We start from the raw sequence: 106052 nt of genomic DNA, 5'->3' as shown, positions 1-106052 counted from the left end.
CCTTAATGTGCGTGGTGAGAGCAGCAAAGATTTAAAGCCCAGAGTGTCACTGACCACTGTTTTTCTCTTGCTCCTCGGATAGATTGACATGTTTTTCCTCTGTATATTGAAATCCTCAGCTCTGGCCAAAAACATAGCGACCAGAATGTGTGGTGTTTATGAGACTGAAGCTGGGTAATCCTCAAACTGCTTCTAAGACCAGTCCTCAAGTCTACCAGCCTACCAGAGTCGGATGAGAGCGTGCTAACAGGATTGCCTTGGAAACATAATATTAATTTCAGTTCTCAAAAACAGGACAGGTACACTTCATGTAATGCTGCTTCAGGGTGATGTGCTGCAGATGTCGAGTCGACTTTCCCCTCTCTAAAGTGTCGGCCAAATAGAGTTCTTCTCAGAAGGAGGATAACTCAATAAAATCAGAGAGACTCTCCTTGAGCATTAGTTCCAGATGTTTGGCCTCAGACGTTTGGATTCACTGTGACAGTTGGGGTGTGTGTGTTTGTGTGTGTGTGTGCATTGGTGTGCCAATCCGTGAGATTTATCTGCCGGTGCAGTTGAGTGAAAGCAAGCAGCAGGTGTGAGATTATGATTCGTTCTTATTTTGAGGTGAGCAGATGTGGCGCTATTAAAGCCTCACCAGATACACAAGCTGCTCCTTTGTATCATTCTTATCATTCATCTAATCATGTATAGGACTCCAGCATGAAACCAGGCAGCTGGGATGACGGCTTTGTTGAGACGTATCTTAAAATGTTACTGCTCATGTGTAAGGTGGAGAGGGAGGGCTTTATTAAAGAGAAACAACATTATCTCTAGTTTGACTAGCAATCTATCAGCGGGTTTTACACTTTACAATCGTCTGTATTGTATTGTATAGAAGCTACAAAGTGCAGGCAGGTTTAGTAATTGGTGGTTGAATGTGGAATACTACAGACCATGCAGCCTTTCATCTTGTTTTTTATTAGCTGATACAGGTTGACTTTTCTGCATTTACAGACATCATATGTTTCAAAAAGATCTAGAAGAAAATTCTGTCCAACCAAATTTACTGTAGATTTCTATGGGGAAGCACTATTGTTTAACGGGTAATGCTAGACAAATATGTGAGGGCATTGGACACATAAGTTGTGTTATGAATTCCCTAACTACCCTTTTTCCATGGGGCATGTGCACAAACTAACAAGCCTGGATTCAAATAAAAAATTTGAAGCCTGAAAATGAATATATACTGAAGTTGATGTGGTGAACATGTTAGCCAACAGCATCCAGCAGACAGGAAGCAATATTAGCATTCATTTGGTTGCACGTTAAATGTTGCATGGTGAATTTTAGTTCACTAAATGTTCACTTTGCACAAACTGTTGAGGGAATTCTTTGGCTAAAATGCTACGCTATGCTTACAAGATGCAAACATTGTGTCATCTGGTGCAGGGCAGGTAGTGTACATTTAGTGGTTAGTGTAAGATGGTGGCGTTTGTGTGTCGGATATTTCTGGTTTCATTCCTGGACAGTGGGAGGAAACAGTGACACATCATTCATCTTTTTATACAGTCTATGGATTCATCATTAAAGGTAACCTATTTCACACAGTCACTGCATTGTTAATATAAAAATATTGATTAGAGCAACCAAACATTTTGGTCCTATGAAACATGAAATTACAATGAGGACTGTTGGAGATTCTCCAATCAAACAATACAAAGTGGAGCTGTGAATCATTCTTCTGACTGGGGACTGAATCTTCACTCTCTGCTGTCCTAAGTGCCATTAATTTGTTCTCGAGTTTTCACCAGAAGCTGTAGAAAAGGCTGATTGGCGCCTCCGCAACTCAGGCACTGAGCAGCTCGCAGAGGTCTGGGCTCAATGTTCTGGTCATTAGTTCAAGACCATTGACTTGATAATCTCACCTGGGAAGGACAGGTAATGGTTCCTATCGGCGCAATTATGGCTACTCACACAAACAGCTATTCGTACTTGTCAAGCACAGACCCGCTCAATTTCTCTGACCTGTGGAGCAAAGTGGTGGTGCTTGACATCTTGCACAGACCTGGGGTCAGGTCTCAAAATACTGTCAGAGATCTTCCTGTATTTTATAAAGTTTAAGAAAACCTTCCACACATCTTTAATCATTCCACAGGAAGTCAATAATTTAACTCACATATAAACACATTCACACATTCACATTTCTCCCCCTGCAACAATTGATCTCTGGTGAGCTATTTACATGACTATGTCTATTCACTGCACTTAATTTGGCTGCTTTATTTTTATACTTCCACACTATAAAGCAGATACTAGTTTATTTAATTCTTGTCCTTCTTGAGTATGTTTATGCTGCACTTTCAAATTTTAAAGGTAAAATGATTTGGAATTAGACATGGTCATGTTTTAAAATGTGTCATAATCTTTTGTAAAGGACATCGTATGATTAATCATAAACAATCACAGTGTATTCTCTCATTTAACTAAACTGTTTTGTCAAAACCCAACCGAGGACAGACGGTATTTTGTTGCTGATGTTTATAGATTTATAGTGTCCTGTAAAACAAAGACAAGTGCAGTCAGATTATGTGGTAACCTTTGTGAAATATAAAGAGTTCTAATTAGAATCCAACTTTAGGGCCATTTATTAACACAATCATGTATCTCAGGTATACACAAAAAATGATTTCTTGTCATCACCCCTGCAAGACACGTCCTCTGGTGTCACCACACTCCCCCCTCCAATACACAACTAGAAAGACATCAGGATGGTTTTGTGACATTTCCAAGGTAAGTGTTGGTCTTTTTTTTCTCCAGTGATAAAGGAAATAAGCACAGTGTAAGGCATTACTCTTGCCTGAACACCATCAAAACAAAGGGGAAGGAAACAGGAGAGGAAATCTGTCTTGTCACTCGAGGCAGAAAAATAAAAAACCTGAAACCCTTGAATCTATTCCCACTCGAGACAGTTCAAGTGCTGGGTATGAACAGACTCTTGAGGCAGTGTAATACCCACCCCACCTGTTAAGTAGATTAACATGGATTAAATGTATAATTATATTAAAATGCTGTGATTTCACATTTTCTGCCGGCAAGTAATCCAAAGATTAGAAACATTTTCGCTGCCTTAACTGTGTAAAATGGCTGATTACCATTTAAACTATCATTTCACCTGCAATGTTTTTAAACTAACGTCCCTATCCTCCCAGACAAGGTGGCGTTTGCTTCTCCGGCACGACAGAACCTCTGGAGCTCTGAAATTGACTCCTGCTCACTTCAGTGCCCTACATTTCTCGCCTTTCAAATGGAATGTTTCGGATTTGATTGATTTCCAACTTGATCTATCTTTGCACCTGTACTCAACCACCTCCATCAACTTGGCAGAAATGCAACTAGAGAGCTATTGATTTTTGTACCCCCTGAAATCACTTAGAAGAGGATATACACTTTGCTCCCACTGTACCAAAAATAATTTTATCTCTCCAAAATGGTTTCCTATATTCTCAATTCCACAAACCCATTTAATTCAGGGGGAACATTACTGTGGGAGGAAATTGAACATGGACTGGTTGCGCCCAGGTCAATGACAGCCTAAGATATAGAGCCAACATTTGCAGTGTATGGAGCCACTGTGCAACCCACTGTGATCAGAGACACTTTAAATATATATCTGGTGTTATAGGTTTTTATAAAAGAACCAAAAATGAAGGATGACTGGTTCAGACAGTAAGAACATTGCTTTAATAAATACTCTTGTGTGGACACTCAGGTAGTGTTGAGGACCTTAAAAGAACAATGTAATGTGCTTGAACCATTATCTATCTACCTACTAATTCCTTAAATAAATCTTCCTGTTTGTATTTGGAACACATCTTGAGAACCATTCACCTTATCTGGCATGTGTAAGGGCCCAGGTGAGTGCCGTGTTGAATTTGGTGCGAGTTGGACACGCAATATGTTCAATATCAATAAAATAAGAATAAACAGACGATCAGTGCCTTGTAGTCTGTGGTCTGAGTTAAACACGTCCTCGGAAACTTTACAGCACTGGTCAGCAATGGGCAGCCTGTGGGCCAAACAACAGCCAACAATATCTGTCCCACCAGATCACTTTGATAATTTGATTATTTTTATTTCACCATGTTGGACTGAAACTGCAAAGTATAAGTACGACATTTATGCTGTTGCTGCAATGCTTTATGTTGAGCTTAGTCACTGAACTTTTATTTTAGAAAAGTTGTGAACTTGAGTCTGACAGTTGTGTTGCTTGTTTAGCAGATCTCTGAAATAGCGTTCATGCAATGTATACAAAAATAACACCAGTTAAGTAAATCATTCAGATGTATATAAAAGCCACACACGTGAACAGTAATAAAGCAAATTAGTTTCATTTTGTGAAAAACATTGACTATAAAATCTTCATTGCAGATAAACCAGGTAGGACGAACCCAAATTTCACTCTGCTCTAGACTGTACATAACAATCTCTGCACACAAACAATACAAAGTGATAGTATCTTTTGTTTGAGTAGGACTCACTAATGTCAAGAAATTATTCTGAAGAAGCTCCGGAGCATCAACACAGGACAAGAGAACAGTCCATTCAAAACAGGCAGGTTTAGAACGGGCACGGCACTAGACCTTTAAAATCTGAAATCACAGATTGTGTACGCAGTTTGTTTTTCTCAAACCAAACAATATATGAAAATGATTTAGGAGGAGGCTACAAAAGGAGCCCACTGGCCACAGCTTTTGTAGTTTATTAGATGTTGTTGCTCTATAATTGAAAAAAAGCTGGGCTCCATGACAGTGTTATCCACAGTTCCACTCTTTGTGTCAAAGTCACCTTTCGTGTCACTGCTTCATGGAAAGCTGCCCCAGTGATGAGCTGCCAGGTATTAAGCATTTTTAATCTCACTTAATCTCCCCCGAGTTTCATCCAACCTTCCATTTTCAAGGAGTTAAAACTTTATGATTTGTGATTCGCGTTTACGATTCTCATCTTTCCTCTCGTCCCGTCTTCCTTCCCTGTCCCTACGGCGATATCAAGTGAGCATTTTCTTTTTATTATGTATGGACTTACTGCAACAGAAGCAGATGACCTGGCCTAAAACGAAATGTATATTCTTCATTATTGAATTTTGCATGTCATGCAACATTTGGTGTCTCCCGGAAAGGAATATCAAAATGGATTAGCTGTAAAGTAGATTGAGAATAATCCAATCTTCAAGAAAAAGAAAATCTCATATTTTTTCATCACTGGGTGTCTTGTGTGATGCCCCATGACTGAATATTTCACTCTCAGACTTGCAGACAGAATTGCAGTCGTCGCGGCCAAACTCCACACGTAAACCCCACAATTCAAGCTGATTCAATTTCACAGAGCTGCATTTAGTCTACACTACGCTGATCCTGTTATCCTCTGGACTAAACAGTGCTGTTCAAGGCCACGTGCAACACACATTAAAGAACACAGACACACACAGACACACACACCCTCAAACAGCTGGTGGTCTGTGAAGTCTGTAAATAAAATCATTTGTTAAATTTTCATCCCCAATGATATTACTTCAAGGGTACGTAATTAAGTAAATGGATTCTAAAAGAAATGAAATTGTTCCAAAAAAACATAGTTGCTGGCTTCAGCACAGAGGTTTTTCTGCAGAGTAATGCTGATCCACCATTTCTTCCTTTAGTTTCCTTCTCTTTTATTCTTCATCTGTCTCTTCTTTATCTTTAACTTTTACCACAGAGAGCCACACGGGCCTGCGTGGCACTGCTGGAGAACGCCGTCCGTCAAGTCAGTCTCAGGTGCAATTGGAAAAAGTGGACATGACACCGGCAGGGATGCACAGCTTGAAGTTGTCCTTCAGATGGGTGAAAGATCTCATAGAAGAGGTGACATATATCCCACACAGGTTCTGATAGAAGCATCATGGAGAGGGGTTTGCATCGTAACTCAATACAGCCTCCAGGTATTTCAAATTTTCTGTGCAGCAACTTTTTCATGAGATGCAGTGAAGCAGATAAAAGAACAACAGAAAGCACAAAAATACTTTTAAAATATTTTTTTTGACGAAGCAAGCGAACCATTTCCAATGTCATTTAGTCGGCAAACGGAAATAGCCTTAATAGATTTTCATGGTGCTCGTTTTGTTTGTGCTATATAATGTGGAGGGAAACTGGTGCAATGTTGTTCTGCTCTGAAGTACCAAGAGCTATTTGAATTCCTGCTGTGCATAATTATGATGGATGTGCATAGGTCTGGGTGGCAGTGGAGGCGTTGAATCTGTGCATGCTTGTGTGTGTGTGTGTGTGTGTGTGTGTGTGTGTGTGTGGGTGAGTGAGCTGTTGTCGTTGTCCACAGAGTCTGGTAGCTGATGAGCTGTTACTCAGGGCAGACAGACAAATGCAGAGATTGTGTGGGTGATCTATGGAGCTGACAGGTATGAGAGGTTTTTGTGCGGCTTGTTGTAGGAACATTTTGAACAGATAATATAAAGCAGCAGCACTCAAAAAAGGCCAACAATTTAGATTTTCTTCTCCCCGACAGAGAAGAATCCATTTTTCTTCATTCATACCTCTTAGCAGTGTAGACATGTACTTAACAGTTGTGAGTTTTCATGTACTTTTTTTGTGCAAGGTCTTTTAAGGGGACTTCTGTGCATTTTTTGAGTGAACATCTTGTATGACAAAAATTTGTTCAGCAAAACATCCCGTCACTTATTATCCTCATGCATAAAGCACAAAACTTACCCAATTTCCTCTTCTTATTTTTGATAGTTTCTCAAATTTAGTTAAACTTCACTGGCAGAGAAAATCCGCCAGCAGGAGAGGAATGCATTGTTTTAACAGCCACCTGAGCAAACATCCAAACATTTCACAGTTACTGACTTTGGTTTGGACACACAGTGGTAATCCTCGAGATTTAGTGATATCCTTGGTGCTGATTTCTGGAGTGTTTATGTAATATATATAAATATAAATATATAAAGTCGACTACTATTTAGTCAAAGCAGGCGTGGCAATACAATAAAAATACAAGTAAAAGGTTTTTATTAAAAATCCTACAGGTATATTATCATTATTATTATTATTATTATTATTATTGATGCATTAACATGTAAGAGGAATAGTAGTTGAGTATTGGAACATGTGTAATCTTAGCTAATACTGCTGGTCAGATGTGTTGTATGTAATTCTCCAACTAGTACATGTAAAAGGCTGTAACTGTAAAAGCAATTAATTGTCAGTGAAATGAAGATACTCAAGTGCCTCATTGTGTAAATGTGTTTTGTAACTTTTCACAACTGATGACATACACCCAACTAATTATTGTATTATTGAAAAGAAAATTAATTCTAATTCTTCACTCCAAAAATATCTTAAAAAACAAACTATTAAATCCTCAAAAAACATTAAAATTTCAATGATTTATCTTTACACTAACTACTGAAACAAATCACTTAACAATAAACATTTATTGTATACTATATTAACATTGAAATGTTACACAATGACAGTATCTATACTGTCCATACTGTCTATATTTTACATACAACAGCACAGAAACCTGTGAAAGAAGGATTTATTATTTATCTTGCTATTTGTATATTGTTGTCATATCGTTCCTTTTGTGTATTTTAGAGCTGTTGCTCTCGCTTTTATGTAAGGCAGGTCTTATTTGTGTCTCTTTAGTTTTCACTGCTTTTGTATTTGCCTCTGTGACTAACTCTGGCATATTTTAAGAAACATTATTAATTTGCACTGTCCCTGTCAAATAAAGGAATAAAGTAAAGTAAAGTAACAGAACATTGTTCACAATAGAACACCAACATACAGCTGCACCATAATTTCTCTCCACATTTACATTCAGTTCCTATTGGTTTTTCATTCATCTTTTTAACATCTATTCATACTGGTACTTTGTTGAAGAGCAGGGATGAATTACGCCGTCTATTGTTAATTTAATCAATACTTCACAATTGAATAGAGCTTTTTCCCCCCCTCCATTTCACACTATATCACAGTAGGGGAGAAAGTATTGACATCAACATTTAACATTGACAGTTGCAATACAGTATTGAACAATATTGAAGTAGAAATTGATAACTTATGAGCCTAATGTTAGAAAATCTATCTAGTCATATTTTTTCTTTTAAAAAGGCCTCATAATGTCAATTTGACATTAAAATATAATTATTATTATTAACTGAAGTTGTAAAATAAATAAATATGGAATGCAAAGTGTAATGGATCCCTCTGAATTTTAGAGAAGTAGAAGTATAATTAGATGCGAGGCCATCATTAAACAGAAACATTGAGGATTTACAGCAGCATACTGTTTTCCGCAGTAGTAAAAATACTGTCACTCATCATCACTAATGATGCCAACGTGGGCAAATGAAGTGATGTCAGTTTCTGCAGACATCAGGTGGATATCACTTTACATCCTGAGAGAGAACACACAAATCACAAGGTGCAATAACTACATCTGACAGCAAAGATGTTGAATGTGAAGAATTAAGAGTCACCATTCACTTTCTACTTACGTGTCCTTTCAACACTCATTTGTCTTTCACACAAAGTGACAGGAAACTCTTCCAGTGTTGTACGTCAGTGTGTGTGTGGGTTCCCATGTCAGACGGTGTGTATGTGGGAGGAATCTTACCCGTCTGCTCTTGATGTAATTTATCAATTTTGTGGTACGGATGCACCAGTCAACAGTCTTCAGCTCCCCTGTAATATGGGGGATATTTGTGGCTGCTGTGAGGCCAACACTTTAATAAATCAGTTCATTGCGGTGCTCACGATGCCCATGGGCTTTACACAGAACCAACATGCTTCAGCAGCTAAAGTCTCCAAAAGACAGATGAGAAAACAACTATTAAACAGTTTAAGGAAGGCTAAACGTTCCACTCCACATCGCAGCATTTGTATTCCTGAGGAAATATGAACAAATGGCTGTAATGGTGAGACTTGAACAATCATTTCCAGCCACATGTGTGTCGGTTTACGATTCTATTTTCTCTTTTTAAATGATTTTAAATTAATTGTGTTACTCTTGTCAACATAATTGCGAAACAGGACATTAGCTGTAGATTCATTTAGTCAGTAGATGCAAAAAGAACAGGAGAATGACAAACAATAAAACAGCTTCATACCCCGAAAGGAACAAATGATTTGTATTTGTATTCTGGCTTCACACATACAGTTTTCATTGTAGGCTAATGACACATTCAAGAACAACAATTGTTGCGCACAAACAGCTTCATTAAACAATTGTAGTACAAGAGTAGCAATGCAACTACAATACATTTCAGGGGCTGAATACATTTGTAATTGCTTTATTTCCAAATGCTTTTATTCTGTACGTTTATCTGCAGCCTGGGTGATGTTAACACGTGACATTGAAGTGATATCGCAACAAAAGCAACATCCAATAGTTGTAAAATCCATGATTCATCTCTGAATGAGTGTGTTATGAATTGTGCCACACAAAGAACTTAAAAATGGATCTGCTTTCAGAGGGGACAGGAGCGTCACACACACCAGCTTAATGTGATACTGATCTCAGGGACATGAGTGTTGTGCACCGCTCAGCTCCGATCCCTCTAATGAGTTTCCCTCCTGCCAGGTGTTTGTGTGTAACCTAAACAGATAACTCACGGGTGAAACCCTGCCAGTTACAAAGAGGCTTTCCATGCTTAAAGTGCTCTGATCCTCATTCATCATTACAAACTCTAATAGCAACAGATCTGCCTGTTACTTTACACCAGGTTTCTTATTTTCACTCATTTCTGGTCACGATAGCAAATTAAATGTGATCAGGAGTGATCCCTCCACAGCCTCCCTTGAAGTTTTTGATTACATCTTCCATGACAGATTCCCAGTCATGTGGAAAAATAGAGGAGGAAACGCCGGATTTCCGCAAGCCATGAACTGCCTTCTGCCAGGGAGATGTAAATCAGTGTAGCAAGCGAAAATTGATGGAGCATCCTCTGGTTTTATTCTTGGCGCTGGAGATCACCCCAAATGCCCCATCCAGTGCATACAGTCAGTAAAAGATGGATTACAGGCAAAAATGAGAGATGCGTAACAAAGAAATTCAGCATAACAGCTATCAATCTCATTGATCTGATACTGACTTTTTTTTTTTTCATGTTGCTCTTGGTTTGTTGCATAAACTGTAATTATGGACACAGCTGAATAGGAGGACCTGTATCTGTTTTGATCCCCATTGACAGTGCTTATGTTGAGTTAATTGAGCTCATATCCCAGGATACATGATGAGAGGCTGTAACATTAGCCGCTTCCTGCATGCAGCTCATTGGGATGCAAGGGCAGTGCTGGCAGAGTAAACTGCGCCTTGGCAGAGATGCTGAGCAGTGGTGGTGCTGCTGCTGCAGGGACATGACAGCTACAGTCTTCCCAGCCATAAATCCCCCCACACTCTGCAGGGCACACAGCCACACCTGTGTATTAAACTGAAAGACGGCTAAATTCGGCCTGCCCCGGCGTGCCATGTCAGTGGGTGAACTTGGTCGGGTGTCAGACATTTGTGCCGTTTCATCAGAAGCCCATTATTTATTCTTGGTGAGGTTTTTTTCAGATGCTTGAGAGAGAGGGGGGTGCTGGGAGTCACTCAGTCTCCATAGAGTGTGAAACCAATTATGCCATCTCCTTCACTTGTCCCAGTGAAAATCAAAGCAGTTTGCTCAGAGACACATCCTAAGCTTTTCTAACTGAGTCAGTTATGGATAACGGATAAGCATGTAATATCCTGAATAAGGTGTCATGTATGCTGAGCTTTTCTCTCTCTCTTCCTCTCTTTCAAAACAACATAATCAATCACTGACTAATTTATGTAGTGTACTTAATTGTTCATGTCGCCTGTTGATATCCAGCACTTGCTGCAATGTGTGGGGACAGGAGGTAAACAGCTTTGTTCAGCAGCCTGCTCCTCTCATTCTACTCCCCAGCTCAGTGTGATATGACTTTGATTGTCTACTTGCAATTTACCCAGCAACTGCCAGCTCTCTGTCTTTGCCACATCTCATACAGACCTTTTCTTAGAACGCATTGGATTGCCTAGCAACCTTTTTCCTCTGTACAAATGCCAATCTGTGCACCGAGCAGTGCATGGGGACCAGCATAATTATTATGCAAGGAGGATTCACACCTTAAGAAACAGCAGAGTTATAGAAATACCTAAATACACCGACAGCACTCATTAAAACTATTAGCAGAAACAACAAGGGTTGCTACAATTTCATATTTCCACTTCAGGCAGTTGAATGTCTCATCTCATTATTCCTAACCACCATCTTGTGGGAATCTCCTGAATGTCATAAGTCTACCTTTGTCAACTCAGAGACAACCTGGAGAAGTAGCTTCAGAAATCAGGGTTAAGATCCACATTACGCTGGAGTGTTGGGGCTATGTTGAAGAAAACTCCAGAGATTTTCTAAATAATGTTGTTGTATTACAAGAAAGAACTTGTAATATTAGTGTCATCATTGAATAATGTCAAAATATTACTGGAATAAGGTCGTGATATCATGAGAATAAGTTGTTACTTAATAAGAAAAAGTCATAATATTATAAGTAATAACAAAAAAACATTTTCTTGGAATAAGCCACAAGTAGAACCAAGAGTTCCACTCCTTCTCGGTCCAAAATCTTTAACTAATCTCATTGTTTCTTGAGAAACTCGCAATCCTCTTGAATATCACGCAGATACAACCAACAATAGACTATATACTACTAGAATATATATATATATATATACCCAGTACCAAACATTTTCTCCTCCACAAAAGATGTAACTTCCTCAAGGTCCCTGTGGCACTTTCTTCAGAATAGACTCAGTTTCTTATACAATCTTTTCAAAGTTCCTATACTTTAGTGGTGCTGATAAATATGCAAAATATTAAGGCTACATTCATACTATTACATTTGAAAACTCATAAACTCTGCAATGGATATGCCCACACAACTGCAGAGATTTAGAGGCGCTAAAACAGAGAAGTTTGGAAACACAGTTTGAAAACACACAGCGTTTTAGTTGGGACGGGCAGAAACCCCAAAACATTCCTTTTATTTAAAAAAAAAGAAAGGGAACTGCACCAGTATTTTGTTATCGGTAAAAAAATGTCATTAAGAAGATAATCTGTTTTCCTCATTTTAACACAGGTGATAGGCTGATCAACAGTTAACAACTTTTTTATAGAAATATTACGACTTCATTCTGGATATCTCAGACTGCTTCCTCCTTTAAGTGGCCTAGATTGTTGTGCTGTCCATGGCTGCACTAACAAGCTGAACTCTTCCTTGGCTCCGTGTCTGCTTTGACATAGACAAGGCTGTCTTCTAAATCCTTTACCAAAACAGGTCCAGTCTTATCACAATGGAAGGAGGATACATGGGCTACATGGACAAGCTTATAATTGTTTTTAATAAGAAGTTCCATTAGAGTGATATCAGAGAGAGAGAGGACAATGGTGTTCTATGTAAGTGCAACAGCTTAAAGCAGACTCGCCTCCTCATGTTTGTTGAGATGCTGCACAGTACTCTATAAGTACTCTATAAACCTTACAGCCTCTCAGAGTGTTAATCGTTTCCCTGTCTGTCGCTACAGAATCAATAAATAGCTAAATATAACACTGTACATTATCCCTCCTCTTCAGGTCGGAACCTTGGCTGCAAAGTAGAAGGCTGAAAAATAATCACATCATCCTGTTTCAGATGTAAAACTTTGTCTCTCTCTTTCTTACTCACTCTCACACACACACACACACTCACACACACACACTCACACACTCACACACTGACAAACAGACACGCACACAAACACACACACACACACTCTTACTCTTGTAGAACCTCCGCTCCACCCAGCCTAATTCTCTGCTTAAGTGCTGGAGGAATCAATGAGTCCAAAAATGATGAAATACTTCTTAGTGTTATGACTTTATTTTCTGAGAAAACTCAGAGAATAAATGAAAAACTCTGCATAGCAGAGTGTGGAGATGTCTTTTATCATTTTAGACCTTGGTTCAGTGAAAGAAATAACTCTTAACCCTCTTGTTGTTCCTGGGTCGGATTGACCCAGAGTGTGTGTGTGTCTGTGTGTGCGTGCGTGCGTGCGTGCGTGAGTGTGTGCGTGTGATCATACGCAAGCCCTGGCCGGTCAGGGTTAGGGTTAGGGTGACCCAAGGATTGTCATTATCCAATTCTCCTGGGGTAATTGAGACCAATGGATTGTCATTCTCGATTGTCATGGGGGGGGTCATTTAGACCCCCAGAGAGGGCGCTGTGGTGCTCTGTGGGGTCATTTAGACCCACACCTGGTTCCAATTGAAATCAAGGGGGGTACATTAGACCCACATATAAGTCTCAGTGTGCCACTCTCTCACGGACCATGGCACGATGTCGCGTCAGGAGAACAGGTTCTCCAACAGCTATTCTCCCAGCAACCATCCTCTGAACCCGAAGAGGACGCGAAAGAGCCAGACCGAGATGCGGACGGACAAGGAGATGGAGAAGCAGACCGAGAAGCAGACAGAAAAGCAGACCGAGAAGAAGACAGAAAAGCAGACCGAGAAGAAGACAGAGAGGACGGAGACGACGGCGACGACGACGGCGGCGAAGACGACGACGGTGACTACGAAGACGATGACAGTGACGAAGACTACGACCCAGTGGGTGATACTTCTGCAGATTCTTCATCCTTGGAAGAAGAAGAAGAAGAAGGACAAGACCAAGGCGACACCACCACCACCACCACCACCGGACTCGTGGAAAGAGAGACCTTCCCGTCAAGAAACGGGGAAATAACATGGTCCTCGAGGGCGTACGGCCGAGAGGAGGGCCACTGCTCCTCCTCCTCCTCCTCCTCTGCTGCGGCTCAAAGCGGGGTCCCCCCGGGGCCCCACGATCCACGCGACATCCCACACCGGTGACCTAGCCTCGGCGTTCCGCCTGTTCATCACGCCGACGGTAGAGAACATCATCCTGGAGATGACGAATCTGGAGGGTCGTCGAAAATACGGCGACGAATGGAAAGGGATGGACGAGACCGACCTGCGCGCCTACGTAGGGCTGCTGATCTTAGCGGGCGTGTACAGGTCCCGGGGCGAGGCCGCCGCCAGCCTGTGGGACGCCGAGAGCGGCCGGGCGATATTTCGTGCCACGATGCCCCTAAAACTCTTCCACACGTACTCCAGATTGCTGCGCTTCGACGAGCGCGAGATGAGACGCACGAGACGAGCCACGGACAAATTGGCGGCCGTGCGAGAGGTCTGGGACGCGTGGGTGTTGCGGCTACCGCACCTCTACAACCCGGGGCCTGAAGTGACCGTGGACGAGCAACTGGTTCCGTTCAGAGGTTAGTCTTTTTTTTAAAAATATTATTATTATGTTATGTTATGTTATGTTATGTTATGTAGATAGCGGCTGCTAGTCCTCGTCCTCATCTCATCTCCTCTCATCTCTTCTCCTCCTGTTTTTCTCCCTAGGCCGGTGTCCGTTCCGTCAGTAAATGCCCAGCAAGCCGTTGAAATACGGGATCAAGTCGTGGGTGGCCTGCGATGCGAAATCAAGCTACGCTTTGAAGATGCAAGTGTACACCGGAAAGCCGAGCGGCGGACGCCCAGAATGGAACCAGGGGTTGCGGGTAGTGCTCGATGTAACGGAGGGACTGCACGGTCGTAACGTCACGTGCGACAATTACTTCACCTCCTACGAACTCGCGCGGCAGCTCCTGGAGAGGAAGCTCACCGTGGTCGGCACGGTTCGGAAGAACAAGCCCGAGCTCCCGACCGGGCTGCTCGCGGTCAAGGGAAGGGAAGGGAAGAGAGGTGTTCTCATCCAAGTTCGCATTCACGCCCACCGCCACTCTGGTGTCCTACATCCCAAAGAAAAACAGGAATGTGGTGCTCCTGAGCACACGGAACCCCAAGGCCGACGTCAGCAACCGCGAGGACGGGAAACCGGTCATCGTCCTGGACTACAACCGCAAGGTGATCGGAACGTACAGCTGCAGGAGGATGGCCGCGCGCTGGCCCCTGGTCGTCTTTCACAACATTCTCGACGTCTCTTCCTACAACGCCTTCGTGATATGGAGAGAGATCAACCCAGACTGGATGCCGGGCAAGCGGAACAAGCGGAGGGTGTTCCTAGAGCAGCTGGGAAAGGCTCTCGTGACTCCGTTCATTGCACGAAGGGAGTGCATCCCCCGCATGGACGCGTCCGCCGCGGTTGTGAAGGCTATAAAAGCCGCCGCCGCACAGAAAGCTCTTGACTACGATGCTCGACCAGAGCGTCCGGCCTCCTCCATAGCCCTAGCAGCAGCCCCGCTCGGGGCGAGTAAGAGGAAGAGGTGTCAGATATGCCCCAGGAAAAAGGACTGTAAAACTCACACCGTGTGCCGCGGGTGTAACAAATACATCTGCAAGGGCTGCTCACTTGTCTATTGCCCTACGTGTGCGTCCTAATATGGACGCACACGTAGGGCAATATATGGGCTATGTGAGGGGGCCAACAGCCGGGGGAAGCAGGGACAACAAAAGGGTTAAGTATTCAGTCTTAAGTATAACACAGGTAAATTGCCTTGTTATTCCTATTTCTTAATTCTTAACTTACTTAAATTCCGTTAAACCGGTAGGTCACTCAATGCTTGTTACCTTGGGTTCTTGTTTTTTCCATTTTCACAGATTTCCCAGGAAATAATGAATGGATCTTGATGAAAACAACCAGACATAATTAGGGAACCGATTTCTATCTGTGCAGCTTGATTGAATTAATGGAGACGGTTTGGCCTTGGTGGACATGAACGCTCTACTGATTGCCACACAAACTTGTATCCATGAGTTGGTGTGAGGCTGGAGCTAGTTTCTTGTAGGAAAAATCCCTGAAACAAGCTGACCTAAATCTAAACCGCAGCTAATTGTGAAACTAGGTTTACTGGATTTATGGGGGGTGGATTGATGGGGAATTTTCACATTACATAGCACAAAGTGTAACTATAATCCTGAAGTGAGCGTGTGTCTGGTAAAGTGAGTGGCAGTCAGCCCTTTAATACAAAGCACACAGACACAATACCGGCTTAACTACGCCTCTGCTCAGCATAATTGATTTGTATTTTCAACACTGAGTGTGGCATTGATGGAGATGGATTCTGCAACTATTTAAATAGCAGCAATTGACAATGCGTTATCCGGCCTTTCAGGTCTCAGCATCGAGAGCAGAGACAGTGACTGAAACAGCTGAAAGCCACAATACATTCAACTGAATTTAATTGTTTACTGTCTTTTCTTTCAGGCTATCTCTTTCCCCTCTCGTACCAACACGCTCCAACTCAAGCATCATCCAGCATTTCAAACCTGATTCTTGTGCGTGTGTGTGTGTTCTGCTCTGCTCTGGACATCTGTGGAATCAATTCCATGTTGCGAACTAGATTAAGGTAGTAATCTTCACAGAGTAAAGCTGACATCCTTGTTCCGGATGTATTTGTTAGTAGGATTTGTGTATGATTAACCAGATGACAACGTGTAAGGGACTCTACAAAAATAATCAGGGGGCAAAGGGAGGGCAGACAAGGGAGAGGGTATTGTCATCTTTTTTTCTTTCTAACCCGAACCCTTCAAAGAGCAGTGGAGGGTCCATTATATTTTTCTGGTGCTTATATTTTGTTCCAACCTTGCTTAGTAATTTAGTTAAAAGCTACATAAATAGTTACAAAAGCAGAAAGACAGCCTCCACTTGTGCCCTGGTTGATAAAGGAGCTCTTTGCCACCATATATTATATATAATATAGAGAAAAAGGTTCAAAGAAAACCTTCACAATGGGGAAAGCCTTACTTTTTAGTGAAAAATAAGTTTTAGCCCCACTCTCACCACACTGATAATTTTTTCACAGTCCCTAAATGACACTACAGAGAATTGAAAACTAATATCCAACTGTTAGATAAATTTAATTTGTGAAATAGCAGCTGCTCTAGCTTAATATTCATGTTTTTACTTCAAAAGGCTCAATAATGAAAGTAGCTTGAAATGAGACAAACACAGCTATGAGTCACTGGGACATTTCAAAAGTGGCTGCACCTTTGACCCTGAAAAGTATCAGGAAAGTAGTCGATTGCCTCGTGATTTCAGGGACAGTTTAAAAATATACTAGTTGCACCAGTGTCATAGTGGGCCTGTGAGATGGGAAAGGTAATCTTAAAGTGTGGACATAGCAGTAGTGTAACTCCCCGGGGAAATCAAAAGCGTTCACAGCTGCCCTTCCCGCCAGCAGTTGCAACACAACTCTAAAATGACAGGGCAACGTGCATGCGGACGTAGACACACAGCAACTTGCGCTTGACCTTAAAATCAAAATACTTCAAACACACCATAAACTCCAGGGTGAAGCGGAGCCAGAGACAAAGATGAATACACTGCTGCTGGAGGTGCAGCCGAACATGAAGGCACCTTTTTCCTCTGCGAGTTTGACATGAAGCAAACAGCTGTTACTCTTTTAAAAGGTAAATAATCCCATTCATTTCGTGACCCACTCTGAGGTGACGAGCAGACTACACAATGAGCAAAAACATCTAGTGTTACTAGATTTTTCATTCGAATACACAGGTGCAAAGAGTTATTTGAACCACGAAAGAGTTTGCAAAGAAGTGCAAAAAGTAACCCTGAAAGAAGTGAACCCTTTGAAATCATCTAGTTTTCTTAATGTTTTGTGAAATGTGATCCGATCATCTAAATCGCAAGTTTACAAAAACACATCATGCTGAAGTTAAGACAAACAATTATAATCTAAATGTTTATAATAAACAAGAAACATTTCTTTAATAGTTGAATTTAATAAATGGTTGAACCTCCTTTGGCAGCAACACTTTTAAACCAGAGATGATGCTCAAACAAATCACTTCACCTGTGGGATTATGTTTTCATGTTTCCATATAGTTCCCCCTTTATGTCACGCATAGTGCTGCATGCACCCTAAAGCTGTTTTCAGTCATGAATTGCCTTCACATATGAGCAACGCAGCTGGAGATTGTCCGGGTCAGATGCGTGACAATTATCAGGAAAAACTGACTTGGAAATCTGTGTCCTCTTACACAGCTCCTCCAGACAATTTCAGGAAAATGTCCAGAATTCAGAGCATTTCTAGAAGCAACTTCAGTTTCATCAGCCCACAAAATATTCTCTCAGTACCATTGTAGAAATACTTCAGTCACACTGCGATGGTTTTCTTCAGAGAGCGGTGGTGGTCTCTGTGTGCCGTCCTGCCGTGGACACTGTGCTCCATCCAACCATGATTTGTCTATGTGACTTTTTTGTGTGTATGATTCATGAACAGTGACGTTATCCAGCTCCAATTTAAGCTTTTTACTGCTTTACTCTTTTCTACATCATTCTGCTGTGTGCCTTTGGAATCATCTTAGCTGGGCACCTACAGAGTTAGTTAAAACTGAACTAAATCATGTTGTAAAGAGTTTTTTAAACTGTGGATTCATTCATATTTTAACTCTTTGGAATCACTTTGTAAGCCTCTGCAGTTTTATGCCAATTAAGTGCAGCTCTCGCCTGTAAATCTGATATCTCTCTCCTCTCATGATAAGTGAGTTATTATTATTTGTCAAAATCTGTTTCCAATGAAGCCGGTTAACTCTTAAATACAATTAGCTTTTGTTGAAGTCCTCAGCTGAGGGATTCTTTCCAAAGTCCTCTGAGAATGTCTGAATAATTTATTAACATCCTACACAAGAACAATTACTCTTAATAGTTAAAGTCGATTGTATATTTCATGATTTTAAATCTGATAAAGATTTGAAATAGTTTGCAGACATTTATACTTAAATGTATGTAAGGGTGTAAAGGTTCTTTTTCTTGCCTCTGTAAAATGAAAAAGCGAACCCCCTCGCCCCCCGGCGTTTCCTTCATAGGGCTTTTATGAGTTTTGTAAATGTGGAGAGCTCTCTGGATGAATCCCACAGACAGAAGATCACTGGATGAAATCAATGGAACAGAATGAGGGATGACAGGATTTTAAGCCCACATAATATAACGTGTTACATTGTCTGGCTTACTTTGACAGCTCCAAGGAGCGAGAAAATAGCTTGTATCTGCTTTCCAAGAAAGTGCCAACAGATTGTCAGAGGGACCACTATGTTGTCCAAATAGATAAAATGTCAAGTGAATAACAAACCAAAAAACATCTCTTGCCATTACCGTGACACTTTTCAATTTTCAAAATTAAGCTTGTTATGGGATATAATGTCAGTCATCCTTTGTCTGGCGCTTTTTGTTCCTGCACCGTGCAGGCTCAGACACAGTTCTTTACAAAAGGATTTTCCAGAGTGACCTCTGACATAAATGTGAATACTCAAAATTGTTGCAGGCTTGTGTTTTTCCAGGCTATTTCATTTCATACTGTATTAGAGGCTTTTGTAATCACAAGGTTTCAGATGACGGCATTTGCTGATTTGAAAAGTTTCTCCCCATCCCAAAATAATTTGGTGACGTATAAAAACGTCAAACAGCAGTGCCTTGGTTCAGGCAATCTCCAGAATGACAATATTTTGTACTTCTCTTGTGTTTCTATGACTCACACAGTTGATTTAGGATGTGCTGCGGGTGATAATTACTTTCCTAGTTTGTGAGTAAATTTGTTCAGACAGAACTGCTTCAGAAGTGGTTATTGATTCCAGTCATCGGCCTGCTGGTGTAAATGCCTGTGAACCCATACGTCTATTCTGTTGCATCTCCTGCTCGTCCCTGTCCCGATTCTCTCACCCTTCTGAACACGTGAGGAGAGTGCCATGCATGCATTCTATCAGTGTCGTTAGACTGATTCCTATGTGCAGTTAATCCTCCAGCAGCATGAATCTGTCATGTGTCAGAACGTGCAGGTGTCATAAGCTGATATATATTCAGCACTTCCTTTTTTTTTTTACCTTTTACAGAGCAACACCAGGCGGAGCATTTACAAAATGTCTGTTGTTGAAGATTCATTGAAAATCTGACATACAATTATGCACACAGTCAAAGCTTCATTCATTTGTAATTATGATGTCGGACACAATCAGCTTCAAAATATTCAGATTACACTTTATGCATGATTGACAGAGCTTTGACAATGACCTCAAAATGTAGCAGAATATTGTACATCCCTCAACATGTTATGTCCCCCTAAGGAAATACAAGGAAATTAATTCTCTATAAAATTAAAAAAAGCAAATATGTAATAAATATATCAAGTTTCAAGATATTGAATCTGTTATGTCACATGTTCATAAGCATTTTGTTTGATGACCAAAGAAACATTGTAAAAAGACATTTAGCACCATGTAATTGACCGCTTGCTAAACTTTACAGTGATAATGGGGCAGATTTAATTGCCAAAATTCTTAGTAATGTTTAAACAGTAGAACACAAAATAAGCCTCTCATGTCGTTACGGTGATTATTGATTTTTTCCCTGTTGAAATTATGTTGTTAGCATCATTTAAATGTTATTGCAAATTTGATTGTATACATATCCCAAAAATAATATAATAATAATAATATCCAGCAAATAATCGATGCAAATGTAGAAATCAAAAAATGTTGTAGATCTCATAGTTTATCAAGTTAGCCCTTGTCTTGGGTATATTAGGTATTTTTATAAGAAATCTAACATAACAGTGTTGGCTATGCAAAGCAAGACATAAGTTTGATTTTACGCTTTATTGATTGTATTTTTGAATTTGTGTGAAGTAAAGTATGTGTCACTTTTAACCTTAAAAGTGTTTTCAGAAGAGGACGGTGCTGAAAATGATGATCTCTCTGGTAAAGGATTTGGTAGATGTAGCTGTATGATGTCCCCAAATCCAACAGCACAACAGCTGTTGAAAAATACCGGGAGGACAGAGCTACTAACGTTACCCCACTGTGTCAGCATCCAAGACTGGCTTCCATGCAGAGGGTAAATACCCTACACTGTAAAGAAAAGATGGACGACATGACAGCTTACAAAAGTGAAGCCAAAATACAACTGCAGTATAGGCCCTAAACCTTGTCTCCTCCATATTAGTGGCTGGGACATGGATCAAACTAAAAAGTCATACATTTTTCTCAAAGATGGTTTTGGTCATTTTAGGTAGCTCTTATAACACTGATGCTTTTTCAAATGCTCATATTTCTGGCATATGGTTGTATTTTGTTATTTGATGCTATTGGGGTGAAACATCATGACTGACAGATAAGACTGACTCTTGATTCGTCAAGCGAGTGTATCAACGTGAACGCGTAGACTCTGGCTACAAATGATGTCCTTGGTACAAGATGGCAGCGTTCATATCTGGGATATTTCTGGCCTGTTTTCTGAATAGTGGGAGGAAGTAGACTCCATCTTAGTTAACTAATAAAAAGCTCCTTGGCCTTTGAAGTATGATCGGTACCTGTCTAGCTAATAAGCTTTTTAGCCAGGCATGCTAACATTTGCATTTTTGCTTAAAATATAGCAGATAAAAACACAGTTGAAGATTTTTTGGGGACATTTTTGCCCTTGTGTTTCAGGGTTTTTTAAAACTGAATTGAACTTTCTAACTTTTCTAACTCTAATATGGTGCATTACAGCTCCAGGCACAATGTTTCAACATGTGCGGACATTTAAACCTTGAAAGATCCGCTATGACTGGACTACTGGAGGAGAATGGTTTAGCTAGCGGTCAATTCCCTGCTGACAAATGTTCCAATTTTATCTTTTAACTTTTAATGGCACACTGTATTGTGCATGTGTGAAGAACATGGAGTCGCTGTCTATTAATATCCAAAACCTTAATTGGGTACCGTGTTGTACACAGGCTGCTTCCCTGGTATAAAAGCCCATGAGTTGAATACACTGTTTTACATCAGATAACAGTCACAGACAGTCACAGGAGGAGGAAAAAAGCATGTGAAAGTTACCATCAGAGTCTTGATCACTCAGGCATCATTATTATACAGTCTTGCCTTCAGTGCTGTGCTCTTCAGTCGCTCCAGCCACCTACGCACTGTCTAAATACAGCAGACAGTTGTTTGGGCTGATACCACTGATCGTGATGAAAGATACTGTTACTGGTCACTTAACACAGTTTATTTACCAAATATTATCATATAACATCTCGTAAAAAGCACACATGTGGGTATATGAGTGCACAATCAGATAATTGGTTGAATATCACATTTTCAAGAACAAAAACCATTAACTACAAGTGATTAAAATGGTTGATGAAAGTAAATATCTGCACGGCCCAGCGCAGCAAGATCTGTTCTCTGTGTTTATTTTTCGTTTGTTCGTCTCTCAGCTTGATTAAATGAATCATAATGTGATCCACATCACAAATCATTAAAGAAATCAAAAGTCACCATGTAATTTATACTTACTGCCAGCAAGATGTATAGGCTGTACATTGTATTTGACAATTAGTGTCCACTTTTTTCTGACTCGTTTCTCTCGTCTCGGGTAATTTCATTTGAGTGGCTCATTTCTCAAGTTGAAAAACGCTACAGGGACTTGAGTCAGGGAGGGACCTCTTACTGACAGCGTGATTAGAAAAAGCAGCAGAAAACGTCTTAGCTTGGCTGATCTTTCATTTGTTCTGCTACTTATTTGCTTATCGTGCTGTTTCCCTGCTCTGTTTATAGCATTTTGCATTTGATTACTTTACCTGACGTAGCCAAGAGGTGCCCAGATTAGGAGAGGTTGAGGAAATATGTTTAATGAGATTAAAGAATCATTCAATTATTATCCTTAATACTCCTCAAGAGGCAGAGCAGAACGTGGAAAGTCATGCTGCTGTTCAGCCTCCTTACTAATTGAGGACATTGCGGGTCAAGCAGGTCATATGCTCACTAATCAATACCGCTCTACCCCGTTATTTCCACTGAGAATAATTTCTATTTTCATTACCCTAGTTCCAGGATGCTCTGGATTGCATGAATTGTCTCTTTTGCTTCTGTACCAGTCCCAGTTCCCTCCAACGCAGCCTGGTGTCTCATTTTGGGTGGTCCACTGGTTGTGTGCAGCACACGTACAGTATTTTGGACACAGTGAATCACAGTGTGCACAGCTCACTGGTGGAGGGAGTGGGTCTGGGGGCAAGGCAGCGCAGGCTTGGAGGGGATTAGGCCCGGGTGGTACCCGGCTGGCCCCGGACCTCCAGGCGCCTGAGTTGGGGGCTCCATGCCCACGTTGAGCTGCAGCGACAGGTGGGCATGGCAGTAATCCAGAAGCGACTGCTCACACCTGTACAACGTCAGAGCACTCAGCTGCCGTGGTATCTAGACAGAGACAGGAAGCAGAAACGGGAAGAAGAGAGAAAAACAACAGAAGCACACGTAAGCCTTCTGAATCTGCCAAAAAAGCCTCAGTTTCAACATTTTATCTGCGCTCCCGATTATTTGGAATTGGCTTAATTTACTTCATGCAGCCCTGGCACCGCTCTGTCATTAATGCAGCCTTGGCCAGTGATACAGTGCACGCCCTAAGACCTGAAATCTGTGGTGCTTTAACACCCACTTTCAGATGGAGTAATTTATATGCAAGATGAAAGCCTAAAGCAAGAGTGCACACATATTTTCTGCCCTCTTTTAAATGGAGTCAAGGCTCCATTTAGAAGAGAGTGCTTATTACATTACAAGCACTTTGCTGATTCAAAGACCCCTCTTAGTTTTACGTGCTACTGTGGTCTGAATTATGTCAATTAAATGGCATAAAGCTGCATCACAGCCTGTGTGATATAGATATTAATATCCTGATGTCTATTAATGCTCTCACACGATGCACTCATGCAGCTTGAAATGCAGGACGTGACACAATACAGTGTATGGGAACATTCATATACATATGATCAGAACACGGGACACGTGAAGCCCTTGAGACAATGAAAGTCAACTTCTCTCGGCTGTGATACTCACCTTTCTGCTTCTGTAATAAGAGTTAGGAGCAGAACATCTATTGTTAAATAGGTTGTCTTGTATTATTTCTATTTGCTTAAAGCTGATAGAGTCAGAAATGGCTTTTCGATTGTTTTTTCTCTCTATCTGTTAATGTCCAGTTTCACAGAACTGTCACGGCTGAGGAACAGCTTTTTAAAGGCTGTATTTTCTTTTTTCCTGTTACTATCAGGGTCTATTTGTTCTCCACTTTAATAGGAAGATTAGTTGAAAACACTCTATTGTCTAATTAAACAGATGAACTTTGCACAGTACTTCAGCGGACTTAATAATGAATTCATGAGCAACAATGCTCTGAATGCGAAATGAGATAAGTGTGTGTGGGATCTGGGAGTTCTCTTTACAAAGTATCAAGGGGAGAGGCTACATCGAGGACTTGTTTTGTCCAATTATCGCAATAGAAACAAACATGTAAGTGGTAAAGTCAATATAAATTTGGTTGGTCGGCTGGTTGAGACAATAGCCCTCGGTCTCCATCTCTCCTGTGTGCACTCACAACCTTTGTCTAAACTGCAAGTTTATTCCGCTCGAAATACGAAGGTGCCACAAAATAAACTGAACCGCAGTTACTGAGATATAAAATTATTTCTTTCTTTTGCCCATTGCTGCGAAGCTCTGGGGACAGATCTGTAAATAGATAAATAAATACATATTTAGAAAAGGTATAGTGCTATTATTATATATAGGTCTTCTCACTTTAAAGAGTATGAATAGTCCAGAAGGCATAAAAAGACTTCTCATGACCTCTTACACACGTACAAGTCTTTCTTTGGTACTAAAAATAGCATTTTGTGATTATTGAAGGGTTGTTTTTCAAAATCGTCAAAAGCAAATACGTTTACACCTGCAACGCAAAGTTTGAGAGAGACTGTTTTGTTTGTTGTGTCAGGTTGAATCTGTTGTGCGTCAAACATGAAAAGTAGCTCCTCGTTTTCTGTCGTAATGTGCATTCTGCGTCAAGTAATGTCAAGGCTTGTCTCGGTTTGAAACTGCTCCTTTCAATAAGCAAATACACTTGATGTATGTGATTAAGCATAACATCCAGGTCCAAGTCACTTGTGTAGGAGGTCCAGTTTGATGCAACGTGTGCGGTATTGCCACAGCTTGACCTGAGTGATATTGCGACATTTCCATCCAATAAGTGGATACTTGGAAATCTCATTTTCAAAATAGCATGCATGCAAATCTTTTGGTTCATTTGATATAGATTTGTATGCTTGCATCATAAAAAGCACATATAAAGATACACACAAATATATGCTCGTATTACTTGCCTGCAGCAAATTAAGTGTTGAACTTGATTGAAAAAATAAAACACAGTACATCACGGCCTTTTTTTTTTTTATTGCCTCCTCCTCAAACACTTTATTCAGTTGAAGCCTTTTCCTGCGTTTTGCTTGAACTATCACCTACTGTAGCTTACATAAAATGCACTCTCAGCCCGCAGTTCACTAAGTTACACTCACATTTCCTCCACATGGAGCCTCTCACCATGAATTAAACTATCATTTCTATTTCATGGGCTATTTTTTTTACTTACAGGGGACAGGGTGTTATATCTGCAACTGTTAAATGTTGTGCAGTAGAATTGAAACAGATGATTCGCTCCAGATCGGCCCTCTGAAGTCACACACCACAAATACTGTACTGTTAATTATATGAATTCATTGGGTGTGAGGTGTTCTACAGAGTTGTTCGATTCAGCACTTGTGAATGAGAGTGGTATTCAGTGAAACAGCAGCTGCTGGAAGCTGGGGCTCCACACATCACAGTATGAATTGGCCTATCGACCTTTCCCGACCGCCCTCTGCTCTGCTGTATATCTTGGCACGCTCTCATATACAAATATTCTGTTGTACTCTGAGACAACAATATCTGGAAAGTTATCATGGTGGCAATTATTTTATCTTTGTTCTGATGGTCATGAGGTGAACAGTAGAGCATTTATGTTACATAACGATGGAACCTTTGCATTTCATTGATCACAGCAGCCAGTCTTGATGCAATACAACAAAAACTGAGCTGTGTTTTTCCACACAACCCTGTGTTTTGTTGTTGTGCTGGACCCCTTTGCATTGCTCTGTATTGCCAAACTCACAGAATTTTAAGGATTTTCACTCTGTCCTTAAAGTCTGTGAGGCTGTTCACTGCGGAGGACTACAAGTGTAATGGAAATATGAATTAATGAATAAACAAATAAAAGTCATTGTTTCCCCTATAGGATTTTATGTAGCAGCCGGGGCTGTGCGGCCAGCACAGTCAACAAGAGACTCTGCTCCTCTGCTGTTTTCTAATCACTCACACTTGATCTTTATAAAAACCTGTTGAATTCATATTCATGTTCATGGATAAAAGGGGCGTCGCTTCTTCTGCAACATGAGGTTAAAACACTGTTTTGCGTCATAATCTGCGGGAAGAACTTCTCTCCTGTCTGCAGGTGTGTGTTTGTCCGTCTCAGTCGCTCGAACAAAAAATGATCACATTTATTCAATAATTATGTCGGATCATGAATCCGGATCGTTCTGGTCACTTTAACCCTGATGTCCTGGCTGTGTGGTTCACGTCTCATCTCGTGTTGTATGTAGCAGGTGAACTGCGCACAAAATGTTGGACTTTTTTCCAATGTGTTTAAATACCTGTCTCATAAACTTTCGAGCGAATCAAACAAACACAAAGTAAAGTTCAAGTACTTGTACGTGTCCTAATAACATCTGATTAGTGTTGGTGTTTATTGTTAACGTGTAAAGTGAGCACAGGTCAGCAGGAGACTGAGGAGGGAGAACATGTGTCAGGGTAATACAGCACAGTACAAGGATACTGGGTCTATAATGTGCATCTGCCGTGACCCTGAAGCAGCAGCGGCAATCATTTTGCAGCGGTGAGATGAACGTTGCGGAAACACTTTATATATAATTCCTGTTTTTACTGACCATTTAAGCTAGGGTTGGAAAACCTGGACAAGTTAGCAAGAGCAGGCTACACTTTAAAAAACTGACCGAATAAGCCGTGACTCGCTCGTTAACCTCTAGCTGTCGTCTGTGCTTCAGCGGTTTATGTCTCTACAGCTGAAAACTCTGGAAATGTGCAGTAAGAGCACGGCAGGGTGGACGCCGGCAGGCAGGACAGTTAGTGACAGACAGGTTCACCAGCCAATCATTTCATTTGAGGATCGGCCGTGCTTATTACAGTCCTGCGAGGGCCACAGACACCAGCTTTTTTCAGACAACTCTATTTATTGATCAGGACGTGAAGAGGATTTCAACAGATGAGATAAAAAAAAATTTTCAGAAACAAATTATCAATCCAACCTTTAAACTATGATACGATGGCACTCTGTATGTATTTATGAATAAATACATTTCAATGAAAACAAAATTGTGAATGCATGTTTAAATTATCGAATTAGTTATGAATTAATGAATTGCTTTAATACTTTTCGTGACTCGTGGTCCTCCATTGACCAACATGACCACTGCTGGAGCCACAGATAGTATGGATGAACAGTGTAGATGCCTGAAGCAGCCCTGGTACGGCTGAATATTATCAATGAATGTGTCAGCTTTAAGACTTTATAATTACAGATGAGTCTGGTGTAGTGATTATAAAAACACTCTAACAAAGTGTTGCTTTTTTTAATTCCAACAACGTCTTAATATCTTTAAGTCAGACAACCGATTATTAAACGTCTCCTCCTCCAGTGTTTTTGTACCAGATATTAAACAGCTTTTCTCACTCATTGTCAGTCACTGCAGATAAAAACACCCACTAATGATTAAGATGAGTAAAAGCATGTCTCTTAATAAGTGTGATGAAGTCTCCAGTTGAGAGTAATTATATTCAGATAAATACATTTTTTTTGGATAGTGTTAATCACAAATCAACATTCAAGTCAAACAAATTCAGTCTATTTCCTGTTTCTGATGAGCAAGATAAAACATTTAAAAATCTGCATTTCTAAAGCAGTTAACTTAAACAGAATCCGTTACGTGCCTTGGCATAGATTAAAAGAAAAGAATAAAAGCATTTTTGGCCAACCCGAGCAGAGTGAGCATTCAGGTTTAATCAGGAATATTGAGGAGATGCTGGCTGTTGTGGTTGGAGCTCTTAGAGAGGTGAGTCATTGGCTAGCGTAGCTTGGACGGCCGCCAACAGAGCTGCTTAGGGCTGAACGCCGCATTCAGTCGGATTTCGCCTGAGGCACGATCACCATCTTTCCTCAACTTTGATGGCTCAGGAAGTCCTTTCCAATCGAGTTGTGCACCACCCAACCGGATGAATGTGAGATGAATTCAAATCTCTTGATTACAATGGCTATCTGAGAATAGCCTTGTTTCCTCTTGACAAGTGTAAGTCATTATTCAGTGAGTCACTGGCCACTGGCCAAAGTAATAAAGCGAGCATCTGGCATCGGCCCGATCTTGTCCTCACTTTATATTAACTGTTTAAACTATAGCTCAACCTATTTACCCTGAGGTAGAGAGAAGAACAAAACTGGGGGACACTAAACCACTCCTCCTCCACCTTATTTTAAATTTACATTGTGGAAAGCATTTACACCTGAGGTGAGATCCCATTTCAATTTGATCACATGCTTCCCTTGTTGTTGCATCTCCCTCTGAGCTAAAGTCTCCCATCACGGAAAATCTGTTGAGTTTAAAATGATAAGAAATGATCTCAGTTGGTCTGCAGTTTGTCACCTGTTATTTTATCTCATATCAGTTTTGATCTTTATAGGCTGCTAATACAAAAAAATGAAGTGGCTAAAATTGTGATAAAGAACAGTATAAATTACAAAAACATAAAACGCAGGGGGAAATAACAAAAGATACAATTTGGAGAAAATGAATTGCAGCTGGATGTAGAGACAGAAATTGGTCTGTAGTGATTGTGTGGGCGTCATACACTTCTAGTCTGCCCTCAGCAAAACATAAGCACTGAAATCCCCACCTCAGGCTATATCACAAATTATGCCCGACCACTTCTAGTGAGCAATTCTGCTCAACACGGTTTAGCACACAGCTAGTCATTTTGTGATGTTACCATTTCACAGAATTTCTGAGACCTAGTTATTCACCACCAATGTGTAAAAACAGGAGACATTTTGGGAATACATTTCTCTGTTTCCACAAAAGAAAATTAATACTACTTTTGTGTCCCTTTGGTAAATATGCCCTTAAACATAAAAAATATATACAATAATTATCCATGTTGTGCTGAAAGGTAAGCTCCACATTTTTCAGACTAGAGACTAGGGGAAATGAACAACTCGGAAAAGTCTGGAAACATTTTGGTACACAAGTTGCTGTGCTGCTTATGTCATCGCTTTTAAACAATTAACATAATTGTACAATCAGCTCTAAATAGTAGCTTTTGGTGTGAACTTATCAAATGTTACACTTTTGACACTTGCAAACTGCATGCCCATCTCTCACTAGCACCTAACATCACTTTTTAGCTTATACAGACGTTTTTATGATAGACAGGCATACATTTTGAATTATTCATATGCCTGATATATGCCTCTTTGTTATAGTGCAAATGGATGGAGGTGTCAATGTGTTGTTGAAACACATAAATACAACATGAGCACATGAGAACATGAGACGTCAGAACAACGACATAGAACCTTAAGCATGTGAACACACATTTAGAGTATAGATAAGACCATTAAATAGATTTATTGCTTCATGTGCCAATAATAGAAACCTTCAATGTTACATAAAAAAAATCTCTATCACAAATTTTATAACAAAAGGCCCAGTTCTTCAACAAAGCACTCAACTGGCCCACTCTAATGCACTTTGCTGCAGATGTAGAGGAGGACAATAATAGAAACTCATGTGACACAGCACACAGCAATTAATGCTAATTTGCTAATTCCTGAGCTATTAGCTTTGGATTGCCAATAAAAACATTTGCATATGTGCCCCCCCCCCCCCCTTTTTGCACTGCTCTGAATGTAGGTCAAGCTGCAGCTAAATGATTCCAAATTAGGTGATAGGCAGCTGCACCATGCCAGCATGCCTGAGACTGGCACGGGAGGACCGAGCTCTCATTGGCATATTAACAACATCCTCGGCCTGAGCTGTGCTGCTGCTCCCTGTCAGCAGGATAATTCACTCAGTGGTCAACGCTGCGGCGGGGGAGCGCAGACAAGCCTCTATTATCATCACTGTCTATTAGGCTACACACACACCATGGATGCTGAATGGCAACGGCCACACATAAGACCCCCTTCCCTGGTAGTTGCTTAGCATGAAAAAACTAGCATGGATTAACTAAATTATGTAGCACATACTGTGGCTACAACACACATTAAGATTTGAGTATTGTACATATTCATTAATACTAATGCTTTGAATGTGCGTGAAAACCTAGGAAGGATTTTTGCACAATAAAAGATAATAATTAATAAACCATACAACAAATATTACAGAGAGCAGACCATTAGTCCCCTCACAGTGAGGTTTAAGAAGTAATCAGCCGAGAAAAAAGGTCGGCAAAAAAAATAAATCTGAAAGGCAACTTAAAGTCTGTCATTGTAATATGGTCTATGCTGGAATTCCAGAAAGATCATCTTTCGCTGACTTTAATATTCACCATGTAATTACATTTCTATTTGAAAAGCATTTTGCATTTGTCAAAATAACCATAATCCTTCAGATGTGAGGATTTATCGTCTCCTAATGCCGCTCATCCCATTTTCTGCTCATCAATGTTGGCAACGCATACTTAGATTTACAGTTATTTACTGGATGGACAATTTACTACAGAGCCTCTCCTGATATATGTTGATTTAAGTAACCTGAATATAGAAGCCAAGTAATACAGATGCATTGATTAATCCTTATATACCGAACAGGAGGCATACGGTGAGAAGATGTGTTTGTGCTGCAGTGTTTGGTTCATTATCGCCCCACACAGTCCTGAGTGCACCCACACACCCACAGACACACACTAACACACTCACACAGTATTTGCTGATGCTGCTTGTCAAAACAACCATTAAATGGCTCATTCCTGAAAAAATTAAAATATGTCGCTTCTGAGGTCACAGTTGTTTACTTGGGAGGGTGATGGTATCACAGAGTGGTGTAATGCTCTTTCATTTTTATTCATGGCTTCATAGGTGATTTACGTAACAAGCATTGCACTTCTTTTACTCTGTGACTTGCATCGCAGTAGGACTAAATATAGCTGTCCTTGATGCAATCCCACTAATCTTTTTAACAAGAAAAATAAATCTACAGTATAGGCTTTTTTTCCATTCAGACAAGGAACAAAAGTAATCCAATTTGACAGTAGGACAGATGTTGTACTAACATGCCCACAGTGTACAACATGCAACATGGAGTATAAACTGTGAGGGATTTTTGTTCGTATAGTACGACTGCTAGAAGCTTATGTTGGTATTATTTTTTTTTAAATATAGTTTCATGAACAGACGAAATCTGATTTACAGACGAAAATGGAATAATTTTTTACTATGGCCTTGGACTGTCCAAGAAATCACTTTTGATCAGTTCTTCTCTTCTAAAGCAAGAATCCAAAGTAACCAAGACTCAGCTGTGAATATTAGAATAATATTCTAGTGATGTCCACTGTCAACGCTCAGTAAACTTCACAGACAGCAATGAGCTACCTCTGGGCAGTTTAATATAAATCTGCTAATACATATTCTTACATTAACAGTGGGTCACATATGTGAAAGGGGTCAGTCACTCACTTGATATAGCAAGTAAGCCATAACACATGTTGTGTTCCGACTCATACATTTATACACCCAAGTGCAGGTATGATATAAATACTCAAAAAGATAAAAAGGTTGACGTTTGAATGACAAATGAAATGATCTCTTAATTTGCAGTGAAATGAAGCATGTGACAATCCACCTTTGTCGGTGGTTGGTAAAAAAAAACAAACTTGTTTTTCCTGCATTATCCTAAAGTTTAAGTCCATTTAGTCTGACCCAAAGTCTGACCCAAAGATTTGGTATGCTCCCTCAGACACAGTGTGAACCTAGCAACAAGGATCTGAAAGAATAGCCTCTGCTGGTTTCTTGTTGAATAGGACTCTGCTAAAGTCTCTTTCCCCAACTAGACCAGTTGAATAGTCTTCAAAGTAATTTTGATGGTGGGAAAACAAAACTTCTAAAATACCATCTAACAGAAGCTTCCTGGAGTATTTAAATATAACAAATAAGGTACATTTAGTTTGGTATTGAACTACAAACTGTGACTTGTTTCAGCTAAAGATCCTAATACGCGCCTATAAGCAACTAGACTGGTAAACTGGTATTTGGTTCATATTTCTACATTTTTTTTTTTCAGGTTCATATGGTCTGTGTGACCTTTGACTTCTTAAATGTAATCACTTTAACTTTGAGTCCAAGTGACAACTGATCAAAAGTTGAAGAAATTCCCTGAAGCAGTCCTGAGATATCACATTCAAGAGGCCAAAACCAGGCCCCCCGTGACTGTGACCTTTGACAACCAAAATCGAATCTGTGATCAGTGAGTCCAAAGGAATATTCGTATTTGATACGAATATTCATATCAAATTTGAAGACAATCCCTCAAGGCTTTCTTGAGATAGGATGTTCACGAAAATGGGAAAAACAACCTGAAAACATAACGCCCACTGACTGTTGCAGGCGCAGAGGCATAAAATTAAGATCTGAAAAGAGACTTGGTGAACAGCTGGAAAATCCTAAAAGGCAAACAGAGCCAAACCTGCTTTATAAGGGTGAACCAACCAACCAACCAACCTACCTACCTACCTACCTACCTACCTACCTACCTACCTACCTACCTACCTACCTACCTACCTACCTACCTACCTACCTAAAAGATCAGTCTTCTGTTTCTTCTGTTTCAAAATTCTACCAAAGGCATCCATGTATATTTGTCATTGATTTCTGATGAGACAAAATCACCACATTCCTTTCTGGTGTTAATAGTGGGAGGTCTGTACTAGTGACAATGTGGGGAAGAAACTTAGGACACACCAGTTACCAGGGCTGTTACTATTGTGATTAATGCAACACAGGGAAACCTTCCTTGTGTTTACACTCAGTGGACAGATCTGTTCTATTTGGACATTTCTTGACCATCATTGGTTTTGAAGCAAGAATTTGTTCTGACACAGTGGCAGCAGGAACAGGCAGAGGGCAAATCCCTGACAGTGCCATTTGAGAAATGGAAAAACAGATTTTCCAAGAGGAAAGACAACCATTTCCAGTCCTGTATCCATCTAGCAATACACTCGATGGGTGCAGGACTGGTCATGACCGTCATTGGTTCTACGTTCTTCTTGGAAATCCTGTTTTCCATTTCTCAAATGGCCCTGTCAAGGATGTTGAGCAGCGATTGTTTCAAAGACTGACAGGGCGTGATGGTGGGATCATCTGTATGACCCAGAGCTGAGAGCACAACAATGTATTTTAGATGTCATAAAATGAATTGTGGATATCCATAATGAGGTTTTTTGTTCTGCTCACAACGTATAATTGATATTCAAAATCACATCGTGGATATCTGGGATGGTTTTTCATGATGGATATCTGACATAAAAATTATGACAAGTAACCATGGGATTGTAGATATTTGAAATGGGAGTTTTTTTCTAAGAAGTATTGTATGTGTATTGTGGATGAATGAATTAAAAACCCAATAGACATGAATTCAATAAAAAGTGATGTCATTTGTCCTGGGAAGAATGGCATTATGGAAATCTCAAATGTTCCTTTTGTCAAGGCAGAAGTGAATTACAGATATCGTATTATTAAATGTAGAGACAGTGTCTCATTCTTTTTAAGCATTTTTGCATGAAAATTTAATTTAATCTTTAATTACTATTCTGACTCCTGGATATCTAAATTATAATAACAGATAGAGTGTGGTTTGATTAAATGTTAAGCCAACTGAACTAACGTGTGTAACAAGAGATTAGGCACATCAGTGATCAAACCAAACAGCTAATCAAAGGTCAGCACGAGGACTGATTGATAAGTTGGTAGTCTGAAGTCGAAGGAGATGAGTTATAGATCTCTGGTTACATGCTGCATGTGCACTTCAACTCTTTGAGTGCTTCTGCAGAAAGTTTAAAGTTAATAACTTTTGTGGTATTTCTATTTTTTCAGGTAATTGAAAATTTCAAGTCAGCGATGTCTGAGAAAATGTTCATCGGCCTTCGTGCAGTCATGCGCTACTTTGCTCTCAAGGGCTTGTCACTTGAGGAGGTCCATGAGGACATGGCAACGCTAGAGGAGGGTGCACCTTCGGCAGAGAGAGCCTGGAAGAGACCTCCATCGTACAAGTTCAGTCATTTTCTGGAGGTCAAAGACGCTGACTCATACAAAGAAGGGATTCATAAGTCCCACAGCTAAATAAATAATGATTAAAAAATGTGCTAGGTCTTCTATAATGGAATCTTTATATCTCAGGTCATGAACTTATCAATCACCCCTACTATTCCAAGTGACCAGTGGAAATGTCAGTTTCCACTAGCCAACTTGTCAAGTGAGTGTTCAGCAGTTGTTAGCATGTAGGGACGGTCGAGTTTGCACTCATCACGGCCATTTGTTCGCAGGACTGCTGTTTTGCACACTGTGCAGAAATGCTTCCTTGTGATTTCACTTTTACGCTTAGCATCCTTTGTGCTCGTATCATGTGCATATGCCTGTTTTTTATGCGTGGGGGTTTGGAGACTAATTAAACGCTGTAAACACAGTGCAGAGGATGATTTGCTTCAGAGCTCTGTGTTTGAGAAGAGGGGGCGACTTCGGCGGCTGCGGGCTGACCACCCGTTAGAAGTCAGAATTGTAAGGAGGGGCAGTAATGCTATATCTGTCCTATTTTTTCACTAAATGAGCAACTTGTTCAACAGAATTACATATTTTGAAACTCAAATGCAGGAGCAATATTTTTCACATTGGAAGTAGTACAGAAATAGTGCCAAGATAAAGTAGCTCTTAAATGTGAAGTTTGGCCCACACAGTCAGGAAGGTAGCACCAAATAGGAAAGTGCCATGACTACAGTAGATTTTTGTCCGATTTTGGTTACTTCAGCAGGAGCCAAGAAAAAGTGTTACCAGCCAGGATACACTGGATGTACTGAAAAAGCGGATTCCTTGAAGCATTAAAGAACTCAGGTAATACCTTTAATCCTGCCATGCAACCATCTGAGAGCTCGGGACGGATGCAACGCAAGAACCAGTTTGGCTACTGATGTATAACTGAAAAGTGCAGCTGAGGAATTTCCATTACTGTTGTCACTGTCACATTTCTTTTGATGGCATGACCTCTTCTAACAACTCAGGCTTAACTGCATTAACTCAGTAGAGAGAGAATCTACACGTTTTGTATTTCAGAGGAGTTGAGAGGTAGTTTATAAGCCGTGGTAAACCATCTCATATAAATTTCATAGAGTAGGACCCAGGATGTTGTCGTGCCATTGCTCCATCCACCACAGAACAGGCTTTTCACTCCTGTCCAGTTTCCATGGTGATAACTCTAAAGAATGGGCTGTATGTCTAACTCTTGACACTGTGGAAGATTGCATGTGTGTTTGTGTCTATATGTGTGTCTGTGTGCTCACACGCATCTGTGCATGCCACATGACATTTTACATGCTCTGTCATTATGTGAATATCTCCTTTAGTTTATACTCAGATATTAAAACTTGAAGAACACACACACACACACACACACACAATTTTCCTGCTTTAGATTGTATCTCTCTCCTGATGATTGGTTTAAGAACCAACGCATCTAAGAGGAAACAACTGTACGATCTATCAGACTTTGTTAATCCCTGTTCGGTTTCCTTCAGAAGGGGCCTCGAGGACGGCCATCTGTTTAAGTGCTAGAGTCTGAAACAGCCTCTGAACTTGAACAGACTTGTCCAATATTGATGTTGCTGAATATGTGAGGCGACAAGAGATGAACTGCAGCCAGCTGTTGGCCTCCCGTGATATTTCCACAGAAGAGCGATGTGCACCAGGAGGGCCGGCTAGATATTAAAGAAGGCCAAGGCCCGAGCAAAGCTTCATTTGCGGTGATGAGATGTGAATATTGCAGAAGGCTAATAAACGACTCGCCAGGCCAACGCTGTGATACAATGGATGCTGGGTGGAACCATACGTTAGCTTGTCATTCTTCTCCCTGTCAAACAAAAGGGGCTGATGTTGATGACAGCGCGTTGCCCCACTTTTAGTAGTTTCAAACTGTCATCTCCACAGAACTGATCTGCAAGATTAATATTTAGTCGATGTCACTGGTTCTTGTGCTTCCCTGGAAGCCTGGGACATAGAAGGACATGTTGGGCGTGTGGTTACTGCTATTGCATCCCTTTGGCGGCGAATAACTGTTTTACCATTATACTGTGAATGGCACTATCACATCATGTACACTCTAAATAACCTGTCTCCCTCTGCTCAACATGTGAGGTCATGCAATGAGCTAGACACACACACACACTGTAGTACAGACATCTTGGATTTTAGAGGTCAGCCTGTTTAAATATTATTTGTTATGCAAAAGGACATAGGAACCACAATTACACTGTAAATAAGGCTGTTTGGTTTTGTATAGTCAGGGCAGGCCAGAGTTTAATGTGGAGTTTTAATGTAGTAAATTAAATTATAAAGACGGTTGTTAACAGAAATTACTCTGATTGTTAATTGGTTGAGAAAAACTGTGAGGCACACACAACAAGATTATTATAATAATATTCTATCGTTCTAATTGACCGCAGGGCTCGAGGAGCAAATTACTGACAAAACACAAACAGCACTATTAGAGAAGGTTTGATATTATTTATCTTGCTGTATAAAGGGGTTGTGCTGCAAAACATGGCAATATAGTGTTCAATCTGAAGATACCCCTTCCCCCTCAACTACAGCATGACCCAACACACAGATTGGAAATCTGTAGTACCAGTTATAAGTGAGTTTGTTGAGCGTATACAGTGTAAGTTATTCTGGACTAGATTTAGAGCCGCAGATTCCCTTAACCAACAGTTTTAGGCTCCGTCAGAGCCCTCGTGCACTACTTCTATCTCTACCACTGCACACTACAGTTACCTGAACCCTTTGTGCTGCTGCTCTCTCTGTGCCAAAAGCTTTTCACTTTCCACTCATGGCGAACCCCTGAAAAGGCTTTCACTGTGAAGTAGCTTTGGTCACCATGGATAGCCTCAAACTGCTTTACTACTAGTTCCACACATATCAGTCAGCACCAAGATGGAGACATCCATGTGTGAGGTGCTTTCTTTCAGGTCATCAGATCAGTCTTAAAAAGGATAGAGGTGGAAGCAGCTGGTTGAGCCTTTATCTCATGCATCAGTGTTTTAAGAAGAAACTACAGTGGCTCCTGAGGACAAAGCACAAGAATGTAAGAATGAACAGAAGTGATGAACAGCTTTAGGGTTTTTTTTACGTACTGAGACCTTTTACAGTTTCAGAAATAAATCTGCAACCATCATCACCACGGGGCCAAGCAAACAGTCCATTCCAAACAGCCATGTTTAGAACGGCTACTGCACTAGTGCAACAAATACCAAAACACATACAAATAATGTCGGCTTGGAAAATTGCTCTGATGTCTTCAGATATGTCAGGGCGGGGGTCATCTCAGCTGATCACAGTTCAGCTCCTGAGATGACTGGCCTTGCACAGTGTGGTGCCGTCACCAGGGAGAAGAGTCTTATCTCCAGCAAGCCCCATGGTAATTATAGCATTTCTAAATATATATCATTTTGTCTGAAGGTGAAGCTGAGTGATCATAAATACAGTACTTTGTTGATTGAGAGATTCTTCTTATGTGTGCAGATATATTACCACATTTAAGTCCTGGAGTATTGCCGCTGTAGCAAACTCTTGTCCAGTGTGTTTTCCCTTTTGTGTTTTGGTATTTGTTGCATGTTCTGAATTTTGAATCTTTTTCCCTCAAAGTTTTTGTTTCTGCTCTCATATGTGCTTTGTTCTTAGGGGCCAGAAAAACACCCACTTGCACAGGTGTTTCTCCTTATTAGCATTCAGGTGATTATTTCTCTATCCAACCTCAACATCTTATTCCTGTTTTTCCTGTTTTCTGTTAAAGTTGGTGAATTTCTGGCTTCTGTCTGAGGTGCTATTCTCCTTTTTTGTTCACTGCTTGTGCTAACTGCCGAGTATTTATTACCAACAAACTGCTGGCAACATAAAATGCATCGTTCCCTGTATGCCAGAAGATGTCTTATGGGAAAGACCTCACAGACAGTGGGTGTTTAAAAGAGGAACATAACTGTCTTCCTGCAGTGACAACACTTTGAATCACTGCTGTGCTACAATATGTCAGCCAATAATGTGCACTATAGCACAACACGTTTTTGCTTTTTTTAAATGAAAGTGTGACAGATTTTTGCTTAAAAGAATAATTGTGCAGCCAAGCATTTGGGAGTTACATTAATATGTGCAGTTTGACAAATTGAGCTTTTCTGCTAGGATGTTACCAACAGGTAAAACCGGTTTTGCTGAAGCTGGGAGTAACTACGCTTTGTTAAAGCCTTCCCCGTCACCCCGTCTGCTTCACTCCCCTCCTCTCTCTGCCTCCCTGCATTTCTTCCTTCCTCTGTCTAACCAGCACCTCTGCAGCCACATCAGTTTGATGGTCCACTTTATTAAGATGAATGAATCTCATCCGTGTGCCGCCTTCCCTCATTTTGCTGCGGAACATTCCCCGTGTGTTGTGTGGATATTAGATGCTCAGCTGTCACCTTGGGTAGCCTGACAGCGTCTCCCTGGAGGTCACCTTGGGGGATGGAAGTTCACAGTCCCAGTGCAAACGTTCTGTTTCCCCGACAAAACTGCTGCAGCATGACTCAGTTACACCGTCTGTCTGCTGAACATGGTGCAATGTACCCGGCACAATGTATCAGTAATAAATCACGTAAAGAACGAGCGGAGAATGAAGGGAACAGGGGAGTGGAGGTCAGCAACCTCAATGTTTTCTGAACAACATATATTTAAATTCATTGATATGGTGACGTATACTGAGGCATAACTGATGTCAGTGGGGTCTGTCTGTATCCTGCAGTGTTATATGAGATGAGTCTGGGTTTTCTGGGCGAAAGCACAAACCCTGCATTTGTGCTTTAATCCTCGCCGGATTGGAGACAGTAAATGTGACTGAACACAAGATCTAATGGTTCAGTTTGATTTCAGTTTGATTATTTGGTGGTGCTCACAATGGGGAATAAACAACAAGCAGATTAAGGGTTGACTATGTACTTTGCTCAGCAATCACATTAATTGAGAATCTTCCGCCACTGCTGTGGTTTGAAATGCTTATTTTTAGTCATGCTGCTGGCGTCACAGGGGGGGGCGGCAGAATAGGTCGTCTGATTTGTCAGTACAACCTTAAGCCTGGAGCTGAGTTAAAGCTGCTTTGATCCAGATTTTTGTATTAAAAGTGGATCAAATGAGGATGTCCAAGTAATGAGGACTACCTCGTAGTGATGACTCCACAGAGAGACGGCGTCCAATATTACACTTCACCCCAGCTCTGCAGCTCATTGTAGTGCAAACCTAAGCTGTTTTCAGACATGACCTCCGGAGGAACTCTGTAGAATTGGTTCCCGACTTTCTCCAGAGTTTGCCTTTTACACATGAACAACGTGGCGGGAGATTCTCTGCTCAGACGCTTTCACAGCAACACAGAAATCTCTGGAGCGTTCTCGCGAGGGGTGGTGCAGCGGACAGAAGCACGACTTATCATATTAATTTTGCTGCGGAGATCACTTGATTCCCCCCCCCAACCCCCTAACTCGGACATTTGTTTAGTGATCAGAACCACAACTCCAAATGAATGTTACTTAATTCCTGTTTGGTGTGTACCATGTTATAGCTAATGGCAACAACTTTATGATGTAATAATATGTCATCAGTGTGTTTGCAGCTTGTTTTGCTGCCCCCAAGTAGCTTTAAAGAAAAATATGAAATTAAATATACATGTTCCAAGCTCTTATCACTTGTCCTTTTGTTTATTGCATAAGCAAGGGAGTGATAGTTTCATCTGCGTTTGTTTTGTTGTTGTTTTTTTTGTCTGTCAGTTTGCAGCATTGCACAAAAACTACTGGTATGGATTCTGATCAGGAGAAGGATCCAGGAATTTATTTTCACATTCCTTTCCATTGCAAGATTTGGATGTTTTTAACACTTTCCCAGATATTATTTTATGAATCTAAATGAAATGAAAATTTGGGAACTGATACCTATGAGTGTCTTCAGCTTGAGTGAGTTGGGCCTTGGCGGAGGTATGTGCTCCTCTGAGTGCCTTTATACTTTATTAATCTCATTTATCATCCATCTCTTTTTGCTAAAAACAGAATAGTGTTTCTCCTTTCTCTTCCTGTAAAATCTTACAAACTTTTTAAAGACTTAATATATTGAACTTGCAGGTGTATTCACACATTTGTTTAATCAGTTCATACCTGCATACAAGATGCATGTTCAGGTCAATGTAGTCCAAAACATATACACTTATATTTATACCTGTAGTTTATATTTCTTAGGACTGTGGTTGAGTCAGGATTAGTTTATTTCTCCTTTATCTAAGGATGATCTAAAGAGGCGGTTTACGGAGGTGTAGGTGACGACCTCTCTAGTCCTCTACATTTGCTCTGTTTCACTCAGTAATACGTTACCTTTGAAAAGATAAAGATGTTCAAACTTCTTTAAGTTCTTTAAGACTTTAAGTCTGACATTGTGAACTTTCCACGCTGCGTCTCGTCCCTGTTGTGCGAGGATCTGAGAGCAGGGAAATGTTTCCATTTTTCATCCCCGGATTTTCTTTCCTGGTGTGTAATGAGCATTAAAGTCTCACATGGGCCTCTAGTGTGGCTATCGACTTCAAGCTTTTTAATGTGATGAAAACTGGCACAACAGAGCACTTTCATTAGCCAGTGTCTAAATTCTGTGTGCATAGTCTATTAATTACAGGATTACAATGCTTGTTCCAGTCTGTTGTAGCAAAGATCATGGAGTGCTGAAAAGAATAGAACAGGAGAGGGGCTTCATCTAAATAAATACATGTGAAGAATACAAGCAGCTGTTTGTATTGCACCAATAAATAACAATAAGATGTTCTTTTAAAAAGCAATTAAATCTATCTGCACTATCCTCCTAACAGCGAAGGCCAACACGCCTAATAGTTATAAATGATAGAGATCAAGAAGGGGAGAATATATCCTGCTTAGAAATAAGTTGTCTGTTTTTCCTTTGCCAAACTTGGGGCTTCCTTCCTCTCTTTCTTTCTCTCTTTAGCTGCTGTCACACACAGCTGACATTAGTATTCCGATAAAGCCTCCTTCAAGCAGTGTTCGGTGCCAGTCACTTAATTTGTCATTTATTGCTCCATGACAACTGAAGTAATTGAACCTCTTGCCCATGGATGAGATCAGCCAGCCTCGTGGCCATTTTCTCTCATTCTGGGAGAGATGGATCTATAGGACCTTGGTACAAATAAGGGCACAGATCTCATTTTATGGGGCATTGAGATGGTTAGTATGTAGCCAGGCCATGAAGGCCTTTGAGATGTTTATTACATGCCTCAGAACCCCAGCAAAGGCTAACTGGGCTTCAGATAAAAGGAGGAAATTGGAGAGTATAAGCAGGTATGAAAATAAAGGCGCAATAATACAAGAGATAAAAAAGGACCTTGTGGTTCTTTTCAACGAAACATTTTGTCCAAATAAATCATTTTGTAACAGACAATTAGGACGCAGACTAATTATTTAGCTACAGACTGGTTTGATTTAAATGATTATCTCAACATTATCCACCAGGAAATGAAAGTGATTGTGCATCAGATTAAGATACAAAGAATTAAAGATGAATCCCTCATCTGTCGATTAGAATTTTTGTACTGCAAAGAGGCGATCACTGTTTGTTTCTTACCCACACATTGATCTCAGCTAGTGAAGAATATTCACACAACAAAAATAAAAGAGCCTATTGATTTTGATGACCTCCGACCTTTGTTGTAGAGCTAACACAGAGGCAAACTGTGATACTTTAATTATTCTGCCTGACTGTCTGCGAAGGTAATAACTATACTTTGTACACGTGTTTATCCATCTACGCAGCTCACTGTTGACTAAATTCGTGTTGTCATGCACCTTGAGCAATCAAATTATTTCTGGATAGAGATTAATGCTGAATAAACCAGGCAGAGAAACACTCAAGTTGCATTAGGAATGGATTGAAATCTAAATCAATAAATTCCTGGAGGTGGTTTGAGACACATTCAAGTTCATGTCTTAAAGCAACACAATGCAACTTTTCTTTTTCTTTTTTTTGTACCTAAGCTAAATAGCAGCTTCAAAATAAGTTTGATGCTTCACTGGCTTGGAATAGAGAGAATGGTGCCACTTTCAATCCCACTCTTCACTCAACACCCGTTCTTGCTCTACGTTACTTTGGTGAGCAGTTACAATTTCCTGTGCAAAGTGTGTAACTGACTCATAGTCGCAGCTTAAGCTGCCAGTATCATGCCCAGCAAGTTCAAAAGTAATGCCAAACTGTAGATTGGTCAAAAAGTCTTAAAAGTCTATAAAAAACACAGATGATCTCCAATATTGAGCAAGGTCACTTTTAAAATATGAAGAATTCTGAGTTTGATATCATTGTTTCGGCAGCAGATCTCCTGTTTCAGGAAGCCATCAGGGGTAATAACCAGGATTCAGTTGTGTTTCAGTTCATTGAGTGGGACCACGCAGTCAGAGCTCCACTCAACAGATTTATGGTCTTCGCTTATTCTCTACATAAAAAACAATGAATCACTTGAACTCGGAGAGGCTGCAGAGAGCCCTGTTGCTTAGTAAAAGTTAAAAACTGCTGCTTTAAAGACACACATGATAATCCTCCTCCAAGACATGAAGCAAATACTGTCTATATAAGAGGTGTTATTTGACTGCTGTATGCTGCTGAATACATAGTTTACACAATGAAAAAAAAGAAAGTGTCAAGAAATTGTTGGACCAACTTAAAGGTTCAGTGTGTAGAATTCAGTGACACCTAGTGGTGAAGTTGCATGCTGCAGCTGAACACCCCCACCTCACCCTCCCCTTCCCAACATTAAAGAGAAACCTGTGGTGGCCTTAAGTTGTCATAAAAACTCAAAAGGTGTTTAATTTGTCCAGTTTGGCCTACTATAAAAAAAAAAACATGGTGGCCTCTTTAGATCCCTTTCACCTAAATCTTACACACTGGACCTCTATTGCTCCAACTTCAATTGGTAAGACAAAAGTTTGTTCAACTTAAGGTTAACAAGTAAAATTAACATAATAGCTAACTTTAATTTGAAAGGCTTAATTTATTTGTTTGTTACCAATTGAAGTATTAAGTTAGTAAACTATTTTCCTGTTTTTCTTTGTGTGCAGTGAGTTTACCAGAGCTGTTTCATTGAAAACAGCTATCTGTGAATGGGACCGTGATTGAATGGGACAGTTTAACTGATTGAAGATCAGTTAAACTGAACCCAAGTATTTAAGTCGCTGCCCGTAAAACCTCATTAATGAGCTGAAAGTTATAGAGCTAAAAACTGTGGGATTTATTGTGTTGATTAGTCAGCACAAGTGACACATTCTATATCTCACGTAGTCTCCTGGTCCAGTGTTAATGTAAAATCATTAAGCAGTGCAGTTTTATAAGGTTTATTAAAGGTTATCGCTTGAAGAACACGGACAATAATTGAAGTATGAATGTGGGGCCACATGTTGTGTTAAATTAATGAAACTATTTACACAGTGGTGGGAAAATGATGTAACCCTGTGATGGGCTCCATTCAGAGCCAGTGTAACTAAATATAACCATGAAACAATGACAAGCTTCCAGGGAAAACTCATCACGATAACAACACATCCTGTAAAACATACTAAGCTTTTTCTCACATTTAGATCGCTACATTTTAGATGAGAGGGTCTCATCTCAGAGAAATATATCAAACTAGGCCTTTGAATTTCTTTCTGCAAAGCGATGTTACATTTTCTTGTTTTAGGTTGTAATTTGCTCCCCCCTCGGGCCAGTCAGCCATACTTGAAATGCTGAAATGCAATGGTGAGGAGAATAATTTCCCCAAGGTTTGGATCAGTGGAGCTATTAGCACATATATGAGGGAACAAATCATGTACATCGCTTCAGGATGCATCATCAGCGATGAGATGCATTCTCCCTTTAAGCTAACGAGTAATCAGGTATCCATCAAGTGCTCAGAGAGCAGATCCCGGCAAGGTCCAATAATTTCCCCAGTTAGCCATTACCTTCACAGTCCATGTGTGAAAACTTAGCCTTGAGTTTTGACTTTTTCTTTTTCGGACCAAAGGTTGATTGTGGCGCGAAGGGAAAGGTCGCAGGGTCACCAAAACCAATTGTTATCCTCCTTTTGGGAGTATGTGTGCAGCTGTGAATAAGAAGTGTTGTTTGTTTATCTGAGCTTTTGGAGGCGACATTGAAAAAGAACTGAAGTCAGAATAATTTGTAATATATCAGTCACAAACCTGTGAGGCTGAAAGTAACAGCAACAAATAGGTTTTGCTCTCTAATATAACCTGCTTATGCTTAGATTTGCTCTGCATGTACTCAAACTGTACGCTTGCACTCAGAAATCTTTTGTTGCTTGGACAGATTTCCTGTGCTCCAATTTCAGTTCTTTCTCCCTAAACTCACACCTTTGCTCTTGGATGTCTCCTCTGCTGATTTTTCAGTTAGCTTTAGTTCTTTAAGAGTCCCATATGTGCGGTTACTTTAACCGGTTACACTCTCGCCCTCCACGGCTTACATCTATTTCCAGTCAGATTGCTCGAAGAAAGAAACGTAAACGCGTTCGTGGAGCAGGAGTCCAGCAGATCCCTGGTCAAGGAGCGGCAAATGAAGGACCTTGAGTTATTTACCTAATGGAAACACTGTTGCTAGTAACTATAAAGTCAAGATGAACGCCACTCATTTCCCCCTGTATTTTACGGGAACAGAACCAACAGCAAAAGTAACCAAAATCATGGTGGAACAATTTCATTCGTCATCGCTACACCTGGCTTTCTATTGGTTGGTGAATTTTGACGGACATGGTGAGCAAAAAAATCAAAGCGTAGAGGAAGAAAATCTGAGAGCAGCGGAGAAATCCAATAACAGACGTTTCATGCAGAGTACGAGGAGAAGAGCTGTGGCTGAAGTGCAGGAAATCTAAGCACAAGCAGGATATATTTGAGTGTGAGCGCAGGGTTTTGAGTGAGAGCATTACAAATTCTGAACATGAACTCAACAAGACCTGCTCTCCAACTGAAAGACCACGCTCTTGAATAAAGATAGAAAACAAAAAAAACATAGAAACACTGCAGTTTTTCAATTCGCCAAAATCTAATTCTGAACAATTTTCTGTAAGTAAACTAACAAATAACAGAAATGACTGGGTTATACATAACATGCACTGACAAGATAAATGGTGATAAATGTGATACAAATTTTTGAAAATACTTAATAAACCTGAGACACCTCCAGGTCTCCATTCATCAATGACTGTGTAGCTGACACTACTTTCAACAAGTTATTATTCTCACCATGTGCCATCAGGATGAAGTATTAGCCCTGTCTTTCATCAAGGACTCGAAGAAATCAAACACTCTGACATCTTTGTAGTCCAACAACAATCCTAAAAACTTCAAGGCTCGATCCCGGCACAGGCGTGAGTCATCACAGACTTTATTCATTTGGCAAAGTCTCTACACCCTTGATATCAATCACTTCAGAAAGACTAATTAGCCCTGTGTTCTTGGCTCTAACCGAGCTAATCAGCGATGGGGAAAAGTTCGACAGAGGTGAACTGACTCATGCTTTTCCCAAGTCACAAAATCCAAGTCGAAGACCAAGGGCCTGTCCCAATTCACCTCTAAGCCCTATCACTTGGCCCTATACTCATTTTTTTTGCACGTAGCCGTGAAGGGGTAGTGTTGTTCCATTTCTCTATGTGATGGGTAGTGGCCCTCTAGCCCTTCAAACACCCCTTCAGTTGTAGTGTATCCAGGAGCCCATTTTTTAGGGGTAGACAAAAATTTCAGAATGCTTTATGAACTGATGAAACAAATCAACATGGCGACTGGTGCGGGTAAAATGCTCTTAATGTATATAATGTTGCAAAATAATCATGAATTTTTTTAAAGATCCACTGGTCCATTTTAATCGTTATTCACGTCGTCAAACAAGATGTAAACAGTCTGAGTGAGAGTAATGAGTAACGCTGACTGTGTATTGATCAATAGATCAATCGGTCCCATCTGTCCTGCAGATGTCAGATGTGTCACTATTTTAATGTTGGTTAATTAACGTTGGTTGATATTGTCACTGGGATAACGTTGGTTAGCTGCTGATGACATAGCAAGTGGTATCCCAATTCATGGGGAAGATGTTCTTGCCCTCTCCCTGTTGTTCCTCTTGGAGGGCGACACTCCCCAGCAATATCTAGGGGAAGGGCTAAGGGAGAGGTTAAGTTCAGGCCCCAAGTCCCATGTCCACGTAAAAATCACTCGTTTAGTCAAGTCAAGCCATAATAAGATAAAGTAATGGAGCTCTGCAGAGATGCAGCTAATACTATTTGTTGCTGCATTTGTCAAACCAGGCTGATTATCTGTGTTTGGGTCGATGATGAAACATTTTGGTGTCAGCAGTATATTTTCAGACAGCAGTGCAGACACTAGGACACGAGGTGAGGCTTGTTATCTTAGGAACATAAAAGTGTGTCGATAATTATTTGATATTTCCATGTCTTGCTGCCGGTGTGGCTCCAGACCCCTAACTCTATTTCGATTAAGACATAATTCTATTCCAGCTAGCCTTTATCATGTGAAAGATGAGTTTGGTCTGGGTAAGGTGCATATAGCTGATGATTTGTCCCTGAGAGGAGATAAGTGTGGACAGCCATTTGTCTCTTTCAATCCACTCCAAGTCGTTGCATCTTTTTTGCTGTAATTTCTTTGCTCCCTGTTAGCAGGAAGATAGAAACGTGGGGGTTTGTGCTGTATCCTCACATCCCCTGTTCTGTACAGACCGACCAGGACATGAACTCTCACTAATACCAGCTGTGCTGGATGAGAACAACAGACTCAGTTTTTTTCCACATTTTTTATCTGATTCTATTTTTTCAAAGATCACTGGCCCCAAATGGGTGTTACTTCACTTTCATGAGTGAACTGTGTGGGAGATGGACACAATTTGTCCACCACTGCTTTTATCTGAGCCTTGTTAGACAGACCAGACATTTGGCTTCATTTCTGTCTCAATTTATCTTCAAAACTATCAGCACAAACCAGATTATAACACTATCACAAGGGCTGCAAAAACATACAGGCTTGCACAATATTTATCTGCACGTTTTATATGTTGTTACTTGGTGTTTTCTGTCTCCCAAAGCCATAGCTTTTCTAATAGTTGTCTTCCTGTTAAACTGAGTTTTTCTCTCTCCACAGTGCAGCCAAGTGTTTGCTCGTTGTGGGAACTGTTGGGTTTCTCTATAATTTTAAGATCTCGACCTTACTATGGTTTGTGCCATATGATAATGCATGTTGTATTTGGTGCTACACAAATAAAACTGAATTGAATTGCATTCATATTTGTTGTCAAAAATACATTTCCAGCATGAGAGCATTATCTGCTCTCACCTTCCCGCGTTTTCTTCCCAAGATGCAAATGTGTTCGACTTGGACAGTTCAACCTTTCCACAATGACAGTAAACATCTGTTTTCATTGTACTGCATTGTAAGTCCTATCCATGTCCAATGGCTGGAGCCAGTCCCAGTGTGCACTGAGTAGAAAGGAGGAAAACACTGTGGACAGACCTCTTGTCCATTGTACACACACACACACACACACACACACACACACACACACACACACACACACACACACACACACACACACACACACACACACACACACACACACACACACACACACACACACACACACACACACACACACACACACACACACACACACACACACACACACACACTTGGCTCAGTGTCAGTGTTTGTGCGGGTGTTTTGTGAATCCATGATGAGATTCATGTCCACTGTGTGCAGAGCAGGTATAGTGTGTGACATCAGCTCGACATTTACATGTGTGTTCTGACATGTTCATCAGTGACAACAAGGAGCGCTGTCTGTTAATATTCATCGTGACAACCATTTACATGATGAGAAAAATCCCTTGTAGTGTGCTGCTATTAAACAGCTGCATGTCAGAGGTTATAGATGGAGGAGAAAACAAAGAGGCAGCGATGTGGACGTAGCTCCACTGTTTGTTCTGCTGCTGTGTTACTATCAGGAGAATTCACATGCTGAGTCAAACACCGGTGCAGACGCAGAAACGCCTACAAACATAAACCCTTTTAACACCTACGCTGATGAGTATAGCACAACACAGGAGAGGAGTTACTTCTTAAACAATATCACATTATAACAATCAAATGTGAATACTGATTGTATTCAGTACTGAAAATGACTATGTCAGTGACGACGCACAAAGAAGAAAAATCATATAAATGTTTGAAATCTGCTAGAGTGTCTATGCAAAATTGGAATTATTAAACACAAATAAATGTTTAAAACCTTATTGGAAGGGGATTTTAAGGGTTCTGGCAATTCACAACTGTACTGGAGCTCTGGCTGCACTGATTATAATCTTACCGGCACTTTCACAAGTGAATGGAAAAAAGCGTTTCGGCAAGTGTAACCGTTGGTAATAGAATTAAGAGAGAGAGGAGGAGGAAAGAGAGAAATTCATGAGACTGAAAATTCTCTCCATTCAGCATCTTTCAAGTACATTAACAGGAACATGATGAGGTGTCAGCTGGCCCTTTTGCCAACACTGTCCAGGGTTCCCAGTATCTGTTGCCGTAATTGTCACTGGTAGTGGAAAAGCAGCAGGCACCAAACAGGACACTATGAAGGGTTTATTCATAATTTTCATAATAAAAGAAAAAAAGCGATTTTCTCACATTGCTATGATACGTAACGGCCGCCCGGCCCGCTTCACGCTACTCTTTAGTGATGAATGTTACTGTGATGTGTGTGTGGGTGTGTGTGTGTGACTGAGCCAGTCAAATCCTTCATGAATCTCTGTGACTTGTGGTTTGACGTGAAGCAGATTTAAATTGAAATTCCGCTGCTCCTAACAAGTCACATCAGCAGCCATGTTTTCTGCTCACTGGAGACATCTAAATGCATGAAACCCCTTTATCGTCGGCTTGAAGTGTGTTGTAAAACCCAAATGTCAAGTTGGAGCAACAGGAGATATTTTACAAAGAGCTGTAACAGACCAAATGTGGCTGGAAAAACATTATGATTAAAAGAAGTGTGTGCACCGTAAAGTTCTGCAGGGACAATAGCTTCTACGATTGATCCAGTAACATATTTAACAAGACATGAGAGCGTGAATTCAATATTTGTCTGATGAACTTTGACAGTCGATCGGAAAAAACGGGTTTAGGTCAAAGGAAGAGCAGAAAACCCAGAACAAAAGGGCTTGGAAGTCATTGCATTTGAGGACAGTGTCTGTCTAATACAGCTGGTCTATTACAAAAAAAAGGGCCTGAAACAGCTTGACAGGTGGATAGAAAAAAAGGAGAATAAACTACCTCTGGAGCAAGATAAGCACATGACCTCGCCGTTCTGCCACTGCGGCGAGTTCACACCTCTGTGCTCTGTAGAAATGGGGATTGACTGAGATCCAAGAGCCACCAAAAACAGGGAGGTTTCAGTAATGTCAAACATGCATAGGCCGAAAGATCAATAAAAAGTCCTGATCCCCAATTGATGAAATGCCTCTCCCCCTGGCTCCAGGGATAATCTCAGCCACTGATTTATCTGTGGTAGGAATGCTCTGCAGAACATGCACTATCCCTGCACTTTGTTCTCCTGTGTTTAGATGTGTGTGACACATCCCAATGAGATCAAATTTAACACAAAAATCACACACAATGCATGTTGAACCAATCGTTATTTAAAATTATGTTTGAAACTTTAATCTGACCTGTCAAGTCAACAACTACTTATTATTTTAAACAGAACAATGAATGCTGCCAAATCTTTTAAAACATTAAAAGGACATTACTGTGTAACAGTTAGTGATTTGTGATGGTTTGAGGGCGCCTTGACAACTGAAACACAATATTACGCATACTGGGGGCGTCAGATCAGGAAATACTTATATGGGTCATTTGGAAGATAGTGACAATTAATATATTTTGTTATTCAGTTTTGGAAAATTGTCATTTTGTGGCCTGTCTGGCATTTGTGTTATAAAGAAGACAATCCAACATGTGCAGTACTGCGGCACACAAGCACATGAAGGAAAGAAATATATTGATGCAATTTATTACTGGCACAGTTAATGTTCACACTGGCTATTTACAAACAAACATCTTTACAGATGAACTTTCACAGACTGACAAGCAACATAGAGGACAGTTTTGCTGACTGTCATCCTGCATCATCAGCGGTGCATGGATCCAAGTGGGGAAATCAAAATAGTGACTGGCAGCTACTTTCATGTTTTCTATTTACATTCTCGCTGGTGTAACGCAGAGTTCACAAAGAAATTAGACTGCAAATAAACCCACGTTAAGAACAGGCAGAAAAGGGACGAGGTGTCATGTACAGCAACATCACATGAGAGTTACTGTTGAATAGATGTACCACAGACTTTTAATATACTTGATGAATCAGAAGGATAAATGTTCAACGTAGAAGTTTAGTCTTGTTTGACTGTCATCTGTAGTTCAGCTCTGACATGAGTTTAGTTAGTGGCAATTTACAGACTGAACTATCTGTGGCACAGGGTTTTCTATTTTAAATGTATTCCTGAAGTCGACTCCATGTAAAATGAATCTTATGAGCCTTAAATCATATTCGGATTCTATTGCCCACGGTGAAGTTGTAAAGTAAAGCATGGCATCAATTCTCTAGGTTCACTTTAGGAAATGTGACACTTTCAAAATCTATGTAAAGCGATTACATCTTTCAGCATCAGTGTTTGAAGAGTGGCTCAGAAAAACTGATATCCATTGCATCATTTTGATGGGAAAAATGCAATGTGGCTGACTTCTCCTTAGAACCAAGCTCCTTCTCTACTGGCTCTCAATGTTTGGAATATAATCTGAACCATTCAGCAGAATTAAAACCAAATGGAATTTTTATCTAAATTTTTCACTTTCAAGTTAATCTGATTGTCATGTCTTTTTTCAAGTGGACCGCAGTTATTAAAGCTTTTTAACAAAGCCTCAGTAATAAATAACTATAGGTCCATATACACCTATGTTTGCTTTTTTAAGATAATTGAAAAGGCTGTTCTTCAGGAACTGAACAGATTCTTGGCACAATTAATTTCTCTGCTTTATAGTCGGAAATTTCAATCACACCATTCCCCTGAGACGACACTAAAAGTTTAAATTGTCTTCTAAATAAAATATTTGGGGTTTTGGTATGACTGGATCTCAGTTCTGCATTTACCATGGTTGGCTGTAAAATACTGCTTGTCGGAGTGCAGAGTGGGTGGGACTTTCTGACACTATTGCTTAATTTGTTTAAATGTTATTTCACAGAAGGGACTTCTCTCTGCATGTCAAATACAAATCTGACGGAACACGTATGGAGTGCCTCAAGGGTTAACTCTCGGACCTCTTCTATTCAACATCCACATGCTCCCCCTTCTTTAGACTATAGAATGTTACAACACAACATATGCAGATGACATACAACTCTACATAACAGTAACACTCGGTGATTACAAACCTATTCGCCAAAGTGATGCATTGAACAAATCATTTACTTGAATCTTTTGCAAATGGTCACAGATGAACTGCTTGACCGAAATATTTTTTTTCTTCATAAAGAAAAGAAAATGAAAATCACTTTGAATCCATCACACTAAAATCTACAAATGAAGCCAAAATATTTGTGAGGTTAAGGGCCTAAATTTCAATCAATAAAGCCAACCTACCACTACCTTAAGTACAGTGGCATGAATTAAAGGGTTTCTGTGTAAACATGTTTTCATGTACTTATTTTCAGTGGGCTAAACTACTGGTGTATTTAGAGCTGCAGCTCACACAGAAAGAAGAGCACATCACTTGTCCCTAAATCACTGGCTCCCTGTGAAATCAGACTGACTGTTAAATCCGGTTGCTAGTCTATAAGGGACAAAATGGTCTCAGGCCAAAATACATCCCTGAGGCCTCAGGTCGACTGGCACAGGTTTACTCAGTGTTCTCCGGATCAGACCAAGCAAGGTGAAGCAGCTATTGGTTTATGTGCTCCCCACCTGTGGAAGAAGCTTGCTGAATACCTGAGGTCTGCTAAAACTCAGCTCATTTAAATAAGAGCTTAATTTTCTTGTACTGACGCTCTCCAATATATTAGATGCATAATTAATAACTACTTATTTGCTTCAGTTTAAATTAATTCAAATGTTATTTATATGTGTTCTTAATGTTTTATTACCTCCGCCATGATATAGTGCGTTTTCGCCCCTGTTTGTTTGTCTGATTGTCAGAAGGATAAAGCAAAAACTACTGAACAGATAGAGTTCCATGACATTTGGTGAAAGGATTGGACATGGGCCAAGGAAGCATCCAATTTTGGCGTGACATTTTCCCAGGAGGGATGTAGCCTAATAATTGCCATTGTAGATTTTAATGATTTAGTTTCAATCGTCTTTTTAGATGCTATTTTAATGTCATCTTAATGTCTTGTTTTTTAATGTTTTTCTATTCCTCTGAAAAGCCTTTTGAATTGCCTCGTTTCTAAATGTTGCTGTTACATGTTATAAATACACTTGCCTTGCCTTGATTTCAGAGTATAATGGCAAAAAATGTGCTTGTCTGCAAGATAATTGTCTGCTCTCCTGTGTGTTAATTAAATGAGTCCCTTTTGCAAACTTTCCTCATCCCCTTAGATCTTTGCTTTCTGACTAAAGCACTATACTATACACTGTATATATCCATGAAAGTACTGTGGAGAGGAGCATACAAATTAGAAATTCTGCCGGTAGTCATAGCTTTCTGTCTTTTCTCTCAGTCTGTCTACATAGGGCAGTTTACCGGGTTTGATGCCCTGTTTTTTTTCACTGACTGAGGACTGGTTGGAAGAGGACGCTGCTGAACAAAACACAGCAGTAAAGCATGGGTTAGGGTACCTGGGGAATGGTGAATTGAGGAGAAAGAAAGCCTAAGAGTCTGAACTCAGCTGAGGTCTGTTTAAATTCTGCTCAGTTTAAAGTCTTCTTCTGCACCGTGTTGATAGTGCTGCTTTTCTTTTCTGTGGAAGACCAAATTAAGCATCATTGACCCAGGATGGAGATAAACATGAGTTTAATATTTGCCAAATGCTTTTATCCTGCTATCTGAAATCCAAACAACGTTTTAAATTTGGAGCACTGAAAACCCCGGCTGATCAGAGTGTATTACATGCCTTTTAGATAGGGCAAGTAAAAATATTCCGCTGGAACAAAGGGCTGACCCATTTGTTTGATTTGAAAAGGATGCATTGGCACACAGAGTGAAAACGGAGAGATGAATCCCTCCTCTCCCTCCACCTGTGCACAATACGTGTCACAACAAATTATACGGCAGCAAATATTCAAACATCTCTACAGCACTGTCATTTTCACACAGAAATAATATGTGACACTGGCAGCATCTCTCTGCTTGAGGCAACACACTCAGATTGCTGCGAAGGCTTTGGAATGTCTTTACATTTTAAAAACAAGACTGAGATTAAAGGTTTGATAAATTTGGGGAATGAGGCTGGTTCTTGCCACCTTGTTTTATAGCCACACTAAACCCACACCAGCAGCACTGGATCTCTCAACAACTATAAGACGGATGATCATGACATTTTGTACAAATATTAAAAGATAACCAAAGGATGAATCCTAATGGCTTTTCCTCTAGCATTCCAAGACTGACATGTCGTTTTTTTTTGTGTGAAATGTCTCCACTTTTATGACTTTAGAATGGATTACACTGGTGCAGCATGAATTATAGTAACTGCTACCTGCTAAATTTTTAATACATCACCGGGCATCATCAGGTCAGCTGGTCAAATTGTCCAATTATTAAAATTATTATTACTACTACAATTGGTTAATTTAATTATTAGCGTGCACATGCGCTATAAGATGGGGAGCAGCTGAGCATGTTGTGGTGCTGACAGTTAGCTCAGTTGGGACTTTCTCTGGACTCTGCCTTTCACATCTGAACAACGCAGCAGGAGAGTGCCCCGGTCAGACGTGTTCTTAACCACAGGAAAATGTCTGGAATATAAAGCACGGTGTCTTCGTAGAACATGCAGGAGGGAGGACATGACGTATTGTGACATGGAAATCGTGTGTTTTTGATTCAGCACATCAGGTCTTGTCATCAAAAGCTTTCGAACATCATTGTCTCTCCAAGTTGTCATATTCATCTGTGTCTTCTATGTGTATATGGCTTCCTGAGATATTGTATTCTTTTTAGGTTTTGGGTTAGTTAGTTTAGATTTGCGTCGGTCGCATGTTACAAATGTCATCAACATGCCGACTTGCTTGCTGTGAATTCTCCAGACATTCACCTTCGGTATTCTCACATGGGCTTTCTTGGACATGGGAGAATGTCCAGAGCAATTGACTCAGACATTTGGGTTCTCACATACAGCCCCTCTGGATAATTTCAGGAGAATGGCCACAGTTCAGTTCATGTATGAAAGCAGTATTTGTCTTATTTAAGTGTTTCTTAATAATTGTTTTAATTTTCGATGTACCTATACTGCGAAGAACGCTGTCACTAGTCAGTAGCAGAAAAGTCTCAGCTTATTGTGGGGAAATCTCTCCTCACACATCCAGCTGCCTGACAATCATTCACAGGAACTCAAGGGCAAGTTGGCCAAGATGCTACATCATTTTCAGACTCACCATTTTGTCCCATTTGACAGGCTGTGTTGTTGTAGCAACACGACAAAGCTTTTAGTTTCAGGGGAAATCACAATAATAATCTTGTGGACTCAATATTACATCAAAATCCTTCCCAGTGGAAAATATAAAAGAAACTGTAGTGTCTCTCTACTGAGGGTGGAGTTACAAATTACAGTCTACTAACTTAGTAGGACAAAATATGCCAAGTCAACGCTTCATTCTCCTATAAGTGTCACTTTCAAGTTCTTTTGTAGAGAAAGGAAGCGACACAGTAGGCAGAACTACCGCTTCTCAGTCAAATTAACTTAATTACCCTTGTTAAATGATTTATAATAAAATGAGGAGCTAAAAAGGCAGTAACTGCTTCAAGGCGACTTGAAAAATGTACATGGCCGCTGTGACCATAAAACAGCATAAAATGTTATGTTTAATATTTTCATGTTATATTATTCATTCTGTCTGCAGTGCCTGACTTTTCATAAAGTGCTAGATAAGCTGTCAAATCCCATTACAGCAAAAATGCAACTGATTGAGTGAACAGAAGCTTATTTCTGAGGGAATCCAGGGCATGTGATTACTGATTGATAGATCCGCTGTCATAATGGGACACTCGATGTGGGATTCAGATTTCTGAGGATTTATTAGAAATGTACACATTTTTGCAAATACTTTTTCAAAGGAAAACAAGGTCCGGACGACCCAAGAGTTAAGATAGTTCTTTTGTCCCTCAGATCTAATTCAGACTGAAGACTTAATAGAAAAATCCTCCCTTGGATACACTTATACTGCTATCTACCGATGCCCAGTGCATGCCAGGAGTAATTTAGCAATAAGGTGATGTAAATTATTTTCCACGTACCCAACTTCCCTCAACCCCCCGCATCTGCTTCACCTTCAGTTAGTGACTTCCTGCACTTCCTAAATGCCTTTCGACAACCACCAGAGAGTGAGCGTGAGCTTGTTGTATTGCGCTGTTTGTTTTGGACAGAGATTATAGCAGCAGTGATAGCATATAGCGAGAGGAGCAGAGTCACACCCCTCACTCACACCACAGCATACGATGATGCTACATTACATTGTGGTCTATTGAGGCAGCCGTCAGAGGAGAAATTGGTTTCTGGGCCTCTTCTATAATGCATTTCACTTTTATGATGGATTGTTGAGTGCCCGTGTAAAATTGTGAGCCAATCTTTCAGTGTCTGACACGAAAAACTAGATGTTCACCTCTGAAGTTATAGCCAACAGGAAATTTTGCAGTAGATGAGACATTACGTTTTCAAACAGGAAGATCTGAACATTGTATATTCTTTAGCAGCAGAACATTAAAAGTGCTTGATGAGATGGTTCCTGTGAGGGCAGGTATACACTGCAGTGTTAGGCTGTCCCAGATGAAAGATGACCAATGTCAAATAAATGTGGCAGTATCCATCGTTATGGAGCCACACACGTTTACAGATTGGCCTTACAAGTTTTTACAGATGGCCATTGTCACGGTCTTGCAACCACAGATAGCCTGAGACAAAATTATGGTAGTGTCAGAAATTTAGTGTGACCAACTCACAATGTGCTGCTATGACCTACGTCGATTAATCAACCAATGGGAATGCAGCATGAAATGACAAACTGAATGATGAAAGCCCTTTTCCCTATAACCATATGAGGGCCATGACCTGGTCCACATTATCATCCTCCTCCTCCTTATTCCTCAGGGAGGAGTTGGAAAAATGTAGTTTGACTCTGCATGCTAATCTGCACAAGCCACCAAACTGTAACTATACCTCTGACAATCAGTCTCATTTCAGCCATGCTAGGGACGTGTAATAATGGATGGCATTGTTGATCAGCTGGACAGTCGAGCACTTCATATGCACTCATCTATCCCTGGATGGGTTTCCAGCACAGACATTCATGGAGTCAAGTGGATGAATCCTAATGACACACGGATTCCTTGACTTTTCATCTATTGCCACCAATTCAAAGTTTTCATTTATCCAGTGACAGAGCTCAATGTGGATAAATCCTAATGTCGCAGTGTAACCACATTGTTTTATCTCTAGTACCAACATGAGGTTGATATTTGAGGTGCCATTAGATTGAAAACAGCTATAATAAGGTGTTCTGATCACTCTGGTGATCCCCTTGGATTGACGCTTTTATCACCACTTTTACTTACACTACACAAATTCAGTTTGTCTAGTTTTTTAGTTTATGATGAAATAATTGTAAAACTAATGACGTTCCCATGAGAATAAACTATACCTGTGTTGAATGCTAAATGTTAGCATTCAAACATTAGATGGTGAACATGATTGATACCTTCCCCATGTTAGCTTTTTCATTGACAGCACACCAGCATTTAGTCAGAGCATGGCTGTAGACTTTCCTGCTCATCACTTGTTTTCAGTGACGCAGCCACATGATGATGTGCATCATCTGTTCTCACCATCAGAATGTGAGATTTTCCCTTTCAGAAAGGATTTCCAACAAAAAAATTCCTGCAATTAACGCAAAATTGTTTTTTGCTGGATTCTTTATTTCCTGAACAAAATGGCCTTGAACACAATAGAGCGGGACGTTTATTATCACATTAAATATTCATCAGGGTTTGTGTGTGGCTGCAGGAGGGGATGGCCACTGGAGATTGTGTGATGGCAAAGGATGAATTAGTTTGATTTATCTCATGCTCATATTCATTTATACCGAAATTAGTTAGGGTAAAAATAGGATGGATAAATTTCATTTCATAATCTCATATGTTTTTTGTTTGTACATTAAATTATACAGTGTAATCCTAAAATGTACTGACTCTCCTGCTTGGCTGACAGAGAAGTTAATTTCATCTGGGCTTAAGGTGATTGTTTGATATCAAATGCATATCAGAGTTAATGATGTTGTCAATCAATGCTGACCTCAATTTAAAACGGGGGTTTGGAGGTCGACAAAGCCATGACTTTCATTTCTTTTTCCTCTCAGCAGCCGAATGTTTTGTGATCTACCTTCAATCATCGCTCGTCTGGCTTTAGGCTCCTGCAAGACTCTATAATGATCAGTCAGAGACACAACAAACAAACAGCAGTTCATCGTATATGTTCTGTAAATAAGTACATCTAACCCAGAGTGAAATTCAATAGTGTGTGTGTCGAAGCGTGGAGGAAGAACATCATATTTTCTGCCTGTGCCAGAATAAGCTATTAGTAGGCCAAGACATGTGCTACGAGTACATTTTAATATGAACAATAAAATTTGAAAACATCAATTGGATGAAAGAGGAGCTGCTTTGATTCATTATTATGAAACAACAGAATTGTCATATTCATTTTAACAAGCCGTTTTAGATTACAGAGTATTATTTCACAGATCTTGTGTTGCCTCTTCTCGCTGCTGAGTTCGTTATATTTATTCCACCTCCTCACCAGAGCAGACATCACACCTCCAAAAGGAACATCTGTCAAAAGTCTGAATCATACATATTGTAGAGTATGTTTATCTGGCGGAGATTTGGCCCCACGCACACAACAGCCTGAGAGGTGCTTAACACCAAAGGTAGGTCTGAGGTCTTATTATAAACATTTGTGCTAATGAATCCCACTGCCACGTTTTAACACAGCATGAAAACACAGCCTGAAGGGGGGTTTATTCTGTATAAATTCAGCTGTATGAAAAGGTCTGGGCACCTCCACATTTTGTTGATTTCCGAAGTGGAGTAAATACAACATCTGCGGCATTAAAACATTAAAAATTAGCTTTTTTGGAAGAGACTCCTCATGCTGTGAACAGCATCGCCCGTCTGATTGTTAAGCATTCAGGACACAGTCAAAATTATGCATGCCTGCTTTTTGTTGATTCTAGTTTAGCTCTGAACATCCTTCAGCCTTATCTACTGATTCGGAAAATGAAAGGGATGACAGATTATTTCAACCCATTTATCTTTAAATGGTTTCTGACAGATCCTATCCCACATGTTAAGGTGTTATGTAAGGTTAAATCAATCAGAACAGGTGCCCTCAGTTGTAAACAGATGATTGTTAAGCATGTACACCCCACTTCATATTTTATACATTAGTGTGATGCTATAACCACCTTATTTTGGATGTGAAAAAAGCTTAAGAGATGGTGTTTGACCCTCGGGAAGTATGTGACCATAACCTGGTGATTATCCACAACACTTCCATTAATCAGGTATTTTTCCAGTAAGTGTCTTGGTCTCTTTATTCATAACTTAATTACCTGACAAGCCCGGGTTGACAGCCTATGCACCAGGCTACAGCACAGGTTGCAAAATTTAAGAATACTCTGACTTTGTGGGATTGACCAGAAAAAGGTATCTGTCCATCAGGCAGTCTTGGAAAGCCTAATCAGGTATGGGATACAGGTATGGCATGGTAACCTCTCAGCAAAGTTAGCATCCATGCTTGTCTTGTTCAGACCCCATGAAGAACACCAGCCCCTTCAATCTGTGTGCAAGCACTGAAAGGTGCACAGAGAATACTGGAATATCCATTCTATGTCCTTCACTCTGAGTACGAGCTTTTGCACTCTGGGGAAACCCAAGTGGAGACTCAATCATTTTAAAGTCATTTGTACCTTCTTCTATTAACGTCTTAAATAGCAATGTCATAGTTTGAACCGTAGAGGCAATATTGTCCCCAAAGACATGGTGTTAGAATGGAGAGGTTCTGCAATATCTTGTCTTAACGTTTTGCAATATTGTTTTCACTGATGGCACTTAAATGTAGATGCATATGGAATGTGGCTGACTGGTCACAGTTGTTGCATAGAACTACAGAAGACCATCCAGAATCGTATTATTTCTTATCCCATTGCATTGCTTATCGTATCGTCTTGTACATATCGCACTGTAGCGATTTTTATCATATTGTATTGAACATATTGAATTGTACCAATTTGTATTGCATCTTATTGCATAAGACCGTATCACATTGTAATGTATCACATTGTATCGTATCCTAACCCTATGACGTGTCACTTTTGTATTGATTGAAATAAGAGAAAACTGCTTTAAAGTGCCCACTAGGCTGTTATTATTACTGTTGGACAGAGCCATTCTACCTGTTTCCCCATGTTTCCAGTCTTTGCTCTAAGGTTCAGTAACTGGCTGCTCGATGTAGCAACACATCTACCAGACACATGAAAGAAATATCACAGGAAAGAAACTGAATAAATGTATTTCCCCAAGTGTCTAACTGTTCCTTTAAACGTTAAAATATGAACTATAACACTGAGCCTGTTGCTGTCAAGAGCAATTTATTTGACTTGTCTGCCATATAAATATAGATATAAATATATATTAAACAAAACAGGAAAAAAATCCATAATTATATGCATATCCCCAGTGCAACAAAGCACCTCTAATCAGTCTGATGTGCTTGATCATACACAGGAATCTGTTACAGGGATTAAGTATGTAAGTGTAATCACTTAAAAAATGGAAAGGGATACAGGACAAAAAAAAATGATGTTGTGTAACAGCCATTTCAGCCTCTTAAAGTGGGTTTCTCCCTGCATTTATGTTGCAGTAGAGTTTGAATCAAGTTGACCAAAGCCCATTTTTCACAAAATCATCAGGCATGATAAAAGCTAAGTAGACTACTTCTCTGGGCCCATGGATCATTGCCATCCAGTCTTGCAGTTACAGTAATTTTCAATTCCACCAAAGAAGAGGACAGCCAAGAAAAATTTGAATTAATGGCAAAAGATATAGCTTTTCCACAGAATAACTAAAAACAAAGATGATGAGTCGTTTTTCATGTAGTGTGTGTGTTAGCTTTCGTTACAGCAGGATGTTTTGCAGCGCTGTCATTACAGTTGTGTTGAAGCTACACCAGTGTGTCCCTCAGCTCATGGTGTGTTGAAAAAGGACACACCCTTCTCAGACACTCTCAGACACTCATGTGGTTACCCTTTACTTGGCAAGTGAATGACAAACACTGAAAGCTGTCAAACTCACGTCAAATGATGGAAGCCTGCCTTCTGTGCATTTACGCCCGATGAAGTGCAAGCTGCCATCTTGGCAAGTCGAGGCAGCGTATTTTGATCACTCATCGCTCTCATTCCTGACATTATGAAGACAGCCTTCATTTTCTAGCACCTAAAAAATTAAAACAAATGTTTGTTGAATAAAATGTACCCACAGCTGCAGGAGTTGTCCGGGCAAACATTCCCATATGTTTTTAGAGGCCATTAGTTTTTAATATAAACAGGAAGGGGACACTGGGTGTAAATCAGGAAAATGAAAACTAATGAATGCATGATTAAGGCTGCTGTTGGCCTAAATTATTTTAAAAACTGCTCGTCAGTGTTGACATTAGTGCACTTAAAAACTGGCATTATTAGTGGAGTCTCTCCGTCTTCTCTGTCAGTTGCTTAGATGCACCAGCAGTGGCCAAACTTCCTTTCTCCTCACTTCATCAGCGCTCTCACAGACCACTTTAATTATCTGTGAGCGGATCTCCACACCTTGTTAATACTTGAATATTCTGCCCGACCACTTGAAATGTCTTTGGCTAAGATCGTTGGGATTTTCACCTTAATATTTTCTGAACTAATTTCGCAGGGGATGATCTGTGGGTGGATGACAACTGCCGCAGCTGCTCTGTGAGCACAGGAGTGGATGGCATACAAGGCAGAAATGGGGCTCTTTTTAAAATAATGTGCCACAGGAAGACAGTGGAAACCACACAGTTCAAAGTGTTCATCAAAATTTCACACTCGGCGAGCTCAGTTTGCAGCATCCAAGTCAACCTGCTGAGCGGTGCTGGGGGGAAATCTATAGAAACAAATTAACTCCAAGTCTGTAGGTCTGGGCATGTGCAGATGATAACGGGCTTAAATTACAAAGCTCTTTCTCCTAATTGAAAATGCAGCTAATAGCATAAGTGCTGCTATCTGGGATAGCAAAAATAATGTGCAGGGGGCTCGCCGAGTTTAGGAATTCACAAAATGCCTCTGACTGTGGGGTTTGAACTACGGAGCTGCTTTTTTCATACACTCCATCTCTTTCACTTTCATCTTTCTCGACTCTCTCTCCTGCGTGCCATTCAATAAAACCTAAAACTCCTCTCGTATATCAGAAGAGATTGTGCTGCACTGTCCTTTATCGTGATGCAAATAACCCTCGACACTATCACTGCACATCACGGAGTTCTCCTCTCCTGCAACCTCTGCTGAATTCTGGTGCAAGTCGCACGACTTACACACACGACACTGTATCGGAACAAATAATGTCAAACCCTAACAGTTTGAAAGTATAAATGCATCACTCTAAACCTAAACATGCATAAAAACCTGATAGTGGTTTTACTGTGTATTTGTACTTTGCATTGCGGTGTTTGGCACAAAATGTAACACACACTGAAATAAAAAAAAAATCCCATTACATTTTTAACAACTCAGGCGGCTCCCTTGAGCTGTAGAGGGCAAGGAATAACAAAGCAGAGGAAGTCTCGGCTCCTTACCTCTGATGGGCTATTAGTTATTCTAGCTAGTGGAAGCCCCATTAGGTCTGCCATTTAATGCTCCCACGCCACATTCTCTCATGAAAGTTACAAGATTGATAAGCTGGCCATCTCACCTCAAGCTTGTTTGAGAAACGCCCTGCCACAGATAATCTGACAAAGAGCTGATTTAGCTACCTGTGTAGCTCGCGGTATGTGACATTACTGAAAACAATGGGACATATTTGTGCAAGACTCTCCAGTGACTTCAGGGGGAAGGACACAACAAGAATGTAAGTGGTGCTTCAGCTCGGCCCCCTGACGTAGAACATATTCTAAAATGATTTATAGGGTCCACGTGGAATATAGGAAATGAGCTGTATGGCAGTGCGAGATAAAACTTTGTCTCTGAGCTGCGCTGACAGATACAATGGAGGAGAAAGATGTCTCCCGCACTCCACAGCGTGTCTGGTTAGCCTGACAAAAGGTGCAGCTACGATTCCAGTGACACTACATCTTTCCCAATGCAACGTGTCCTGTTAATCACACTTAACCATACTGCCAAATGGAAAAAAAAGCAGCCGGACAATGGAAGACAGATGCATGGAATTAGATTTTTTTTTAAAGGAAAGAGTACACAGGCAATAAAAAAAAAGCCTAATTAAGCATGAGCAAATTGATTAGTCTTTCTGTCAAGGCTTTGTGTCTCAATCCCTCCTGACGTACAGTGGCTCAGAGTCACTCATGTGGAGTCTGGTGTTAGAGTGAGAATTTCAATTTAAAGTTTCACTTGTGTAACTGAATAGTTTCTTTCTCTTATACTTTCCAAACAAAAGTTGTTTGTAGCTGCAGTAGCACAGAAAATCCAGACGGAAATCGAGCCCAAATGCATAATTTATCTTGTATTTGGCTTCAGGCCTTCAGAGCGTTCTCAAGCCTGCGGTGACTGTTTGAACTTTGTAAATGAAAATAATCACTAAAAGCTTAAGTATATGATTGCTGGAGGCAGAAAAAGCAGAATGTGGTATACGATCGACTGGTGCAATTGTAAATATTCATATATTTAACACAATACAAAACAAATATCAAAACTCACATGACTTGTGCGTTTGCGCTTACAGCTGCTGTAGCAAACACACAGGATAGGAGAGGACCACCTGCACGGTGACTTGATCCAATACATTTTGATCATTCTGTTCAGGACAGCAAGCCATTTGTGAATAAATATCAGGCTGGCCGATAATACATAGATTCATCAATGAGCTCTTTTCGTGTCAGGAATGAAAAATGAACCTACTTTGTGTATAATGCATCTTACTGTATGTAAGTTATGCAGGGAGAGGAGCTGCCACTGCAGTTTCGGCTAATGGGATTCATATTTTAGCAATAAAACTGCATGATTCAGAACAACAGCTGGGTAATCACATGGAACTGAACAAACCCAGCATATTGCGAAGCAAGTCACCATGCACTGACCTTTACCTCCTAATCCCAAAAAACAGACAAGTGCAGAGGAGGAAAAGTGAAAAAAGTACTTTTCTCCACAGATCGTTGGGAAATTTACCTCTCATGCCTCGCAGTGGAAATGGATTTTTGGAGGGCAACGGTCATACCTCGCATTCCCTGGAGCCTGAGATGGTGTATGTGTAAGGTCCTGTCCCATTAACCAGCACATCCATAGTCTCTGAGTGTGAAGGTTTGTAGTCCACATAGTACTCTTGCAGGGGGGAATTAAGGGAGCGCTCAGTCTCCCGAGCCTTTTTCTGGCGCTTTTTAACAGTTGAGCGCTGCTGAAGCTGCTTGATACTGCTGGGATAGCGCTTCCATGAGACATAGATCACCAGCAGAATAATAGCCACGGATAAGAGGAGAGCCACGCTACCAGCTATGATCTTGTGGAAGGACACGTACTCAGTGTCTGGCAGGGGGATAGTGGGGGAGACCTCGGACGGAGCTGGGGAGTCTGTCCTGTTCCAGGTCAGCTTCTTGTCCACCACAGACAGCGTAGAAAGAGGCAGCAACTCGGCTGGAAACGCAGAAGTGAGGGGCGATGTTGTCGAGGGGATGGGACTCGGTGTCGCTGTACAGATTTTATAGGTGTCCACCACATCAGTCACTTTCTCCCCTTGTGCCTCCTTAGGGTCGGCACAAATCAGAGTGGTCTCCTTGTTACCCTTAAAGGCCTTGAGCCAGGCCACCAGGGGACATATGTTAGGGTTACAGTACCACAAATTACCAGCCAGACTGATGGTAGTGAGGGAGATCCAAGTCTCCGCCGTCTGCTGAGACACATTGGTGAGTTTGTTGGAGTCCAGATTAAGTGTCTGAAGATTAGGGAGGCATTGAAATGTACTTGGCTCCAGCATTTGGAGTTCATTTCCCGAAAGATCCAGCTTTTGCAAGGAAGTCCACATCCACGGCAGGCCCTGGGTTAGCAGCTTGATACGGTTCCATTGTAAATAGAGCGCCCTCAGGTTAGTCAGGCGAGGGAAATGAGCAAAGTTTATCTTTGAGAACTGGTTGTGCTCCAAATGAAGCTCGATGAGTTTAAGGAGCCCTGCAAAGGCATTACGTGTGAGGCTCCGTAGCCTGTTGTAGCCGATATCAAGAAACTCCAGGTTGCGACAGTCAAGGAAAACTCGCATTGGGACAGTTTTTAAGGAATTTGACCTCAAATGTAAACTCTGCAGCTTCCGTAGACCCACGAACTGCTTGGGTTGGAGAACCTGCAGTTTATTGTAGGAAAGGTCAAGATTGCGTAAATTGGGAACGTCATGGAAAGTATTGTTTTCTAGCTGTGTGATCTTATTCGAGCTCAGAATCAGTTCTTTGAGCCTGCGTATCCCGTGGAAAGCCTGGCCGTCCACAGCATTGATGTAGTTATGGTCAAGGTAGAGCCAAACCAGTTGACTCAGCCCTGCAAACTGGTGAGCTCTGAGGTCCATGAGGCTGTTGTAGCGCAGGGACAGACCCTGTGTGCCTACAGACACATTGCTTGGCACGTCACGGAAGGCATTGGATTCGCAGTATATTATTTTCCCATCACATCTACAGCTCTGGGGGCAGGGACGCTCACGGATGGCGCTTGGAGCAGCGAGCAGCCAGGTGGGCACCACTACTGTGAATACAAGCCATCTGTAAAGCATGGGAAGTCCTGCAGACACAGAAAAGTGGCACATTTGAGAGCATAAACGTGGAGCACAGACTAGAATAAGGGAGAAATGGATGAGATCAAATTGAATTAAGGAACCAAATATTATCACTGTGATCTGAAGCACTTGATAACAGAGGGGGGGGGGTGTTTGCAGCCTGTGTTCATGGCAAACCTACACACACACACACACACACACACACACACACACACACACACACACACACACACACACACATTTACATCCATTATCACAGTCAAAGTCATGTTCCTGGGAGACAGGGAAAAGGTGATTGATAACCTCATGCATCAGGAATAATCAGTCAAACAGTTACTGAGCAGGAAGCCTCCTCCGGATCCCACAGCCTGCAGTCATCATTCACAAACCGCAGGAGAGCAAAGAAATTAGCTTTAAGTGAATAATAACTGGCAAACGACTGAGGACTTTGCGCAGAAACGAAGGGGAACTGTCCACATACCCATATTTGCGCGGTGTCGGCTCCTCCTCATGCTCAGGGCTCTCTGTTGCATGCGTTCCGCGTCCACATGTTAGACGCACCCGGCGTGTGTTGGTCCGGATGGGTCCGGACACGCACCCTGGACGCCCGTGTGAGCCGTGGAGAGCGTGTACGCACTTTGCGCCGCAGCCAGGTCCGCTTTGCGCACAGCCGCACACCTGTCGGATGAGACGAGAGCGGCTCCAGAAGGTGAGCATCAACCTCAGCCTGTAGTTTCCCACGTTACCGCACAACAGCCCGAGCTTCAGGCATATCTGTGACAGCCACATGAACAAAAAGCCCTTGGACGGATGCGCTCAAGCTTTGTATCCTCCTGAGAATGACATTGTTCAGCGCGTGTTTTTGGAAGGCGGAGGGAAGAAAAGAGCCCATTTTAAACACCCGTGTCGCCAATTGTTGAATCTAGGTTTAGTGGCAGCGGAAAAAAAAAGAGGCTGGAAACCGACCAAGTGAAGAATTTTGAAAGGGATTAAACTGTGGTCCAAAGCCGACAAGTTGGATGTATCCCAAATTCAGATGTGGATAGTGGGAGGAGAAGGCGCAGTCTGCTGTGGATTAGACCCGTTGACCGTGGCATCAAGAATAAATCAGTTGTATAGCAACAGGAATGATGTCGGTGGAGGATCCGACTGAGCTCGCTGGTGCTCGTTTCAGGACTTGAGATGCCCTCTCCTGGTCAACCAGTGACTCTCCGCAGCCCACACTAAAGTAGACTTCATTGTCCCCAGGTACAGAGCCTGCATATCAATTCAGGCACAGGGATGGGAAGTGGGTTTGCTCTGCATTTACATATGTGTGAAGATACACTGCCAGCCATAGGCTCTCATTTAGCCTGTGTTCACATTCATGTCCAGCTCACTGCAGGATTAAAATCCTCTAAATAATTTTTTTACAGTGAGCTGAGAAATGTTAGTGACTTCTATTAACTCATTTTTATCACAGGCAGGCATGACTGTGTCAAAAATAAAAAAATGTTTTAATAGTGAATGGTCTATAGATTTAATACAGTATTGGAATATTCAGAGTTGTCACTATTTACCTGCAGATGAATATATAAGACTGCAGAATGCATCCATATTGAATGGAAACACCTTGGTACCAACAAATTTACTTAAATATATCACTGAAGTAAATACACTTAATAATAATTATTATAATAATAATAATAATAATAGCTTGAATTTATATAGCACCTTTAAAGAGACCCATAATTTCCTCCCTTGACCATCATATATTGTATTATTATATTTTGGAGTTGCATCTGTCCATATAGTTAAATGTCTTAGTGGCTATATTATAACATTGCATGTGTATGTCACTGTATCAGCATTATAACCAATTGTCATCTCCTGTCTGCTAATGATTTTTCCCCCCCACTAAATCCAGAATATCCTCGGGGGTCTTACTCTGGATCTGGAGGCGGGCCTGAAAAGGTCAGCGTAGTTTGTGTTACCAAAAGCACAGCGATAAGCAAGAAAAACAACTTACCTTGTCTTCTACAGCTGTTTATAGGATCCAGTTGTTTGCCTTTTCCAATAAAACTATTATTTCACCATCTAATTATTGCTTTTTTTCTGCTTTATGTGGTATCAACAACTAGCACACAGTTTGAAAATGAACCAGAAACAGTAGAAATAGATTTCGGGTACTTTTCACATGCAGTTATTGCATCCCTTTTATATTTTAATTCATGCAGAAAAAGTTAAGACAGGTTTTTCTTCTCTACTCATTGTTGCATGTTGACACTGATATGCACCGTGTGTAAACAAAGGGTGCACTCAAGGCCTCATAATGGGACTTTGAGTCAGGGTCAAAATCATCACTTCTAATGGGTCCCTCTGCTTCTGTACTTAATGAGTAGAGTAATTACCGGTAATGGATGTTAATGAACATTTGAGCCCAAATTGCAGATAGTTTGTGACAAAGAAATCGGTGGAAACAAAAATAAAACTGATGCATTCAGCACATTAATGCCAGGCACTGATTTAATTTTCATTGTTAGATCAATCAGCTAACGGGAGTTGAAGGACAGGGCAGGGACCTGGTCTCCCTATCTCTCTCTCACACACACACAAACACACACACCAAGGTGACTGGAAGAGTGACAAATGCTATTACCAAGTACACTGTATGCAGCTTTGAATGTAGCATATCCTTCAGTGTGCATCATATATTCTATCAAACGGTCTGAAGATATTACCAAACCAATCGTGGCGAAAAAGAACTAAGATTGATTCTTTCACCAATGCAACAGAGCCTTTGCATTCCAATCTCGAAGGTTTTAGATATACAGTAAGTACCCATACATATATATTATAAAAAATTTGACTTGTGTCATACTCAAAAAGTGTATTATTTTGTCAGAAGCTTTTGAGGGTAAGTTAGAATGACCAGTTGCCTCAGAAAGGAGCCTTGAGGTGTGAATGAATTGGATCTTTGTCAGTTTGAATGGTACCATATACAATGTGTAGTCATGTACAATGCAGATACTACCTCTAAACCTTCCATACATATCAGGCCATTCAAATCGTTCGAGAGAACACGGATGCTATGTTTTTCATTAAGCATGTGAATCACTTCAGGCTGTTCTTGGAAATCAATTCAACTCAAACAAGAGTAGCTGCATTTATTGAGTATATTGTTATTGAACTGTATATTATCATCATCCATTAAGCCCCCACATTATACATTACATGTTAAAATCATCATCACACATCTGCATAAAGGAATAGTGAAAACATGGACAGTTTTCATCAAAATAATTGGATTACTGTAAATCGTACGCATACAAGAAATGGCAAATGATAATATTGCAGACCCAGCTCTCTTTTTTAAGTTGAATTTTTAGAATATATGTATTGAAAAAGTCATTTACATACAGATTAACCACGACTCACAAAGTCTCAGTCTATTATTGCTGGCACTAAACTAAGTAAGATACATTTTGCCATTTCACTGTTTGGACTTTTGCATTAATCATTTATTACATTTTAATAAAAATGCACATATCTATTGAACATTTATGGTTGCAAACTAATTATAATTTGTAAGAGCAAGAGAACTCTCATGAGTTGGATCCCCTTGGTCTCTTTTCTAATCATCCACTCCCCAAACATGTCATTTTAATTAGCATATTGTTAAATCTTTATATAGAACTGAATAGCCACAGATTCATATGGGGGGATGGGAACTTCTTTTATCCTGTTGTAATACAATGTTAAAAATCCCTGCACATTGCTGTTGTGCTCCCCTCCCATGCTGAGTTCCTGTAAATTCCCCGTGGTCTGCGCATCACTTCTTATTTATGTTGTCGAACAAGACCAACTTTCACATTTCATTCAGCTTCTGGGGTGTTTGCTGTAGAGACTTGTGCCAGCAATGCAGAGCTGCAATGGATCAATAATTGAGTTCCACAGCATATGTATAGTCATCGCTCTGCAATGGAAAGAATGCCAATTTATTTTAACTCCACCAACTTGAATATTTCTTTTCTTACAGCTATAATTTGACTGCTTGTTAAAACCTTCTTCAAATAGAGAAATGACCTATGTTTTAGATTTCGTGACGTGCTGACTCATTAGATGATCGCCCAGGGTCGTCACACTCGTGTCATGAAAAGCAGAGAGAGACAGACCATAAACAACAGAGGTATAGTACCTCTATGAGCACTCACCACACTTTGCAAATAAGTCACTCACTAAATTGCTTCCTATGAAACTTTAATGACTGTCTGTGACTGACTGAGTCCTGAATAATAGAGCAAGGGAAGGACCTGCTTTTTGGCAGTATAATGAATCCCACTGAAACAGGGAGCAGGGACGTTTAACTACAAAAACAATTAGGACAAAGGGAGACTTTAAACAGTGCTGAAGCAGTGTGTATTTACTCTGACCCTGACTTTTAAACTTTAATTACCCTGCAAATTACACACACATAACAACCCAGCAGCAGGTAGATATTTCTGAGACAGAGGACTGGTCCCAGAACATCTGGTTTTTTATCCCCTATTGCTATGACTTTAAGGAGAAAAGAAAATGCTACATATACTTTTATTTGTCTTTTGAGGTACAACGGGCTGTATATAGGTTTAGCTTTGATTACATTATCTGAAATCTGCGTCTCTGCTCAGAAAGCTGAACTGAAGTCAAAGCACTGAAGAGACTCTTGAAATCTTGATGATTCATATTCTGTTTTATTCTGGGAACCTTTTTTCCTAGGATGTATTAAATGCATCTTTTCTCTTTAGACCTATTCATATCCTGACACACAGAGGTGATAGAACACACAGGGCATTAATGATAGATAGCTGAATGAACAAACCATTAAAACACTTAGGTTTCAGAGGTTAAACCAGAACTCTTCAGTCTTTTCTGCAGGAAGATTTTACAGAATTTTCAAGACACGCAGTCTTCACATGTCAGTCTACCTTTTCAGATATTGTCTCATGCATAAAAAATAAACACTTCTGCAGGGAATTCTATGAGGATCAGTCGGTAATGCATTATAGAAATGATGGTAATGGGTTTCTACACTTAAACCAGAGTCAAACAACCAGACAATAATTGATGGCTTCCTGCTAAATCAGCAGGCCCATGCACCAAAGATTTAAACGTTCATTTGTGTATTTCCTCAAGTGTCGCGATAGGAGGATAGTCCACTGCAAAATGGTTTCTGAATCTTTCAACAGGGAGAAACTAAAGACAAGGTACAACCACGTACCTTTGCTATTTGTACTTAAATGAAAAATGGGCAAATTCAGCCACTGAGATGTGATTCTGTCCTGTCAGTCATATCTTTGGTGCAACCTTTGTCGTTAAGTGCATTTTCATGTACTGCACCAAGGGCATATATTTACTGTCTGTGCACATCCAAAAAAAAACACACTGTACAGTAAAACCCAATTCGGTGCAACTTTATACTAAAACAGCTTGAGAAAATCAGTTTTGCAAGATTATTCGAAAATGTTGGTAGTTTTTGTTCCTGGATAAAAACTTTTTAGTTTACATATTAACTTTTTAGTTTGCATATTAGCTTGATATTAAGTAGATGTAGAATAAAAAGGTTTTATATGGGAGGGAAGTCTAAGTTTTTTTTTTATTTGTGATAAGGAATCACAATATGTTCTTGTTATAATTTTCAGTACAGTAACACATGCAACTACAAAATAAAAAGTCTATGTTTCAATCCTTTTCTTTTGTTGTCTTTTTGGTGAGCAAAAGATTACGCAAAAATTACTGAATTACAGATTTCCACCTTACTTGCTGCAAGGATGGGACATTGGCCAAGAAAGAACCCACACTACTGGAGTGGACTCGGACGAAGGTGCAGATCAAGGATTATTTTTTTTTCACTTTCTTTAACATTCACCAATTTCCCACTGAATAATTGATGGAGGTCCAGGATAAAAATCGGCCTTGGTGGAGGTATGCACTCTACTGAGTGCCATTCGAGTTTGTTTTGTGTTTACTTTCTGTGACACTCTAGCTTTTTATTGGTGACTGTATTCAGAAAGCTGGCTGGCTGCTCCTATGCTGTTTGCTCTTTATGTGAAAATTAAAAATGTAATTAAACCCCCGAGATTGAGCGAATGAGAGACATGTATTTGCATGAGTGACACACATACACCCACCACACACACACTGGCAGTCTGACAGTGGGTACTATGGGTACTCGGGCCAAATCAATGTACCTTGTCTTATAGAAGCACAATACAAAAAATCCAAAGGTTAAAGTCCTTACATAAAATACACATAAGATGGAAAAGTTTTTTGTGGATTACTGTAATGTCATCCACCCCATCTCAAGACAAAGGCCACTGACTTTTATTGAGCAATAAACTTCCAGAGAAGATATTTCAAATATATATGTAAAGGTTGTCTTGAAATTATGGGGATTGATTAAAATCAAAAGTACTTTTGATGTTTTATTACAACAGTGGTTCTGAGACGCCTGCACTTCTTGGATTAGCAGACATGGATGATAAAGGGTCAAAGGTCAGTCAAAGATGGCTGAGTGGAGGAATCAATCCAATTGTCCCTCTCTCCACCAATCTGTGTGTATATTACATTTACAGTATTGACAAGTACTGCAGATACAGCACAGTGTGGTGCACAACTAACTAACTAACCAGTTATACATATGGATTCAGAACGCAACCCTTAGAATCTCCTTCAGTACTGTCATCTAGATTAACATATTGTAGTAAAGGTGGACTCACATTGATCTCTCTTTATGGGATGTGATATTTCATTGGCAGTTAGAAGACTGTGGCTGTCACCTATCTGAGGTTGATTACATTGTCATTGCTAATTGTCACTTTCAAGATGAGGCTGGTGCACACACACACACACAGTCCCTATGCAGGATCCAGCTGATGAAATGATTGTGATCATTGTCAGTGCAGCACATCCCCCTCCACAGAGTGCAGGTTTCATTTTCTGCTGCTCTGCCTAAATGTTGTGAAGCAGCCTCCCCTGATGGCGTGATTGTTGAGCAGCACGTTTCGCCCACACTTCAGGTGCACATTTCTCCAATATGAGATCCCTCCCAAGACACATGTGAGACGGCGCAGTCTTTGAAGAGCAGAGTTTGTTTGACATTCAATGACACAAATGTGCTACTATATATAAGTCTGAGCGGTATTATCCTAACAGAACGGCTCATTTTCACAGCTATCGCATGAACCCCTGCTGTGGTGCTCATGGAGTGGATTTCATAAGTACATGTAATCTTAGAGCTATCCACAGGCATCAGAGGAATCATGTTTGATTCGACATTATTACATTTTGATATGACTTCATCAGTGACCTGGATGCTGATTTCTGTCTTATCTTTGCTGGAGTCATGATCAGTGTCAGCAGCTCTCAGAGCAGGTCATTCCTCTGTGCGTGCACAAGGGGTTGCTGTTACCACACAGTACAACTCAGTCTCGCCAGTGCATCGCTGTCAAGTGTGCTGTTTTTCACACATTGTGTTCCCAAAGTGAATTAAAGGTTTTACCTTCTTCTCCTGCTTCAAACATGCTCCCTCCATCCTCCTTCTGTCCACTGCCCACTTCACAGGGGCCATTCATTTGAATACCAGTAATCCTTCTGTCGTCACCTCTTCAGCAGCATCTCCAGATACAGAGGTGTTAACGGTTTATCTGCATAAACATCCAATCCATTGCTTGCCCCAGAGCGTGTAGATGGATGCCTCGCAGCCTCGCACTTAAGCTGTTGCCATAATTATCATTTAAAGAAGCTGCCGAGGCAGGGAGCAAAAGTCCTGATTACCCAGCTTCCTGCTGGTTTTTGAATGAATGATTGAAAGTATTAACGAATAAATGGTGGATTTGGATAATGTCACCTCCTTATCCCGTTTAAGGAAATATCCATCATAAGTAGACTGTGTGTTATTCCATTAGGTTCAATACCATCTTTATACTGTGCCACCACCGGTCAGCCCTCATGTCAGCAAGCTTGGATTATACACAGATAAACTGAAATATGAAAAACCTAATTGAATTTTACGAACTGCACATCACACATAAGATTTTATACCAACTTTGAACAATTTAAAAATTCGTAAAGCTCCATACTGAGCCGGGTAAATATAACAATTTATATTACTCAATTTTCCATGCATGTCATATATAGATGTGATGCACATATAACACGGCATCAAACATATGCAATTAAATAAAACTGATGATACATCGAATTAATAAATGAAGCAATAGCTGCATTTACATGGTTGGTATATGGCATCTTTATAATATTATATTTGTTATATTTGTGTGTGTGTGTGTGTGTGTGTGTGTGTGTGTGTGTGTGTGTGTGTGTGTGTGTGTGTGTGTGTGTGTGTTTGTGAGTGTGTCAGAGAGAGAGAGTTTTGGATGCCTCAAGAAAGGAGTATGAGGCAGAGAGATGAGGGGGGTGGGAGATACATAGAGGAAGAGAGGGAGAGAGGGAGAGAGAGAGAGAGAGAGAGAGAGAGGGATACAGACTGTGTGGACTGGAGGATTGTGCATCAGTGTGTTGGCGCTCAGACGGTTATTGCGCACACAGCAGGCTCAACTATAGCGGCGACTCCAAAGTGTGAACGCGTCCTATTTCTGAGCGTCACAGAGAGAGAGAGAGAGAGAGAGAGAGAGAGAGAGAGAGAGAGAGAGAGAGAGAGAGAAATAGAGAGAGAAAGCAGGGTGCTTTGGACCGCTGCGGTGAAAAACTTGCCTTTTTTCTTGTTTTCTCTTCTAAGTGATGCTCAGGATGCGGATTGGCTCCGAGGCTGCGTGAACTGCGAGCAGTTTAATGTGCTCTTTATCCATCTCTTGCAGAGGATTACTCCTTCCCCCAGCAGCGATGGGTAAGTCATTATGGTCTTTCCAATTTAGAGACAGTTTCTGCCTCTTGAGGCTTCAGCTACAGTCAGATTCTCACTGGCAGATTTCTTAGTTCTTCAACTTAACGTCTAACATCTGAACAATAAGATGATCTGCTGATCTTTTTCATTTAAGCACCACTTTGCATTGCTCTATTCCCTCCACATGTGTCTCTGCGCCTGGCACCATACCATAAAAGTAGCAAACGCCAGACTCTGCCATCAATTCTTCATGAAGCAGATCTGGTGTCTCAGACGTCAGCCCCCGAGGTGCTCCTCACTACATTGTCTCCTGTTTGAAGAATGAATTTCTCACCTTTACTTATTTAAACGTCTCTGAGCACACATTTTCTAAAGCCGTGTCATCCCTTTGATTGCCTGTGCCCTGATTTATACCCCCAACAGGTTCGGTGATGTTGGACTGGAGGTTATCATGTCTTCTTCTGCAGGCAGCTGTGCTGCTGTTGCTCAGCAAGGGGGAGAGGATGTGCCCCTCGAGTTGTCGCTGTGAAGGAAAGATTGTTTATTGCGAGTCTGGCATCTTCCAAGACATCCCAGAAAACATCACCATGGGCTGCCAAGGTCTTTCTCTGCGTTACAACAATCTGCTGGTCCTGTTGCCGTACCAATTCGCCCACCTCAACCAGCTCATTTGGCTTTATTTGGACCACAACTCCATCAATGCAATAGACGCGTTAGCCTTTCATGGTGTGCGCAGGCTCAAGGAGCTGATCCTCAGCTCCAACAAAATAAGCCACCTGCACAATAAAACGTTCAGCGCCATACCAAACCTGCGAAATCTGGACTTATCCTACAATCAACTGCAGTTACTGCAACCAGGGCATTTTTATGGTCTGCGTAAGCTACAGAATCTTCACCTTCGATCCAATGGACTGAAACAGATCCTCATTCGATCATTTCTGGAATGTCGCAGTCTGGAGTTTCTAGACTTGGGTTATAATCGTTTGCGAAGCCTCACCCGTACAACGTTCTTAGGTCTGTTCAAGTTAAAAGAGCTTCATTTGGAGCACAACCAATTTTCCAGGATGAATGTCTTTATTTTCCCGCGCCTTACCAACCTCCAAGTTCTTTATTTGCAATGGAACCGTATACGATCCATCAATCAAGGCGTCCCCTGGACCTGGCATAAATTGCATAAATTGGACCTGTCAGGAAATGAAATCCAAATCTTGGATCCAGCAGTTTTCCGGTGTATGCCAAACTTACAAATACTCAATCTGGAATCAAACAAGCTGAGTAGTGTGCCCGAGGAAGCTGTGGCAGCGTGGACCTCCCTGACCACCATCAGCCTGGCTGGTAACTCCTGGGACTGCAGCCCCGGCATCTGCCCTCTCATGGCATGGCTCAAAACCTTCAGAGACTCAAAAGATATCAGCATGATATGCAGCGGTCCCAAGTCTGTGCAGGGAGAAAGAGTCGTGGATGCACTGAGAAACCTCTCGACATGTGTGGACGTTTCAGGTGTGTTTACAACCACAGCTCTCATCATCCTGACTTCTGCCCAGGTTGTGAACGCCACAACTCACCCCTCTCCCTCTGGTGTTACAGATCTGACTCGTACTGAGTCACCGGCACAGAGATTAACTCCTTCACCTGTCCCTCATAGCTGGACGGCCAGAAAGACAACAGAGTCCACGACCACGAGGTCTACATCAAACATCCCCCCTGAGCCCCCAACATCATTTATCCCAGAGCTACAGTTTGAACATATGGCTTTCCACAAAATCATTGCAGGCAGCGTAGCCCTGTTCCTGTCAGTGTCATTGATCCTTCTGGTTATTTATGTCTCATGGAGGCGCTACCCCAACACCATGAGGCAGCTGCAGCAGCACTCAGTCAACCATAAGCGCAGGAAAAAGGCCCGAAAGCAGGAGCAGGATCTTAACTCTCAGTTGCAAGAGTACTACCTGAGCTACCATTCAAACTCAGAGACTATGGACTCCTTGGTGAACGAGACAAGGCCTTGCACATGCACCATATCAGGATCCATAGAATGTGAGGTCTGAGCTCCCGGCTCCATTTTAGGAGACTAGAAGAGCAATTGCAAAGCAGAGGTTAATGTTTTTTTCCCACTGGATTAAGTGGTTTTATCTCTAATGTGAGATGATAGATTCTGCCGCGCTGAAGGAAATACATCGTACAACGTAATTATGTTCACAGAGAAGAAGACTGGAACGGAGAGATATAAAGTATTCGGAGAGAGCTAATTATCACCCTGACTGACACAGGAACAGTGGCGGGGTGAGCCAGGTTAGCTCTGTGCAATTTCATGTAGCAACTGGACCTCGGCTACAGTAGGAGTCAGCTCTGTAGAGAGAATGACCATATTCTTAGTCAACCTGTATTGCCATGAAAAAACAAAGCCACTTTTACTTGCTCGTTTTTCTTTCTTTCTTTTTTTTTTAGTATGTAGCTTGTGAAGCATTTAGGACTTATGTGTGCATCTTTGAGTGTATGTGTGTGTTATGGGGATCATCTGATGATCTCCTGGTTTACTGACTTCTGGTTAGATGAGTTACGGAGTTGCAGATACTGTTTGTTTGTTAAACCACTGTAGTGCAGCAATTAGAAGAAGCACTACCACAAAACACGAGGGAACCATCACAGAGAGGGGATCTTGTCCTGAGATCGTTTGCATGAATTCATTCTCCTTCCTCTCTTCCCTATAAAATGATCATTTGTTATTGACAGAGAAACAGGCGTTTTGATTCAGTGTGGTCTCACACGCCACACAAACCTATTATATTTAAAACTCATGAGTCTGATCTCAGGACTGATATTTGCCAAGCTGTAAAAATCTGTCAGGTCCAGCAAAGGCCTTGATGTGTGAAAAGCGATGCTCTTGATTTTTCATAAAATAACTTTTGTATTAATTATTTATTTCGTTATGATTATGCATTCTTTGTGTAAAGACATATTATGGATACTAGGCATTCTATGTGATGATGATTGTATAATTAAAGGAATCACTGACAATTGATGCCAAATTGTGTGTGTGATGAGGTGCATCACGTGTAGAAGAAGAAATCACTCCATATCCATGCATTGTTCCCCCTGATATTACACACTTCATTGGATTTGCTGCCGCATCTGAGGGAAGCTGACACATTTTCCATTATGTGTCTTGTTTTCTGGCTCCCTTCACTTCTGTCGTCTCCTGGCACTCCAGCTTCAACAGCGCTATCGATTGTATCTGTGTTACGCACCTCAAACTCAGGATAGGGGGAGGGCTCTATGTCAGTCCCAGAGACATAAGGTGTAGAAATTAGCTTTTTTTTTCTTTCAGTCCGCTTTTTGTCAGGGGCAGGTCCAGGGGTGGGTCCAGGGGGCTCTGGCCCCAGCTGAAATATGAAAACTGCACCTGTCCTGTGAGTATAATTTTTGGAAATAAACGAGTCACTTACCACCAATACTAACAATAAATATGACAATGTAAAGAATTTCAATTTTCTAAGCTTTTTACCCTAATAATGAAGGGCCCGGTCACACATATGAGAATGCTAAGAGAATATTACGGTTCTAAGGTCACCAAAGTTGAACTCCATGTGAAGCCATGCTGCACTTTGCCTCGCCACAGGAAGCAAATGTATTAGTCTCCCCCTCGCCCTCACAGATAGGAAGTGAACAGAGGGGGAAGGTTCGCCAAGCTGAAAGATTGGCGTATGTGTGACCAGGCCGCAAGTAAATAGATAATGTGCTTGAACAAGGAACAGTTTTCAAATGTATTCAATGATGTGTGGATTTGCTCTAAGCTATAGAGCTAACAGTAAACAGGGAATGACTTAAATGTGCACCTAACTGGATCAGGAACCTTACATATAATTGGCCCCTCTGTGTAAATCTTGGCCCATTTATAGCAACTGATATAGAAAAATCCTAGACCCACCGCTGCTTTTAGTGCAAAGTAGACGATGCCTGTCTTCGCTTGTCAACGAGACAAAAAGAGTTTCCACTTCCTGAAACCAAAAACAGATTAGTAATCTGCTTTTATCTCGCCATGTAGTCTGTGTCAGTTTTGAAATATTGCTCTTGTGCAGTGAAAGTGAAGAAAGAATCGAGATAGGTTATTGAGGGACAGTTGGTTTTATGGGTCAAGGCAGATATGTTATTAAGAAGATATCCCCCACCTTGGTGCGTCTCCCCCTGCTCCTTCCTTCCTCTTTCTGCCTCCTTTCTTTTTAGTCTACTCACTGTGAGGAGAGAAATTGCGCCAGGGGATACAATGTATTAAACCAGGTAGGTTTAGGCAGCGCCGGTGCTACCACGTAACAGCTGTCGTAACAGCGTGATTTTCCCTGTGTGAGTCCTGTTGAAAGCAATAATCCACCGATTAGTACAGTCTTTCATATACAGTAAACCACAGCTGTTTGCTGTTTGCTTCCGCTTGTTGTGAAGTAAACTGACACGTCTCATTATCACCCATTAACATGTTCACACATCTCCCGTGTAGTATAAAGTTTGTGACTAGTCAAAGGTTGTTCAGATACGGATTTATGATCTCCCACAACTCCTTTTCTGAACATGACTCAGGCGTTCTGTATCCTCCAGGCAGGCACAGAGGCACGCTGCCAACAGAATTTATATCCATATATTTAGTTTCCAGGACTAGCATACATGATGAATTTGTTTTCCAGGCCGACGGGAAAATCTGCGAGGCCCCGTATACGAAAACAGTAATACCAACACGACAAATGATTTGTTGATCTAATTTTGTCAGATATTGTAATTAGTGTTTGATTTGTCATATTGTGACTGATGAAAAGCAATTTGCCATGTTTTGAAATCTGTTGGTGTTGTGTAGCTAAGATGGAAAAAGAACTGCTGTGGTCGGCATCTTGCAGATCATTATTGAGGGTATTTGTTTGGATGAAAAATTGTGGGAGTGCACAATATTGACTGAGAACAACAATGCACAAATAGAATCAAACTCCACCAGTAAAATCAAGATAAAAAGAGAAAATCCCCAAAACGCAGTTTATCTGCTCAAGGAGGTGAAAAAGGGTTTTTTCATCTAATCAAGGCAGCTTACATAGGATACCACAGGGCACTCTGCAGATGAAAAACACAGAATCAGTGAAATCAAACCTGGAAACACCTCCTGTCAACACTCTCTGTGTGGGGTTACATGCTCAGCCCTCACTCGCAGGCACAACATTTGGGATTTACATTTCAAACTGTGGATCTTTTGTAAAGTCACATGTGAAACATTCTGTTGATCTTTTCCAAAGGTTACGCTAGAGATTTAAAAGGTAGATAACGGTTTGCAGCTTAGAGTTTTAATATCAATACTTCCAAAACATATTTTCTAATTATCTGCTGGCTTTATTTCCATTTAATGTTTGATTTGAAGCAATAACTTAACATCTGCTTTCTAGCTGAGAGGTAGATAAGAAAATTGGTACCATTCTAGTTGTTATTAAGCTGGAAACAGCAAACGTTTCCTCAGACAGAGCTGAGGAACCAAATCAGTGCAGCTGTACAACGAAATAATATTTGACCCCTTTAAAATACAAAAAAGGAGAAAATCCTTTATTGTATTTCAGATGGCACATCCCCCAGGACATTCAAAAACCTACTCAGAACTCATCTTATTATAAATGGCTATGACCAGATCTGATACAATCTTTCCTTGTCTTTGTCTCTGTCACTTTAATTATGTCCTTCTTCCTCAAATATGCAAAATCGTCCTTGGGTCCCTTGAAAAGAGCTATACAAATTTAAGTTATTTTTTTATTATCAAAATCAATATGTGGCGGTCATTGTTGATATGATAGTGCATGACCACAAATAAATCAATGCATGGGAAACACAGAGAAGTGTAAAAAATACTTTGGGTTCATTGTAAAACTGCAGCGGGTCAGAGGATATCAGCTGAGTAGGTAGTCATGCATTTGCGTTCACACAACTAAAACAATGTGACCAAGAGTGTCCAATACAGCTTCTGCAGTCTGAGTGATTAAATCTAAAAAATATCCTCGGTGCATCTTGGTCGCGTTCACATACTTAGATCTGTCTATTTGTAGTTGGATCGTCAGACAGGGGACTTTTCTACAGGTGGATTTGTCACCTTTGTACAGAGCAGGGGCAGCTTTTCTCCTTGTTTCCTGTCTTTGTGCTAAGCTAAGGCTCGGTTTTCTTTTTAAATAAATGTCTTCCAAAATGATCTCTGCCCACACAGGCATCTTAGCTCCATACCTGTAGTAATCCCCATCCATACTATCACATATGAAAACACTTATGACCTAGTTAATACTACAAATGAGGAAGAGCAATGGTGAAAAGCAATCTGCGCTTGGTCCAACGACAAGGTTACTGACAGTAATTTACAGCTGGTGGTCGAGTTGTGAGCGATAAGACATAATAAGGAAGCGAATGTGGATGCGAGCAGCTTCTCTGGAGAACTCTGGAGTAGTTCATAAGACGTTTTCAGACATGAACTGGAGAAAATGTCCAGAAAATTGGGTTGTGGACAAATAATGACAATAAAGAATGCAGCAGGAAATTGTCCGCCTAGACACCTTTATAACAACAGGAAAATGTCTGGAGCATTCAGGCGAAGGGTGGCAGGGTGGATCCCTGAAAACTTTGCTGCAGACAATCACGTTTTTGTTTACAGCACCAGTGCCTGGCCTTGTTGTCAAAATCTCATGAATCTTGTTGTCTCTCCAAGTTCATATCTTCATCTGCATCTTCTATGTGTACGACCTCTTTCATCTTGAGATATTTGTTTTAATATTGGGTCGCGTGTTCGATTTCCGAGGGAAGTGTATGTCTGAAAACAGCTATTTAGCAGATATGAGTGGTATTGAGCTTTTCATCCAATCTCAGCAAGGAAGCGACTTTTCCAAAATGTTGAACAATTACCTTGAGCAAAGATTTATTTTGAAATAACTACAAGCAAATCTGTTGTGCTCATGTTTGGTGAAGTTGTGTAAATGCTTTCAGCTCCTTTCCTCGAGCATATTTCATTACTGCGCTGCTTATTGCTTTTGTACTTACCAGTTTACCATTCACTGGAAGGGATTTCTTCAAGGATGATCGAGCCAGAGAGGTCTTAAATTGGACAAAATGAGCTCACCACACAGAAGACTGTCTTTCTTTCTATTCTCCTTCTTTCTTTCTTTCTTTCAACACCTAATGGCATCTACATCTACTCTCATACGCATTTAAGGATCCTACAGTAGCTTTAAGCTGGCTAGTCAAAATAATGAGTTCCAGGCTGTTAAATTCAAATGATTAACGTCAGCTCAAAATAGAGTCAGTGAAGTATGAAGGCATTCAAAGACGCTTGTCACAGTTTGGGGGGTAAAGAAAAGTAGTCTCCTGTCTCCTGGGCTCCAAAAACAGTATTTCTTTGTTTCTCCACCTTTTGTGCGCTGCATGTCACCTGTAAAACTCATCTGAATACTGATGTTGTACTAATACTCTCAGAGGAGAAAGAACTGAGCTTTTTTCTTCATGCCGTGGAGGTGGTGGCCTGAGAGACTCTTGTATGCTGCAGCAGTTTTCTGGGTAACATTGTTGTTCCTGTGCGATGACAGCAGAAGTTTTGGAGAGAATTTTGAAATAATTTCCATGAAAATGATTTTGTTCCATAATAGGTTCTGTCCCTTTTATCTTTCCAATTCATTACTCACTTGAAACTTGAACATTTACAGGGTGCTTAATGAGGAAGAAAGAATTTAGATTGATCCACATTTCGTCTTAAAGCAGAAGGAGGTGGAAACTCACATTCGTCAACAAATACATGCATTTTGTGATCTTGTATGGTCAGCGTCTGTATTCGTGATTGCATTATTAACAAGGTTTTTCACAATAAAATACCTTTCCAATACAGTAAAACCCTTTCAGCAATATTGCATTGAAGTGGAAAGGTTGTTCCAAACATCTGGTATAATTTATTACATTTTATGAGTGACTTTCTCCTGTGAGATAAGGGATCACAGAGCAGCTTTGGTTTAGGTCCACTTAACATCAGGAAATCATCTGAAGCATAAACTCAGTTAACAGCTTGACCTTTACAGCTGTGGTTTTACTTCCTTTTGACAAAATGTCTGCTACAGTTAGAGCCCAAAGTGATATTTATATAACGTGCAGCTACAGATTTAGAGCCTGGGTTAAATTATCTCGTCGCTAACACAGCCTGTACATGCAGACTCTATGATGTAACAGTAACATAGTGCTTCCTTTTGAGGTCTTACCACATTGTTTCATTGTTTCTTTGATTTATTTCCCTCGGATGCTTCAACAGCTCAGCCTCCCACACCAGGGAAATCAAGCAAAAGCCAACAACAATTAAATGTATAAGATTTATAAGCAGCACACCAAGCCATGTTGTTGTTTCCTGAGTAATAAAGCATCACTAAGGTACCTATAATAAAGACACTGTGGCAGTGTCCGCGGAGGATCCACTGTGGAGGTAAAAAAGGAAAGTCATTCATTTTCTGTGAGAAACCTCTGGTAGCTTCATACAGTAACGCACACGCGCACACGCACACGCACACACACACACACTCACACACACACACACACACACACATACCCACACACACACACACACAACTCAAACTCTCCTTTCAAAAAGACCGTCTTGTGGTTTGACAGGTGCCTGTGTGACTGACAGACAAGCTGACTCACCAAAACTGGAACAAATAAATAACGACAATAAATAAATAATGTGAAATGTACACATCCTATCCAGATTATCTCTATTGACACTGTTGGTACTTAAATCAAGTGGAGCTGAAATAAAATGCAGCATGACCGAACATTTGGAAGCAGAATACATATTGAATTTGACTCCTGCAGGAACGCAATGAAATTGTGAAACCAACAGTAAATAAATAAATATATATATATATATATGGACCTAAGTGCTGTGATTCCAACATGCTGCATGTAAGAGCGGAAGCACAAACACTGCCATTATAAACGGCTGTAAAATATTGCTCTTATTAAGTTTTTCCTGCTTAGGGCCTCGTTTTGACAGAAGTCCCTCAGGCTCGGCGCTGTGGGCTCCTCTGCTACTGCATGAATGATGGCAGAATTAGTGCAGCAGAGGCACACACTGCCATGGCACTCTGAAGCACCCCAATAAAGATAAAAAGTACCAAACCTTTATTACCACAGGGACCTCACATTGAAGGTTGTTAGAAGAAGAAAATAAGTTACACAGGAATGAATGGGCGCTGGATTGCTGTTGGATCATTGAGGTCTCAGAGCCTTTAAGAACTTGCAGCTCACGGCAGCTGGGATTTTCACCCCACAGGACCCTGACTGATCCCTCTGTGGCACATTCTTCTTCAGATGTTTATAAAGTGGCGTTGAGTAATCTGTGCCATCCATTGACCTCCACTGGCAACCAAAGAGCTGTGACAACATCAGCGTTGGCCGGATGCAGATGACACCCTGGCATAAATAATAAAACCACATTTTCAGCAGAGCTCGTTTTTATAATTAGAGCGAAGATCCATCAGCAGAAGTGCATGAATATTATAATGGAAAGTAGTGTCATAATAATCCTGTTTTGTCATTTGACGTGTTTTTGGCTTGAGACAAAAATCTCTTGGTCTCATGAATCCTTCTAGAATGAATCTTTCATTTTGGCCAGTGGGACGATAAAACTCTCACTTGTTGACAAATAATTTTTGTCAACAAACGGGACAATCTTTTGTATGATTGAGGTCCGAGGTGGGACAATCCAAACAGTCGCGATCATCTGTCATCACAACGGTTGTTATTACAGACCTGCCTCTTTGCTGCTGATTGAAATTGCCAGTACTTTTTTGTTTCCCCGGTTTTTGGCTGTAAGAGCTGAACCTTTAAATATGGATTTTTCAAAAGCTGCTTGTGAGGATGTGTCTTCTGGTGAGAGCTGCTGTGGTTTGATAACAGTGATTATGTATGTTTTCAATCAATCCAGAGTGAGAAATGCTGTTCATTCCATGCGTCACATATACAATTGGCTTCAATTATATATTTACACCCAGTTAAAGAACACATTAATAATTTGAAATAGTTATTGCTCTATATTTTCATTTATGAATGAGAGTTTGATGATAAAAGAGTAAAGATAGATCATCATCACTGTAATTTATTACTGTGGCAACAAAAGTGAAATAATTAAATAGTGGCTCACTGAGGAGAATTTATTTTTGGTGACACCAGTGCCCTGATTGCTTTTTCCTTGTTAGGTATCTATTGAATTATTTTCATTTGGATATAATTAGCATGATTTCCATTTTAATGTGTTATACAATATGTAAATATTTCTTATTAAAACATGGCTGTAATATTCATGCAGTCATCTCTATAATATTATCATAATTTGTGTAGTGATGTGCAGCGAGTGCAGGGAATTGCTTTGCCTGGTTACACTAGAAAAGACATTTAACATTTTAAACAGATTACTTATTTGAATCGAGACGTGCATACATGTAAAAATGCATGTATGCATGTGTGAGCAGTGTGTGAGTAGACCTTACCAACAGGCAGTGCGGATTCATTTGGTATTTGTTGAAATGTGTGAGTTTGACATGTTTGTGGCTCTGACCTCTATAGAACAACTCTGGAGTCTGAGAATTGCTGGGAGTTTTTTACACTTTGTTGTCTGTACATGACATCGAGTATGTGCATTCAAATTGTAAAACTAGCATACAAATAAATAAAAGATGCTCATCTAATAAATGCATTAATTAGTAGCTGCACTGAGCTGCATGCTTAAGAGTTTGATTTGAAGAAACGGCTGATGATTTTCTCTCACTTTGTTTATATCATCATTAAACCTGATGAATAAATAAATAAATCATGATAAAAATATTTATACATCATTTTAAAGAAGACTAAAAGTTTACAGCCAAGCCAACTGCTCTTTGATGCTGTATTTAGGAACAGCATTGCTTTTAGCTGAAGGCAAATGTCAGTGTGTATAATCTTTACCATGTTCATTATCTTAGTTTACTGTTAGTATAACAGCGTTTGCTGAGAGGCTGGTGGGGATGTAGACTTGCAGGTGTTTAGTCATAAATCTAAAAAAAACTTGCAAGTTAATATTTTAACAAAGATAAAGAACTTAATCCTGAGGGCGACATACTTGTCAGAGTCCAGGATTGCTTCGTTAGTATGTTTATTCGAAAACTACGTCTGTTAATGAAACTAAAGTGAACTGAAAGTTTGGAAATAATAATGTTATTGGAAGCTTGTATTCTAATGCAAAATGCTAAATCCAGTGCTGATGTGCTTGAAACAATCTTTTGTGTTTTAACCCTCATGAAAAGGAATTGGTTACTCAGTTGTTGGTCTAATAAGAGCTAATGAGCTTATTGAAACCTGGTCCCATGTCCCTCCAGATTTCTATCTACCCATTGTCCTTCCTGTTGATGATCAGTTCGGGAGCAGTGTAATGAAAACAGCTTGAGTTTCCCACCCTGAGCGTAATGTCAGATCAAAATGACCAACATGTGAATGTGAGCTGGGTCTCAATTCAGGGGCTGCATCCTTCAGGGGCTGCATTTGAAGGCTGTCCCATTTCAAAGGCTCCTTGAAATGCAGCAGATGAATGTGTCTTTCCATCTGTAAGAAAGAAACGAAGGCTCCAATGAGTGGATCCATCCAAGTATCGCACTCCAACCCAACCGAACAGCTTACTGCAGGCTACATGTTAAATTACCGAGGGGTATTAAAACTTTCTCGTCGTATCCAACGTCAGCTCTGTTGCTAGGCAGACCGTGTCCTCCCAAGGATGCGGTCCCTGAATTGAGACGCAGCCACAGTCTATGGGGCTGCAAAGACTAACAGTCAGGGGATCACAAAAGTCAATTACAATTCATCCTGTAGCCAACAAACTGACATTACCACCCCGCACGACCATGATGCAAGCATGACTAAATAATTAACAGCTGGGCTCTGTAGATTCTACTTAACGTTACACTGGAGTAAAGAGTGTTTATTAGAAGCCGATTCTTGCAGCACATTTGGAACTCCATTGTGTATTTACAGCACAAGGACGGTGTGTGTGTCAAACAAAACAAAAGTGCCCATGTTTACTACAATGATGGAACATGTCACCAAGCAGCAGCAACCAACAGTGCAGCTCATTAATGGGTTTTTAGACGAAGACAGCGCAGAGGAGTCAGCTTTAACAGGCTGTGGCTACACAGACAATACACAGGGCTCTCTGCTGGTTTTGATCCTCTCACAGGGTTTCTTTTTAATAAGACAAACATAGAAATCCACCAGACTTATAGCTAAGCCTGGCATTAAGAGGCAGGTATTTTACTAAAAGCATGGCTCGGAAATTTTCTATTCATGGCTCCCTCAATACATTTTTAAGTAAATCCATCTAATTTAATTAGCAAGTGATATAAGTTAAATATGGCCAGAGGCATGTGCTATTTATTTGCACAAATAATGAAATAGTGCAAGACAGACTAACACCATATACTTGTAGCCAGAGCACAATATGCCTGCTCTCACCTGGATGAATATTTAATGCAACATAAGAACATTTTAAATCTATATTGATGAAACTTTAAATGCAGGAGATTGAAAGATTTAACAATAAGATGCGTAACACTGCAGATTCAAACCACTGCATCGCTGTAAGTCTGTAACCTTATGAAAGCCTCTCAGCTAATTTGTGCAGTGTGTCATTAAAACACTCATTAAACATCCTGATGAGGATTGACCCAGGCAAGCACACAGTATACACACTCTGGATATTGAGCTCCTCGACAATAATGTTTCAGCAGAAACATAACAAATGAGACCTTGCTGTTCTGAGAGAAACAAAGAGCTTTGTTTTTCCAGGGGATATTAGCTCGACTGTAGATGAAAATAAACCTGTCAGGGACCCAGGGATAACGTTTCCAAAGTTGGGATTTATTTCTCCCATAAAATATAAAAATACAAGTTGATGAAAATAAGCAAATTGAGTTGATACCTGGGCCCATAAGAGGTCAACCAAACCGAACTCTTTCAAAAATACCTCTGAAAAAACATCCTAGATCCCCCACTGAACAAAACACAACTAAAATGTTATGCAAAGAAACCTCATTCTCCCCATGCTGATGCTGAAGCTGAACTTGGTCTGGTCTATTCAACCAGGCTGCACCCTCAGACACATCTTTTGGTTCAAACCCTGAAAAAGCACTGATGCAGCAGACATGGTAACTTTATGACAAAGAAAACAAAATTATTACAACTAATAAGGACAAAAAGCTGTAAACCAAATGTGTGTGCCTCATTAAGAATATAATGTGGAGGGTAAGGGTTAGGGTTAGGGTTTAAAACCAACAAAGTTGTTTTTTAACTAATGTGAGTATGTGAGGTCATAAACCTAAATTGAATCCATATGAGTGTGGTGAGATGTACTGGTGTGGCTGCGGATACGGCCTATAATTAATACTGTAAGTTATGCTGTATATCACAAATATGCATAAATTCATGCAGAGTTAAGAAAACACTGGTTGATTATTTTGCTCGTAGTATGAGTACATTTTGTGCAAGATCCTGTAAACTCAAGCAGTACAATGTTGTTTTTCCAAACCTGCATTATTGTCTCTAACTGTTCATTTGAACAATTGAGTAAAGAGTGCACAGATTGGTCGGCCCTGCCCACCTAATCCCTAATCCCTAATCCTGCGCAACTGTGCAATATTGATTGTGATATTTGGCACCTGTGTGTCCAAAGTGGAGTTAAAAAGCAAGAGCTTCTGCCTGGAGCGACAGTTCAGTAAAACCACAAATCAAATATATGTGTGCGATTTATTTTTTCTCCTTATAACACCAGACCTGTGTCAAAACTCTTATTTTGTTCTTTCCATTTCAAATTGGCAGCTCGTGTCAGAGCAGGCCACCCAGCTACGCCGCTCATTCATCTGGATAGATTGTATGGGCGTGTTAGACTGTGTGTGAGACAGAACCTTCAGAGTATTATGTGAGGTCACTCTGTAATGTCTTCTGGCCCCGGCTACTTTATGGTTTGCAGTTTGATTTAAAGTTAATGTCAGGATTATAGAATTAATAATATGTTAAAATGTTCTGATCCATATTTTTATATTAGCAGCCATCTAAATGTCTGTGTTTAATGTGATAAGTTCATAATGGCAGGCCACACAGAGAATTATAATCCAACTGCAGCATTACACAACTTTACTGTTCAGGTTCAGTCATACTCAACTTAACCTGTCACAGGCTCAACAGACAGCTGTTCTCTGCGAATGAGCTCTAACACACTCTGATCAGGACCACAGTGGAGCATTTAAAGGTTCAGTGTGCAGAATTTAGTGACATCTAGTGGAGAAGTGTCATGTTGCAGCTGAACACCCCCCCACCTCACCCTCCCCTTCCAAACATGAAAGAGAACCTGTGGCAGCCTTCAGTTGTCATAAAAACTCAAAAGGTGTTTAGTTTGTCCAGTTTGGACTACTGTAAAAAAGAACATGGCGGTTTGCTGAATGTATAAACACAACGGTTTATAGATAAGTTAGGTTAATGGGAAACTCATGTTACTAAAGGTCTCTCCCTTGCAAAGGGAATTTTTTTCTCTCCCCAGTCGCCTGTGTGCCTGTTGTGGGAACTATTGGGTTTCTCTATAATTTTGTAAACTCTCACCTACTATGTAAAGTGCTTTGAGATAATCTATGTTGGGATTAGGCGCTGTACAAATAAAACTGAACTGATCCTATTCAGGGTGAACCCGGCCTCTCGCCTCATGTCAGCTGGGATTGTGGCCAGCACCTCCACGACCTTCAAGGGATAAGCAGGATATGGAATATACAGATGTTTAATCTAAACACAAACAAAAGCATACAAAGTCATATTTGCTGTTTGTAGGGGTGATGTTTGTTTTTATACTGGTTTTATCCTCAAATGTTGAAGTACAACGTTAAGGTATGGTTTACATTTAAATGTGATATGGCAACATTTGCTCACCTTGTTTGTCTGACAATTCAAGATCCAGAAGTCTGATGATTGATTCTTCAATCCATTTACAATATAATGATAAAAAACAGTGTATTGTAAAAAAATCTTTTAAAGCTAATTAAAAAAACAGTTTGATGACTTCTGGCCAAGAAAACCCGATGCTGAAATACCAGGAAACCAAATTAAATGGGCTGTTACCTTGATTAAAATAATGGATCTTTCTTGGATTGAAAATTGGTGGAAACATTTGGGATAATACAAGTACACAACGTAACAAAATATGTATAGGTCAGGTTAATGTGGATGGTAAAGTTACCTATCATACCTTCAAGGTTAGAATTATGTTTAGTTTCATATTAAGACAAATCTTAGATCTTTGTTTAAAATGGTTAAGTTGAAGAGCAGCTGTAAACGACAACAGTTGATGGAGTAGCATGAGTATGTGTATAGTTGCTGTGGGAGAAGTTCTTTTGTTTTCAAGAGTGTCTCGCTTTCATTACTGCCCACTGTGCCCAGCACTGACCATTAGTGCCTGACTACAACAAAGTGGAGTTCATTAATTTGTTGCTGTGTCAGAGAACAAGGACAAATAGCATCAGAAGAATGTGAATACTCCACAAACTGTTTTCAGTGTTTTGATGAAAAATTGCCATAATTCTATGAATGATTATGTTGCTGTGGAGCGTGGCTCAGCATATATGGGAGTTTCAGTTCTGCAGAAATAATTTCCTCTCCAAAGGAATGCTTGTTTTTTGTCCTTATTGACTGAGGATTTGAGAGATAATAAAGCATTGCATCATGCTCATTTTCACCGCCGGCTGTTTTCCATGAATGGTAAATGGATTTACATAGCTAATGACCACTCAAATCACCATACACCACAGGTCACATTCACACATACACTGAGCACTTGATGTAAACATAACACACACACAGTCACACGCTGATTGCACATCATCAGGGGGTAATCTGGGGCTCAACCTAAGGACACTTCAACATGGATTGAACCACTGACAACCCGAAAAGTGGATGACCCTCTCTACTTCTTGATATTTTTTTTAAAGAGATTTTTCTTAAAGTCAGCATTAAATTACATCATTTTATCATAATTCCCCAATGTGTGTGGGATATATGAGCTGTGGTAGTATAGGAGAGAGGGGGAGAGAGATCTGAAGTTCTTTATCACAGAATACCGTACCCATCCCACACCTGCGAGCGAGGCTTAGGGTACACTCCTCTCCACGGACTCTCTGTGTGTTCCAGACTTCACTGGGTTTTTAGCACAAGAAGCACAACTTATTGGATTAGGGGGTCCAGCGTCTACGCTCATATTGCTGCAGGGTGTGTGCGTTTCAATGTGTATGTGTGTGCAAGCGTGCGATGGGTAATATGTTTGTGTGCAGCTCGTATATACAGGATAATTTCCCATTCACTTTCTATTTCGTGTGTGGGCCTTCTGGTGGAGCCCTGCCTTTTCATGTTCAGAGGTTAGAAGTTTAAGCGGGCCTGAGGAGCGGCGTACTGTAAACGAAGCAGGACCAGAAAGCCTTTTCCTGCTGCACACGTGGATTTAACTGCACCTGTTTTAATTGCAATCCCCAGGAAGTGTTTTGTCTGCACGGACGGGATAAGGTTTTGGCTCACACTCTTGGCTATAGATGGACTCGCTGCTGATGATATAACTCCCCATAATTGTCAACACGCAGACAGAGATTCACAGAGTGGAAGTGATTTACTGGCACAAAACAGCACTCTCTATTTGTGTCCTTGGTGCTTGGTGCCCGTTCGGCGTAGTAACCCAGTTCACCTTTTTTTTTTACAGATTTCAGCCCATGCAGCGGGTGTGGGAGGTTGTATTTCCAAACTGAAGTTTTATATCTCCCTCTTTCTCTTTCTCTTTTGCCGTCACTCACATTTTTCTTTTATGTCCTCTTATAGTACCGTGGATGTAGAAATACAATCATGATAATGTACTCTCTCTAGCCGCACTCGTTTCAATGTCTTTAATACTGAAGAATGGAAGCGTAGTTAGCAACCATTGGGATGTTGTCCCGCTGTGTCCAGCATCATTCATGCACCCTTTGATGGTAGGTGTGCCCTTTCCTTGGTGGGTTACTTACTGAGATAAAGAATCACAGATGCTGGGAGGATTCTCTGCATTTGCCTCTTTATTATTTATTCTGCAGCATGGCACATGGAAAGCACACAGGGCAGCAGCAAGTGAAAACACACTCTGCTTGGAAAGAAGGAGAATTCATAACAGTCTAACAGTATAACACAACAACAGCAATAAGATATTAATCATTTGATTTAAACTATTTACACAATATATAGTATATTATTAAACTATTCATACTATGGAACAATGGAATTTTGTTAAATATACTGGAAAAACTTAAAATGTTACCAGAATGTGAAGTAATAATCTTTATATACACTCCTTTTTCCGTTCTCTTCTGTTTTTTTACGTTGTGTTGGAAAATGTTGTTATATCTACCTCTGCACTGAGACCAATTGAATGGACTTTAAAACATGGATGTGGGGAAACCTAAACGGGGACTTCACCGTTTTTCAACTGGCTATAAATAGTTACATTATCGATAGTATGAAGATGAGCAATGTTTAAATTCATGCCCTGCTGCAGTGGACGTGTCGCTAGTACTTAAACATTCTCTGATTTCTCCGGTCATGTTACGTCAAACAAGATTTGTTTTCCCCAACTTTTTACTGCATAGATGCACAAGTTTTATTAGAAGGCCATCTTCCCAACAGTGAGTTACTCCTAACTTCTACTTCTAGGATCTTTAGGATTTCCTAAGGCAGTCATGAACACAAAGGTCTCACAGATCTTGTAGGTGCAATTTAACTGAGCTTCACCTCTTTCCTTTTTTTCATCAGGCATTTCATCATTTGATGACTCTGTTTGTTGTCCCCTTGTCTGTGTTCTTTCTCTCTCCAAATGTGACAGAAAGTAAGTAAAGACATTGGTAAGAATTGCACAATGACTGGCAAAACTTAAAACGACACTCCCTCTGTATCTCATTACTGCACGGTGCCGCTAACGCCACCCGGGCTGCAGAGTCTATGTTTATGACGGGCAGGACATCTGTGAATAACGACCGATTGTTGCAAAGGAGACAAAAAAATCAATTTCACTGTCAGAGTGGACATTTAATTGTGGAGATTCAGGGGGGTCATGAATACAGTGTGTGGTCCACAGTGTGCTGGCTGCATTCCACTCACGTAGCTCTTTGAAGGGCTGAGTGACTGCCTCCCTCTGCCAGAAGCGCCATCCTAGTCCCAGTGGCGTTCCACCTTAAAAAGACGAGTATACGTGCCTAACTGGCTCCCTGACATTGACACACGGTGACTCACGTTGCCGTGCTATTTCGGTATGGATGCTGGCAAGCCCTGGTCTTTTTTCGTAGCCTCTCTCCTCCCCTCCTTTGGTCATTTGTTTGTCTCCCGTGCAAGGTTGTTTACTTGTAATTTGGGCATCTGTCAAGGTGGTCTGTTTGCTACCCCACAGTGTGATTAGGCTACCTTTGCCAAATCATGGAAGGTAGATGGGGTTATAGTAATAAGTCCTGGCTGGAAGTCAAAGCTGCAGTTTGGCTGCATCTCATTAAGCCGACTGTAGAGTGATAATTAAGAAAAGCTCTGGGTGGTGAAAAGATAGGTGCCGCTGTGACAGGGACGCAACAAGTTCAGCAGATTCAGGTCAGTGGTCACAAACATATTCATCATGATTGTTCACAGTCTCTCTCCCTCAGTCGTAATGGTGTTCAGTGTCCCAGTGCTATCTGTTTGGTCCCGCCTCGTCCTGTCACACAGTCTGTTCGGCACCGTGCTGCGGTGCCAGAACCTCTTCTTACACCAGAGGGACGGACCGGGGCAGTTAACCACCTGCTGCTGATGCAGCCGTATACCACATAGCTCAGCACAGCATTTGCAGGACCACACATACACAGATTTCCAGATATATTTACAACTAGAAAGGCACTCAGTGGAGTTAATGCCTCAACCAAGGCCCAACAGTCCCCTTATGAGAGCACGTTAGAATTCACTAGATCCGGATTTTTCAAATTGCTCGAACTCATTAGCTGCTTTCACATTCTCCAGACGGGCTGAATGTAAGAAATGTCAGAGTGACTCACGCTGCACTTTCTCCAGAGTTTTTCTGTCAGCCCCCTGGTAAAAACTTCTTAGAATGTCAATATGTGTGAATACAGCAGGAGGTCCCCCGTAGGATTCACAGCGAGCGAGTGGGTGTGTTGATGAGGTTTCTAACATGCGACAGAAAACAAAAATGAAAAAACAAATAAACAAAAAGAAAACAAATATCTCAGGATGAAATAGTGACGGCACAAAGATGTCAAGAGAGCTTCTGGTGATAGGAGCCAACACCCATGCAGCAGAATCAACACGTTACACCCTGCCTCTGCCTCTGCGCCACCCCTCACCTGAACGCTGCAGAGATTTCTGTTTTGTTGTGAACATGTCTGAGCAGAAAATCTCATGTGTGACAGGTAAACTCTGAGAAAGTCCGGGCCCCACTCTAGGGACATTCTCTGGAGTTCATGTCTGAAAACAGCTATTATCAGTCCCTCAAATGTGCCCGATAATCTTCATCAACATTCATGAATTATTCTCTGTGAAATCAACATAAATGTTGAAAGCATCATATGTCACAATGTTAAAGAAAGTAAAAAAGAAAATCCTGGATAAGCCCCTTTATGCTGATTAGCACATACATTTAAATGATTGTTCTTTGGGTCATGTCTCACACCGTCATAAAATTTCATGGAAATCTGTTGAGTATCCTGCTAACTTTCAAACAAACGAAAAAGTCCAGGTATACATACAACCTGCAAACACACAACGTAGTACAACAAAAAAAGTAGAAGGGAATGTTGCTGATTCCAGATTTGCTTGCTGATCATGTTTCACCCCGGGCGTTACTAATTTCTTCATCTTCTTAATGAACATTATTGGCAGGATCGCATTAACCCAGCACTTAAGTTTCCTAATGGCTAACGTCATGCTCCATGCTCCCATCGCACACTGTATCCTCTCTAGCAGTCAATACTGAACAATTCCTCCAACTTCTTCTCAGTTTTTGGGATCAGCAGCAGCCACAGTGGGATTTTATACAGTATGTTAATAAACGGACGCTATAAACCACAATGATGGCTCATCTGGAGCTGGTTAACTGCAAATCAACGCTCTCTTCATGTTGGTAAATCATTCGTAAGCGTGAGCTGGTTCAGATTACTTGACTTTTTGTGATTCGTGTGATGAGCTTAATCGTGCAATAAAAACTGGACGTTGCACAAGTTGCAGCAGGCGCAGTAGGAGCGCTACACTTTGCAGCAGTGATGGCACTGAAGTACAAATCAACACACCTCATTGACAGAGGTGGAATGTAACTAAGTACATTTACTTAGTTACTGTAATTCAGTACAATTTTCATGTATCTGTACTTTCATTTTTCTACTCTACTACATGATTCGATTGTAATGGAAAATTCCACTGATCAATGTCCTACTACTGTTTGGACTGTTTTCTGTGCACTTAGCTGATGCAACCTCAAAGTTCCACCACCTGTTGACCTTTATTTGTGCAACTGTGTGCTGGGTTTGATTCCTCTTTCTGTAACAGTGATGCCAGACACCAGACGGTTTCTGTTTATCACATTGTATAAAAACCATCCTTTTTAACTTCTCGTGGTTGCACTCTGAGCCATGTTGTTGGCTGTGTAACCCTCGGCAGAGCTAATAATTCAAACTCTAAGGCAACTCCGGTCTGAGAAACCCATTATTTCAAATCTCATGATAAATTTCCACCACACGATGGACGTTGCGTTACATGTTCACATTATTATCTTTATGTATTTTTCAAACAGTAAATATTTACACAGAGAGGAATTGGTCCACTGATCTAATCAGAGCAGACAGGTAACATTAGACTCCGCCTCCTGCAGCAACGTCACTGCTGAAGAAGAAGAAAGACTTGAAATGGATTTGGAAGAGTCACTCAGCCACACCCAGCAAGTACGTTTACCTTTAATAACGTATGTATATTTACTCAAGTAGAAAGGTAAACGTGTTACTTTTGTCCATTTATTGTGCTTTTACATCAGTAAAATATGTGACTACTTCTTCCATCACTGCTTGCTTCCCCCTCTCTGTCTCTGAGCAGCAGCAGTATGTTGTCATGGGTGTGTCAGGAGGGTGTGTCAGTACGGTGTGTCGGGGGAAGGGTCCAGCAGGAGAAAAGGAACAATTTGTGTTCATTCACACAGAAGTGTCTCGTCTGTTCATCTTCCCTTAAAGCAGCACTACCACGAAAGAAAAGTCATTATATTGATGTTGTTAATCAATTCCATTACATCCAAACTAAATTACAGCAAAACACAGTCACTGTTGTGCGCAGAAGAACTAATGATGTGCATCATGACGGAGGACATTCAGACATGTTGACCAGTATTTTAAAAAAAGCAGTGCAGCAACATAGTTGCTGAACTACTCAACAATGGAAGGTAATCATTAATCTCACCACCTACTGTACACAACTGTGTGAGTAGAAAACACAACCCCAGTTACCTTAAGCTCTTTGTTATAGTTTAATTTCCTTTCCCTTTTTTAAATATAAGGTAATGAACATGTTTTTTCGAACCACAAACCTGAGTTTCTTGAATATAGAGCTTTTATTTGGCATTACAGGAGCTTTGACATGTTTCCAACTTTAGGAGTGGCCAACACACGCACTATGGACAGAAAGGGTGTGGCCATAGTAACTGCTGCTGAGTTTCACCTGAGAACAAAATAGGAACCAGTACTGAAACACTCAGGAGTTACTATCACTTTGGACTCCCTCTTCGTTTGAAGGTAAGTCTGAGCTGTTTTATATTTTCTCTTTATGCCTCCATCGCTCCACAGAAGTACATTAGATTTTCTCTGTAGTATGTACTCACAGAAGAAACGAGTGCCGCTGCTTGTTTTATATTGACAGTCACTTTACTGTCTCTAAAGCCAGATAAGAGCAGTAATTCTTCTACTCCAACGTGCATGTTAGAGTTAAGGTAAACAACTCTATTAGAGAAGTGGACGGAAACTATACAGTAGAGATTTTTTCTCTTAATGTAATTAGAGATAAAATAAGAGCATTCAAAGACAGTCAGTCAAAGGATGTTGTGTGAATAATGTCTTTACTTCATGTTGTGTTTACTCTCAGGGTCATAATGGAGCCTGTATTCACAAGTATGAGGCTAAAGGTTGCCGTGCTGTGGATTCTAACAACTCTGCTGAAGACAGGTGAGTCTAATAGCATTTCTCGGCTGTGCTTTTTCAGCTTTCTGATAAGTGAGGGCAAGGCAAACATCATATCTGACACTCCTTTGATTGGCCCTTTTTTTACCAGTTGACTGCTTTTATCAGTGTGACCTAAATATTCTGAACATGGAGCGTAGAGAATATATGATCACTAACAGGACAGGTGTTTTTCTCTCCTGAACTGTGATTCCCTCAGCAGACGTCTGATTCGACGATCTGACACTAACAATACTGAGTAGATTACATTGCAGACGCTCCATGAACCATGAATACATAATGTGTGTGGCTGGCAGGGCCCCCTGCATAACATTTATATATCTGTTGCTGCTGCTAAGGGTTCATGCTGCTGTGTGCATTTGTTAAGTCAGACCTGAATAGACTTTACAGTCACCGGTAGGGAAATTAGTCTTGGGCCTCCATCCAAGCTGCCAGGTTTAATATATGAAGAACATAAAAACAGAGGTAGAATTAAATCAAATGCATGCAGCTGAGAGAAAATAAACACCGTGCATAGAGAATACACTCAAAACTCTGATCGTGTTCCACGAAAACTTCCTAAACCCTCATTTAGCACGTCCTCCTCATCGTATCAGAGGTTTATTGTTGGGCGTTTACGAGCCTGGATTGACTTCCAACAGTAAATTGAGAGGGAAGTGTTGTGCGCCTGTCGTCTGGGCCAACGTGGAGGTGCACGGGATTTGAATACTTTTAGCCTTTTACATTAAGCTCAGTGACTGCGCTCGCTGCCAAGTTAGCTTAACTGCCGCTCCACATATGAAACACTTCTTCACTTAGATCACAGTGTTTTTGCCCGAGGGGCCTTTCACGGTGTAAACATTTGACTGACTAATTTCCCTGACTGCCTTCATCACATCTGCCACTTACAGGATTTCGTAAATACCTACTTTGTTTTTGCAGCAGTGACATTAAAGTGCACAGTGGATTTAATGATGAGCTGTGTCAAAAGAGGGTCTCATCTGATTTATCATCACGCTCCATTTAGATGTTTAGCGAAGGTAAATCATCTAAATGGGAAGGAGACGACATTTTTCTGAGACATTAAATGGCAATTTTGCCAAGATAAATAACTCGTGTTGAAACGTGTTGCTGCGTTATAATAATCGACGCAGAGCTCTTTCTACAATTGTCAGGCCATCAGGAATACATCAGATCTGTGGCCATAAAGAGTGAGTCAGCAGGGTGTGTGTCACCTCCGAGACAGCTTTTAACTGCCACTCGTCAAGTACATTTTTCATGTTTGCTCATCTACTCACTTTTCTCCATCATTTCCCAATCATAGATCTTTGAGAATTAATGAGCCTCCAGAGTTTTAACACATATTTTGCCAAAAATCCCACTTTTGCTGTTCTTCCAGCTCTGAAACTTGAAATCCTCAGTTTGACTTAAGAGGCCGATTAGACTCAGATCAACACACCTACTCCACTCTGAGACTGTTTATGAGCACAGGCCCACAGCGTGAATGGCATTAAGTGGGGGAATATTGATGCATTTGAGAGAGAAATTAGTTTTGTTCTGTTGTTGTTGTTCCTGTTTTGGCCTGGGAAGATGATTATGAACACCACAGGAAGGAAGACTTGTAGTGTGTTATCAAATAAACTAATCTGGTCAAAATGTTTCTGTCCCTTCAGATGTGATGGAGGCGCTGGACATAACATCTTCAGGGCCACAAACCATTAAAAAGCCCCTGGGGGCGACAGTCAACCTGGGGTGCACCTACACCCCCAGCCCCCAAGACACAGGCGACTTGGACATCGAGTGGTCTGACGTCAGCCCGGACATGACGCAGAAAGACCAACTGGTAGGTTTACCTTAGAGGACACAGTGGGATGTTGTAGCTGGGAGGTTGGAAATCTGACGTAAGCTTTCAGTAAACAACCAAGAGTGAGGTTCTTTTTTTTTTTTCACCTTTGGGCTCTTTTTGTGGAAAAACCTGCTTTGAAGATTACTCAATACACTCTTTGCATCTCAGATGATGTCCTATACAGGGGGTCAGACGCACTACTACGGCGCCCCCAGCCGCTCCAAAAGGATCCACTTCATAGGGGACCCCAAGTTGGGGGACGCCTCCGTCTCCATCTCGGACGTGATGCTCTCAGACACAGCCACCTACCTGTGTAAAGTGAAGAAGGCGCCGGGTGTTGACACACGGAAAGTCACTCTGGTGGTAATGGGTGAGGAGAAATACCTGAGTTCCGGTTCTACCTGCTCATTTTCTCAGTCCTTTTATTCTTCTATCAGACAATGCTCTCACTTGCTCGGAATGTTTATGTCCTTTCTAGTTTCACTCCCTCTCTCTCAGTCGGGGATCACACCTTTGTCTCTGGTGCCAGAACCAGACTCGTTCCCTGCTCCCCCCCCCCCAAACATATCTAAATGAAAGGTTTTGTGCCATGCGTTTATATTGTTTCCTTCCTCTATAGTTCCCCCCTCAGTGCCAAAGTGTTGGGTTGATGGTGGCGAGGAGAAAGGGGGGCCTGTCTCCCTACGCTGTCAATCGTATCGAGGATCCAGTCCTCTCACTTATACGTGGACGAGAGAGAGCGGGGGTGCACTGCCAGTCACTGCAACCCAAAGTAAGGAAAGAGCTCTTAAAAACACGAAAAGGCTTTCTCCTTAAGCAGACAAACACACTCATGATGCTGAATTCACTCTCTTCTTTCATTAAGACCAGCAGTCTGGGGAGCTGTTGATAAGTAACCACACAGAAAACAACGTTGGAAGTTATGTGTGTGAGGTGAAAAACGCTGTGGGCAAAGAACAGTGTAAATATGAGCTGCATGCATACAACCGTAAGTCTATAAAAACATCAACTCATTTCACTTTCAAGTTCATATCCTAAAGGAAGTTTGTTTCATCTTTCTGCTGCACTTTGAGTGTCTGCTGCATGTGGTTAAATCACATGTACAGTAAGTTTCCATGCCATCTCTTGCAGCAACCAATAAGGTGGGTGTGATAGTCGGGGCGGTGATCGGGGCTCTGCTGCTGCTGCTGCTCCTGCTGTTTCTCATCTGGCTCCTGATCTGCTGCTGCCACAAGCGTCGCTATGAGAAGGAGGTCGCCAATGAAATAAGGTGCAGTATTTTACTATTTCAAACAGTGCCCACTCTTAACCTGCCTGTTTGGAGAGCACTGTTCGCTTGTCCTGTATAAACGCTCCAGAGCCACTTTAGAATTATTCCTTGTCATTAGTGAGTCCTCATCGAACTGTTCTACAATACACTGTCACTGCTAATCGTTTGTGTGCTGGATGTTCTGTGCAGAGCTTTTTATAAACAGTCTGTGGTGCAGAGTGAAGTTAGAAATCTTTGTGTTCATCCTACCTGGTTTGTCTGCACGGAAGATTTTATAGTTAATGTTCTTCATAAAATGAAACTGAATTTGCTGTATTATTGTTCAGATATGTGGTTTATATATAAGTTTGAATGATTTACTGAACTGGTGTTATTTTTTAGTCCATTATATGTCAGCTATTTCAGAGGTCTGTTAATCAACTGACACAATCTTCAGACCAAAGTTCACAGCTCTCCAAAATAAACGTTTTGTCAATGCGCTCATAAAGCATTGCAGCAACAAAACAAATGTTGAGCTTTAACTTTGAAGACGAATTGCAAAAACAGGAATGTTGTTGTCATGACAGAGAGCTTCACTTACGACACCTGTGAATTGTCCCGGTTTGAACCAGTTGCCCCTGCTGCTGTAGTTAGAGGACGTAGAGGAAGACGTGTCCACAGACTGATGGCGCACTACCTGTTTATCTAAATTTAGTGAACAATGAACGTATCATGGGACCAAATGGCACCAAATTTTGACACTGCACTTCCCATGACCACTAAGAAAACATATGCGGAGTGTGAAGCCGATAAAATGAACGCTTTGCGAGACATGCGTTCCACATACAGACAGATGTATAGTGGCAGGTAGATAATAATAATCCACATTCAAAGGATTAACAGATTGATGCCTGATTGACTTGTCTCGGCAGGGAGGACGTCCAGGCCCCAGACAGCCGACCCACCAGCAGGAACTCCAGCCTTCGCTCAGTCATGGGGTACCGCACTCACCCCGGGGTGGTGTACAGCTCCGTGAGGAACCACCCGCAGAATAGCAGTGCAATCTACACGAGAGGCAATGATGGGACGTCACCACCGGCCATTGCAGGGGACAAATCTGCTCAGCTCCAGTACGACCATAAATACGGGTACCCTGTGTAGCGGCACAGACTTTCTGTCTTTGGTATAAAGCTGAAGAAGAGACTTGTAAAGATTCTTATCGTGTCTTGTAATGAATGTACAGTATGTTTGTGACAAATTGTGCAATACAATATATTTAACTGGAGAACAATGGGAGTGTTGGTATACAACTACTGGGGACTCTTACCACAGCCTTTTGACAAATATAAATCTGCAACGGGTTTGACTTTCATGCTGATCTGATTTTTACGCACAACAACACTAATGTAAAAGCCACTCAACCGAAACACAACCAGAAGTGAGCGACAACGGATGTCGACAAAGACAATCGACAGTCCGTGCTTCCTTTTTGGGAGCTCCAAGCACCTGCGCCCTAACACCTTAAATAGACAAGCATCCATATTTTAGCGGTGACTGACTTCAATGGGTTTTCACAAATGAGAGCTCACTTGACCACAGTGAGTAACTCTGCGTGTTTCATTGTCGACATGTGTGGCTTTTGTAGTTGTGTTATGGCTTTTACATTCGTGTTTTGCGTGCGAAACAAGTGAACTTGTGTGAGATGTCTCGGCCACTGCCTATGTAAATAAGAATAGTTCTCATAATCAAAGTCATTGTTACACGGATCATTAATTAAGCTACAACTGTTTGTGAATGTTGTATTATTTGTAATAACTTGTATTATTTTTTAACTTTTTTTTCTATCATGCATATGCAGCTCAATTGGTTGAGTACTTTTTTAAATAAGATAAGTAAGAACAAAACACAGTAGAACAATGTTTGAAAGATGCAGGATGTGACAGCTGTGAAAACTATTTTTAGCATCATAATAAAATCAGACGTTTTGTTTTGACATGCAAAATAAAGTTATAAAGGCCGACCAATTATCTATGTGATCAAATACGACTTAATTATAGAGGATCAGTGTGTTTAAGAGTTTGGAGAAATCATTAAAAGTGAACGAGGTGCAAAAGTAGGTGTTTCCATATCTGGCAGAGAGGAAACTGGATACTGTCGGAGATGTTACTGATCATAATAAATTACTGAGCTACTCACGAGTCAGAATCCTGGCAGTCGCTGAAGTAAAGTTTTCATGTGATTTTCATTCTTGTGTGAATTTTCCCTCCGGAAGTTTTCTGCAGAACAAATTGCTGTAAACTTGCTCTGTTTGCATTGTGTGTTTGCAGCCAGTAAACTAGTCATTAGACTAACAGCTGGTAGTTCAGTCACTAACCACCAGCACGCTGCCTGCAGCCTCGCCTCGCTTCAAAAGAGCCTGCGTTGGCCTGAGTCACTCTTCAAACTGTGTGTTGAATTAATAAGAGCTGCTAGGAGGGGTTAAGGTTGGTGGGCCCCCAGGGCCTTTATTAAGGGCAGGGGCCGATCAAGGGTGGGCATTTATTCGGAAACAGTGTTAATATTTCATAGGATTACAAATAATAAGAATCATCAAGGCTTTAAATATTTCACTTGCCTGCTTCGCTTTTAAAGTAGCTTTACTTTAGAGCCACACATACACACACACAGCACTCACAAGTACTGTACCTGCCTCTGCTGTGTTTGTCTTGTCAGTCCCTTTTTGTGTGCACATGCATGTCAACATCTGTCTCTGTCTGATTGCTCAATTCAATCCCAAGCTTTTATTTCCACTGTTTTTATTCTTCATTGGACATGGAAAACGTTTTTTTTTAATTGTGTCCAGTCCAGCATGTGTTTTACTGTTGAATGTGAAATAAAAGTGTTTGTAATGCCAGTGTAATACCATTTTGTGAAAACTGCAAACATGAAATGTAAATTGTTTCTATATGTTTTAAAACAAACTGCTCTTGGCTGGAAAAACCGCCCAGACGACACTTTGTTGGATTTCAGTGAAAGTTCTGCCTTCTAAGAAACTTAACATAAAAAGACGGCTGCCAGACAAGTATTTGTAATTAATTATTGTATTATCTATTTCTCCAGTCCATGCATGGATTAAAGGGAAAGACTTGCGTATGCAGAAGGCTTTTGTTCACAGAGAACTGGTCGTGGACACGTACACTCTGAAGAGTGAGCAAAGGCTCACACTGAAGATGTGAGTCTCACTGACTGAGCGTTCACATCTAGACTCTGAAAGCTCCTGCATGAAAAAGAGCCTTTTTATGTTAGTGTGCAAAAAGGAAAAATCCGGCCATGAAATTTGACGATTCAAACTTTTAACTAAGTTAAGGTTCGTGATGAAAACTCAAGGACAAGGACCTTGGAAAGACACGTTCAATGTAATTAGGGTCCTGTTTTGACAAGATAGTTGTGTAGTAAATCATGGGAGAAAGAGGAAATATAAATTACACAGAAAGTGGACGTGGTCTTAAATGTCTGTCGACCAAGTTTGTGTCCTCCACAGCACAAACTACAGTGATAAGGTGCTGCATTAGTGAAGCTCCTGAAGGTGATTCAGAGGTGAGTTGCTTTTCTTATCAGGTAAACAGATGCGTGCGTGTGTGTGTGTGTGTGTGTGTGTGTGTGGGTGTGGGTGTGTGTGGGTGTGTGTGGGTGTGTGCGGTTTGGCGTTTTTTAATATGCGACCGAGCTGCAGGAATAAGCATTTGCATGTGTTATGCTGCACAGAACAACATAGAGTAAAGTCACAGCATATCCATAATGGGCACATGTCCTGCCCACCTCATGTCACCTCATGCAAATAAAGATCCACCACTACCTGCTGTCGTAACTGATGCAAATCTTCCCCAATTCTCATATATAAATCCCAGTCAAGGAACGCTGAAATCCAAGGGCTTCTCCTTGCTGTGTGCATCCTAAAGACGTCTCCAGGCTAGACTTAATGCTCGGATAAACAAAAGGAAACAGAGGATTCTTCAGCTGAAGCCACAGATATTGAGTCAGATAGCACATTGTGACGACTCGCAGGCAAAAGAATGTAAACCCTGAGTAGGATTCAGAGTGAGAAAAATCGTCATCCGAACCAGGGGAGCTCTGTTTGAGGTAAAATGACAGATGTTTCTGACTCTTAACTGCTCTTAACTTCTTCACAGCTTAGCTGCACATTGCATGTGACCACCCAAATGGTAGGTTTCACTGTATGTTTTCACCAAAATAGATTTAATTTGAGCCCATTTGGTTATGTTGTGTGTATTATAAAAGCTGAATGTGTGAATCTTCTCCCCAGGCCTCAATGACAAACTGTGACTGATTCCATTCTGTGGAAGAAACTACGAATCGTCTGGTTTGGAGTGTGCACGAATAATTTCAGGCCTCTTCTCTGAAAACAGCAAAATAAAACACTCCCCACACAGTCTGAGGCTGAGCGGTGCACTGGTTTAAAGATTGATTTATTCTCATAAAAGTTTCATTTCAGATACATTCAGAGTGCAGATTATTATTATGTTGGGGACAAATAAATTGGTGATCTGGGTGATGACAGGTCTATTTGCTGTCACCACTGTTTTCTTCAATGTTTACATCTTCTTGATGAGTCTATTGAGATACAGGCAGAAAAAGCAGTGGAGTCCCAGTGAAACCATCGTCATGGCTCTGTCCGTGGCCAACGTGGCCCACCAGGTGGTCTGTTACGTCTGGATGACCATGGATGAGGTGGACAGCAAGTGTCTCATCGCTCAGACGCCCTACACCATCATTCTGCTCATCATCTTCAGCCTCAAGTTCACCATCATGTGGGACACCAGCTTCCTCACTTTCTACTACAGCACCAAGCTGGTGAACACGCCCAACCCCTGCTACACGCACATCCAGACCGCCATCCTCAAGCACGTAACCTTGGCAGTTTTCCTCATCCTGCTCTGCGGCCTGGGCACCTGTATGCCAATGCTTGTGGTGTTCCACGCTGACAACAACACCATGACGAACAAAGATTGCGGCATTTTGGTGCCCGACACCAAGCCTGGCCAGATTTACGAAGTCATCTATCTGCTCTTTGCTGACGTGCTCCCAGGGTTGCTCATGGCGAAATGCTGCATCTCCATCTCTTTGCACCTGGCCATCCACCTCCGCAACATGAAAGCCAGCAGCAACGGAGCCCACCGCCCAAAGCTGGGCTCTCAGATGAGAGTGATCCAGATGGCTTTATCTATAGTGGCCATCTTCACTGTCTTCCTTGTTGTCGACCTGTACGCGAACTACCAGATATCCGTGAACCACGGGAACGCCATCGGGCTCACGTTCTTTTTCACGTCCATCTACACGACCGTCACCGCCATGGTGCTGATCTACGGGAAAAAGACTCTGTGGAAAGCTCTGATACACGAATTCAACGTCTGCCTGGATATATATCCATGTTTGTCTTGTCTGAAGGTGCCTGAAGAAAAAGCTACACCCAGCGCTCCTGCAAAAGTAGAAAAGTGAAAAGAAAATTTGTTTTGCAATCAGTCATTGTAATGTTGTCTTTATTCGTTTGTGCTCGCACTTTGACCCTGTCCTGCTCCGTCACCATTTTTTACAATCTTCTTACACCAACAAGCTATTTTAGCTGGGTAACTACCTCATCATCCAAATCATGTGCTCATCTGACTACACCTCTGAATATCCATATTTCACGAGAGCAAATAATGGTCTGACCTGTCAAATAGCTCCCCGAGCATTGCTTTCTGGACATGATGTAACTCTATACCCATCTCAAAATGTTTAAAAATACATGTGACTATCATATCAATAAAACAAGAACTAATCCACAACCTGAATAATTTTTTTCTCTTTTGCATCACTTTAAGAGTATTTCTTGAGTCAGGTTGCACATGGTTAAAGCTGCTCTATGGGGACAGAGTGGGTGTGTTTGTAACTGGAAGGCACCAGCCATAAGATAAACTGGACGAGGGGGAAACCCTTAAAGCCAGCTCCTTATCTTGTGTATCTGCTCATTGGTCCTGAACAGAGGTCTGTGTGTGCTCCTGCACTCGACCGCTTCCAGGTGTGACTGTGTGTAACTGTACCTGTGTGGGTGTGTGTGTGACTGGGTGTGAAGCTGGGCGTTCCTAGAAAGTGCACTCATGCCCTGCAACCCTACCCCCTAGTAAATAGAGGTCTAAAAAAAATGCAGCAGACCTCTTTGCAATGCTCCATTAGTTCACACCCTCTGGCACCACCTAGTGAGGTTCAAAGCCGAGATACGACAGTGCAGCTAATCCCACT

At 40.9% G+C, this 106052-nt stretch overlaps 4 protein-coding genes across 7 annotated transcripts; 3 read left to right on the top strand and 1 right to left on the bottom strand.

Annotated features, from left to right (window-relative positions):
- Window positions 1-21476: 21476 nt before the first annotated feature.
- Window positions 21477-66160, bottom strand: LOC117767942 (leucine-rich repeat transmembrane neuronal protein 4). 2 transcript variants are annotated; one of them, XM_034595903.1, is made up of 3 exons: window positions 66023-66160; window positions 64006-65546; window positions 21477-23284 (listed from the first exon to the last, which is right to left on the bottom strand). In XM_034595903.1, the coding sequence occupies exons 1-3, from the start codon at window positions 66072-66074 to the stop codon at window positions 23075-23077; spliced, it is 1803 nt and encodes a 600-aa protein (XP_034451794.1). In that variant the 5' UTR covers window positions 66075-66160; the 3' UTR covers window positions 21477-23074. The 2 variants fall into 2 exon arrangements, with proteins under 2 accessions (XP_034451794.1, XP_034451795.1); XM_034595904.1 differs by having other exon boundaries at window positions 23055-23284; window positions 63957-65546.
- lrrtm4l2 (leucine rich repeat transmembrane neuronal 4 like 2) lies at window positions 66126-77423 on the top strand. 2 transcript variants are annotated; one of them, XM_034595905.1, is made up of 5 exons: window positions 66126-66250; window positions 69618-69709; window positions 71997-72054; window positions 74300-74407; window positions 74828-77423. In XM_034595905.1, exons 4-5 carry the CDS (start codon window positions 74353-74355, stop codon window positions 76447-76449), a joined length of 1677 nt encoding a protein of 558 aa, XP_034451796.1. In that variant the 5' UTR covers window positions 66126-66250; window positions 69618-69709; window positions 71997-72054; window positions 74300-74352; the 3' UTR covers window positions 76450-77423. The 2 variants fall into 2 exon arrangements, with proteins under 2 accessions (XP_034451796.1, XP_034451797.1); XM_034595906.1 differs by lacking the exons at window positions 66126-66250; window positions 69618-69709; window positions 71997-72054; window positions 74300-74407 and adding an exon at window positions 74640-74692.
- An 18683-nt stretch (window positions 77424-96106) lies between these two features.
- Window positions 96107-101788, top strand: vsig8b (V-set and immunoglobulin domain containing 8b). Of its 2 annotated transcripts, XM_034595908.1 has the most exons (9): window positions 96107-96258; window positions 96605-96684; window positions 98352-98521; window positions 98693-98894; window positions 99144-99296; window positions 99390-99512; window positions 99656-99794; window positions 100706-100833; window positions 100864-101788. In XM_034595908.1, the coding sequence occupies exons 2-9, from the start codon at window positions 96612-96614 to the stop codon at window positions 100932-100934; spliced, it is 1059 nt and encodes a 352-aa protein (XP_034451799.1). In that variant the 5' UTR covers window positions 96107-96258; window positions 96605-96611; the 3' UTR covers window positions 100935-101788. The 2 variants fall into 2 exon arrangements, with proteins under 2 accessions (XP_034451799.1, XP_034451798.1); XM_034595907.1 differs by having other exon boundaries at window positions 96108-96258; window positions 100706-101788.
- Window positions 101789-103324: 1536 nt separating this feature from the next.
- LOC117767727 lies at window positions 103325-105269 on the top strand. The gene is made up of 4 exons (XM_034595561.1): window positions 103325-103349; window positions 103661-103827; window positions 103943-103975; window positions 104077-105269. The coding sequence occupies exon 4, from the start codon at window positions 104292-104294 to the stop codon at window positions 105267-105269; it is 978 nt and encodes a 325-aa protein (XP_034451452.1). The 5' UTR covers window positions 103325-103349; window positions 103661-103827; window positions 103943-103975; window positions 104077-104291.
- The last annotated feature ends 783 nt before the right edge of the window (window positions 105270-106052 follow it).

The sequence above is a fragment of the Hippoglossus hippoglossus genome, chromosome 9 (genome assembly GCF_009819705.1).
Source record: "Hippoglossus hippoglossus isolate fHipHip1 chromosome 9, fHipHip1.pri, whole genome shotgun sequence".
In the NCBI taxonomy this organism is placed as follows: Eukaryota; Metazoa; Chordata; class Actinopteri; order Pleuronectiformes; family Pleuronectidae; genus Hippoglossus; species Hippoglossus hippoglossus.
This window is presented reverse-complemented; position numbering and strand designations above follow the sequence as displayed.

Excerpts from the sequence above, each read along its gene's own strand:
- LOC117767727 (XM_034595561.1), top strand. The coding sequence starts at position 104,292 with ATGTTGGGGACAAATAAATTGGTGATCTGGGTGATGACAGGTCTATTT.
- vsig8b (XM_034595907.1), top strand. The coding sequence starts at position 96,612 with ATGGAGCCTGTATTCACAAGTATGAGGCTAAAGGTTGCCGTGCTGTGG. Across the intron at positions 98,522-98,692 it reads TGACGCAGAAAGACCAACTG|ATGATGTCCTATACAGGGGG; the intron begins GTAGGTTTACCT and ends TTTGCATCTCAG. Across the intron at positions 99,513-99,655 it reads TGAGCTGCATGCATACAACC|CAACCAATAAGGTGGGTGTG; the intron begins GTAAGTCTATAA and ends CATCTCTTGCAG.
- LOC117767942 (XM_034595903.1), bottom strand. The coding sequence starts at position 66,074 with ATGCAACAGAGAGCCCTGAGCATGAGGAGGAGCCGACACCGCGCAAAT. Across the intron at positions 65,547-66,022 it reads CCGACACCGCGCAAATATGG|GACTTCCCATGCTTTACAGA; the intron begins GTATGTGGACAG and ends CTGTGTCTGCAG. Across the intron at positions 23,285-64,005 it reads CAGGCTCCAGGGAATGCGAG|ATACCACGGCAGCTGAGTGC; the intron begins GTATGACCGTTG and ends GTCTCTGTCTAG.
- lrrtm4l2 (XM_034595905.1), top strand. The coding sequence starts at position 74,353 with ATGTGCTCTTTATCCATCTCTTGCAGAGGATTACTCCTTCCCCCAGCA. Across the intron at positions 74,408-74,827 it reads CCTTCCCCCAGCAGCGATGG|GTTCGGTGATGTTGGACTGG; the intron begins GTAAGTCATTAT and ends TACCCCCAACAG.